Source organism: Bactrocera oleae, chromosome 3, assembly GCF_042242935.1.
Source record: "Bactrocera oleae isolate idBacOlea1 chromosome 3, idBacOlea1, whole genome shotgun sequence".
Classification (NCBI taxonomy): domain Eukaryota; kingdom Metazoa; phylum Arthropoda; class Insecta; order Diptera; family Tephritidae; genus Bactrocera; species Bactrocera oleae.
In genome coordinates this window covers 53928272-54045593 of record NC_091537.1, presented here as the reverse complement: position 1 = coordinate 54045593, position 117322 = coordinate 53928272, and the positions used below count along the sequence as shown (strand labels likewise).

General features: G+C 36.7%; 1 protein-coding gene, 1 long non-coding RNA gene and 1 pseudogene across 5 annotated transcripts; 2 read left to right on the top strand and 1 right to left on the bottom strand.

Moving 5' to 3' along the window:
* Nucleotides 1-45577: 45577 nt before the first annotated feature.
* Nucleotides 45578-46362, top strand: LOC106621679 (alpha-methylacyl-CoA racemase pseudogene; annotated as a pseudogene).
* Nucleotides 46363-52821: 6459 nt separating this feature from the next.
* On the top strand, nt 52822-108711 carry Amacr (Alpha-methylacyl-CoA racemase). 4 transcript variants are annotated; one of them, XR_011395291.1, is made up of 4 exons: nt 52987-53260; nt 53321-60731; nt 60794-61184; nt 61278-63216. XR_011395291.1 is itself a non-coding variant. In XM_036372660.2 (2 exons), exons 1-2 carry the CDS (start codon nt 53153-53155, stop codon nt 108499-108501), a joined length of 1119 nt encoding a protein of 372 aa, XP_036228553.2. In that variant the 5' UTR covers nt 53043-53152; the 3' UTR covers nt 108502-108711. The 4 variants fall into 4 exon arrangements, 1 of the variants encoding a protein (XP_036228553.2); XR_011395290.1 differs by having other exon boundaries at nt 62383-63214; XR_004978616.2 differs by lacking the exons at nt 60794-61184; nt 61278-63216 and having other exon boundaries at nt 52822-53260; nt 53321-53574.
* On the bottom strand, nt 104478-105299 carry LOC118682816 (uncharacterized). The gene is made up of 2 exons (XR_004978619.2): nt 104823-105299; nt 104478-104724 (listed from the first exon to the last, which is right to left on the bottom strand). It is a non-coding gene; the product is annotated as an uncharacterized lncRNA (long non-coding RNA).
* Nucleotides 108712-117322: the final 8611 nt, after the last annotated feature.

Genomic DNA, 117322 nt, shown 5'->3' with positions numbered 1-117322 from the left:
TATATTGGGGAAATAGAAATAGAAGGAGTGACTGCATTAATTTTTATAATATTGTGGCGAACACGAATACCAAAACAAATCAGAATCAACGATAAACTGCCAGAAGCAACTAGACAGCGAATTCGTAGGTGCCAGAATGTTCTAATAGCGAACTTTTGTCAAAAACTTACCATATAAGGGCTGTCGGATTGTGCAGCAGGGACAGTTCTAATTAGAGTGTTGCCGTGTAAAAAGCAATTAAGCTATAAGCAATAAGTTGTAAACTCGAATATCGAGCAATATGTGTTAAGATGTTGGAAATAAAAGTAAAGATAAGTGTATAGCCATTAAATTGGGACTTTAATTTAACAATCTAGTGATCGAACTTAAGAGTGAGTTACAAGGTAGACGAATTATCGAGAAATCCATTACAATTGATGTCAGATTCCCAAAGAGAGAATTTTTTTAAAATTGTTAAGTTTGACGATCGGAAGATTCCACAACTGAAAAAGGAGCTGGAAAAACGTAGTTTAGGAACAAGTGGACTTAAGTCCGAAGTACAACGACGGTTACGAGAGGCCATGGAAGCAGAAAACATTAGTGTTGACGAATATGTGTTTCAATTGGAATTAGAGGAAGAGACTACAAAGATAGAATAAAAGGAAGAGGTCCAATGCTTGTCGAAGATTATGGTTATGAACATGATTTTTGTTGCAATATCGCAGTTGTCAACGCAAATATCGACACAGGGGAATGAGCACGATACACGTATAACCCAACAAATAGCAGAGATATCATCATAAATATTGGCACAACAATCCCAATTATCCTCGTTAGAAACACGATTGTCAACGCAGTTGGAAGAGCGCAAAATGCATGTATATCAGCACATGAGTCCTCACAATTGAAAAAGCACGATGCACGGGTATCGCAGGTGACCCCACAAATATCAGAAGTGTAATCGCAGATTTCTAAAGAGCGGGACAAAATTAAAACTGAAGTGGGTGCATTAAAAGATCGTCTCCGCGAGCTACAATTAAATCGACCAATTATGTTAACAGCCAAAGTAAACCATCCATCCTTCAATATCACAGTTCCGTTCCATGTTTTTAAATGTTCGATAACACGGCATAATCAAATAATTGGAACGCTGAAGATAAAGTAGCTGCATTGTTCATGGAATACATCGGGGACACGAAAATTCCGACCTTCGTCAATGAAATACGAGAAAACACTAAACGCTTCTCAAGTTATTATATCGTTTGCAGAAACCGTATCGTATCTGGACCCAGGAAACTGCATGTATTCATTTAAAGCTCATAAAGTAAAAATAGAAGAACACACTTGGGTGAACCTATTACTTGAAAAAATTTACCACATGCAGAAAACCCTGAAAAAATCTACAGAAGCGGGTAAGAAAAATCATGCCAAATCCAACCAATTAAACAAAAACGAGCGAGGAGAAAAGGCCACGGGCTGGTTCTCGCAAGCAAATGTCATGTTATCTCCATTTCACAAACAAGCAGTGATACGAGTAACGTTACCGATAGCGGTTATGTACACGGTAAAATGCGCATACTGACTGTGGATACGGGCAGATCATATGCCACAATTTGATCTCATCTGGTAAATAAAGAAGTGAGACCATTAGCTGGTGCAAAGTTGCGTACTGGAACTGGAGAATATACCCAAGTTTTTGGAAAAGTAACGTGTGAGATCGTAATTGGCAAGGCGGCGTGCTACGGAATTTTATAATAGCAGATATCGTCAAATAAGTCATAATTGGAGACTTTCTAGCGAATCAAGGAATTAAAATTTACATGGAGAACAGGATTATGACCTATACAAATATGGAAGTGCCACTTATGTTCGATTACGATAGTAAGTCCAGCGTTAGACGAGTGAGAACAATAGAGTGCTAGCAGATTCCACCAATATCAGAAGCAGTTATTTGGGCACAAACAGATGGAGACTATGAGCTAAACAAGTTGTGGATTGTTGAGGCCACAAAAGAACTTACACCAAACTTACTTGTAGGCAAGGCAAGATAAGCGTGTTTCAGTAAGAGTACTTAATGAGTGCAAGTTACTAATCAAACTCTCCAAAGGAGCTTTATTAGGGCAGTGTCAAGAGATTTGGGCCGTGATAAATTGCGAAATAGGTCTTGAAGAAGATTCCATGGATAAAATCGAGCGAAATAAACACATGGGCCGAGGCAAACCATCAAAATATGGATCTAAAGCAGTGTAATCGAACCATAAGCGAGTCCATAGAGCTCACCTGTAGTACTTGCGAAGAAGAAAGATGGCAACATGAGATTCTATGTGGACTATAGAAGGTTGAGTGATGTAACGGAGAAAGAAAGTTATCCACTACATAGAATCGACGATAAGAAATATTTGCAGAAAGTCCAGTTGCAAAGGATTATTGGGCACAATGAAATAGTTCAAAGTTAGGGTCTGGCTGCTGGCAACGCATACGTGAAAGCGAAGATGGGCAAAGTTTCCTAGCTCTGATGATTGTTCCGTAAGTACGAATTTCCGAAGTTCTCAACAAGCTGCACAACGGTCCAATTGGAGGACACATGGGTATCACTAAATTTCTTTGGAGAAATTAAAACAAAGATTTTATTGGATTGGTTGTCGTCAATCAGTTACGGAGTGGATCGCCAATTGTGTCAACTGCATTTCTGGTAATAGGCCGAGGTCCAGGAGTCATGGAAAATTAAAGCAGTACAAATCGGTTGCGCCGTTTGAGCGAATTGCTATGGATGTAGCTGATCCTTTACTTATCAGTAAATTAAGAAACAAATATGTTTTGGTAGTCATGGACTATTTCAACAAATGGCCAGAGTTATACGCAATTCCTAACCAAGAGGCAGGAACAGTAGCAGATGTATTCATCAACAATTGGATATCGAGATATGGTGTTCCAATAGAATTACATTCTGACCAAGGGAAAAATTTTGAATCAGCTCTAATACGGAATATATGCCTGGAACTGGGTATCCGAAATCCGGAAAACCCGTACAACTGCACTACATCCACAGTCCGATGACATGGTGGAACGATTCAATCGAACTTTGGAAGAATATTTGAGAAAAGTTAGGGACAAGTATCAAAAAGATTGGAATACCCATATATCCTTGTTCCTGATGACTTATCTGCTGTACATAAAACAACGGGGCAGACTCCAGCAAGGGTAATTTTTGGGAATGATCTTCGGCTACCAATTGATTTAAAATTTGGAATTAACGCCAACGGAGGAAGGAATGCTAAGTAATTCAACAGTATCCTAGAAGATGAGATGAGGGATATACATGCTATGGTGAGACAGCACACCAAAATTATGAGCAAAATACGACAAGGCAATGAACTCTGAGCGTTTTATTGAAGGCAATTGGGTATTGTTATATAACCCACAACGAAAGACAGGGGTGTCTCCGAAATTACAGTGTAATTGGGAAGGACCATGCCAGGTTATTAAACGACTCAACGATGTAGGGTATCGCATACAGACCATTGAAAGACTAAGAAATAAAATGAAGTTAGTTCATCTGGAACGACTTGTTCCATTTGGTACCGTAAATATGTCTAATTGGAATGATCAGACTTAGGTGGAGGGCATTGTGGCGAATACCAGAACAAATCAGAATCGACGATAAACTGCCAGAAGAAACTAGAAAGCGAATTCTTGGTTGCCAGAATGTTTGAGTAGCGAAGTTTTGTTAAAGACCTACTATATAAGGGCTGCCGGATTGTGCAGCAGACACAGTCCTAATTAGAGTTTTGCCGTGTAAAGAGGAAATTAGCTATAAGCAATAAATTGTAAGCTCGAATAACGAGTAATAAGTGTTAAGTGGTTGGAATTAGAAGTAATAAGTGTGTAGCCATTAAGTTGGGACTTTTAATTAACTCAAGAGTGAGTTATAGGTAGAGAATTTATCGAGAAATCCGTTATAATATTATATGTATGTCCGCTACACCTAAGCTATCGGAGCAATTATTACATTACATTATATATACCTCAAATAAGGAAAGATTTTTATACTCTCGCAACATTTTGCTACTGATTATAATAGTTTTGTTTACCCAACTGTTCTTGTTAACACCTAAAATAAGTCGGGATAGAGTTATGTATATTTAAAATGATCAGTATTACGGGAGGATTAGAAATCCAGGTGACTGTTTGCCTCTTTCGCTTGTCGATGCAATAATGTGGCCGCACTTACAAAATGTCATTAATCGACAACATGTAAAGTACAATAATTAAACTGCAAATGGGTATGCTTTTTGAAAATCTAGGTGCGTCACTGTATCGCATTAGGAGTATACTGAGGTTACTCCCTTAACTTTAATTTTGTGTCGCTCTATGAACTTAAACATGTAAGAGATTATTCTGAGGACTTGGAGGTACAGTGAAAATCCCTCAAGTCAGTATCATCCAATGTTGTATAAAAATAGTCGATTTTTCGCCTTTCGTAGGCAATTAATTGCGCATGGGCGATTGTGGCCAAGAATCGAGAGATTTTGTTAACCATCGGGGGCCATTCCACCAGGAGGTGGCAAGGCGCAGAGGTTAGCACAATCTTGTACCTAGATCAGCAGGATTGTCAGCAAAAGTTACGTGTCGCACAGTGGCTGATCCTACTAGGTCAATTATTCAAGACGTTCGATTGAAAATATACGTATTCCATGCAAATGATGGTTTTTCTAACCATGCTAGCACAATTTCGTAATCGGACTACATATAATTTGTATTTTTATATGTTTAAGTGCATTCGCACCATGGATTCTAGTTTGGCTAGTAGTAGCGCTCCACATAGTTCATGTCGTGGTAGACTTATTGTTTTTAAAGGAGCCACTTTTGCTTTTGCTATTAGTAAGTGGCTTGTGGTCACATTGCAGTTCGACTTTATGCTCTGGGACATAATTTACCCATCGTGAGATTTGTATCTGTGAGATATCATTCAGATTACACGCGATCTGGGACCACTTTTCTAAACGAAGTGGTTTCACTTGATCGTTTCAGTCGGTTCCGTCTATTAGGATTTTCGCTTGAACCATAATAGCCGAAAGCCATCCTGTGGGGTCTAAAAGTTCTGCCAGAGAATAAAGTTTGGTGTTTTGTTATGCCGGATAATGTAGATATTGATTCTGATTTGTATGAAAACTGATCAGATATCTACCAATTTTTGATATTTTTTCAAGATATTTGGATAAAATATCTACAAACTTCTTTAATTTTATAAAAATTTTACTTGGTTTTTGTAAAAATAATATGTTAAGACCTTTACTTTTTATCACCAATTAAAATATTTATTTTTGATAGGAATTTGAATGGCGCGCTGCGTGCGGTTTTATTATACCCTGAACAGGGTATATTAAGTTTGCCATGAAGTTTGTAACACCGAGAAGAAAACGTCGGAGACCCTATAAAATATATACAAAAATTATCAGTATGATGAGCTGAGTTGATTTAGCCATGTTCGTCTGTCTGTATATATACAAACTTGTCCCATAGCTTTTAAGCTATCGAAATAAAAACTTGCACCTGTCCTTTTCCTACAAAGAAGCTGCTCATTTGTCGGAATGGCCGATATCGGACCACTATAGCATATAGCTGCCACACATACTGAACAATCGCAATGAAGTGCTCGTATGGAAAACTCTTTCATTTGACGAGATATCTTCCCGAAATTTGGCTTGTATTATTATTTGAGGCATTTATCGAATCTCTGCAGAAATTGTATAGATCGGATGACTATAGCATACAGCTGCCATACAAACTGAACAATCGGAATCAAGTGCTTGTATGGGAAACTCTTTCATTTGACGAGGTATCTCCACGAAATTCGGCACGGATTATTATTTAAGGTAACAATGTAATATTCAAAGAACTTATTCAGATCGGATGACTATAGCATATAGCTGCCTAAACTGAACAATCGGAATGAAGTGCTTGTATGGAAAACTCATTTATTTGACGAGGTATCTTCATGAAACTGGATTATTATTTAAGGCAATAATCTAATCACCAAAGAAATTAGATAGATCGGATGCCAATAGCGTATAGCTGTCATATTAACTGAACGATCGGAGTAAAATGCTGGCATGGAAAATTCGTTTATTTGACGAGGTATCTTCACGAATTAGGCATCAGTTATCGCTTAAGGCAACAAATTATTACTCGATACCCGATAGTAATTCGATAATTGTTAGTAAAAATATAGTTTACTAGTGACAAAAAGTTTTGTGACTGCTATAAAGTAATTTAAATATTTAAAAAAATAGCAATAATGGGTGAAAGTGAATCAAATGAGAAAACTACCCCCCTAAAATTAAAAAAAATTCACTACGAGCAAAAATATTGTAAATCGTGGAAAGAAATCCCAGAGTTTGCAATTTCGATAAAGCCTAAGAAGGAAATAAATGTTTCTTTTGTACCGCATGTAATTGTGATTTGAAGTGTGGTGGAGGAAAATTTACTATTTCTAAGCATGTTGCTAGACCTGAACACATGAGTAGTGTGAAAGGTTTGTTTGTTTCGGGTTTTCTGTCAGGTCCACTAGGTTACAAAATAACCTTCTTGTGCTTATGATTTATTACTATGTTATTTGGGAAATATTAATTAATCTTTGATTTATCTAGATACGGTTCGTCAGCCTACAAATTGTTTAACCAAAATATGTATTTTTTTAAAGAATAAAATAGTAAAAAGTTTGTATTGATATAAAAAAATTTCATAATTTTTAATAAAATTTAATATCATATTTAATAAAAATAATTTAATAACTCTAACTACAATAATTCCTCAGTAAAATCCTGCTGTTCAACCGACAATTCGTTAATATTTTTATTGTAAAAATCATCTATCATATATCAATAATTTAGAATACATTGATGTCAGAGAAAGTAAGCTGACAACAAGACCCACAAAGTTCAGTATGACTATGCTCCTTATCATAGATATGGCTCTATTTTGAAGATCCATTAAAATTTTAAAGAAACCAGACGTAAGACTTCCCTAAAGATTGATATCGGCAGCTTGAGGAAGTCCTACAACAACCTTCATTTAGAACGGGCGTGTGGCCTGAGCGCGTGGCTTGAGTCAGCGAATTTGCGTTCTTACGCTGACCGAAAATTCTTCGCGTATCGCTTCGTGCGAATGTTAATACCATACAACGGAAGGAAATCGGACACCCGAAGTGAAGTCACGTATGCAGCAGTGAACGGCTTGCTTTTAGGTTTAGGTGTAGAGCAGTAAATTTCCTACAAGACTTTGAGCTTTACAATTTAAAACATTTTTTTCCATTGAGTTATAAATTTCCTTCAAAATTTTTTAAACGAAATATTTTTTTAAGTAGTTGGAAGCGAGATATGAATTCTTCTATCTGACAATAAGTAAAAAAAAACTGTAAAGCAGAGGACCTTTCCGTAAAAATTAAGAGCTCGTACTACGATAGACTTTCTTAGAGGTGTCTATCAACCAATTTTTTAGAGTACTAAGCAAAAAAAAAAAAGTAGTTACTGTGTACCATTTCCAATATACAGGTGATTTGTCATTACTATACCTTCTTCTGAGAAGTTCGTTTTTATTTGATACAAACGAGGCGTCGAAATTTGAGTCGCTCGAGTAATTGGACCATAAAGAGGCGTAATAATTGCCTATGTCATTTGAGTATATAATTGGGCTATTGGGGCTATTTAACATACGAGTATAAGGTTACTTTCAAATAGGAGCCAAAAAGCGTTTAATGTCAGCCCATAGTTTCTGGGATTTGTTGACGAGGCGATATACTCGGTGAGTTTATGTAGACAAGCCCTCTCAGCTTTTTTAAGATTTTTTCGAAAACTGCTTTTGATTGTGGTTAGAGCAAGTTCTTTTGTATACTATCCAAACTGATTTTTTAATCGTAGATTTATTTATATTATTATCGACAGGAGGGTGTGATGCAGAATGCAGAGTTGTTGAAATTGTGATGCGTAGGAAAGCCGTCGTTTTAAAGTTTTTCGCTAATATAAAGTCTTCTAAAGCCCTAAAGAGGGGCTGAAATGGCCAACTATAATTACGGGTGTTTGGATAGGTCCGATTATATCGCGTCGGTTTTCTTATCGAAGTTTTGATGAGGTGGAATATATACTGTTAGGATGGTTAATTTAAATCAAATAAAAATTTCTACTGCTCAATACTAAAACGTGAAGATCGAAGTTTGTGTGGAATATCTTTTTTTAAGTATCAAAATAAAAAAACCAGCGCAGACAAGTCTTGTGCGATTTTGCGACAAGTTTGAGAAATAGGTAGCATATTGTTTAGGTACAGCAGCTGCGGTGTTAAATGTAAGATGTGTCTCTTGCAATGATATAACTCTTACTGTAGGTTCATTTATGAGTAATACTAGATCTTTATAATTGTCAATTCATATCAGGAATGTAATTTGACAATTTTTATTTGTGCCGAATTTGGTCCGAAAAATTTGTGAAAATGTAGTTGACAGTGCCGAAATTAATCATATTTGAATAAATTTTCTATAAAAAAGAAATGTTTTTCAACCAATTCATTAACACCTATGTGTATACATAAATTAATAAATAAGTCACCTATGATAGACTTAATAACTACATAACATAGTTACATCAAGTTTTCTCCATAAGTTCATTCTCACCTATCTATAGTCAAAATAATGGTCAACAGGTAAAGAAAGGTTAAATTCGGGTATAACCGAATATTTCCTACACTTACAACTTGCCAGTAGCAAAGCCGGAGAAAAATGTACTAACATTATTTATTCGACGAATAGGTAGGTAGGTAGGTAGAGTGGCTGTCTGACGACGCACCTAGGCCTATAGAAGGCCACCGGGACTAATATTCCCTCACTCTATTGTCCCCTCTCTGAACCAACCTGTGCTTCTGATGAAGTTCATCAGTATAAATAATTTTATATGAGCAACTTCCGATACGTCGTCAAGGAACCCTCGACCGATAGTTGCGATTATTTTCCTGTGTAGAGCATTACAATCGCATAGAAGATGTTTTATCGTCTCTTCTTCTTCTACCATCTGACAGCTTGTACAATAGTCGTTGTAAGGTACACCTAGCCCTTTTTCTTGCAAAACAGATCTGTTGGTAGTAAGTGTAAAGTTACGTTTAGTGCCTGGCCTAGCGTTGTTCTGAGAGCTACACTAATGCATATACTGGCTGCTCCTTGTATACTTTCCATACGCCTCACCGCGTATTTCTTTTCCATTATTGGCCACCATACCAATATACCGTATGACATGATTGGTCTGACAACCGTTGTGTAGAGCTAATAAGCTATCCGAGGTGTTAGCCCCCATCATCCATTTACAGGTGTAGAGTGCCGTAGATCCGTTCCTCACCCTAGTATCCAAGTTTTGTTTCCATGAAAGCTTCCTATTTAAGATTAGTCCTAAGGAGCTTTCCTTATCTCCAATTATTAGTCTGCGACCACTTAATACTGGGAGCGTAACTACTGGAGTATTATGTTTTCTGGTGAACAATACTAGCTCCGTCTTACTAGCATTTAACTTTAGTCCGCACGATATGGCCCAACGATTAAGATTGTCTAAGATTGTTTGCATACGGTTTGCGAGAGTATTCGGGATTTTACCTCTAACCGAAACTGCCACATCGTCAGCGTAGGCCACAACATGTACCTCCTTCTTTTTTAGATCCACCAGCTATTTATTCATTGTCAGGATCCAGAGGAGTGGAGATAGGACGCCTCCTTGAGGTCTACCGATTTTCACACTGTTGACGCTCCCAGCGCTAAAATTTTTGACCTGCTCGTAAGCATCTGTTCAATTAATTTTCTGAAAGGTTCAGAGATGTCCAGATCCTTAAGCGCACTCAATATGGCCCTAGGCTGGATATTATTGAAGGCTCCTTCTTTTTCTGTGGATTTTCCTTGAAGCTATTATTTGCCCAGCTTAGGTTGCTTTCTGACACTATGTTTATTGGAGTGTAGTATATTTCTGCTCCGCTGTCTTGAGTATACTCTATAGTATGGCTTTCACAGCTTCACCGATTGTGCCATTATTTTCCTAAGTCGAGACGCTTCCGCCGTGTTCTCGATATCATTACAAAAAGATATCCAAGAATTTCTTTTTGCTCTCTAAACTTCCTTTTTGTATGATCTAAGCAGACTCGTCTCGGGAAAGCTTAATTAAATTGAACTGCTTTCTGCCTTCTTTCTGTAATTTTTTTAATTTCTGGAGACCACCATGGGGGCCTAATTCTACCCCTACTTTGTGTTATGGGACAAGGCACTTCAAATGCTTGCCGTGAATCGATTAACGAGGATGTCGAGATCCTTCCTACTTTTGGGCTGAAACGGCGGAATAATAGGGATACGTTTTTCCCGTTTCCTGTTAAGTAGTTATTCCGAAACAAGTGTGATATCTAGTACTTCTTCTCAGTTTCTTGTAACGAACGTTGGTTTATAGATGGTCTGCAGCATCGGCGTCCGACTTGTACGGTGTTATCCTCACTTTCGTGAATCCATTTGTTATCGGTCTCTTGGCTGACGGCTTAGCCTCTCCAGCTGACCTCTGTCGCTTGGCTGCCTTTACTGGCGGTTCCAACTTGAAATTTCGTAGGTCTGCTCTCGCGCTGTCAATCGATGTTTGAAGCTTTTTCGTTAGCTCCTCTTTGGTTGGCGGTTGCATCTCTACTTTCTTCAGTAGGTATGCGACGCGTCGCTTCTCCGCATACTTTGCCCTTGCCGTGTCCTAAATATTTAATGCAGGCCACTCTTTTGCAGATACACTTCCAGCAGCAGCCCCTTTGGCATCTCCCCCCTCCCCCTGCTTTGCAGCCGTGTTTTGTCTGCAGGGTTTGGGTCTGGCTGCCTCTGGGGCTACTGCTTTTTGGGGCCAGCTTTAGCTTCTGCCCCTTGTGCTTGCCTTATCATCAGGACCAAGCTTCGCTCCTGTCCGTTTGCTTCATATTCATAGCAGATCCCACGAGCATACTCCCCGCTGCGCAAGTAAGGCTTTCTTATTACGGAGGGCGTCAGATATTCGTAAGATCCGTTCGAGACTGTGCTATTTAAGGACCTCCAGTCAGCTTGATCCTCAACACGAGTCGCATGACACCTTGGTCCAACGAACACACAAGTAAGAAGTTTGACCTTCCCTAACGACTACGGCTGGGGCTGACTGTTGCCAGCTCATCCACGCTTAAGTCGTGAAATTGTGGTTTCTATTACCAGCCGGCACCCTCAGGGAGGGTTCAGCGGAAGATTTCTGCCAACCTAGCAGGAGCGTTACATAATCCAAAGGGCATTACAGTAAATTGCCATAGACCGTCTCCAACGCTGAAGGCCGCCATTTCTTTGTCTTCTTCATTTACCTCCATTTGCCAATTACCACTTTTCTAATCAAGTGTTGAGAACCATTGTGTGCCTGATAACGTGTCCAGCTTTTCATCGATTCTAGATAGTCGGTAAGTGTCTTTCTTCGTTATTATCCATGGAATCTTCTTCAAGACCTATTTCGCAATTTATCACGGCCCAAAACTCTTGACACTGCCCTAATAAAGCTCCTTTGGAGAGTTTAATTGGTAACTTGCACTCATTAAGTACTCTTACTGGAACACGTTTATCTTGTCTTGCCATAGCCAGGGTTTTGCCTACAAGTAAGTTTGGTGTAAGTTCTTTTGTGGCCTCAACAATCCACGACTTTTTTGGCCCATAATCTTCATCTATTTCTGCCCAAATAACTGCTTCTGATATTGGTGGAATCTGTCTCCATGTAAATTTTGATTCCTTGATTCGCTAGAAAGTCTACTCCAATTATCACTTCGTCGACGATATCTACTTATATAAATAAGTGTAACACGGCTGCCTTTCCAATTACGATCTCCCACGTTGCTTTGCCGAGAACTTGGGTATATTCTCCAGTTCCAGTACGCAACTTTGCACCAGCTAATGGTCTCACTTCTTTATTTACCAGATCAGATCGAATTGTGGCATGTGATCTGCCCGTATCCACAGTCAGTGTGCGCATTTTACCGTGTACATAACCGCTATCGGTAACGTTACTCGTATTCCTGCTTATTTGTGAAATGGAGATAACATGACATTTGCTTGCGAGAACCAGTCCGTGGCCTTTTCTGCTCGCTCGTTTTTGTTTTATTGGTTGGATTTGGCATGATTTTTCTTACCCGCTTCTGTAGATTTTTTCAGTGTTTTCTGCATGTGATACTTTATGAGTTTTAAATGAATACCTGTAGTTGCCTGTGTCAGAGCATAAGATACGGTTTCTGATAACGTAAGAAGCGTGTAGCGTTATTTCCTATTTCATTGACGAAGGTCTGAATTTTCGTGTCCCCGATGTATTCCATGAACAATGCAGCTACTTTATCTTCAGCGTTCCAATTATTTGATTATGCCGTGTTATCGAACATTTAAAAACATGGAACGGAACTGTGCTATTGAAGGATGGATGGTTTACTTTGGCTGTTAACATAATTGGTCGATTTAATTGTAGCTCGCGGAGACGATCTTTTAATGCACCCACTTCAGTTTTAATTTTGTCCCGCTCTTTAGAAATCTGCGATTACACTTCTGATATTTGAATCATGTTCATAACCATAATCTTCGACAAGCATTGGACCTCTTCCTTTTATTCTATCTTTGTAGTCTCTTCCTCTAATTCCAATTGAAACACATATTCGTCAACACTAATGTTTTCACTTCCATGGCCTCTCGTAACCGTGATTGTACTTCACTCCACTTGTTCCTAAACTACGTTTTTCCAGCTCCTTTTTCAGTTGTGGAATCTTCCGATCGTTAAACTTAACAATTTTAAAAAAATTCTCTCTTAGGGAATCTGACATCAATTGTAATGGATTTCTCGATAATTCGTCTACCTTGTAACTCACTCTTAAGTTCGATCACTAGATTGTTAAACTCAAGTCCTAATTTAATGGCTATACACTTATCTTTACTTTTATTTCCAACATCTTAACACATATTGCTCGATATTAGAGTTTACAACTTATTGCTTATAGCTTAATTGCTTTTTACACGGCAACACTCTAATTAGAACTGTCCCTGCTGCACAATCCGACAGCCCTTATATGGTAAGTTTTTGACAAAAATTCGCTACTAGAACATTCTGGCACCTACGAACTCGCTGTCTAGTTGCTTCTGGCAGTTTATCGTTGATTCTGATTTGTTCTGGTATTCGTGTTCGCCACAATATTATAAAAATTAATGCAGTCACTCCTTCTATTTCTATTTCCCCAATATATCCTATACAATGCTTTCCGACTTTCCACCTGATTTTAAACCATTTAGGTTGGTCAAAATGTGGAATATTTTTAAGGAATTAGTTGCACACGTATTCTTAAAAGATATAAAATTATAGTAGTGTTTTAGCACTCAATGTAAATGAAATTGTCTTCAGAATAAGTCAATATGATACTAAATTTGATTAAAATTCGTTCACCCTTTCGCAACTTTTTTATTTATTTAGCCGGCTTTGATCTTTGCAAAGTTCAAGAGTATCAAATGGTTAGCCCTTCCTTACTCGTTGAATGGCAAATCTTGTGCCATTGAAAAATCGTGGTGGGTTGAAATTACAAAGCAAAATAACCGGAGATCCAGCTTTCAGTTGTAAGTGATGCGGTGGCATTTACCTTCCGAAATCGATTCTTAACATTCGATTTTACGGTTACGTAACTAGTTTTAAGTTCTACATACCATTTTAATATCATAACAAACCGTGTGATAGAAAGTTTTACAAATATGAATTTAATTATTTTCAGTACATATTATTTATATATTTTCAATTAAATATTATTCTTTGTTCAATATATTTATAGAAATGGCGCCGTGTTGAGTTATTTTAAAACAGTAAATAATGGACCTAATGTCCAGTTTAATAAATGTGCTAAGCAGCTGAAATATAATGCGACTAGTTTGATTAAACATCGAAATAAAACACACAAAATTCATTTAACGGTTGCTAATTATAACCGCACTAGAAAAACGAGTGAGAAAGACAGTATTCTTAATTAATTTTTTGCTTTATTATTCAATAAATTTGAATTACCCGTTCATGGCATTGTGATTCTATAAATGAATTTATTAACAATAAAGATTATTGACTTTTTAAATTAGAATCGATTGAAATCGAAATCAGAATCGATTAGTAAATAAATATTTCCATCCATACTCCCTAAAGGTGTAAGGTATACCTAGCCCTTTTTCTTGTAAAACAGATCTGTTGGTAGTAAGTGTAAAATTACGTTTAGTGCCTGGCCTAGCGTAGTTCTGAGAGCTACACGAATGCATATACTGGCTGCTCTTTGTATACTTTCTATACGCCTCACCGCGTATTTCTTTTCCATTATTGGCCACCATACCAATATACCGTATGACATGATTGGTCTGACAACCGTTGTGTAGAGCTAATAAGCTATCCGAGGCGTTAGCCCCCATCATCTATTTACAGGTGTAGAGTGCCGTAGATCCGTTCCTCACCCTAGTATCCAAGTTTTGTTTCCATGAAAGCTTCCTATTTAAGATTAGTCCTAAGGAGCTTTCCTTATCTCCAATTATTAGTCTGCGACCACTTAATACTGGGAGCGTAACTACTGGAGTATTATGTTTTCTGGTGAACAATACTAGCTCCGTCTTACTAGCATTTAACTTTAGTCCGCACGATATGGCCCAACGATTAAGATTGTCTAAGATTGTTTGCATACGGTTTGCGAGAGTATTCGGGATTTTACCTCTAACCGAAACTGCCACATCGTCAGCGTAGGCCACAACATGTACCTCCTTCTTTTTTAGATCCACCAGCTATTTATTCATTGTCAGGATCCAGAGGAGTGGAGATAGGACGCCTCCTTGAGGTCTACCGATTTTCACACTGTTGACGCTCCCAGCGCTAAAATTTTTGACCTGCTCGTAAGCATCTGTTCAATTAATTTTCTGAAAGGTTCAGAGATGTCCAGATCCTTAAGCGCACTCAATATGGCCCTAGGCTGGATATTATTGAAGGCTCCTTCTTTTTCTGTGGATTTTCCTTGAAGCTATTATTTGCCCAGCTTAGGTTGCTTTCTGACACTATGTTTATAGGAGTGTAGTATATTTCTGCTCCGCTGTCTTGAGTATACTCTATAGTATGGCTTTCACAGCTTCACCGATTGTGCCATTATTTTCCTAAGTCGAGACGCTTCCGCCGTGTTCTCGATATCATTACAAAAAGATATCCAAGAATTTCTCTTTGCTCTCTAAACTTCCTTTTTGTATGATCTAAGCAGACTCGTCTCGGGAAAGCTTAGTTAAATTGAACTGCTTTCTGCCTTCTTTCTATAATTTTTTTAATTACTGGAGACCACCATGGGGGCCTAATTCTACCCCTAATTTGTGTTATTGGACAAGTCACTTCAAATGCTTGCCGTAAATCGATTAACGAGGATGTCGAGATCCTTCCTACTTTTGGGCTGAAACGGCGGAATAATAGGGATACGTTTTTCCCGTTTCCTGTTAAGTAGTTATTCCGAAACAAGTGGCGGTTCCAACTTGAAATTTGGTAGGACTGCTCGCGCGCTGTCGATGTTTGAAGCTCTTTCGTTAGCTCCTCTTTGGTTGGCGGTTGCATCTCTACTTTCTTCAGTAGGTATGCGGCGCGTCGCTTCTCCGCATACTTCGCCCTTGCCGGGTCCTAAATATTTAATGCAGGCCACTCTTTTGCAGATACACTTCCAGCAGCAGCCCCTTTGGCATCTCCCCCCTCCCTTTGCTTTGCAGCCGTGTTTTGTCTGCAGGGTTTGGGTCTGGCTGCCTCTGGGGCTACTGCTTTTTGGGGCCAGCTTTAGCTTCTGCCCCTTGTGCTTGCCTTATCATCAGGACCAAGCTTCGCTCCTGTCCGTTTGCTTCATATTCATAGCAGGTCCCACGAGCATACTCCCCGCTACGCAAGTAAGGCTTTCTTATTACGGAGGGCGTCAGATATTCGTAAGATCCGTTCGAGACTGTGCTATTTAAGGACCTCCAGTCAGGTTGATCCTCGACACGAGTCGCATGACACCTTGGTCCAACGAACACACAGGTACGAAGTTTGACCTTCCCTAACGACTACGGCTGGGGCTGACTGTTGCCAGCTCATCCACGCTTACGTCGTGAAATTGTGGTTTCTATTACCAGTCGGCACCCTCAGGGAGGGTTCAGCGGAAGATTGCTGCCAACCTAGCAGGAGCGTTACATAATCCAAAGGGCATTACAGTAAATTGCCATAGACCGTCTCCAACGCTGAAAGCCGCCATTTCTTTGTCTTCTTCATTTACCTCCATTTGCCAATTACCACTTTTCTAATCAAGTGTTGAGAACCATTGTGTGCCTGATAACGTGTCCAGCTTGTCATCGATTCTAGGTAGTCGGTAACTGTCTTTCTTCGTTATTATCCATGGAATCTTCTTCAGGACCTATTTCGCAATTTATCACGGCCCAAATCTCTTGACACTGCCCTAATAAAGCTCCTTTGGAGAGTTTGATTGGTAACTTGCACTCATTAAGTACTCTTACTGGAACACGTTTATCTTGTCTTGCCATAGCCAGGGTTTTGCCTACAAGTAAGTTTGGTGTAAGTTCTTTTGTGGCCTCAACAATCCACGACTTTTTTTGCCCATAATCTTCATCTATTTCTGCCCAAATAACTGCTTCTGATATTGGTGGAATCTGTCTCCATGTAAATTTTGATTCCTTGATTCGCTAGAAAGTCTACTCCAATTATCACTTCGTCGACGATATCTACTTATATAAATAAGTGTAACACGGCTGCCTTTCCAATTACGATCTCCCACGTTGCTTTGCCGAAAACTTGGGTATATTCTCCAGTTCCAGTACGCAACTTTGCACCAGCTAATGGTCTCACTTCTTTATTTACCAGATCAGATCGAATTGTGGCATGTGATCTGCCCGTATCCACAGTCAGTGTGCGCATTTTACCGTGTACATAACCGCTATCGGTAACGTTACTCGTATTCCTGCTTATTTGTGAAATGGAGATAACATGACATTTGCTTGCGAGAACCAGTCCGTGGCCTTTTCTGCTCGCTCGTTTTTGTTTTATTGGTTGGATTTGGCATGATTTTTCTTACCCGCTTCTGTAGATTTTTTCAGTGTTTTCTGCATGTGATACTTTATGAGCTTTAAATGAATACCTGTAGTTGCCTGTGTCAGAGCATAAGATACGGTTTCTGATAACGTGAGAAGCGTGTAGCGTTATTTCGTATTTTATTGACGAAGGTCTGAATTTTCGTGTCCCCGATGTATTCCATGAACAATGCAGCTATTATCTTCAGCGTTCCAATTATTTGATTATGCCGTGTTATCGAACATTTAAAAACATGGAACGGAACTGTGCTATTGAAGGATGGATGGTTTACTTTGGCTGTTAACATAATTGGTCGATTTAATTGTAGCTCGCGGAGACGATCTTTTAATGCACCCACTTCAGTTTTAATTTTGTCCCGCTCTTTAGAAATCTGCGATTACACTTCTGATATTTGTGGGGTCACCTGCGATACCCGTGCATCGTGCTTTTTCAATTGTGAGGACTCATGTGCTGATATACATGCATTTTGCGCTCTTCCAACTGCGTTGACAATCGTGTTTCTAACGAGGATAATTGGGATTGTTGTGCCAATATTTGTGATGATATCTCTGCTATGTGTTGGGTTATACGTGTATCGTGCTCATTCCCCTGTGTCGATATTTGTGTTGACAACTGCGATATTGCAACAAAAATCATGTTCATAACCATAATCTTCGACAAGCATTGGACCTCTTCCTTTTATTCTATCTTTGTAGTCTCTTCCTCTAAATCCAATTGAAACACATATTCGTCAACACTAATGTTTTCTGCTTCCATGGCCTCTCGTAACCGTGATTGTACTTCGGACTTAAGTCCACTTGTTCCTAAACTACGTTTTTCCAGCTCCTTTTTCGGTTGTGGAATCTTCCGATCGTTAAACTTAACAATTTTAAAAAAATTCTCTCTTTGGGAATCTGACATCAATTGTAATGGATTTCTCGATAATTCGTCTACCTTGTAACTCACTCTTAAGTTCGATCACTAGATTGTTAAATTAAAGTCCCAATTTAATGGCTATACACTTATCTTTACTTTTATTTCCAACATCTTAACACATATTGCTCGATATTCGAGTTTACAACTTATTGCTTATAGCTTAATTGCTTTTTACAAGGCAACACTCTAATTAGAACTGTCCCTGCTGCACAATCCGACAGCCCTTATATGGTAAGTTTTTGACAAAAGTTCGCTACTAGAACATTCTGGCACCTACGAATTCGCTGTCTAGTTGCTTCTGGCAGTTTATCGTTGATTCTGATTTGTTCTGGTATTCGTGTTCGCCACACTATTATAAAAATTAATGCAGTCAGTCCTTCTATTTCTATTTCCCCAATATATCCTATACAATGCTTTCCGACTTTCCACCTGATTTTAAACCATTTAGGTTGGTCAAAATGTGGAATATTTTTAAGGCATTAGTTGCACACGTATTCTTAAAAGATATAAAATTATAGTAGTGTTTTAGCACTCAATGTAAATGAAATTGTTTTTAGAATAAGTCAATATGATACTAAATTTGATTGAAATTCGTTTACCCTTTCGCAACTTTTTTTTTTATTTAGCCGGCTTTGATCTTTGCAAAGTTCAAGAGTATCAAATGGTTAGCCCTTCCTTACTCGTTGAATGGCAAATCTTGTGCCATTGAAAAATCGTGGTGAGTTGAAATTACGAAGCAAAATAACCGGAGATCCAGCCTTCAGTTGTAAGTGATGCGGTGGCATTTACCTTCCGAAATCGATTCTTAACATTCGATTTTACGGTTACGTAACTAGTTTCAAGTTCTACATACCATTTTAATATCATAACAAACCGTGTGATAGAAAGTTTTACAAATATGAAGTTAATTATTTTCAGTACATATTATTTATATATTTTCAATTAAATATTATTCTTTGTTCAATATATTTATAGAAATGGCGCCTAGCGCCGTGTTGAGTTATTTTAAAACAGCTGAAATATAATGCGACTAGTTTGATTAAACATCGAAATAAAACACACAAAATTCATTTAACGGTTGCTAATTATAACCGCACTAGAAAAACGAGTGAGAAAGACAGTATTCTTAATTAATTTTTTGCTTTATTATTCAATAAATTTGAATTACCCGTTCGTGACATTGTGATTCTATAAATGAATTTATTAACAATAAAGATTATTGACTTTTTAAATTATAATCAATTGAAATCGAAATCAGAATCGATTATTAAATAAATATTTCCATCCATACTTCATAAAGGTGTTAGGTACACCTAGCCCTTTTTCTTGCAAAACAGATCTGTTGGTAGTAAGTGTAAAATTACGTTTAGTGCCTGGCCTAGCGTTGTTCTGAGAGCTACACTAATGCATATACTGGCTGCTCTTTGTATACTTTCCATACGCCTCACCGCGTATTTCTTTTCCATTATTGGCCACCATACCAATATACCGTATGACATGATTGGTCTGACAACCGTTGTGTAGAGCTAATAAGCTATCCGAGGCGTTAGCCCCCATCATCCATTTACAGGTGTAGAGTGCCGTAGATCCGTTCCTCACCCTAGTATCCAAGTTTTGTTTCCATGAAAGCTTCCTATTTAAGATTAGTCCTAAGGAGCTTTCCTTATCTCCAATTATTAGTCTGCGACCATTTAATACTGGGAGCGTAACTACTGGAGTATTATGTTTTCTGGTGAACAATACTAGCTCCGTCTTACTAGCATTTAACTTTAGTCCGCACGATATGGCCCAACGATTAAGATTGTCTAAGATTGTTTGCATACGGTTTGCGAGAGTATTCGGGATTTTACCTCTAACCGAAACTGCCACATCGTCAGCGTAGGCCACAACATGTACCTCCTTCTTTTTTAGATCCACCAGCTATTTATTCATTGTCAGGATCCAGAGGAGTGGAGAAAGGACGCCTCCTTGAGGTCTACCGATTTTCACACTGTTGACGCTCCCAGCGCTAAAATTTTTGACCTGCTCGTAAGCATCTGTTCAATTAATTTTCTGAAAGGTTCAGAGATGTCCAGATCCTTAAGCGCACTCAATATGGCCCTAGGCTGTATATTATTGAAGGCTCCTTCTTTTTCTGTGGATTTTCCTTCAAGCTATTTTTTGCCCAGCTTAGGTTGCTTTCTGACACTATGTTTATAGGAGTGTAGTATATTTCTGCTCCGCTGTCTTGAGTATACTCTATTGTATGGCTTTCACAGCTTCACCGATTGTGCCATTATTTTCATAAGTCGAGACGCTTCCGCCGTGTTCTCGATATCATTACAAAAAGATATCCAAGAATTTCTTTTTGCTCTCTAAACTTCCTTTTTGTATGATCTAAGCAGACTCGTCTCGGGAAAGCTTAGTTAAATTGAACTGCTTTCTGCCTTCTTTCTGTAATTTTTTTTAATTTCTGGAGACCACCATGGGGGCCTAATTCTACCCCTACTTTGTGTTATTGGACAAGTCACTTCAAATGCTTGCCGTGAATCGATTAACGAGGATGTCGAGATCCTTCCTACTTTTAGGCTGAAACGGCGGAATAATAGGGATACGTTTTTCCCGTTTCCTGTTAAGTAGTTATTCCGAAACAAGTGTGATATCTAGTACTTCTTCTCAGTTTCTTGTAACGAACGTTGGTTTATAGATGGTCTGCAGCATCGGCGTCCGACTTGTTCGGTGTTATCCTTACTTTCATTAATCCATTTGTTATCGGTCTCTTGGCTGACGGCTTAGCCTCTCCAGCTGACCTCTGTCGCTTGGCTGCCTTTACTGGCGGTTCCAACTTGAAATTTGGTAGGACTGCTCTCGCGCTGTCAATCGATGTTTGAAGCTCTTTCGTTAGCTCCTCTTTGGTTGGCGGTTGCATCTCTACTTTCTTCAGTAGGTATGCGGCGCGTCGCTTCTCCGCATACTTCGCCCTTGCCGGGTCCTAAATATTTAATGCAGGTCACTCTTTTGCAGATACACTTCCAGCAGCAGCCCCTTTGGCATCTCCCCCCTCCCCCTGCTTTGCAGCCGTGTTTTGTCTGCAGGGTTTGGGTCTGGCTGCCTCTGGGGCTACTGCTTTTTGGGGCCAGCTTTAGCTTCTGCCCCTTGTGCTTGCCTTATCATCAGGACCAAGCTTCGCTCCTGTCCGTTTGCTTCATATTCATAGCAGATCCCACGAGCATACTCCCCGCTACGCAAGTAAGGCTTTCTGATTACGGAGGGCGTCAGATATTCGTAAGATCCGTTCGAGACTGTGCTATTTAAGGACCTCCAGTCAGGTTGATCCTCGACACGAGTCGCATGACACCTTGGTCCAACGAACACACAGGTACGAAGTTTGACCTTCCCTAACGACTACGGCTGGGGCTGACTGTTGCCAGCTCATCCACGCTTACGTCGTGAAATTGTGGTTTCTATTACCAGTCGGCACCCTCAGGGAGGGTTCAGCGGAAGATTGCTGCCAACCTAGCAGGAGCGTTACATAATCCAAAGGGCATTACAGTAAATTGCCATAGACCGTCTCCAACGCTGAAAGCCGCCATTTCTTTGTCTTCTTCATTTACCTCCATTTGCCAATTACCACTTTTCTAATCAAGTGTTGAGAACAATTGTGTGCCTGATAACGTGTCCAGCTTTTCATCGATTCTAGATAGTCGGTAAGTGTCTTTCTTCGTTAGTATCCATGGAATCTTCTTCAAGACCTATTTCGCAATTTATCACGGCCCAAAACTCTTGACACTGCCCTAATAAAGCTCCTTTGGAGAGTTTGATTAGTATCTTGCACTCATAAAGTACTCTTACTGGAACACGTTTATCTTGTCTTGCCATAGCCAAGGTTTTGCCTACAAGTAAGTTTGGTGTAAGTTCTTTTGCGGCCTCAACAATCCACGACTTTTTTGGCCCATAATCTTCATCTATTTCTGCCCAAATAACTGCTTCTGATATTGGTGGAATCTGTCTCCATGTAAATTTTGATTCCTTGATTCGCTAGAAAGTCTACTCCAATTATCACTTCGTCGACGATATCTACTTATATAAATAAGTGTAACACGGCTGCCTTTCCAATTACGATCTCCCACGTTGCTTTTCCGAGAACTTGGGTATATTCTCCAGTTCCAGTACGCAACTTTGCACCAGCTAATGGTCTCACTTCTTTATTTACCAGATCAGATCGAATTGTGGCATGTGATCTGCCCGTATCCACAGTCAGTGTGCGCATTTTACCGTGTACATAACCGCTATCGGTAACGTTACTCGTATTCCTGCTTATTTGTGAAATGGAGATAACATGACATTTGCTTGCGAGAACCAGTCCGTGGCCTTTTCTGCTCGCTCGTTTTTGTTTAATTGGTTGGATTTGGCATGATTTTTCTTACCCGCTTCTGTTGATTTTTTCAGTGTTTTCTGCATGTGATACTTTATGAGCTTTAAATGAATACCTGTAGTTGCCTGTGTCAGAGCATAAGATACGGTTTCTGATAACGTAAGAAGCGTGTAGCGTTATTTCCTATTTCATTGACGAAGGTCTGAATTTTCGTGTCCCCGATGTATTCCATGAACAATGCAGCTACTTTATCTTCAGCGTTCCAATTATTTGATTATGCCGTGTTATCGAACATTTAAAAACATGGAACGGAACTGTGCTATTGAAGGATGGATGGTTTACTTTGGCTGTTAACATAATTGGTCGATTTAATTGTAGCTCGCGGAGACGATCTTTTAATGCACCCACTTCAGTTTTAATTTTGTCCCGCTCTTTAGAAATCTGCGATTAGACTTCTGATATTTGAATCATGTTCATAACCATAATCTTCGACAAGCATTGGACCTCTTCCTTTTATTCTATCTTTGTAGTCTCTTCCTCTAATTCCAATTGAAACACATATTCGTCAACACTAATGTTTTCTGCTTCCATGGCCTCTCGTAACCGTGCTTGTACTTCACTCCACTTGTTCCTAAACTACGTTTTTCCAGCTCCTTTTTCAGTTATGGAATCTTCCGATCGTTAAACTTAACAATTTAAAAAAAAATTCTCTCTTAGGGAATCTGACATCAATTGTAATGGATTTCTCGATAATTCGTCTACCTTGTAACTCACTCTTAAGTTCGATCACTAGATTGTTAAACTCAAGTCCTAATTTAATGGCTATACACTTATTTCCAACATCTTAACACATATTGCTCGATATTCGAGTTTACAACTTATTGCTTATAGCTTAATTGCTTTTTACACGGCAACACTCTAATTAGAACTGTCCCTGCTGCACAATCCGACAGCCCTTATATGGTAAGTTTCTGACAAAAGTTCGCTACTAGAACATTCTGGCACCTACGAATTCGCTGTCTAGTTGCTTCTGGCAGTTTATCGTTGATTCTGATTTGTTCTGGTATTCGTGTTCGCCACACTATTATAAAAATTAATGCAGTCAGTCCTTCTATTTCTATTTCCCCAATATATCCTATACAATGCTTTCCGACTTTCCACCTGATTTTAAACCATTTAGATTGATCAAAATGTGGAATATTTTTAAGGAATTAGTTGCACACGTATTTTTAAAAGATATAAAATTATAGTAGTGTTTTAGCACTCAATGTAAATGAAATTGTCTTCAGAATATGTCAATATGATACTAAATTTGATTGAAATTCGTTCACCCTTTCGCAACTTTTTTATTTATTTAGCCGGCTTTGATCTTTGCAAAGTTCAAGAGTATCAAATGGTTAGCCCTTCCTTACTCGTTGAATGGCAAATCTTGTGCCATTGAAAAATCGTGGTGAGTTGAAATTACAAAGCAAAATAACCGGAGATCCAGCCTTCAGTTGTAAGGGATGCGGTGGCATTTACCTTCCGAAATCGATTCTTAACATTCGATTTTACGGTTACGTAACTAGTTTCAAGTTCTACATACCATTTTAATATCATAACAAACCGTGTGATAGAAAGTTTTACAAATATGAATTTAATTATTTTCAGTACATATTATTTATATATTTTCAATTAAATATTATTCTTTGTTCAATATATTTATAGAAATGGCGCCTAGCGCCGTGTTGAGTTATTTTAAAACAGTAAATAATGGACCTAATGTCCAGTTTAATAAATGTGCTAAGCAGCTGAAATATAATGCGACTAGTTTGATTAAACATCGAAATAAAACACACAAAATTCATTTAACGGTTGCTAATTATAACCGCACTAGAAAAACGAGTGAGAAAGACAGTATTCTTAATTAATTTTTTTCTTTATTATTCAATAAATTTGAATTACCCGTTCATGGCATTGTGATTCTATAAATGAATTTATTAACAATAAAGATTATTGACTTTTTAAATTAGAATCGATTGAAATCGAAATCAGAATCGATTATTAAATAAATATTTCCATCCATACTCCCTAAAGGTGTAAGGTATACCTAGCCCTTTTTCTTGCAAAACAGATCTGTTGGTAGTAAGTGTAAAATTACGTTTAGTGCCTGGCCTAGCGTAGTTCTGAGAGCTACACGAATGCACATACTGGCTGCTCTTTGTATACTTTCTATACGCCTCACCGCGTATTTCTTTTCCATTATTGGCCACCATACCAATATACCGTATGACATGATTGGTCTGACAACCGTTGTGTAGAGCTAATAAGCTATCCGAGGCGTTAGCCCCCATCATCTATTTACAGGTGTAGAGTGCCGTAGATCCGTTCCTCACCCTAGTATCCAAGTTTTGTTTCCATGAAAGCTTCCTATTTAAGATTAGTCCTAAGGAGCTTTCCTTATCTCCAATTATTAGTCTGCGACCATTTAATACTGGGAGCGTAACTACTGGAGTATTATGTTTTCTGGTGAACAATACTAGCTCCGTCTTACTAGCATTTAACTTTAGTCCGCACGATATGGCCCAACGATTAAGATTGTCTAAGATTGTTTGCATACGGTTTGCGAGAGTATTCGGGATTTTACCTCTAACCGAAACTGCCACATCGTCAGCGTAGGCCACAACATGTACCTCCTTCTTTTTTAGATCCACCAGCTATTTATTCATTGTCAGGATCCAGAGGAGTGGAGATAGGACGCCTCCTTGAGGTCTACCGATTTTCACACTGTTGACGCTCCCAGCGCTAAAATTTTTGACCTGCTCGTAAGCATCTGTTCAATTAATTTTCTGAAAGGTTCAGAGATGTCCAGATCCTTAAGCGCACTCAATATGGCCCTAGGCTGGATATTATTGAAGGCTCCTTCTTTTTCTGTGGATTTTCCTTGAAGCTATTATTTGCCCAGCTTAGGTTGCTTTCTGACACTATGTTTATAGGAGTGTAGTATATTTCTGCTCCGCTGTCTTGAGTATACTCTATAGTATGGCTTTCACAGCTTCACCGATTGTGCCATTATTTTCCTAAGTCGAGACGCTTCCGCCGTGTTCTCGATATCATTACAAAAAGATATCCAAGAATTTCTCTTTGCTCTCTAAACTTCCTTTTTGTATGATCTAAGCAGACTCGTCTCAGGAAAGCTTAGTTAAATTGAACTGCTTTCTGCCTTCTTTCTATAATTTTTTTAATTACTGGAGACCACCATGGGGGCCTAATTCTACCCCTAATTTGTGTTATTGGACAAGTCACTTCAAATGCTTGCCGTAAATCGATTAACGAGGATGTCGAGATCCTTCCTACTTTTGGGCTGAAACGGCGGAATAATAGGGATACGTTTTTCCCGTTTCCTGTTAAGTAGTTATTCCGAAACAAGTGGCGGTTCCAACTTGAAATTTGGTAGGACTGCTCGCGCGCTGTCGATGTTTGAAGCTCTTTCGTTAGCTCCTCTTTGGTTGGCGGTTGCATCTCTACTTTCTTCAGTAGGTATGCGGCGCGTCGCTTCTCCGCATACTTCGCCCTTGCCGGGTCCTAAATATTTAATGCAGGCCACTCTTTTGCAGATACACTTCCAGCAGCAGCCCCTTTGGCATCTCCCCCCTCCCTTTGCTTTGCAGCCGTGTTTTGTCTGCAGGGTTTGGGTCTGGCTGCCTCTGGGGCTACTGCTTTTTGGGGCCAGCTTTAGCTTCTGCCCCTTGTGCTTGCCTTATCATCAGGACCAAGCTTCGCTCCTGTCCGTTTGCTTCATATTCATAGCAGGTCCCACGAGCATACTCCCCGCTACGCAAGTAAGGCTTTCTTATTACGGAGGGCGTCAGATATTCGTAAGATCCGTTCGAGACTGTGCTATTTAAGGACCTCCAGTCAGGTTGATCCTCGACACGAGTCGCATGACACCTTGGTCCAACGAACACACAGGTACGAAGTTTGACCTTCCCTAACGACTACGGCTGGGGCTGACTGTTGCCAGCTCATCCACGCCTACGTCGTGAAATTGTGGTTTCTATTACCAGTCGGCACCCTCAGGGAGGGTTCAGCGGAAGATTTCTGCCAACCTAGCAGGAGCGTTACATAATCCAAAGGGCATTACAGTAAATTGCCATAGACCGTCTCCAACGCTGAAAGCCGCCATTTCTTTGTCTTCTTCATTTACCTCCATTTGCCAATTACCACTTTTCTAATCAAGTGTTGAGAACCATTGTGTGCCTGATAACGTGTCCAGCTTGTCATCGATTCTAGGTAGTCGGTAACTGTCTTTCTTCGTTATTATCCATGGAATCTTCTTCAGGACCTATTTCGCAATTTATCACGGCCCAAATCTCTTGACACTGCCCTAATAAAGCTCCTTTGGAGAGTTTGATTGGTAACTTGCACTCATTAAGTACTCTTACTGGAACACGTTTATCTTGTCTTGCCATAGCCAGGGTTTTGCCTACAAGTAAGTTTGGTGTAAGTTCTTTTGTGGCCCCATAATCTTCATCTATTTCTGCCCAAATAACTGCTTCTGGTATTGGTGGAATCTGTCTCCATGTAAATTTTGATTCCTTGATTCGCTAGAAAGTCTACTCCAATTATCACTTCGTCGACGATATCTCCTTATATAAATAAGTGTAACACGGCTGCCTTTCCAATTACGATCTCCCACGTTGCTTTGCCGAGAACTTGGGTATATTCTCCAGTTCCAGTACGCAACTTTGCACCAGCTAATGGTCTCACTTCTTTATTTACCAGATCAGATCGAATTGTGGCATGTGATCTGCCCGTATCCACAGTCAGTGTGCGCATTTTACCGTGTACATAACCGCTATCGGTAACGTTACTCGTATTCTTGCTTATTTGTGAAATGGAGATAACATGACATTTGCTTGCGAGAACCAGTCCGTGGCCTTTTCTGCTCGCTCGTTTTTGTTTTATTGGTTGGATTTGGCATGATTTTTCTTACCCGCTTCTGTAGATTTTTTCAGTGTTTTCTGCATGTGATACTTTATGAGTTTTAAATGAATACCTGTAGTTGCCTGTGTCAGAGCATAAGATACGGTTTCTGATAACGTAAGAAGCGTGTAGCGTTATTTCCTATTTCATTGACGAAGGTCTGAATTTTCGTGTCCCCGATGTATTCCATGAACAATGCAGCTACTTTATCTTCAGCGTTCCAATTATTTGATTATGCCGTGTTATCGAACATTTAAAAACATGGAACGGAACTGTGCTATTGAAGGATGGATGGTTTACTTTGGCTGTTAACATAATTGGTCGATTTAATTGTAGCTCGCGGAGACGATCTTTTAATGCACCCACTTCAGTTTTAATTTTGTCCCGCTCTTTAGAAATCTGCGATTACACTTCTGATATTTGAATCATGTTCATAACCATATTCTTCGACAAGCATTGGACCTCTTCCTTTTATTCTATCTTTGTAGTCTCTTCCTCTAATTCCAATTGAAACACATATTCGTCAACACTAATGTTTTCTGCTTCCATGGCCTCTCGTAACCGTGCTTGTACTTCACTCCACTTGTTCCTAAACTACGTTTTTCCAGCTCCTTTTTCAGTTGTGGAATCTTCCGATCGTTAAACTTAACAATTTTAAAAAAATTCTCTCTTAGGGAATCTGACATCAATTGTAATGGATTTCTCGATAATTCGTCTACCTTGTAACTCACTCTTAAGTTCGATCACTAGATTGTTAAACTCAAGTCCTAATTTAATGGCTATACACTTATCTTTACTTTTATTTCCAACATCTTAACACATATTGCTCGATATTAGAGTTTACAACTTATTGCTTATAGCTTAATTGCTTTTTACACGGCAACACTCTAATTAGAACTGTCCCTGCTGCACAATCCGACAGCCCTTATATGGTAAGTTTTTGACAAAAATTCGCTACTAGAACATTCTGGCACCTACGAACTCGCTGTCTAGTTGCTTCTGGCAGTTTATCGTTGATTCTGATTTGTTCTGGTATTCGTGTTCGCCACAATATTATAAAAATTAATGCAGTCACTCCTTCTATTTCTATTTCCCCAATATATCCTATACAATGCTTTCCGACTTTCCACCTGATTTTAAACCATTTAGGTTGGTCAAAATGTGGAATATTTTTAAGGAATTAGTTGCACACGTATTCTTAAAAGATATAAAATTATAGTAGTGTTTTAGCACTCAATGTAAATGAAATTGTCTTCAGAATAAGTCAATATGATACTAAATTTGATTAAAATTCGTTCACCCTTTCGCAACTTTTTTATTTATTTAGCCGGCTTTGATCTTTGCAAAGTTCAAGAGTATCAAATGGTTAGCCCTTCCTTACTCGTTGAATGGCAAATCTTGTGCCATTGAAAAATCGTGGTGGGTTGAAATTACAAAGCAAAATAACCGGAGATCCAGCCTTCAGTTGTAAGTGATGCGGTGGCATTTACCTTCCGAAATCGATTCTTAACATTCGATTTTACGGTTACGTAACTAGTTTCAAGTTCTACATACCATTTTAATATCATAACAAACCGTGTGATAGAAAGTTTTACAAATATGAATTTAATTATTTTCAGTACATATTATTTATATATTTTCAATTAAATATTATTCTTTGTTCAATATATTTATAGAAATGGCGCCTAGCGCCGTGTTGAGTTATTTTAAAACAGTAAATAATGGACCTAATGTCCAGTTTAATAAATGTGCTAAGCAGCTGAAATATAATGCGACTAGTTTGATTAAACATCGAAATAAAACACACAAAATTCATTTAACGGTTGCTAATTATAACCGCACTAGAAAAACGAGTGAGAAAGACAGTATTCTTAATTAATTTTTTGCTTTATTATTCAATAAATTTGAATTACCCGTTCATGGCATTGTGATTCTATAAATGAATTTATTAACAATAAAGATTATTGACTTTTTAAATTAGAATCGATTGAAATCGAAATCAGAATCGATTATTAAATAAATATTTCCATCCATAGTCCCTAAAGGTGTAAGGTATACCTAGCCCTTTTTCTTGTAAAACAGATCTGTTGGTAGTAAGTGTAAAATTACGTTTAGTGCCTGGCCTAGAGTAGTTCTGAGAGCTACACGAATGCATATACTGGCTGCTCTTTGTATACTTTCTATACGCCTCACCGCGTATTTCTTTTCCATTATTGGCCACCATACCAATATACCGTATGACATGATTGGTCTGACAACCGTTGTGTAGAGCTAATAAGCTATCCGAGGCGTTAGCCCCCATCATCTATTTACAGGTGTAGAGTGCCGTAGATCCGTTCCTCACCCTAGTATCCAAGTTTTGTTTCCATGAAAGCTTCCTATTTAAGATTAGTCCTAAGGAGCTTTCCTTATCTCCAATTATTAGTCTGCGACCACTTAATACTGGGAGCGTAACTACTGGAGTATTATGTTTTCTGGTGAACAATACTAGCTCCGTCTTACTAGCATTTAACTTTAGTCCGCACGATATGGCCCAACGATTAAGATTGTCTAAGATTGTTTGCATACGGTTTGCGAGAGTATTCGGGATTTTACCTCTAACCGAAACTGCCACATCGTCAGCGTAGGCCACAACATGTACCTCCTTCTTTTTTAGATCCACCAGCTATTTATTCATTGTCAGGATCCAGAGGAGTGGAGATAGGACGCCTCCTTGAGGTCTACCGATTTTCACACTGTTGACGCTCCCAGCGCTAAAATTTTTGACCTGCTCGTAAGCATCTGTTCAATTAATTTTCTGAAAGGTTCAGAGATGTCCAGATCCTTAAGCGCACTCAATATGGCCCTAGGCTGGATATTATTGAAGGCTCCTTCTTTTTCTGTGGATTTTCCTTGAAGCTATTATTTGCCCAGCTTAGGTTGCTTTCTGACACTATGTTTATAGGAGTGTAGTATATTTCTGCTCCGCTGTCTTGAGTATACTCTATAGTATATTTCACAGCTTCACCGATTGTGCCATTATTTTCCTAAGTCGAGACGCTTCCGTCGTGTTCTCGATATCATTACAAAAAGATATCCAAGAATTTCGTTTTGCTCTCTAAACTTCCTTTTTGTATGATCTAAGCAGACTCGTCTCGGGAAAGCTTAGTTAAATTGAACTGCTTTCTGCCTTCTTTCTGTAATTTTTTTTAATTTCTGGAGACCACCATGGGGGCCTAATTCTACCCCTAATTTGTGTTATTGGACAAGTCACTTCAAATGCTTGCCGTAAATCGATTAACGAGGATGTCGAGATCCTTCCTACTTTTGGGCTGAAACGGCGGAATAATAGGGATACGTTTTTCCCGTTTCCTGTTAAGTAGTTATTCCGAAACAAGTGGCGGTTCCAACTTGAAATTTGGTAGGACTGCTCGCGCGCTGTCGATGTTTGAAGCTCTTTCGTTAGCTCCTCTTTGGTTGGCGGTTGCATCTCTACTTGCTTCAGTAGGTATGCGGCGCGTCGCTTCTCCGCATACTTCGCCCTTGCCGGGTCCTAAATATTTAATGCAGGCCACTCTTTTGCAGATACACTTCCAGCAGCAGCCCCTTTGGCATCTCCCCCCTCCCTTTGCTTTGCAGCCGTGTTTTGTCTGCAGGGTTTGGGTCTGGCTGCCTCTGGGGCTACTGCTTTTTGGGGCCAGCTTTAGCTTCTGCCCCTTGTGCTTGCCTTATCATCAGGACCAAGCTTCGCTCCTGTCCGTTTGCTTCATTTTCATAGCAGGTCCCACGAGCATACTCCCCGCTACGCAAGTAAGGCTTTCTTATTACGGAGGGCGTCAGATATTCGTAAGATCCGTTCGAGACTGTGCTATTTAAGGACCTCCAGTCAGGTTGATCCTCGACACGAGTCGCATGACACCTTGGTCCAACGAACACACAGGTAAGAAGTTTGACCTTCCCTAACGACTACGGCTGGGGCTGACTGTTGCCAGCTCATCCACGCCTACGTCGTGAAATTGTGGTTTCTATTACCAGTCGGCACCCTCAGGGAGGGTTCAGCGGAAGATTTCTGCCAACCTAGCAGGAGCGTTACATAATCCAAAGGGCATTACAGTAAATTGCTATAGACCGTCTCCAACGCTGAAAGCCGCCATTTCTTTGTCTTCTTCATTTACCTCCATTTGCCAATTACCACTTTTCTAATCAAGTGTTGAGAACCATTGTGTGCCTGATAACGTGTCCAGCTTGTCATCGATTCTAGGTAGTCGGTAACTGTCTTTCTTCGTTATTATCCATGGAATCTTCTTCAGGACCTATTTCGCAATTTATCACGGCCCAAATCTCTTGACACTGCCCTAATAAAGCTCCTTTGGAGAGTTTGATTGGTAACTTGCACTCATTAAGTACTCTTACTGGAACACGTTTATCTTGTCTTGCCATAGCCAGGGTTTTGCCTACAAGTAAGTTTGGTGTAAGTTCTTTTGTGGCCCCATAATCTTCATCTATTTCTGCCCAAATAACTGCTTCTGATATTGGTGGAATCTGTCTCCATGTAAATTTTGATTCCTTGATTCGCTAGAAAGTCTACTCCAATTATCACTTCGTCGACGATATCTACTTATATAAATAAGTGTAACACGGCTGCCTTTCCAATTACGATCTCCCACGTTGCTTTGCCGAAAACTTGGGTATATTCTCCAGTTCCAGTACGCAACTTTGCACCAGCTAATGGTCTCACTTCTTTATTTACCAGATCAGATCGAATTGTGGCATGTGATCTGCCCGTATCCACAGTCAGTGTGCGCATTTTACCGTGTACATAACCGCTATCGGTAACGTTACTCGTATTCCTGCTTATTTGTGAAATGGAGATAACATGACATTTGCTTGCGAGAACCAGTCCGTGGCCTTTTCTGCTCGCTCGTTTTTGTTTAATTGGTTGGATTTGGCATGATTTTTCTTACCCCCTTCTGTAGATTTTTTCAGTGTTTTCTGCATGTGATACTTTATGAGTTTTAAATGAATACCTGTAGTTGCCTGTGTCAGAGCATAAGATACGGTTTCTGATAACGTAAGAAGCGTGTAGCGTTATTTCCTATTTCATTGACGAAGGTCTGAATTTTCGTGTCCCCGATGTATTCCATGAACAATGCAGCTACTTTATCTTCAGCGTTTCAATTATTTGATTATGCCGTGTTATCGAACATTTAAAAACATGGAACGGAACTGTGCTATTGAAGGATGGATGGTTTACTTTGGCTGTTAACATAATTGGTCGATTTAATTGTAGCTCGCGGAGACGATCTTTTAATGCACCCACTTCAGTTTTAATTTTGTCCCGCTCTTTAGAAATCTGCGATTAGACTTCTGATATTTGAATCATGTTCATAACCATAATCTTCGACAAGCATTGGACCTCTTCCTTTTATTCTATCTTTGTAGTCTCTTCCTCTAATTCCAATTGAAACACATATTCGTCAACACTAATGTTTTCTGCTTCCATGGCCTCTCGTAACCGTGATTGTACTTCACTCCACTTGTTCCTAAACTACGTTTTTCCAGCTCCTTTTTCAGTTGTGGAATCTTCCGATCGTTAAACTTAACAATTTTAAAAAAATTCTCTCTTAGGGAATCTGACATCAATTGTAATGGATTTCTCGATAATTCGTCTACCTTGTAACTCACTCTTAAGTTCGATCACTAGATTGTTAAACTCAAGTCCTAATTTAATGGCTATACACTTATCTTTACTTTTATTTCCAACATCTTAACACATATTGCTCGATATTAGAGTTTACAACTTATTGCTTATAGCTTAATTGCTTTTTACACGGCAACACTCTAATTAGAACTGTCCCTGCTGCACAATCCGACAGCCCTTATATGGTAAGTTTTTGACAAAAATTCGCTACTAGAACATTCTGGCACCTACGAATTCGCTGTCTAGTTGCTTCTGGCAGTTTATCGTTGATTCTTATTTCTTCTGGTATTCGTGTTCGCCACAATATTATAAAAATTAATGCAGTCACTCCTTCTATTTCTATTTCCCCAATATATCCTATACAATGCTTTCCGACTTTCCACCTGATTTTAAACCATTTAGGTTGATCAAAATGAGGAATATTTTTAAGGAATTAGTTGCACACGTATTCTTAAAAGATATAAAATTATAGTAGTGTTTTAGCACTCAATGTAAATGAAATTGTCTTCAGAATAAGTCAATATGATACTAAATTTGATTAAAATTCGTTCACCCTTTCGCAACTTTTTTATTTATTTAGCCGGCTTTGATCTTTGCAAAGTTCAAGAGTATCAAATGGTTAGCCCTTCCTTACTCGTTGAATGGCAAATCTTGTGCCATTGAAAAATCGTGGTGGGTTGAAATTACAAAGCAAAATAACCGGAGATCCAGCCTTCAGTTGTAAGTGATGCGGTGGCATTTACCTTCCGAAATCGATTCTTAACATTCGATTTTACGGTTACGTAACTAGTTTCAAGTTCTGCATACCATTTTAATATCATAACAAACCGTGTGATAGAAAGTTTTACAAATATGAATTTAATTATTTTCAGTACATATTATTTATATATTTTCAATTAAATACTATTCTTTGTTCAATATATTTATAGAAATGGCGCCTAGCGCCGTGTTGAGTTATTTTAAAACAGTAAATAATGGACCTAATGTCCAGTTTAATAAATGTGCTAAGCAGCTGAAATATAATGCGACTAGTTTGATTAAACATTGAAATAAAACACACAAAATTGATTTAACGGTTGCTAATTATAACCGCACTAGAACAACGAGTGAGAAAGACAGTATTCTTAATTAATTTTTTGCTTTATTATTCAATAAATTTGAATTACCCGTTCATGGCATTGTGATTCTATAAATGAATTTATTAACAATAAAGATTATTGACTTTTTAAATTAGAATCGATTGAAATCGAAATCAGAATCGATTATTAAATAAATATTTCCATCCATACTCCCTAAAGCATCACGTAATTTTTATTATAGTAGAATGTACTCTTTCCCTCGTGTCCATTTTTGGTGAAAAGCCTAGGATCACAATATTATATTGTGTCGAAACGAATGCAAGAACAAATCAGAATCGACAATAATCTGCTAAAACCAACTAGAAAGCGAAACTCGTAATAATAGTTTTTAGTCACTGTCGCTACTGTCATGATAATTAAATATATGTAATATAAATACAGCGAAATTCTATTCCTTGTGTATTTCCATGAGATGTTGAAGATCGTTCTTCATTTATTGGGCTACGCAACTGACTTGACAATTGCCTGGGTGTAGATATCGTCATCATCGTCATTGTCATCATCTTTATGTTTGTGTTACAGATTCCAATATGCGATAAAGCTTTTTTGCTGCTCTGTCCATAGTCAATCTGTTTCGTTTGTGACTATGTATGTATATGCGCATATGGGCTAAAAGATCGTTCAGTGGCTGCTAAAGTACAGGGAGCAGTGAAAATACGTACCTCAACCTTACTCAGCAATTTGGACCTGTAGAGTCCTCCACCAAATTATCGGGTCCATTTCAACGACTTTCTTCCATATAAATGGTTTGTTCCATAATCCCTCTATAATTGGCTAAACCAACACCAACGTCAATACTGTGCGATTGGCTCACGTCGTGTATAAACTCCATGGCATTCACTCCGTGTTCTCCTTCTAATTCTATGCCTTGCAATCTTGGATTTAATAAATATGCAGCATAATGAATGGGTTTCAAACAATTATTTGTTCGCCTAACTACAGCATTTGTAATACCTTCTTTGTGGTGCTCATTTAAAATGGATATACCCGGAAAGACAAAAATAAATGTAGACTTAATTTCTTTGAAGGCCAAGTTTGAAAATTGTATCTGTTATAGATTCTAGTAGTTTTGTACAATTTTCTACCATGGTCCAGAAATTTAAATTCAATAAATTTGATTTTGGGTGCGTTCGAGCTACATAATAATTGCAGCAGTACAGCTACTGTGTTGCATATTTTCTGATACTCTGCTGATGTGCAGACAAAAATGTAGTGTTGTCGGTTATTTGCATAAATTGCGTGCAAAAAGAGACAGTAGAACGTGATGCTGTTGCAAGTGTTGCCAAAAATTCACGCAGAACGTTATACTTTGACAAATTTACAACACTGCTTCGTGATTGTCATCTCGAACGCACCCTTTATTTCGCCTGAAATAGTGGCATCTTCGTGAACTGCTAATGTCTGTAATGCAACTTTGGATTTTTTTTTAACTTTCTGACGCAGTGCAGTAACTGCCCCAGCGAGTTTTCCCTGGCAATTTTAATGTTTCACTTGAACCTTGTTTTTTCAATCCGAGCTTATAAAGCGCTCATTCTTTGGTTTATTTTTTTTTGCTTTTATCGTATCTGTGGCAGTCAATATAAGCGCATTAATAGGTTCTAGTTTTAAGCAATCTTCGCATAGCAAATTCAATGTATTGTGCTACACATCTCAGCGGTATTATATGTGCATGAATTGTTAACTATCTGAAATACTCTCTGAATATAATTTGTGTCATCTCCGATAAGTGTTAAAAATGTTAGCCTCCATACACGTTTATAACTTTGATTATCTCTTGAGATACATATTGGTTTGTATGTCGGTTTGTCAGAGTATTAAGGCTTTTAACAAAAACAGGATCAGGTTTTGCAATAATAATAAGTTGATGATACATTCATTGCGCTGATTGCTCCAGCCATCACACGGCAAATGTGTTGTGGAGATAGCTTTTCTAGATGGTAACTTATAAAGTGGTTGCAAATCGTCAAAAAATCGTACCCACAGCGGATGTTGAACGATGGATAAAAGAGCTGATCTAGATAAAGTGTTTTTCCTGTTAAACCTTCTGATGTAGTCATAATAATAGAAGTTGTATCCGTCAGAAGTGTTATCCTATGACATTTCATGATTTGATTCATCTTGTAAGGACACAATTCCGGCAGTTATGCTAGTAACAGCTATTTTCCGTAGTTTGTCTAGTTAGTCTATAACAATTTAACAAATGGCTGGTCATCTTGCTGACATTGCCACATTGGTAAACTTTTTCACAGTGTTTGCACTTTACTGTTTTACTGGTTGCCGAACGAAAATAGTTTTTCTATACATCAGTATTTTTCTTTTTGGGCATGATGTGGTCTAAGGAAAAAAAGTAAATGTAATAACATAGAGTTCTGCTTAATACAAGCTTAAACTTACCGGTAAGTTACCGTTCATAAAATCTACACATTAATTAGAACACCCGAATATTTTCCCATTCGGTAATTTTGTCCGGGATTTTTCCCTATTTTTTTTACATTTGGGTTTTATTCAGGTAAAATCTCATCTCTACCAGTGATTTAATCAAACACTACCCACGTTAACGACAAAAAGCCTTTCGAAATTCTTTAAAATAAGACTAAGCTGAAAGATGTACTAATAAGAACATAAAGCAAAATAACAAAATTAGCGAAAATGCGAACAAAAATAAATTGTCGAATAAATATTTACGAAATAAAATAATAATAAAAAATTGATCCTATTCAAAAGCTCGCCCATCATGATTCTCATCTAAAATATTGTATATACGAGAGTAATTGAGGTTTGTTATAAAGTGGTATTATAATTAAAATATTTAGAATAATAAATATATGTGTTGTTAACACATACACCCAGCTTAACTCGTTAGGTTAAGGTTTAGGATTATATGCATAGAAATAAAGAATTGAATTGTTATACAAGCGAACACACGTGATCTTATTTTCCAGTGTACTAGAATAATGCATTACGGAAAGCTCATGACATTATAATTGAAGGCCCCTATTTCGATTTTCAACCCAAATGCATTTTAGTTGAAGTTTTGAAATTAGATATCACCTCAAACCGTCAAAAAAAAGTTTGGTTGAAGTGTTGTTAAACTGTTGTAGTGTTACGGTTTTCAACTCTGTGCCAGTGGGGTTGACTAAAGTATCACTGCTTGGTAACATTACTGCGTTTATTTAGGAAAAATATTAATAAAAAATGGAAGACGAGTAAATAAACTATTTTACATAAAGTTTTAAATTATTTTAATCATTATTTTGTACAAAGACATAATGAGATGAAAATTTGTTGAATCTCTGAAGAAAAATCCCGAAGCTGGACGAGGATTATAGCTTAATTTGGAAACAGCAAAAATAATATTATGGGAACCGTGTTTCGACTTATGAATCTGCAACATACATTATTCAAAAGCCATTTAATAGTCAAAAAAACTATGGCTTATTAGGTGTTAGGAAGTTCCAATGGAATTGGAGGATCACGAAGGTTTGTTCTTATGCTCAGCATTTAGTTTTGGCCTCAACATTTTTGTAATCGTAATATAAATCAAAACTAATGTTCATTTTATTAAATTTTCTCCTTTTCACAAGCAATATCTGAATTTAATTGTTTTGATTTTGCGTTTAAAAATTTTCAGCTTTTTAATTAGCTGTCAAATCTTCATTTTTTAGGTTGGCAACACCAATGAAACTTCGACTGAAAATAGCTGAAGTTCGAAATACCAAACAAGAGTAGGGTGAATCTGAAGTTGAATTGCGTCAACCGTAATTGGGATAGAAAACACAAGTGACAGCTATGATTTTACATTTTTCATAAGCACTGTTTAGTGCTTTATTTGGCACATTGCTCAAATAGCTCAAATGCTCAGTTGAGCAATAATTCGTAAAATTATGCTTACAGAAATGGAAAACATTCAAATTAAGAATCCTAATGTTTAGTAGACTTCAATTAATTTAAACGTTCGTCGTGAAATTACAATAATCCTATGTTTTAGCAAGTTTGATGGATCTAAAAAACTAATTATCAACGTATGAGAATGCAGCTCTAAGGGACAATTATAATCAATAGTTTAATCATATTAATACATCAATGTAATTTGAAACTTCTTAAAAAATATTTTTCAATAAAAAAATATTTAACGAAGTACATACTCTTAGAAAAGTAGGTATTCATAAAGTATTTAAAAACAATGGTTTTGAAATAAATTTAGGAGAATTATACAATTAGAAACATTCCCAAATCCCACCAGAATAATAAAAATCATATACCTATAATCATTATTTTTGAGCAAAAATAATATATAAATACAAATCATAAATATTTTAAAATAAAACTCATTTCTATATCACAGATTTCCTATGAAGGCATTTGCTAACTTCGTTCCATGTCCTTTTAGAACAAATCTCAAGGATCAAACTTATGTTATGACATTGCCACGAAGATGTCCTGGTATGCATGATTGTTGCAAATTATTGGATCCAAACCATGAAAGTTATTGGAAAAATAATATCTGTCGGTAAATGCGGGTGTAGCTGCGCCGAGTTTATGGAAATAATAATTTCGTTCTTTTTTGGTGGGTATTATTCACAAAAGAGAAAAGGAAGATACTTTTGTTCCAAAGGGCATGCAACGAAGTTATAGCAAAGACGGACGTATAGTACATATTGTAGTATGCTACAGAAACCATATGAGTGTCAACCGTAATTTCAATTTTTGTTCCAACGCAAATGGTGTTCTGTATTACAATAGTGTTCAAGAAACCATTGAAATTATGTAGTGTTCTGTAATGTACTACGATGGATTGCACTGAACACACCCAAAGTTTAAAGATCTTCTGTTAGCTTCTTACTAACCATCTGTCAAATACATTGCCATTGAGGTTGGCAATGTTCTTAGGTGGGGACTTGCTGTCTTGAAAATATTTTTTCTTTCGGGTAGGTATGTTGTAGCTGATATAGCGCATGTCTGAGCTATACAACAGTTTTTTATTTGTTGATTGTCATTTTGCAACCTATTTGTTAATGTGTGAAATAATAGAATTGAACAATAAGTAAAATATTGAATTATAGCTAATTCTGCGCTATATAATATAAAATAAATGTCTACAAAAGAATCAGTGAAGTAATAGTGGATATAAAATTTAACAAAATATAAGAGTAAAATTCATTTTAAATTGAAAAAATACGCACTTTTAAAAATTTTGAAATTTTGAACTTTAAACGCAAATATCTCGAAAACTATAAGCTTCCCGCTTCTGGATACACATAGCTAATAAAGTCTGCGTTCACCCGACACTATTTTTTAAGTGGAGTAAAAAAACAATGTAAATAGGTAATTCAGTTAAAATTTTTTACATGTATATCTTTTTATATTTTAACTTCAAAATGCAAAAAGAAAAATGTGTATTCCTATTTTCACTTTTGTGATAACGGGATTTTAGTGTAAGGAGAAGTAAACATAAACACCATTAAGTCTGCGTTCAGCTTTAAAATTAGTTACAAAAGTATTAAAAATGATAAAGAAAAATTAAATTCAATATTTTGTGGATATCCGCGTTGTTTTAAAACCTCGCTCAATCGATTTGGCATTGATCTTACCAACTTATCTGTTTCCTCAGCTGTAATCTGGAACCATTCTTCTTTAAAACCTCTTCGCAAAGCCTGTTTACTTGTTAAATAATGCTGACGAATTCTTTTTTCCAACAGATCCCATAGATGCTCAATAGGATTGTACAAGAGCCAAAGTCTAACTATATCCGCAGTATGCTTCTGGTAATTATCTTGTTGGAACCAAAACGTCGAAGATAATACAAGATTCTCTGCACTTTGTTTCAAATTGTTTTTTAAAATGTTCAAACAACTCCATTTATCCATTGTGGATTCAATAAATTCAAGCTGACCCACACTCCCAGCCGCCATGCAACGCCACACCATAATTTCGCCACCTCCGTGCTTAACTGTACCAACAAGATTTTGCTTTTCAAGGGCAGTTCCTGACTTGCGCCACACAATTTGTCGACCTTTTATGCCAAAAATGCAAAATTTACTTTCATCCGAAAATATTACTTTTCTCCAGAATTGCGGCGACTTATTTATATTTATAATTATGAGCAAATTCAATGCGCTTTCGCCTGTTTTCGAGCGACTTCATCATGATATCCAGTTTTTTTTAGGTAAAATTTTTCTGGCAGTTTCGGCACAAATTGTTTTTTAATGGTTATATTTACGTGTTCAATAATTTTTGTGGACGTAACTGGGTGGGTGGGTTAACTTTCACCATATTTATTATTTTCCGTTCTTCCCGGGCTGATAATATTTTCGGACGGCCATATCGCGGTTTTGACGTTAAAATTCCGGTTTTTTTTTTAATTGTTTACGACGCGCTGTACAGAAGAATACGTTCTTCCAATAGTTTGCCCAATGTTTCTGAAACTTTCGCCACCTATCCACAATTTAATGACAATATTTCTTTCCGGCAGACTAATTTCTTTTCCTTTGTCTCGTCACGAGCTCTTTAAACGACGAATTATATTAAAACACAATAGAATCTACGCAAAAAAAACGAACAAATTCATGAGAAGTAACGGTAGTATAAAATCAAGCTAACTGGACGCAGACTTAATGGTGGCCTACTTATGTTTACTTGTTCTTACACTAAAATGAAAATAGGAATACACATTTTTGTTTTTGTATTTTGAACTTAAGAATATAAAGAAGAAATACATGCAGAAAATTTGAACTGAATTACCTATTTACATTGTGTTTTTACTTCACTTAAACAATGTGTCGGGCGAACGCAGACGTTATTGGCTATGTGAATATATGAATATGTATATTCTTAATCTGGCGGACCATCTCTACCGGCCAATACTCATTTTATCCCCGAAATCCTGAGACGGTATTCTAAAGTTTTTCCGGTTACTTTAACAATAATGAATGCATACATACTGTACTGCCGCATTTAATAAATGTACTTACAATAATTTATATTGTGATATACACGTAGATTTATTAAACGTATATATTTTTATTTCAGGTTTGGGGAAATAACTTCGATGTAATGACACATGGAAAGACGACTCTAAATATGGATTTGAAAACATCAGAAGGGCGTGAACTTGCACGGAAACTTGTTTAAGTTCATGATGTACTGATTGTACTGACCCATTTAGACATAGTGTATTAGAGAGTGTTGGCCTTGGTCCTGATGTCTTGTGCACGGAAAATCCCAGGTCAATATACGCACGTTTAACAGGCTTTGGCCAGTATGGCCCATTACTGAAACGAGCAGGACATGACAATAACTACCAAGGGATTTCTGGTGTTTTGTCTATGCTGCGTTTTAGCAACAATATTTATTTATTTATTTATTTATTCCATCTGGTACAAGTCTATAGAGATGTTTAACATCTGTGCATAGAACCAGGGCATTACAAATACAATATATTTAACAGCTTATTTCCTACTATTATATATATTCTAGCATATTATCCATGCTTATATATTACACTAAATATTGCGTGACAAAGTTATACATATAAATTATAAATTATACCAAGTAAGAGTAAAAATTAATTACTTAATATATAGCTAAAATTTACTATATTGATAAGTTATTTATCCAGCATTTTAGATTTTTGTTAAGAGATTTTTTATTACATGTTAGAATCTTCAATTTATTAGGAAGCATGTTAAAGTACTTAATTGCTATATAATATGCATTTTTAATGCTAATTGACTTTTTAATTTTTGGTAATGTTAGAGTGCTAGCTCTAGTTTGTACTTGTTTAGTAAGATATTTTGATTTACATTTTTCATAGTATTGTATTATAACCTTAATAATAAAAGTTTTCTTGATGTCAAGTGGCAAATTAGTTTCATATTTGTTTTCAAAGGACTTTAATAAACGGTTTTGCATATTTGTTATAGGCTGCAGAGCATTTTTGTAGGCTTCACCCCAGGCAATTATTCCGTAATTGATTACACTTTCGAAAAGTCCATAGTATATAGTTTTTAAGATATTTATGTCAACCCATTTACTCAATTTGAAAAAGAGGAAAGCAAAGTATCTGACTTTTTTGGCCAGCTCGTTCACATGAAAATTCCATTTCATATGTGTATCAAAGTACAGACCCAGATATTTGCTGTGATCTACTCTTGTGAGTTCTCTGTTGTTTATATTTAGTATATAATTGACAGGTATACTATCACAATAACTGCCAAAAGTGATGTATGTTGACTTGTCTATGTTAAGAGATAATTGATTACTTCGTAGCCATTTATTTAGTATCTCCAACCATCTATACAGTCGTGTTTTAACTTCATTCCAATTTTTACCAGAGCAAAGCACTGCAGTATCATCAGCATAGGCTACGAGAGCCATTTCCGGTAGAGTATTGAAGATGTCATTTATATACATGATAAACAGCAAAGGACCCAATATTGTGCCTTGTGGCACACCAACTTTTACATTAGTTGTTGTACTAATACAATTATTAATTTTTACACATTGTTCCCTTTCGTAAAGGTAGTTTTTAAGTAATTGGTGAGGTATTCCTCTAATCCCAAGCCTCCAGATCTTATCTAGTAGTATTTCGTGATTTACAGTATCGAACGCTTTTGCTAGGTCTAGAAAGACTAGGACAGATGGTAAATTTTTATCAATATTTTTATAAATAAAATCTGATGTAAGAGTTAAAGCATTACTGGTACCTCTACTTTTCATAAATCCAAATTGGTTCGGAGAAATTAAACTATTTTTCCTAGAGAAATCATAAAATCGGATATATATTATTTTCTCGAATATTTTAGCAAGGTTTGAGATTAGAGAAATAGGCCGATAGTTATTTGCTAAGTGTTTGTCCCCGGATTTATGTATAGGTATAATATCAGCTTTTTTAAGTACAGAGGGCCAAATAGCTTTATTTATACATATATTGAAAATATGCTCTAAAGGTATACTAATATCTTTGGCTATAATTTTTAAAATCTTACTGCTAATGCAGTCTACACCACCCGATTTATCTTTCATTTCTTTTATGATTTTTTCGATTTCAGTATAACTAGTTGGAGTTAGAAACATACTATTAGGGTTATACTTAACATTTTTATTTATGTCAATCTAATTCAACTCCAATATTACTAAAGAAAGTTATAAACTCATCAGCAATAACCTGGTTATCGGATATGATTTCATCATTACATACTAGATAATCCAGTACAGGCGTTGCTTTAGTTTTTTATCTATTTTCGTGTTAACGTATTGCCACATTTTTTTACTATCTCTGGATATTTTTTTAACATATTTACTTTCGTAGTTATTTTTGGCAAGTGTTATAACTCTTTTTAGTATTTTACAGTACGCGTTATATTCAGATTTTAATTTTACATTATTTCTATCCAAGTTCCATAGTCTGTATAAAGTTTCTTTTGTTTTACATGATTTTATAATACCTTTAGTTATCCATTTACTCCTCGGTTTGTTATTGTTTTTAGTTTTATTTACTTTGGATCTTGAAACATCAATAATATTCTTTATATTTTCAATCAGAAGCTTAAAAAAAACTTCTGGATCTTTTATATCGAGCATATGAGACCAATCATGTAAACTACTATTTACTTTTATAAGATTGTGGTTACTGAAATAGGTTTCTTTAAGCATAGACTTTATAGGGAACAAATCAAGAGCAAGAAAAATAGGAAAAGGTAAAAACATTGGCATAAGTAAAGGATCTGATTTTCTCAATATTTGATTTAACAAAAATGTTATCGATACAAGTACCCCCTAAGTCATTAGGTCTGGTTACAGCATTGAAATATGGTATATAGCCACGATCTAACAGATTATTTAAATATTCATTTGTAGCAATATCAGAATTTAATAAATTGATGTTAAAATCCCCAACTAGAAAATGATTGTTCCCATGCTTGTTTACGTCTAAAAATTTAGTTATTGCATCTATAAAGTTTTGTTTAGGAATGTCTTGACATCTATATATACCCGATATTTTAAGATTTTTACTACCCTTCAATTTTATTATCGTTGAGATAATTTTCACGTTATCAATTACATCTAGCTCAACATCATGTTTTAAAGATTTTTTAATATACAATACAACGCCATCAGCTCTATTATTATTGCTACTATTATAGAAAATATTATAATCATTCATTTCAAAAAAAGTATAACAAGAAAGGAGCCAAGTCTCCGTACAGACAATAATATCTGGTTTTATTACAAGATGTTCAATAAATAACTCTAATTTGTTGAAATTTGTATTTAGACTTCTAACATTGAGGTGAACCATCAAGAAGTTGTTACTATATAACGTATTATTTAAATTATATAAATCAGTATAAATTTCTTCAATCTGCATTTCTTCTTTATCAATCATCGGTTGTTTGTAAAGACCAATTTCCAATTTTACCTAGTGACTTAGGTATCGATGGTTTCACCGGATAATCAGTATTGTTTATTATTTTATTTAGACTATTAGAGATATATTCACAACATGTATCCATAGCACAATGATTAGTTGGGCGGTTTTTCCAATATTTTTCATTATAGTACACGCAGTTGAGACAGTTTATGTTAGTACTTTTACAGGTGTTAGTTAAATGATCACCCGCACACCTAAGACATTTAACCTCATTCTTACAATTTTTGTGTTTGTGGTTTGATCTTCCGCATTTATAGCATAAATTAAAATTAAAAAAATCATATACTTGGCAGCATTGATAACCAATGTATAATTTAAATCCGCAATTTTTTAGATGTAGGTATGACTCAGAGGTTAGCTCGAGTATCAATGACCGGATTCCAGCTTTGTTCCTGTAGTCCGCGATGATGTTGAAAGCGCCATCAATATCTGGGAAATTCCTATTACATATATCCTCGCATAATTCTTCTTTGTTTAATTCATTTTCCACATTAGTAACCTTTATTTTAGGAAAATTAAGATGCTCCAAGTCAACACAATAATCACCACCCAGTTTTTCACTTAAGACCGATTTAACTCTTTGTATATCATTTGTGTTTATTATTATTATTTTTACGAACGTTGTTGATTGGTATTGTTAGATCACTTGTTAATTTCATTTTTACTTTTTTCAGAGTTTCACCATTATCATTATTTTTAGCTTTAACTAGTATTTTAGGTACTCTTTCATTAATATTAGTATGACCTTTAGCAATGTCAGCATATGAAATTCTTACATCACTTAATAAATTCCCTTTTTCCACTAGGTTGTTCAGTAATTTATTTCGTTCCTGTAGCTCTGAATTTAACTGTCTTAGTAGTTCATTTTCCATTTTTAGAGCTGATACTTCATCAAGATCAAGATCAGATACATCATGTGCCTTCTTCTTTCTGGATTTCAGCGCCATTATAGAGTAACGTCTATTCGCCGAGTTTGATATACCATCTCCACCTTTAAATATCTTGGCAGATTTTGCTGGTGGAGGTTTACTATGTGCAATGGGAATTTGCTTAGCACTTTTAGAACGCCACCGTTCTGGTTGCTGACAAGTAATTGATGCCTCCATGTGTGAAGGAGTGGCATATTTATCCTCATGGCTATTTTTGTCTCGTTCCCTTCTAATATGGAAGAGTCAATCCGGTCAAAGCATGTTGGATGGAGGGGCTTATTTATATGATCTATAGGAAACAAAGGATGGGAAATATATGACAGTAGGAGCTCTGGAACCAAAGTTCTTCGAACTTTTTAAAAGTAAATAGCCTGAACTCTGCCAATTTCCCGAAAATCAATATGAAAAAGATATTGCTATAGATTTAGTAAAACAAGCATTTTTGAAAAAAACGCAAACTGAGTGGTCGGATATATTTGAAAATAGCGATGTTGTGTTTATTAAGTTGGGGAATGGGAAGATGTAGCCCAGCATAGGCATAATAAATTTCGTACAACCTTTCAACGATTGAATGATAAGTGGGTGCCTGTACCGGCCCCCTTACTGAGTTGAACCCCTGGAAGCCTGAAAAATATGACTACTCATTCAGCAATTGAAAACATTTTAAAAAATGTGGAGTTGAGTAAAGGCAACATAAAAACAAGCGATACTTTTTTTCCAACGAAAAAAGCAAAAATGTAACTAAAATTTATATGAAAAACTAGGTTAATTTTTATAGATTGACAATTTAAAATAGCGTGATCAAAAATCATTAATATAAGCAATATATATAACATTCCGTACTTCAGAATTAATTATTGCTTACCAGAATTAAAATGTCTAATATCTTTGTTTCTAATCAAAAAATCAAAAATATATCTAAAATTTATGTGGAAGATTCCTAAAATCTTTGGTAGTCTTAATATACACTCCGCGGCGCCAGCTTAGCACACCTTCATCAGTCTAATATAATTGTGTTTAACCTTTCTGCTATTAACTTGCAGCTACTTTATTGTTTTGTGATTTTCTCATCTTTGTGTGGCCAATCACTGGTATAGAAAACATGCGATAAGAATGTTCCGTTATATGATTTTTGCATCACCAAGTTAGCACATGCAATTTCGCATTTCGGAGTTTGAATCCAATATCAAAAAAGCTGGCCAAAGTCGAAAACAATACAATTTCTTGCATAATACGTCGGAGTACTCATGTATCTACCGTCAAGATCTGGGCGAATGCTGGTGTTAAAGTGAGCGTATCTACTATTCAAAGAATGCTAAGGAATGCTTAATATGCCCCTCATTACTGCGATTCTTTGTACCACGGTACGGATTTGTATCTCAATTTCCAGCTTAGTTATGGCAATTTATATGTTTTCGATTAATGGCATTTTGTGGGATTATGCCCATCTACGAACTCATCCTCACTTTTGTTTTTTTTTTTTGCTAAGAAACGCGTGTACCAAGTTTCATTACGATATCTCAATTTTTACTCAAGTTACAGCTCGCCCAGACGGACGGACAAATAGTCACTCGGATTGCAACTCGTTTAATCGTTCCTATCATTTATATATACATGATTTTATATCTTACTCGATTATTTTTATGTGATACAAACAACCGTTAGGGCAAAAACTAATTGTTGATATATTTAGTATTGATTCGTTAATAATCGCTAGAAATTTTAGAGTTTTAGCCTCTTTAGTTTTGATAGAAATTAATCAAAACTATTTAAGCCTGAAGTGTGCTAACCTGATGAAGCGCAGTGTATTCATAAATTTTAATATTTTGGATATGATTGGTTTGTTCGAGGTATTTTATTAAAACGGCAATACTGCTGCACTGATGCTTGCAGATGATCAGGTGATACTTTTCTGGTATTCGGAATTTTGTTTGCTTAGATTGTCAAGTCATGCAAACAACAAATTCTTGATGCCGATTTATTTGACTTCGCGTGTAACAATTGCCAAATTTTTGACAGCTAGACCGCGATACTTTTCCAAAGTTGCCTTCTATTGATATTGCAACTCGAACAATCCCCTTCTACCTTATGTTGGAAACCAGAATATTTACTCATAGTTGGATAAACTTTTTTTGCTCTGCCCTACAAACAAATGAATAAATTGTGCCTTTTGTTTTGTACTTGTTGGGATGTGTAACTGTAACTCAAAAGACCTCTTTAGTTTTAAGACCTCCCTGCTAAGGTCGGACAACTAAAACATATATTCCCCATAAAACCGATAATCAAACAAAAATTTGTTTTCAGTTGTTTTTAAAATTTCACATTGGCATTATTGGACTTTTGAGTTAAATTTACCAAAGGCGTAAACGTCAAATATTTAAAAATAACTTAGAACGTGGCTTTATTTCATTACTTAGTGATGTTTTCTCAATGTCTGTCAGTTAAACTCTAGTTAACTTAACTCAGATTGTTGCTAATCAGACATTGAAAAAGCGGCCCTTAAATATAATAATATAAAAAAGCGTTTCTGTATATTGTACATGAATATGTAATTATTGATTAGGGTAGTATAGCTCTTACAATTCTGTATTTCTTTCATCATAATGATGAATTACCAATGCGTTAGATTTCATAATTAGCTTACGTGTGATAAGAAGGAATTTTTTAAATTTTCAATTAGAAACGTTGGAAAAATATTCTGCATCAATGTTAAGTAAGTTGAGATGCAGTATGAATCTACTAGGTACAATTTTTTTACATTTACTATTGAATTACAGTAATACTATGTTCGCACCGAATTGAAATCCTCTTGAAAACACAATTTGTGGATTGTGGAACCAAAGTCCTTCTGACCGACATTGTGGGTTTTCGATGAGTTTTCATTGACAGTTCACACATCTATTTGTTTACATTTGTTATGTACCCTACAAGAACAGTGACGGTCATCTGATGGGTAATATGACAGTCATAGCTGAAAAAATTTTGTCGGCGCGTAGAACAAAGTTTCTATCATTTTCTTAAGAGCCTTGTGCAAAAACTGATGTAAGCAAACATATGTGTGGGAGTTTGCATCTCTCTTTAACACATCGGTATTCGGAATTGATTTACTATTTATCTATACAGCTCACTATCATGTCTAGTTCTGAGTCATTGCTGCCCATAAATCCGTCATAGCTGAAAATTTTCAGTAATGACTGAAACGCTATCAGAAGTGAAAAATTCTTTTGCCCAGTAGATAATATAATTTTTATTTCTTTAATAAATTTCAAACTTTTAATCCAAATTTGTTTTAATAAAATATGAAAATGTAAAAATAAATTTTCACTTGATGCGTCTCCTCCTCTCAATAGCTCTGCAAACGTCTTTCAACAATCAGTGGATAGTGGATATAAATTTCAAACTTTTAATCAAAATTTGTTATAATAAAATATGAAAATATAAAAATAAATTTTCACTTGATGCGTCTCCTCCTCTCAATAGCTCTGCGAACGTCTTTCAACAATCAGTGGATAGTTCTGAATCAGTGATCGCAACCGTACGATAATTATCGTACATATGCGATAATTTCATGCCTACGTACGATGTACGATATGATATCATTATCGTACGCAGATTGTACGATAATTTTCATTATGATGCATTAAAAATGAATCTTATTTCTACCCTCGCTGACAATTGGGCGAATTTTTTTTTATAGGAAAAAAGAGGAGAAGGCTTGAGCTCTTGGCTGTTACTGCTAGCAAATATTTTTTCCGTCTTTTTGCTCACAACGCCATCTACTGGTTCGTTCAACGAACAAATAATTTCGATATTGTGGTTTCATTTCGATTATGTTCAGACTTCGCAGACTTTGCATATTTAGTGTTCGAATGTTGGCTGTTTTTCTTGTTATTGTATTGAACTAACGTGCTCGCGTTCAAGATTTAAAATAGTAATTCGAAAAAAACTGTAACTGGAAGCTCAACGCGATTATGCTTCTATATTAAATGATTGTGTTTTTATATTAATGAGTAAGTATGTCAATCGAAAACTTTAATTCATTGGCTATAAACTATATATAAACTATCATTTTCACTCTGTAGCTGTAAAGTGAAAAATGAGTTATTTACGTGAAGAAATAAATAATACTAAACCAACTGATGTTGATTTAGACACTACACCTCCAAAAAAAATTGCAAAAATTAGCAATAATTAAAATAATTAGTCATTATTTTTAAAAGTACGATAATTTCGTTTCATGTACGATAATTCTACGCTACTGGTACGATAATCGCCTCACTTCAAGATGTGAACACTGTTCTGAATTAAAAAATGCAAATGTAAATTAACAGTACTGACATATCAAATGTGAGTGTATTGGAGAACCCATTAGCAGTTTCTTGTAGGGTACGTTTAGACCAATTATGGAATGTAAATAAATCGTCAACTGACATTTAAGGCTGGCAATATATGTCTTCTAATTATATCGATTAAACTAGAGCAGGCACCGATTATTATGAGTGAAATGTAAGTTTTAAAGGGGTTTTCAGCGCAAACCTTGTTTTCGTTTGACAGATTTCGTGTGGATGAAAACACAAGTTTTCGCGTGAAAACCTCTTTTAAGGAGGCTGCCGTTAACTCCCCCCTACATACAGATTGGCTTTCTTGGGATATATGTATACTTTGTAATTAATTATTTTATTTATAGCCATCAAAACGATGATTTACTAAGTATATATGAATATTTCTTTCTGGATTTTCATAGGATAGACTTTTTTTTTAACGATTAATATTATAATTATTTATTGTCACAATACAAACCTGATATATATGTATAATTGACGAAACAGTTAAGTTTTTGGTTTGCTTTACAATAGATATCGTTTAATTCTACTTTACAGTTTTTTACGTTGTGATAAGTATTGTTGCACAGTATTATTCCTTTTGGAATGATAATTTTCCCATCAGGTTGAGCTAATCGGCCCTATTCTCGTTTTAAAACAAAATGAGAACGGCTATGTGGCATTCCTGTTGCCGTTGTCGAAAATAAATTGGCATTCCCCAATTTGAACGACTTATCTAAATATAAGCGGCAGCTGTAAATTACTTTCAAAAATTCCTCATGCCCATAGATTTTTTTGTGGCGCATAGCTGAATAAACGCTTCGATAACGCTAAGCGTTGAAAAATACGATTTTGACAGCGCGTTAAGAAGTGAATTTGGCTTGAAAAAAAGAAGAAAGTTGATTTGACAACGAGTAAGAAGTAAAGTTGGCTGCAGAAAATGAAGAAATTGTAACTTTTCTGAAACATTTCTTGGCGCGCGATGTTTAATGCTTGTACATACGGACGTAAGTATTTTTTAATAAATTAATTCGTTATATATTCTTAGCTCAATATAGATCTTTATTTTACCCTACCAGCAGTAAGAGTATAAGATTATTTATTGAGTTTAAACAAAATATCTTTAATTTCATCCATGTGAAATATCGCGGGTTTTAATACTTTGACTTTGGCTAATGATATTGTTTGTATAGTATTCTGGAGTTCATTTAGTATGAAATCAAGCCTTCGACTTCTTTCTGTACTTTCTAGTGTTTGCTTGGTATTTGTATTATTTTAAATATTTCTGAATTTGTACTTAAGGGATTATTATTGCTTTCTGTTAAGGCTGTGTGCCAAACGGCAGAAAAACGAAACTTCTGACGGATGAAAGTGAAATTTTTCGTAGCGAATCCGATGTCAGAATTTTACCCAGCTCATGAGCAAAGTAAAATTTTGACAACCTATAAATATGATTACGATATTTTGAAAATAAAAATATATCTATCTATCTATCTATATATATAAAAGACAAAGTTTGTATGTATGTTCCTTATGAACTCATAATATCATAACATTATGCCAATTTGTATGAATGCATGCAAAAGTGATAAGACTCTATTAAATTATGTAATTTTCAAAATAATATTTATAGTCAGTTTGGGCATTTAATAAGATTATATAGTTTTTACGTAATATGCATTTATATATTCTGTATGATAATTGTTACTTATAGTGATTAAATTTATTAAAACGTATACATACATCTTTCATCATATTAATTTTATATAGTCATATATCTGAACATGCGCATTTGAATGTACGTACTCAGAAAGTCAAATCATAATTTTATCATTTATCAATACATTATATGTGCGCGCCTTGTAATATACTTATATATGTATGTATATGTAACATTGCCGAACAAATAATGCATACAAAAACCAACCTACATACATATGAATATCCGTACACATGTAAATACGTCACCCGAACATGCGTTTGTCTACAAGCGTCTTTTCGCGACGATGGCAAAGAAATCATAAATTGAACAACTTTTTTATGTACCCTCTAGAAGGGGAAAGTGACAACCCTGCAAGCACTCAAAACCCAGAAAAAAGTGGCAACAAAGCTTTTGTCGATTTAAAATATTTTTCCGTAGCTCACAAAAATCTATGTCAATCTGTATGCATGCTCATATATAAACATATGTACATATTTACGATGATTTGTGAGCAAAGCTGTTAGAACGGCAAGGGAAGCGATGATAATCGGCGGCCGTTCGTAATATTTTTTTTCGGCATAGCTCGAATTTTATACCAACAACACAATGTTGTGCCGCTTTGTCGTCGCGTCAGTCCTTTTGCGCAGGGAATCTTTGACAAGAAAAAAAAAACGTGAGCTTCGTACATTGGTTGTCCGTGGCAACGGAGATTTTGCATGAGACAATGAGTGTACATATTTACATACTTTTGTTGTATGTAGACAAATTAACAATTATAATGAGTACTTTCATATATGTTTACATGCCCACATAATTATACATCTATTATGTATAAGAATATTTGCTACCGCTTGCTATTTTCTTATCGGTTTATATCAAGAAAGAGATGTACAAAATCAAACCCAGAAATCTGACCAAACTGAAGCATACCATTAAATACCTAATTGAGGCAATCCCGAATTAGGTATCGCATATGCGTGGCTGAGCATGGTGGAATAATTAATTGTTTAAATAAAATAAAATTTTCTACACAATAAAAAAAAATAAATGTAATGCACTGATTAAAAAGAAACTTATTACGGTTTAGTTTTGTAGCACGATTCGTGAGCCACCCTGTATATGCAGAATATCTTAAAATTATATGCAAAGTCGTTTGCGCATTGCAAATATACGAATCTGTAAGCGTTCATTTCTTAACATTGAAATTAGCACTTTTCTCAATTCTCCTGATGTTAATTGTGGCCAATAATTTTCTGTGGTGAAACACGCTCATCGTTTTCTGTTCCCCTGCGAAAAGTGAAATATTTTGATAATGGCCGCACTGTGAACCTTCTCTATAATCTACATTCTCTGTTCTCTGTACCAGGTTGATGATTTATCGAGAAATCCGTTACAATATTGAATCCGATTTCGTTTTTCATTCGATTAGCACTAGTGTACTTTAGTATTCCTAACATGGAGAATTATCGGCAATCAATCGATATTTTATAATAATCGATGTATAACTTTCATTTTAGTTAGAAATTCCTGATATAGTGAAGTATATGTTTGGAACGGAAGATAATAGTTCATATTATAAATAATGCCCCTAAAAGACGTAATGGTTCTGGAATTCGTTGGGCTCGCCCCAGGACCGTTTTGCGGTAAAATTCTTGCGGATTTTGGTGCTTCTGTATTGAGAATTGATAAGGTAATTTATAATCTATTCTGATTATATTATTGAACTCTTCTGATTATTTAAATATATTAGGGTACTATTCACTTTTAGTGCAAAGGGCCGTTTCATCCATGCATACCTACATACATACACATAGCCAATAAAGTCTGCGTTCACCCGACACATTTTTTAAAGTGACGTAAAAACAATAGGGTGGGCTTTAGTTTAGCATCCCACGATTTCAGGGTTAAGAGGGGTATGGTTGGATAGAGGAGATTCTCCAGATCACGAATATATTGCCGCCGGAAACTTATAGTTTTGGAGATATTTGCATTTTAAGTTGAAAATTTCACAAATTTCATTTTACAATTTCTCGATTTATGGTTATCTCTTCTTTTATATTATGCACTTATTATACACTAACTTTTCACTTCAATGTTTCTACATATTTATTTTATATTAAATATTTAAGTATTTGCTTTAAATAAGCATTTAATTTTTACACAAATTTCGTAATATGAACAATAACAAATGGGTTCCATGTTGTCAGATAATAAGTGTTGCCATATCTATTATATATATATATATATATAAATATATATTTTGAAAGCGAATTAAAATGAACAATAAAAGAGGATTATACTCCAAATACATGAACTATAATTTTGTTTATTCCCTTCTATTAATAAATTATGGTAGGGGATTGGCCAGGGTTATTTTTTTAAAGCGCGGCCGAAGGCCGCCAGTGCAGAAAGAAGTTTGACGCGATTGAATTATGAACACCCCGGTGTTGGACCGACCAGGGTTATTTTTTTGAAGCGCGGCCGAAGGCCGCCAGTGCAGAAAGAAGTTTGACGCGATTGAATTATGAACACCCCGGTGTTGGACCGATCAAGGTTATTTTTTTGAAGCGCGGCCGAAGGCCGCCAGTGCAAATAAAAAATCTTAACAAAAAAAAAGCAATGTTAAAGAGAATATACCACTCTCTATAAACTTCAATTTTTATTAAGGATAATTATAATAACAGTGAAGATTTTCAAAATTTGATATATGAATACATATGGCGTAAAAATATAGTAAATCAGCATCATGATCCATTTGTGAAATTATCAGATGCAATAAAACATACGTTTAAGCCATAAAACCTTTTTCTTTTATTAAAATGGAAAATTAAGTTCATAATATTTTGTAGAGGGTGATTGGGTTTTTTATTTATTTTGATTGCTTTCATCCGTTTGGATATGGCAACACTTATTATCTGACAACATGGAACCCATTTGTTATTGTTCATATTACGAAAATTGTGTAAAAATTAAATGGTTATTTAAAGCAAATACTTAAATATTTAATATAAAATAAATATGTAGAAACCTTGTAGTGAAGTGTTAGTGTGTAATAAGTGCATAATATAAAAGAAAAGATAACCATAAATCGAGAAATTGTAAAATGAAATTAGTGAAATTTTCAACTTAAAATGCAAATATCTCGAAAACTATAAGTTTCCGGCGGCATTAATTATATATATTCGAGATCTGGAGAATCTCCTCTATCCAACCATACCCCTCTTAACCCTGAAATCGTGGGATGCTAAACTAAAGTTTTCCCAAACAATGTAAAAGGTAATTCAGTTGAAGTTTTCTGCATGTATTTCTTCTTTATATTCTTAAGTTCAAAATGCAAAAACAAAAACGTATATTCCTATTTTAATTTTTGTGATAACGGGATTGGGTCGGCTTTAGTATAACGTCCCAGCCTTTTTGGGATAAAACGGGTATGGACGGATAGAGGAGATCCTCCAGATCAAGAATACATAAATATAGATATAGCCGCGGGAAACTTTTAGTTTTCGAGATATTTACGTTTAAAGTTGAAAATTTCAACTATTTAAAGTACGTATTTTTGCGGTTTAAAATGAATTATACACTTTTATTTTTCACTAACACTTGACTAATTCGTTTTTAGAAATTTTTTTTATGTTAAATGCTGCAAAAATAGCTTTATTTCCATATTTAAATCATTCTTCAATTTTATTAATTTTGACAATAACAAAATGGTTGTGATTGTCAAAATACCAGTGTTGCCATACTAATATATTTTGTAAACAAAGAAAAATAAAATAAACAGAGATTATACCCTAGATACAGGTAACAAGGCAAAAAGAGAGTGAGCTTTAGTTTACCATCCCACGATTTCAGGGTTAATAGAGGTATGGTAGGGTAGAGTAGATTCTCCAGATCACGAATATATATAATTATTGCCGCCGGAAACTTATAGTTTTCGAGATATTTGCATTTTAAATTTCACAATTTTTCATTTTACAATTTCTCGATTTATGGTTATCTTTTCTTTTATATTATGCACTTATTATACACTAACTTTTCACTTCAATGTTTCTACATATATATTTTATATTAAATATATAAGTATTTGCTTTAAATAAGCATTTAATTTTTACACAATTTTCGGAATATGAACAATATTAAATGGGTTCCATGTTGTCAGATAATAAGTGTTGCCATATCTATTATAGGTATATATATATATATATATATAGATAAATATATATTTTGAAAGCGAATTAAACTGAACAATAAAAGAGGATTATACCCCAAATACATGAACTATAATTTGCTGCTGAAAGAAGTTTGACGCGATTGAATTATGAACACCCCGGTGTTGGACCGACCGGGGTTACTTTTTTGAAGCGCGGCCGAATGCCGCCAGGGCAAATAAAAAATCTTAACAAAAAAAAAGTAATGTTAAAGAAAATATATTTTACCCATTTGTTATTGTTCATATTGCGAAAATTGTGTAAAAATTAAATGCTTATTAAAGCAATTACTTAAATATTTAATATAAAATAAATATGTAGAAACATTGTAGTGAAGTGTTAGTGTGTAACAAGTGCATAATATAAAAGAAAAAATGACCAAAAATTGAGAAATTGTAAAATGAAATTTGTGAAATTTTCAACTTGCAAAATGCAAATATCTCGAAAACTATAAGTTTCCGGCGGCAATAATTATATATATTCGAGATCTGGAGAGTCTCCTCTATCAAACCATACCCCTCTTAACCCTGAAATCGTGGGAAAACTAAAGTTTTCCCCAAAAAGAATTTCTGCGCGTAAAAACCTTGGTACACCCCGGTGTTGGACCGACCAGTGTTATTTTTTTGAAGCGCGGCCGAAGGCCTCCAACGCAAAAAGATGTTCTGCGCAAAACAACCTCGCTACACCCCGGTGTTGGACCGACCAGGGTTATTTTTTTGAAGCGCGGCCGAAGGCCGCCAATGCAATAAGAAGTTCTGCACGAAAAATATTTTGATACACCCCGGTGTTGGACCGACCAGGGTTATTTTTTTTGAAGCGCGGCCGAAGGCCTCCAATGCAAAAAGAACTTCTACAAGAAAACTAATATTGTCATAGAGGGTATAACGTAATACTTAACATCAATGCTCTGTAATAGTTTATTTCTCTAGGTGTTGGATTCCTGTATTTGGGGTATTATCTGTTTTAATTTCTTTCAGTTCAATTTCAAAAGATGTCGATAAGGTAACACTGGTTGTTGGACATATTGCAATCATTTTATTATTGTCAGAATTAAGGGAATTTAACAATAATTTAATTATTGAATTAAACTATTTTTGCACTATATAATGTAAAATAAATGTGTAAAAACGAATTAGTGAAGTGTTAGTGGATATAAAAGTGGAAAATATAAGTGTAGAATTCATTTGAAATCGAAAAAATGCGTTCTTTAAATAGTTGAAATTTTCAACTTTAAACGTAAATATTTCGAAAACTATAAGTTTCCCGCGGCTATATCTTTATATTTATTTTTGATCTGGAGGATCTCCTCTATCCGCCCATACCCATTTTATCCCCGAAAGCCTGGGACGTTATACTAAAGTTTTCCCACGGGATTTTAGTGTAAGAACAAGTAAACATAGGCACCATTAAGTCTGAGTTCAGTTAGCTTGAATTTATACTGCCGTTACTTCTCATGAATTTTTTCGTTCTTTTTGCGTAGTTTCTATTGTGTTTTAATATAGTTAGTCGTTGAGTCTGCCAGAAAGATACATTATCATTAAGTTGTGAAAAGATGGAAAGTTTCAGAAAAATTGGGCAAACTATTGGAAGAACGTATTCTTCTGTCCAGCGCGTCGTAAACAATTTAAAACAAACCGGAATTTTGACGTCAAAACCGCGATAGGGTCGTCCGAAGATATTATCAGCCCGGGAAGAACGGAAAATAATATATATTGTGAAAGTTAACCCTCGAATTACGTAAACAAAGATAATTGAAATCGTAAATATAACCATTAAAAAACCATTTGTGCCGAAAGCGCATTGAATTTGCTCATAATTATATAAATAAGTCGCCGAAATTCTGGAGAAAAGTAATATTATCGGATGAAAGTAAATTTTGCATTTTTGGCATAAAAGGTCGACAAATTGTGTGACGCAAGTCAAGAACTGCCCTGGAAAAGAAAATCTTGTTGGTACAGTTAAGTACTGAGGTGGCGGAATTATGGTGTGGGGTTGCATGGCGGCTGGGAGTGTGGGCAGCTTGAATTTATTGAATCCACAATGGATAAATGGGGTTGTTTGAACATTTTAAAAAACAATTTGAAACAAAGTGCAGAGAATCTCGACGTTTTGGTTCCAACAAGATGATGACCCGAAGCATACTGCGGAAATAGTTAGACTTTGGGTCTTGTACAATGCTCCTAGACAACTTATTACGCCCTCTCAATCACCTGACCTCAATCCTATTGAGCATCTAAGAGATCTGTTGGAAAAAAGAATTCGTCAGTACAAGTAAAGAGGCTTTGGGAAGTGTTATGAAAGAAGAATGGTCCCAGATTACAGCTGAGGAAACAGATAAATTGGTAAGATCAATGTCAAATCGATTGAGCGAGGTTTTAAAACAACGCGGCTATCCAACAAAATATTGAATTTAATTTTTCTTTATCATTTTTATTACTTTTGTATCCAATTTTAAAGCTGAACGCAGACTTAATGGTGCCTATATTTACTTCTGCTTACACTAAAATCCCGTTATCACAAAAATGAAAATAGGAATTTACATTTTTGTTTTTGCATTTGGAACATACGAATATAAAGAAGAAATACATGCAAAAAATTTGAGCTGAATTATCTATTTACATTGTGTTTTTACTTCACTTAAAAAATGTGTCGGGTCAACGCAGAGTTAATTGTATATATATATTTTCAAATGCATTGTATTGTAAAAATGCACCTGATTTTGGGTACACGACGAGAATAAGCTAAAACTTTTGTATAACGTCCCAGGCTTTCAGGGGAAAAAAGGGTATGGGCCGATAGAGGAGATCCTCCAGATCAAGAATATATTAGGTCAAATAAAAAGCTCGTTCGGTTGTTATCTAAAAGATGGCGTTAATACCAGTGTAACGTGTCGCATCATGTCATACTATACGGCGCTGAACACGTGTTTATTCGCGCTAAATGTTAGTTGTTGTTACAAAAGTGGTTTGCTAGGTTCCGTTCCGGTAATTTCGATGTCAAAGATGCACCACGCGTCGGGAGGCCTGTCGTCGAAAATTGCGATAAAATCATGAAAATAGTGGAAACAGACCGTCACGTGAGCTCGATGTTTGGGCGACACACGAACTAACGCAGAAAAACATGATGGAACGAATTTCCATCTGCGAATCGCTGCTGAATCGCAACAAAATCGACCCGTTTCTGAAGCGGAATGTGACTGGCGATGAAAAATGGGTCACTTACGACAACATCGAGCACAAACGGTCGTGGTCAAAGCTGGGAGAAGCGGCCCAGACGGTAGCCAAGACCGGATTGACGGCCAGGAAGGTTTTGCTGTATGTTTGGTGGGATTGGCAAGGAATCATCTACTACGAGCTGCTCCCCTATGGCCAAACGCACTAATCGGCCCTCTACTGCCAACAACTGGACCGCTTGAAGGCAGCACTCATCCAGAAGAGGACATCTTTGATCAACAGAGGCCGAATTGTGTTCCATCAGGACAACGCCAGGCCACACACGTCTTTGGTGACGCGCCAGAAGCTCCGGGATATAATTTTATCATTAAAAAAGGGTTATTTTTAAACTCAATAAACGGTGCGGTGAAATTATAACAACAATAAATACTGTAGATATAGCCTCGGGAAACTTATAGTTTTCGAGATATTTACGTTCAACTATTTAAAGTACGCATTTTTTCGATTTCAAATGAATTATACACTACGTTTATTTATTTATTTATCTAAACGCCAATCGGCAGTATACATAGATATAATAAAGAATTCAAGTATTATACAAAAGTAGCTAGGGTATATTAGTGTAATATCTGGAAAATATTCAAATAATTGTAAGTTAGTGTGAGGAGTGAAGCCAGGATTCCGAAATACATACAACGTCGTACTGGTTAGCCGCTAATGCTGTTTGAAATGTTGAGAGTTTTGTACGCAGACCTCTGACGTTCTGGTAGGACGTAAGATACTTTCTTCTTGCTCGTTGAGCGAACGAAAATTTCTTTTAACGATTCTTGGGACACCATGGATATATGATTTATATCCCCTAACACTTAACTAATTCGTTTGTACACATTTATTTTACATTATACAGCGCAAAAATAGTTTAAATCAATATTTAAATTATTGTTAAATTCTGTTATTTCTAACAATAACAAAAGGGTTGCAAAATGTCAAATAACCAGTGTTACCTTATCGACATCTTTCAAAAAAAAAATAACCCTGGTCGGTCCAACACCGGGGTGTACCAAGGTCTTTTCGCGTAGAACTCCTTTTTGTGCTGGCGGCCCTCGGGGGGTCGTTTTTGATTCTTTTGCTTCTTTTACGAAATATGTAGATAAGGTATCACATAAGTCATAGTAAGCCATACGTCAGCAGCAATTATGTGTATATTTTTTTCTGAATCTAGTGAATTTCTTCTATCCGTACATACTCATTTTAACCCGGAATTCGGGGGATGCTATTTTAAAATTTACCAATATTTTAACGAGGGTTCTTCACTAATATATCATTAACTGTGTAAGAGGCTAATGTCGGACGTCCAAGGGCTAAGTATATTGAGGAAAAGCCCTGTCCAAATTTAAGGACCACGTGGTCCAAATGGTCCATGCTTGGGAGCAGATCTGGTTACATACCTAATCGCATGTTAATTGCGCGGCATCATATTAAAAGTGGGATATAAAGGGGTGTTGTGGAATCCAAGACAGATTTGCCTAGCTGTCAGAATTGCAAACCAATTCTGATTTTCAATGGTGTCACAGAATCTGATTGGATTTTTGTCTTTTCGAACATATGCAAAACCAATATTCGAATCAGCTGTTTACTATTGTGAACTTTGAAAGCAATTGTAGTAAAGTTTAAAATTAGTTCCAAAATTTTAGCTTTTGTTTGTTTGAAGAAAGAAAAAAAAAATTATAAGGAAAATATTAAGAGACCACAGTAACCCACTTGATGGCCCAGGGGAGTCGTAAGTGAAATTTAGCTTGTATTTACTTATCATCTTTTATGTATTTTAAAGCTACTTTACAGATTTATATCACATTATCGACTGAATAAAGACGCATTCCTTATGGTGTTAAATATCATCGAACCACATTTGCAGCCCTCGACGATTCCGCCTATAATTCAATTGCCAGCAACACTGCGATTTTTAGCAGAGGAGGCTTACCAACGGAGAATAGGACGTGATTCTTGTTGCAGATTTTAACGCAAGTGATACAAGTACATTTGCGGTCAGTGCATAAAACTTTCTATGGATGAAAACGAAAAGTTGATTTCAAGAAATCACTTTTTTGGAAAGTACAAAATACCCGGAATTGTCGGTTGCATAGATGGAGTACATATCAAAATAATAAAGCTACCTGATGATGAGCATTTGTATTTTTACCGAAAGGGATATTTTAGTATAAATGCGATGATAGTAAGTATAATCAATAAATTAATATTCAAGCATATAAGGTTGGCCGTTATTTCCCTTCCGCTTTTTTGTCTTTTGAATTTCGCGGCTCAACAGTTATAGACGTGTAAACATGGAGTTCACTAACGCCGAAATTCGCGCTATTTTAAAGTTTTCCTTCGTTAAAGGCAAATCCGCTAGAGAAACGTTCCGTGAGATTGATGGTGTTTTGGGGGATGGTTTCGACACCATGGATAAGCCAGCCGGCGGAAGACCTGTGACGACAAATACCGATCAAATCATGGAATACATCGAGTTAGACCGGCATATGGCATCTCTTGACATCGCCCAGGAGATGGGAGTTAGTCACCAAACCATTTTGAACCATCTGCAGAAGGCTGGATACAAAAAAAAGTTTGATGTTTGGGTGCCGCATAATTTGACGCAAAAAAACCTTCTGGACCGAATCAACGCCTGCGATATGCTGCTGAAACGGAACGAACTCGTCCCATTCTTGAAGCGGATGGTGACTGGCGACGAAAAATGGATCACATACGACAATATCAAGCGAAAACGGTCGTGGTCGAAGGCCGGTGAATCGTCCCAAACAGTGGCCAAGCCGGGATTGACGGCCAGGAAGGTTTTGCTGTGTGTTTGGTGGGATTGGAAGGGAATCATCTACTATGAGCTGCTCCCATATGGCCAGACGCTTAATTCTACCATCTACTGCGAATAACTGGACCGCTTGAAGTAGGCGATTGACCAGAAGCGTCCAGAATTGGCCAACAGGAAGGGTGTAGTGTTCCACCAGGACAACGCCAGACCACACACTTCGTTGATGACTCGTCAGAAGCTACGGGAGCTCGGATGGGAGGTTTTATCGCATCCACCATATAGCCCGGACGTAGCGCCAAGTAATTACTACCTGTTCCTGTCCATGGCGAATGCCCTTGGTGGTGTGAAGTTGAACTCAAAAGAGGCTTGTGAAAAGTGGCTGTCCGAGTTCTTCGCAAATAAGGAGGGGGACTTTTACGAGGAAGGTATTATGAAGTTGCCGTCTAGATGGAAACAGATCATCGAACAAAACGGCGCATATTTTAACTAAATCCGATCACTGTAACACTTTTTATAAAGCATTGAATGAAGAGCAAAAAAGCGGAAGGGAAATAACGGCCAACCTTATATTTATAAACCTACATAAATGTATTTCTTTTATCCAAAGATTTGTGACAACGATACGCAAATACGGGCCGTAGATGCACCATATGAGAGTGGACAGCGCTCATTGAGGTTGTTGGGTGATTGTGTCTACGGAATTGAACCGTTTTTATTAACTCCAAGGAGTATAAATTCAATATAGCACATACGGCTGCTCCGAATATTGTGGAACGAACAATTGGAGTTTTAAAAAGCCGTTTCTGCAGTTTAATGTGTACATTACATTATCGCCCTGAAAAAGTTGTTAAAATTGTTAACGTCTGTTGTGCGTTACATAACATCAGCAGACGTTACAACATTGAACACGATCAAGAAGTTTCTTGCAAATGAAACTAATGAGGACAATTTTTTCCCATCTGATAATGGTTCAATGCAAAGCGAAGGCCGGAGAATAAGAGACGAAATAGCATATACTTTGTAATTCAATGTATTTTTTTTAAATTTAAATATAACAGTCTTCATGACTAAACTAAAATCAGTCTTAATTTTTAAATTCAGGTACAACCGAGATCTTTGATTAAATGATATACTTATTAATTAATCTTCTTTTTTGCGTTATTTTGTTTTTTGTATTCGAACTTAAGAATTTATATATTTAGTTGCTCTTTTTTAATCTCATTTTTTTCAATAATACTTTTAAGCAATTGAGAACTTATACTAACAAACTCATCTGTCATTTCCGTAATAGCTCTTCCAACAGTTTTATTATTATTTTCTAATGCTTGGTATATACGCCTCAAGTCTGCAGTTCTATTAATTTATAAAATTTTTCAATATATCCCCAGTTTTGTTGGTTTCTTCATCTAAAAATCTTTTTAAACGGTCTGGTGTACTCTCTAATTTTTGTCTTCTAGGTACATAAGCATTTCTTTCTCGTAACCCTTGGGACGTGGAGGGTATATCGTCGACATCTTTTTGCCTGTTATATGCAATAGAAGGTAAATTTTCTGCCTGTTGCTCTAGCGATGAGGAAGACAAATCTATATCTGGACTCACCCCTGCAATTGCGACAGATACATTCTCATTGACGGGTTGGGTGCCAAGAGAAACGCCTGGTATGCCTTTCACGGTTTGCGAAATGCCGCAAAGACGCACAATTGTTTCTTCATTTTGAGTTAGCTGATATTTAGAAAAGGAGCCATAGAATTGCTCAACTCTCAATTTTGTTGTGAGCTAATTTTCTTTTGATTTTGCTCTTCCTCTCAGTTATGACCTATAAAAATAAGTTTGTTTAACCTGCAATTTAATTTTTACTAAAATTCATTTATTTACATTTTTCCACCCGGAGACATCTTTATGTGGTGGACCTGCATCATTAAGGGATTCCGTTAATTCCTGCCATAATGTATCTATAATTGGCTTATTGCGTTTTGTAAATCCTCTTATGATGTCTGGATTTTTTTCATGAATTCAATTATTAGTGTATTTTTTGTTCTGTTCTTATGTTTTCCCCTATAAAATTAAATCAATTATTTGTATTTTCGTGGACTTGGGCAAGTATATTGTATATAATATTATGATATTAAAGTGTATAATATTATGAAAGGGTAGAATTTTAACCTCTATTGAGTGATTAGTGAGTGTTTAAAATTTAGTGTTAAAAAACCCGCTTTAAACGCGTCTCTAAAGCAAAAAAAAAAAAGCATGGTAATTTTTTTCTTCGCAATGATGCCACATACCGTGCTGTTGGAGAAGCTCTATCAAAGAAAGAAGAGTATTGCTGTAGAGGCGGAATAAAATGACAACAATAACGAATGTTAATTAGGAGTCCTATTTCAGTTAATTAATTTAAATAATTTAAGTATAATTTGTATCAAAAATTTTATTAAAGTAAATAACAAAACCAATGAAAATAAAAACCACATTTTTTTTTATGAACAAAGATAAGGATGGCACCGCCGTATAACCGCTATTACTAGTCAAACACGTGCTCCAATAATAATTGATGGCATAGCGTAAGTTGAGTATAAGTTGGAAAACACGAAGTAATTTGGTGGGTGATTATCTGTTATGCAGCGTTGGACCAAAGCCGGTCATGTCCTATGACAACGTAATTTTAATGTAACTATATTTTTATATATATTAAGTTCAATTTGGTTGTTTTTGTTGTAACGGTTACCTAGTCCCCGTTTGCCCAGGAAACGAGCTGTTTCGACGGGGTCGGGCCATAGGGAGAAGGGTGTTAGATGGGTGGGGTTTGTTGGGCATGCAAAGAGGTGGTTAGTGTCATGCGGAGACTCATTGCACGCAGGACATGTGTTTAGTATGTCGGGGTCAATTCTGGATAAGTAGGAGTTTAACCTGTTACAGTATCCGGACCGAAGTTGCGCGAGGGTCACTCTGGTTTCGCGAGGCAACTCGAGCTCTATGTCTGCTATGGGTGGAGGTTTGACTCCTATTACGCCATTCACTGAGAAGGAGTCTGTGAAGGTGTTGATGGCTCCACTGTCAATGGCGTCCGAAGTCCGGTCGGCGTACTGTCTAATGTCGTCGACGTAGTCAAGGAAAGACCTCTTGATGTTCCTAGGAGGCGGCTCCGCTACAGTTAGGTGATTACAGGGGTGGTTTCTACGAAAAAAGCGTTGTGTGATTGACTGTGTCAAAAGCTTTTGACAAGTCCAACGCTACGAGGATCGTCCTCTCGTAGGGTGGCTTCTGGTTCAGGCCATGAACTATCTGGGCGTTTATGACGCTAAGTGCTGTGGTGGTACTGTGCACTTTACGGAAGCCATGCTGATGATCTGCTAGGCTCAGGTGGTGAGTGAATGACGGGAGTAACAATGCCTCAAGTGTCTTCACTACTGGAGAAAGGAGAGTTATCGGACGATAAGATTCGCCTTTGTTGGCGGGTTTCCCAGGTTTCAGTAGTGAGACCACTCTTCCGACTTTCCACACATCGGGTATTTGAAGAGTGGATATCGACAGGTTGAGGACCTTGGTGAGATAATTTACTCCCGTTGGGCCTAGGTGTTTTAACATCAGCATGCTTATTCCGTCAGGGCCAATGGATTTAGACGATTTCGCCTTTTTGATGACACTCTGAACCTCCCCATCGGTGAAAGTAAGTGGTGCGCAGTCTTTTGGCATTTTGCGCAGCCGTCGGTTAACACGTCGTTTGGCCTTGTCAGTCGAAGGGTGCAGTGTAAATTGTCAGCTGAAATAGCTCGCGCACTTCTTCGGGTCCGAGGAGGCATGACCTTCCAATTGAATTTCAACCCGATCGTCATGTCTTCTCGGTTTTGACAGGGTCTTGACAGTAGTCCAAAGCTTACTCACACCGGTGGAGAGGTTGCAGGACTTCAGGTGCTCTATCCATTTTGTCCGCTTATGATGATTTACCATTTGCCGAATCTCCAAATTGAGATCCCTTATTCGGGGATCACAGGGATCGGCATGGCGTAAGGTGTCGCGCTCATTTGCTAATACAGCTGCTTCGGCTGGGAAATTAGGGCGGAGTTCCGCGATTCTTCCAGCGTGATGCGCGTTAAAGTCGCCTAGCACCAAACGGTTTTCACCACCAAGTAGCGCATCTATGTTCGGGTGATATCCTGTTGGGCAACATGTGACTGGGGGGATGTATATATTAAATATTTCGAGCTCGACATCACCTGACCGGGCAGCTATACCCTGACATTCTAGGGTAGTGTCCCTACGGTCGATGTCAACATCGATTAGACGATATTGCATGGTGTTGTGCAATATGAAGGCTAGGCCTCCACCACTATCCCGCTCGCGATCCTTACGTAAAACGTTGAAACCTGCACAACTCAGAAGATCTGAGCGGCTGTTTAACTTGGTTTCTTGGACCGCAGCTATCGTTACGCGCTCCCGGCTCATGAATGCAACTATCTCCTCGATCTAACTCTGGAGTCCGTTGCAGTTGAATTGTAAGAGTCGCGTTTGTCGCGAGTGTCCAGTCGTGATCCTAGGGGTGAGTGGGGTGCGTGTAGGTGGTGGTTATTGCAGCTGTACTATCCGCATGGGCGGTTGTCGCACTGTGGTGTTGATTGGCGACGCCACTGTATGTGATTGCGGAGACAGACTCCTACAGCATGGGGCAACGTACGACGCACTCCACTTTCCGGCGTATTACGGTCTGACACACGGAACAGACTGTGCGAGGAACCAGGAGTTGCTGGGTGGTTCTCGCACGAGGATTGGAGCTGGATGAAGGTTGGGGGGGGGGGTTGGTCAGACTGGGAGTCATGCTGTCTGTGTGAGCTCCTTAGGGCCGTGGAGGTCCTATCTTGGCCACTCGACTGGAGTGGCAGCGCAGTGCGCGAACATGGTGCAGGTTGCACAGCCGTTGAGGCAGATGTCGCATTATTGCGTTGACAGCATGGGGCCACGTAACTTGTGGTCCACTCCCTATGTGTCTTAAGGCCTGAACAGGTCAACAATTCCTGAATTTGGCGGATGTCTTTGGTATTTGGCCTGACTACAAACTCTGCATATATTTCTTTTGCTTTTTGGCGTATGCATGGAAAATAGTATTTTCTAAAATTTGTTATGTGTTCTCAAGTAATGAGCGATAAGCTCTGTTATGCCTGTTATTAAAATTTCCTTTTAGTTGTTTTCGTTGAAAATATCTATGACTTGCTTTTCTGTATGCCAAATTTTAACGGCCGGGAATTCAGTGAGAATTCTATTTAAATTTTTGCTAGAATTACAAATTTACATAGTAAACAATTAACTACTTAAAGCTTGTATTAGTTTCTCCACATTATTGAAACTGATATAATGTCTCATCCTGGGCTTAAAAATTATTTTTGAGCTTTTTGAAAAAGTTTTTCCTTCAATTATTATCTGGTTTTGAAAACAATTTAAGGGACTTTTTGCCGTTAAGATGGTTTGTGTAAGGGATTCCTCACTATTTGCTTAATACTTCCCGATTCGTTGTTATTATCGAGTGCGTTTATGTATTGTCTAGATAAAGCATCTGCTACCAGGTTTTCTTTTCCGTTCAAGATCCGTAATGAAATTGGAGAGAGAACTCGTCAACAAATACACGCCATCGTTTTAGCTAAGCGTTTGGATTTTTGTCTAATATAATATTTAAAGTGTCAGTGGTTGATGATCCGTGAAAATATTTAAATTTTTTACACAGTAATTACGAAGTTTTTGTAAGGCCCAGACTATTGCTAATTACTCCCTTTCGTTTGTGGCGTAGTTTTCTTCTTTAGGTGAAAGGGTTCTAGAAATCATTGTAATAGGTCGTCCGCCTTGGGAGAGAACAGCACCTATACCATGAGAAGAGACATCTGTTGTTAATTCGAATGGTTGTCATAGTTAGGGTAGAGGTGAAGCATATCTTCGGAGGTAATAATTCGTTTAATTCTATTAAAAGCATCAAATGCATTGGCATCTAGTATTATTTCGATTTTCTTAGACTGACTTTAAATCTATTTTTGAGAAGAAAGTAGAGCTTCCCATATCTGATAAAATTACTGTTGTGTCTGGGATAGGGTATCTGTCACTTATTGTTTTACTATTAAGTTTAATAAATTCTATCACAAGTCGTGGTTTTTTGTTTATCTACAACCCAAATAGGATTGTTGTATGGCGATCGGGACTGTCTAACAATTCCGTCACGTAATAAATTAGAGATTTCTGCATTAACAAATTTTCCTGCTGCATTAGGGTATGGATAGCTCCTAGAGTAGACCGGAAAGTTATCCGCGGTTCTAATTGTGGCTACTTTGTTTGTGTTATAGGGCAAAGCTTTATCAGGGTCTTCAAATATTCTAGCATACCACTGAAAAATTTATGTGGTTTTATCTTTTATTGATTTTGGATAACTTGTGTCTTCTTTTGTAAGTTTAGTAATATCGGTGCAACGATAATATGATTATATCTCTTGCCCTCCGTTATATCTTAAAATTTTTTGCTTCATGTCAATCTTGCCATCTTTTATGTATTCCTTATAGCTATTTAATTCGTAATAGTCACTATCTTGGTCATATCCTTCTTGCGCTAGATGGTTGACCCGTTGTACCTTCTGAGCTAACTGACGGTCACTTTCGTGTTGCCTCTTCTGGGCTTCTTCCTTTGCGTCCAACATTTGTGTCGGATGTGAATTGTCTGGATCAAATGTGCGTCTAAAAGGGTTATTAAAGTTTCTATAACCTAAGCCTATTTGTCCCTGGAAATTATTCCGACCAGGTTGTCCGATATCATTATACTGTTGTGGTTGCTGTCTGTTTTGTCTAAATCGAGAAAATGATGGATCAATGTCCATTGGTACTGGTCGTTGCCGTGGTTGTTCATTTTAGATTCTACGGTACTGTGAGGAATATTGGTAATTATTGAAATTCGGTGGGGAGTTATTCCTCCAAAATTAATGAAAGTCATTTTAGTCATTCTAGCTCGATTTGCTGCCAGCTCTTGAGCTAGAATTTTTATGTCTAATAAAATTTCAATTATCCTTTACGAAGATTTTTATGTGTAACAAAATTTTACTTATACTTTATACAGATTTTTATGTGTGGATCCAAAAACCACAATCACGTATCCTTTTACGAGGATATTCTCACGTGCCGCCACGTTGGCGCCAATTAATAAAGCTAGTTTATTTTAATTTATTTTACTTGCTATGCAAGTACAACCGTATTCGTTGGGTGAGTTCTTACGACTAATCAAGACATTACATTTTTGCGGCGACTACTGACTTTCCTAAACACTAGTAGTTGCAGCCGCATGACCCCAAAACTTTTTGGTGTAATCTGACTCCCGAAGTTGTTTATTATCTCTAGCAAGCTTGCAAATACAATGTCATCAATTAGATAGGGGTTAAATCGGATATACAATCCCTAAGGTTGTTTGTTGATGTTGTTTTCATGCGTAGACTTGTTGACGCATGCTTAGCACTTTTCGGACATTTTTGCTGACATTATGCGAATCGCTATGATTATACTTTTGCTGGTGTTGTTGTCATACGTTGACTTGTTCACGCATCTTTGGTACGTTTTTTAACAAAACCGCTACCGGGTCTTTAAGATGCATGACAACCCCACTTTCTGGTAAATTATTATCATCTGCCCCCTCTTCTTCCTCATGATCACTGTCTCGTGCTTTTCTATTGGACTTAAAATATTAATACATAGCTGCAAAATCAGCTAAATAATGAGTTTCTAACTGATCGGGTCTTTAAACATATTATTGGTCTATAATACCGCTACGAATATTTCAGTGGAACCTGAAGGAATGTTCTGAAGTTCCGCTCGGGGTTTTATTATTTGAACACGTTCCTCAGGTCGAGAGGTTTTTATAAATATATTGGTGGATATGGCGCTATAACTAAAAGGTTATAGTTCAAGTTTTCTACAGGAATATTTCACAAAAGAGTCTCTTGACCGCCTGGGTTCAGTTCTGTAGGTACAGGTGCTATGGGAATATTATTACTTGAAGGGTTATTATGGGAAATCTGTTCGGCATAAATAGATTGAAATAATCTGGCATCTTCGGCAAATGCAACAAAAGGAACTTCTTGTTGGTTATTAAAACCTGAAATCCAGTTCTCTTTAATGTGTATGCTGTGCTCAGAGGGATGTTTACTAAGAATTGCAAAGCTTCCGTAATCTTTGCGGGGCGTATGGTATCAGTTATATAATCATGATTGTATTCTAGTCGCCTTCTTAAGTGAGTTTGTATCACATGAGCCTCATCAAAGGACCGCGGTAGAGATTTTACAATATTGTTAACAGAAATGGGTATGGGTAACAGCACCTTTGAGCAAACTCTGCCCTTGATACCCAGAAGGATGGTCATAAAAGGCAATCTTGGCATTACTAGCCTCTCTTCAATTGGGGTAAGATCTTTCAAACAATCTGGTATTTCAGGAAAGTTTAGACCATTAGCTAAACATATTTTAAAAATGTTTTGTTTAGCAATCGCATTTTTGCAAGTTGCACAAAGTTTATAATTTCGATCTTCAGAATGAAATTTTTGCATTAAAAAGAAGACGGATGCAGCATTCGGTTGACCTCGAGCAATAGTTTTGAAGTTTAACTTGCGTACTTGGTGTGAAAATAATTCATTGCGACTGCCTTTCGTTTGTAATTTGCCTATTGATTCAATAACTCTACGAAGGCGAATCTGACTTTGTCGACGGCCCCTTCGATTTCAAATATCTTCCTTTGCACCCCTCCTCATAATTTGTCGACGTTGTGTGTCTATGACGTTCTTCTTTACTTATTTTAGGATTTCTTCCATGTTTTCTTTGTATTTAAGCGCACATGTGTTCTAAATTCCTATACTCAGGATTTCTCGCGCGAAGTTCTCTACGTTCTCTATGTTCCCTAGTGTTCCTACTTTGCTCTTCAGAACGATACAGAGAATTTTGGCGAGACTTTATGTGTCTTGTATTTGCTCATTATTTCTATAAAACCCGAAGAATTTCTTCTATTTTCTAGACGACTCTGTATAATCGACCATAATCTAGGAATACTGTATTAATACTATACTAATACTCTTGCCAAAGCAAATAATTGCTTAAAGTATTTGTCCTTTAACGGATGAAATCCATCCCAGTGGTTCTTAGTTTCTGCACTGCTTTGATTCCTTGTTATGAGGTTCCTTAAGTCTTCTTTCCAGGTGTGTCATTAAATGTTTGGCGCGTATCAAAACATAATAATATAGTAAACACAAGTTTCATAATACTTTTAAATTTACAAGTTTTAAAAAAGTTCCCAGATATGTACATTTATTCTTTACTTTCACTACTCAAGTAATCTTGGGTAACGGAAAGTATAAACACTGTAATATATTTGGTAGAAAATTTGTGGTAGGCAAACCCCGTATGTTTTAAAAACCACTCAACAAAATGTGCGGAGCGGGTGACATAAAAAATTTGTAATAAATATATATGCTTAATATAATATATTTTTATGCTAATGTATATATATTAATAATTATATAAATTTTATTCTGTAGATATCGGTTTTAATATCTTAACCTTTCATGAGCTGCCAAGGGCGCTGATTAAATCCTATTTTTTTTTACCTAACAAACATAAAAATCGTTATACTTCTATGTACATTTTTGTATTTTATTTATGTAAATATATGCTTACATGTATTGCTATATAGGTACTTAAAATGTAATTTTGGAGGTATTTATTATAAAGTTTTTTTGCAGTTCCATGTGAAGTAATTTATAAGAGTTTTGCTTAGTTTTCATATCTTATACGCATGTTTTTGGATGCTATGTTACGTTAGAAAAACATTTCGAGTTTAACTATTTTTGTTAGAAGTTATTTTATGCAAAACGTAACATGATAAAGGATGTTCGACTCCAACCTATTTTCAATCGATTTCATTAGATACTATACCTAATCACAGTATATTTGTAATATATTCTGTTAACTTTAAGGAGAAATGGTATATATAGAGCTTTAAAAATCACGAAAGTTCTTATATTTGATACATGGAGCACTCGAAAAAAACATGGTGCGATTTCCTACATATCAATTTCAAAAGGAAGCATCCACAGCGAAGCAGTATAAACAAATTTCATTCAAATATTCTTCATAACAGCACGGCAGAATGGCAGAAAATATTAAAAAATTCAGGTACATATATACACAAGTAGATGTGTGATCGCGTACCTTAAGTATATTTTGCGTGCAAAGTTTTATTTCGATAACGTCATTGGCTCTCGATGTATATACTGTAAAGTTAAAGAATCATATGAAATTTAAAAGTGTAATATTTAAGCGGTAGGCGTGGTTGTACCCCGACAATGAAATATAAGAAAGCCAAAATGATATGTACAAAATTTTGTTGGAATTGGTCGAACAGTTTCGAAATTCAGTAGGATTTCCTGCAAAAGTTGGCGGGCGCGACCCCATAATTAAATTTTTTTTTCCGGCCCCAATAAAGCTTCACCGTACCATCATGGGTGGAAAATTTTATGGTTCTGACAAATTTATCTCTTGATTTCTCACACTTCTAGTAGTTTTCAACATATTCGTTATGTGGGGAGTGGGGGTGGTTATTATCTGATTTTACCCATTTTCACAATATAAGTATGAAGAAGTGCTAAACAAAACTACTTCCTGGCAAGTTTGGTTGATTAAGCGTCAGCGGCTTGTAATATATGTACATTAAACAATTTGGTGGGTGGGGCCACGCCTACTTATAAAAAAATATTTATTCGACAGGTGTCCCTCACTACTGCGATCCCCTGTGCCAAATTACAGTCTTAATTTTTTAGTGCTTTGTTCTGGGACTTTATAAATTTTAATTTAATGACGTTTTGTGGGCGTCACAGTGTGCCGATTATGCCCATCTGCAATACCGACATCTCCTGAGTGAAAAGGAGCATACATAGCAAGTTACATCAATATATCTAAATATTTACTTAACTTATCGCTTGCACCGTGAAAGAATTCAACATTCATTATTCGACGAAATCATAAATGGATTGCAATCAAAATTGGTAATTTTGCTAAGATAAATATCTTACATATTGACTGATATATATGGCATAAGGCCAACCGGAAGTTTGAAAATCTTTATATGAGAGATATGTGTAGTACTGACCCGTCTTTATCTTTTTTGGCAATGCAACGTAGTATTACCAGAATAAAATGCTCCCTGAGTTTTATTAAGGTACTTCACAACTAATACCAACCTATACGTATATGGGGTAAAATCAATCGGATGTTTGAAAATTTTGTGATTATATATTTGAGGGCTATGGGCAAGTTTTCACCCGATTTTACTCATTTTAGGCACAAACCAATGTGCCATTATAAGAAAAATTAATCCATTTTTTTTTATTAAGACAGCTTATATATTGGCCGATATATGCGGTACGAAGGAAACCAAACCGCAAATATTTCGAAAACGCATGGGGACTAAGGGAAGTATTGACCCGATTCAATTGATATAGAGAAATACTATTATCAGGAAACGATCCTCTCTGAATTTCAATTATATATCCCACAATTTCACATATTTTCGGTAAAAAGTCAACTATAGGTACTGAGGGCTTGAACAGTTGTAATCTGATTTTCAAAATTTTTAGCCATAAGATGGCTTACTTTAAGCGCACTGTTCGTTCAAAGTTTTATCCCGATACATTCATTGAATGCTTGATATGCATACTGGAAAGTAAAAAATTTTAAATTGTGTTATATAGGAAGTAAGCGTGGTTGTAGTCCGATTTCGCCCATTTTTTTTACAGTAATATGAAAGGGAGAATGTCACATACCGAATTTGGTTGAAATCGGTCAAGCATGTCCTGAGATATGTGATTTCACCTAAAAGTAGGCGGTATCACGCCTATTGTCCGATTTTGACACTGGCTCCCAAAAAGACATCTCATAGCATCTTGGAGGTAAAAGTTAATGTCTATTTAGTTATTGATTTATCGCGCTTTAAGCAGTTTATAATAGTACCGTTATATGGGGAGTGGGCGGATCTATTTTCAGATTTCATCCATTTTTACTGATTCGGCAGGGGGACTTAGGGATTTGTCCTGAGCGAATTTAGTTATAATAGCTTGAATGGTTTCCAAGATATGTATTCATAGCCCACAGGTATCTCTTGCTACTGCCAAATTACAGTTCTATATCTTAATTAAGTGCTTTACTTTGGCAATTTATAAGTTTTCGCTTAATGGCGTTTTGTGGACGTGACCGTGGTCCGATTACGTCCAGCTTCGTCCTAATTTTTTTTTGCCACGAAACGCGTGTACCAAGTTTCAGTATGATATCTATATTTTTTCTCAATTGACAGCTTGCACAGATAGACAGACATCCGGATTTTAACTTGTCTCGTCCTCCTGATTATTTATATATGCAATACATAACCTTATATCTATCTCGCTTAGTTTTAGGTGATACACATAACCGTTAGGTGAACAAAACTTATACTCTGTAGCAACATGTTGCGAGAGTATAAAAACATAAAGTTTAGTAAAAAGAAATCCAATATTTTTGCATTGATAAGTATGCATTTTTCGTTTGTTTCGACTACTTTAAAAACATGTTCAGAAATATAAGGACTAATAAAAATAAATCCAATAATTTTGCAATAAATTGAAGATTAAATTTAGCATAGTTAAAAGGCTTCACACAACTTGTTGCCATTTTGAAAGTAATTTCGTAATGACACTCATAAAAACCCCCGTCCCTATTATAAATAACTGGGACAGTCGATTTTGGTAAGCTTCTTTTGAGGCAAAATTTTTCCTACCAAAATTATTCGCCATTTGTTGCCAGGTCCAAACTATAAGGTGGATGCATAAGAACATCCCAACCAAGTAGCGTTGTCCACAACAAAATTCCTCGGCTATTGACCAAAGCTCGCCGCATCCGAGCGATTACTTCCTTCAGACATTTGTTGGCAGTATAGCTCCGAGTTAAGCGATTGGACGTATGGGAGAAAAACTTTCCTTGGCCATAGTTCGAGCTGGCTCACCTCGGTTCAAGCGCGACCATTTTCACTTGAAGTTGTCATAAATGGCCGTTTTCATTAGCAGTAAGCGCTTTAGACATTGATCGATTTTGTTGCGATTTGCAGATGAAAATTCGATCAATGATGAACTTACCCCATAACGCGGTAAGGTCATCGTTACTTCCAAATTCCAAAGTCAATTATATTTAGCAACATTCATACCCTTCCTTTCTCGTGGACATTTCGAGCAGATGTATTGCTGCGAAGTGTGCTTTTAGGCTCAGGGAAGGGTATATGAAGAGGTTCGAACAAGGACACGATGAAATTCTCTCCTCCTTCAACGGCATTCCTGAAAACTTCTATCATTGCGTCGCAGAAGCTACTCGTGGCGACTTTACCGCTGTTCACAGACCGGCTGGGTATATGTAGATGGGGAGGAGTCGCTGGAGAAGATGCACAGTGAGCTTTTTCACGGATGGGTCGAAGCTAGAAGGCAAGGTTGGAGGAGTTTTCTGTTACGAAATGCAGCCTCTTTCAGGGAGCTGAGGTCACGCTGACAGAAAAGCAACAATACTAGCGCTGAGCTCGCTAACTATGCGCTCAAGGCTTGACAAAGAGTGTCTGTCCTCACTATTTCGAGTGAGGACTTCATCACTAGACTCGTTTGGGTGCGTGGTCATAGCAGAACCATGGGCAACTGCAAAGCTGATGAGGCAGCTAGAGTTGGCACCCTTGACACACATCGGAATAAGACCGAGTTAAATCTCCATTGGAGTCTTGTGTCGTGGAACTCACGAGAGCTTAGCATTCGCTGGTCTACGACCAACTCTTAGTGTTTCACAGGAGATATACCGAACTACTTGCCCTTAGCAAAGTACATCTTGCCACAATCTTAGGGGTTCTTACTGAACACTGTCCAATAGGCATTCATGCGGTAAAGCTAAAAATCTTGTCGGACCCTATGTGTCAAAGTTGTAGGGAGGAGGGTTAGGTGGACACACGTTGAAGAATCTCGGCAGCGAACCAGAAGACATAGCCGAAACTGACATTAGCGTACTCAACAAATTTGTGATAGCTTTAAAGTGCTTTGTCGATTTGTGAGGTCTTGTGAATCATTATATTAGAGTTTAAGGTACCACGACGGACCGACGTTGTAAGCAGTCCAAGTAAGATCCCTGTTAGGCTCAACCTCGGAACGTAACCTAACACCTTTCCTTTTCTTTAATCCAATCGAATATTTTTAACTAGTCCTTTCGCTTTGAAGGTCAGGCGAGTATTCATCAAAACAAAGTCAGGTTGTTAATTGATATGTCGCAAAAGTTTAAGTTGACGTCGATATCATTTTGTTAGCTTTCTGCGGATACCATAAACATCCGTTATTGTTATACATAAAAAAGATATTATATTGTTATACATAATCAGTTGAAAAGTATAATGTTAACAATTATTTAAAGTAAAACTAAAGTATTTACCAGCATAGGACGTCTTTTTTTTATTTAGTTTGATACCTGAAGTTGAAGAACTTTTCTCTCTCTTGACACTTTCTATCTTTATTTTACAGTTTCAACCTATAGAGTTAATGGAAATATAGTTAGATCTCTCATTTTCTTACACATTGTGATGACGGTTTCCATTCATAACTCTTTTTTAGTTAGTATGAATAGTAAACAAGATGGTATCCAATTTTGAGAGAATAGATCCAAAGACTCACTTTCATTATAAATACATCTGATACCAATCAAACTACCGAAGATATTGGAACTCGTCGTGCCAGTCTGGTCTCTTCGAACCACAAATCGAATTTTATGAAATCATTGGTTTCTTTAATAGAGCGTACTTCTCTCCAAGCAGCTGGGATGTTTTCGCAGAAGAATCTTAAGACCTGCTCCGGTCTTAAGTCCCATAGGGAGTGGACCATGAGTTACGTTGCACCATGCTGCCAACGCACTACTGCAACACCTGCCTCAACGGCTGGGCAATCTGCACCATGTTTGCGCACTGAACCGCCACTCCAATCGAGTGGCCAAGAAAGGTCCTCTTCGGTCGTTCAAAAGAAGTAGTCCGAAGAAAAGGAAAAGCTACACGATATTAAAAAGTGATTTTTTGTTTTTTAACTTGGATTTTACATGAATTGTCGAATATTTTCTTTGCTTTTAATTTTTAAGTAATTAAGTTTTTTTGCTTTTTTGGTTAGTTTTGCTGTTTTTATTATCATAAAAGTCATCAAGTTACAAACTAAATAAGTTATTGCTTTAAAAAACACTGGTTTTTGGTCTTTTATTAGTTTATATTAAGGAATATTTCCAAAATAAATAAACAAAATTCATATGTCGAATACTTTCTTTGGCCAGTGTAGGTTTGTAGAATTTTCAAGTTCAACTACTGTAATAATTCGTCTTAAACTTTCTTATCAGCACGTGCTGCGGCCGAATACTTAAATTAACGCTCCAATTATTTCTGAAGAAGACGTCCTACTTAATTTAAATAAGTTACTTGAATAAAGATGGTTTTCTTTTAGTTACGGCCCAGACATGATACCTAAAAATAGTGCCAATTATATTTACTGCCTTTGGCAAGAATATTTAAATCCTCTCTTAAACACGGTATATTTCCTTCAATATGGAAACAGTACATAAAAGTAGATTTAGGTCCAACGTTGAAAACTATAAAGGTATCGCAAAACTATCAGTTATACCTCAACTTTTTGAAGCTTTCATCGTTGCCCATATATCCGTTTTGATTTCTCCGTTAATTTCCTTATCTCAGCATGGATTTCGAAAAGGGAAATCGACTCGAACAAACTTGCTTGAATTTGTAAACCATGTATCATTGGGTTTTAGGGAACATAAGCATACGGATGTTATATACACAGACTTTAGCAAAGCTTTCGATAAAATAAACCTCTCGGTTCTCATACATAAACTTGATCTGCTGGGCGTTCAGCCAAGATTTCTTCAATGGGTAGCTTCCTATCTTCATAGTACAACACAACGAGTGATATTTGAGGACTCCTTCAGATACAATTAATGTTTCTTCAGGTGTTCCGCAAGGTAGTCATCTTGGCCCGATTCTGTTCTTGTTGTTTATTAACGATATCTCTTCAGTAATTGAATTCTCACAAATTTTATTATACGCTGACGACGTAAAGCTTTTTAAATCATCCTTCAACTGAGGAAAGGTGTCTGTTACAAACAGACTTAAACAATATGGTTGCATGGTGTGATAGAAATGATTTGCCATTAAATCTCAATAAATGTAAGACGAAGTGCTTTTCCCGTAGATCTGTGCACCCCTCTTCTTATGTAATAAAACACCATATTTTGGAGCAAGTTTTTAACTATGTTGATTTGGGAGTTAATATGGACCCTAAGCTTAATTTTAGTGTTCATATTGATACTATGGTCTTGAAAGCAAAAGCTGTCCTCAGTTTTGTTAAACGTTGGTCTAAAGAATTTAGAGATCCGTATATTACTAAAACACTTTATACAACTTTGGTAAGACCTATATTGGAATATGGCTCTGTTGTATGGAACCCTAGCTACCAAATCCATTCTGACAAGTTAGAGTCTGTTCAAAAACAATTTTTACTTTTCTTGAGGTCAAAACTCTTCTCCCCTTCACTGTTTAATCAACCACCTGAGGGAATTTCCATGACCTCGTACGCTGATGACTGCGCGATATTGACGTCGGGCAATGGAATCGATGGCATGTGCTCAAAAGTAAACGGCTATCTCTCCGACCTTTCTCGCTTCCTCCCTGCAAGGAGCCTGACACTCTCCTCCTCTAAAACCACAGCGACCTGGACGAAGGAGTACAATTCCTAAAACAGCCGGTCTACGTTACCGGAATTGACCCGGATTTTATCCGGCCAAGGGCTGTTATTTCGGCGATCTAACCCTGTTTGGATCGGTAGGTTCTAGGTTAAGTTTGTCGTCATTGGAGCAACACCTCGCAGCAGGGTTTCTCCGTATCCTCCTGACCCATGCTTGCATCGAGTGTAACCCGGGCCCCGAGGAATTTTTTTGCTGCGTTTGCACTAGAAGGCTCCATCCAAACTCCACCTCGGTTAGGTGCAATACATGCAATAGATGGCGCCATCTTAAGACCTGCTCAGGCCTTAAGACACACAGGGAGTGGACCACGAGTTACGTGGCCCCATGCTGTCAACGCAATACTGCGATATCTGCCTCAACTGCACCTTCTTCGCGCACTGCGCCGCCCCTCCAGTCGAGTGGCCAAGATAGGACCTCCACGGCCTTAAAAAGCTCACACGGACAGCATAACTCCCAGTCTGACCAACCCCCCCTACCTTCATCCAGCTCCAATCTTCGTGCGAAAGCCACCCAAAAACTCCTAGTTCCTCGCACAGTCTGTTCCGTGTGTCAGACCGTAATACGCCGGAATGTCACATCAGTCAAGTGCAATTCTTGTACTGGCTGGTGTCACTTTCTGTCGTGTTCGGGCCTGCGCACCACACGAGAGTGGAGTGCGTCGTATGTTGCCCCATGCTGTGGGAGTCTGCCCCCGCAATCACAAACAGTGGCGTCGCCAACCAACACCATAGTGCGACAACCGCCCATGCGGATAGCACAGCTGCAACAACCACCACCTACACGCACCCCACTCACCCCCAGGATCACGACTGGACACCCGCGACAAACGCGACTCTTACAATTTAACTGCAATGGACTCCAGAGCAAGATCGAGGAGATAGTTGCATTTATGAGCCGGGAGCGCGTAACGATAGCTGCGGTCCAAGAAACCAAGTTAAACAGCCGCTCAGATCTTCTGAGTTGTGCAGGTTTCAACGTTTTACGTAAGGATCGCGAGCGGGATAATGGTGGAGGCCTAGCCTTCATATTGCACAACACCGTGCAATATCGTCTAATCGATGTTGACATCGACCGCAGGGACACCACCCTAGAATGTCAGGGTATAGCTGTCCGGTCAGGCGATGTCGAGCTCGAAATATTTAATATATACATCCCCCAGTTACATGTTGCCCAACAGGATATCACCCGAATATAGATGCGCTACTTCGTGGTGAAAACCGTCTGGTGCTAGGCGACTTTAACGCGCATCACGATCTTTGGCATTCCTGCCTGTCAAACGATCGTAGGGGGATGGAGCTGGCGGAACAGATAGACGATTCGACATTCTGCACAATGAACGACGAAGCCCCCACCAGAATTATGGGCACCTGTAATAGCTCGCCAGATATTACCATCGCTAGCGGTGGTCTGATAAATAGTATAACCTGGCGACCTATGCTAACTCTTGCATCAGACCATCTGCCCATAATTATCTCGATCGAGAAACCTCCTGACTTTATTTCTGTGGATAACCGCACCTATGTTAACTTTAACAAAGCTAACTGGGTCGGCTTCACAGAATTTACTGAGAGCACCTTCAACGCACTATCCATTCCTACGGACGTCATCGTTGGCGAGCGTCAATTCCGCAAGGTGATCGCTGCTGCTACAGCTCGCTTCATACCGGCTGGAAGAATAGCGGAACTCCGCCGAAGCAGCTGTATTAGCAAATGAGCGCGACACCTTACGCCATGCCGATCCCTGTGATTCCCGAATAAGGGATCTCAATTTGGAGATTCGGCAAATGGTAAACCATCATAAGCGGACAAAATGGATAGAGCACCTGAAGTCCTGCAACCTCTCCACCGGTGTGAGTAAGCTTTGGACTACTGTCAAGGCCCTGTCAAATCCGAGGAAGCATGACGATCGGGTTGAAATTCAATTCGATGGCCATGCCTCCTCGGACCCGAAGAAGTGCGCGAGCTACTTTAGCCGGCAGTTTATACTGCACCCTTCGACCGACAAGGCCAAACGATGTGTTACCCGACGGCTGCGCAAAATGCCAAAAGACTGCGCACCACTTACTTTCACCGATGGGGAGGTTCAGAGTGTCATCCAAAAGGCGAAATCGTCTAAATCCATCGGCCCTGACGGAATAAGCATGCTGATGTTAAAACATCTAGGCCCAACGGTGGTAAACTACCTCACCAAGGTCCTCAACCTGTCGATATCCACTCTTCAAATACCCGATGTGTGGAAAGTCGGAAGAGTGGTCCCACTGCTGAAACCTGGGAAACCCGCCAACAAAGGGGAGTCTTATCGCCCGATAACTCTCCTTTCCCCAGTAGTGAAGACACTTGAGGCCTTGTTACTCCCGTCATTCACCCACCACCTGAGCCTAGCAGACCATCAGCATGGCTTCCGTAAAGTGCACAGTACCACCACAGCACTTAGCGTCATAAACGCCCAGATAGTTCATGGCCTGAACCAGAAGCCACCCTGCGAGAGGACGATCCTCGTAGCGTTGGACTTGTCAAAAGCTTTTGACACAGTCAATCACGCAACGCTACTTGAGGACCTGGAACAATCAACGCTCCCTCCAGGGCTGAAGCGGTGGACCATGAACTACCTGAGCGGTCGACACTCATCCGTACTATTTCGAGGTCAAAACTCCAAACTCAGGAAAATTAAACAGGGGGTTCCGCAGGGCGGTGTCCTCTCCCCGCTACTGTTTAATTTCTACATTTCGAAACTCCCCCAGCCACCAGCGGGAATTTCAATGGCCTCGTACGCAGATGACTGTACGATATTGACGTCGGGCAATGGAATCGATGGCATGTGTTCAAAAGTAAACGGCTACCTCTCCGATCTTTCTCGCTTCTTTTCTGTAAGGAACTTAACACTCCCCCACTAAATCCACAGCGACCATCTTCACCAATTGGACGAAGGAGTACAGACTGGACCTGAACATTTCAGTCGATGGCACAAAAATTCCGACAGTAAATAACCCTAAAATTTTAGGCGTCACTTTGGACAGTCTGTGCTCTTTCACTCCTCATACGACCGCGATAACTGCCAAAGTACAGAGCCGCAACAAAATCCTCAAGTCGCTTGCCGGCAGCTCATGGGGAAAGAACAAAGAAACGTTGTTGGCAACATACAAGGCAATCGGCCGGCCGGTCCTCAATTATGCAGCCGCAATATGGTCACCTGGATGCAGTGACACGCAGAATAAGAAGCTTGTCAGAACACTGCACTCCGGACTATCACGGGGTGCCTCTTGATGTCCCCAATCGAACACCTACATAGCGAGGCCCGTATGCTTCCGGTTAAGGAACATAAGAAGCTCCTCTCCAAGCAGTTTCTGCTGGGATGTTTTCGCAGAAACCACCCCTGCAGACGCCTGCTTGCAGCGGAGCAGCCTCCTAGGAACATCAAGAGGTCCTTCCTTGACTACGTCGACGACATCAGACAGCACGCCGACCAGACTTCGGACGCAACTAACTTCAGACAAGCACTGACCGCCATTCACAGTGGAGCCATTAACACCTTCACCGACTCCCTTTCAGTGAATGGCGTAATACGAGTCAAACCACCACCCATTGCAGACACAGAGCTCGAGTTGCCTCGCGAATCTAGAGTGACCCTCGCGCAACTTCGTTCTGGATACTGTAGCAGGTTAAACTCCTACCTATCCAGAATAGACCCTGACATACCAAACACATGTCCTGCATGCAATGAGTCTCCGCATGACACTAACCACCTCTTTGCATGCCCAACAAACCCCACTCATCTAACACCCCTTTCCCTATGGTCCGACCCCGTCGAAACAGCTCGTTTCCTGGGCCTTCCGTTAGATGACCTCGACGACAACGAATCTAGAATTTATCACCCAAACGGGGATTAGATAATCGTTATAACAACAACAACAACGAAACTTTAATTTGGTACAGCGGATTACTGTAGTATAGGCCACTTATGCGTTGTAAATTAGAAAAAAAAGTGGGGGTCCCTCATGGAAATAGGTAGAATATATATATATTTTCAAAACCTCTGAAGATTATGTTGAAACTCACTAAATAAGGAACCGGTATACAACTTTTATAAAGGGCGTGCCTAACAAGAGAATTTCTATATTATTCAGGAACTACAAGACCAATTTTAACCAAGTTCGGTATTTGAGATTATCCTGATATTATTGTATTACCGTGAAATACACGTGCATGAAAAGATCTATAACTTATGTGTAAAACTTGTTTGAACATAATCTCAGAATTTATGTGAAAAATTCAAATAACCAAGTTTTTGGGTTTTTAATTTTATCTTGAACAAAAAAATTTTTCTCCCACAAAATTCAGAGTAAACTTACCTTCTTATGTCCCCAATACACTATGTTTTTTTTATTAAAAATATTTAGTTTTTCCTTTATTTTGACCTAATATCAAAAAAACTCTAATTTTCAATCAAAAATTCTCTAGTCAAAATATCAGATCTTTGTTAAAAGTTAGTACGCTATATATTTGTTCAAAACTTAACTTTCCGATGGTGTAAAAAATATATACATTACTATGGTAAATTTTCTAGGAAAATGCAAAACCAGGATCAAATTAATCAGCTGAAAAACGATTCTAAACTGCTTTTTATTTCATGTTCCTAATTTTTCGTAGCAGTAGCAGTAACACAAGCAGTATTGAATCGTGGTAATGGGAAAAAAGTTGTAGATCTTTTCATTATCTACAACATTGACCTACAACATTTTCTAGAGGACTCGTGGTTTTGCCGGAAGTCAAGGTAAACCGTTTTTAACCCTTAAAAATTCAACCACTTCCGCTTCCAGACCTCAGATCGCCCGTAAATATTTTTCCCCTATTGTTTAATATTTCATCTTTCGTTTCCGATGTGTTTCACTTAAAATAGAGATTTTGAAGTTTTGCATTGCATTGTTTGCATTTGAACAGCATTGGAGAACTCAGCTGTTATTTATTTTGACGACTTTTGTAATGAATAAAAAGGTTTAGTTAATGTCTTACGAGGAAAAACAAATTAAAAATGTTGAACTTTTTGTCGTTTTTTATATCTGTGAATAGCTTCATTAAAATTAAACATTATAATGTCAATCCTAGTCCATTTATAAAGACTTTTTAGAAAAATTATGTGTACACATCAAAAGAAATTTTGGCATTTTTATACATTGAAAATTCAAATAAAGTTTAGGCTATATTACGTCATTGGATAGTGCGTGAAAATTCAGTGGCTAGATGTAGGCTAAATATTCAGTCGTAGTATCATGAAAGGTCTTTTGAGTGTTTACTTTCTGTCACCAGCGCTTTTTCTCTCCCAGAATTTGGGCCTCTCCAAAAACTAAATACTGGCTAATAACATGTTCTGATTCCAAAAATTTTGTCAATATTACCCGTAGTCCACTAATATGTGAAAATGTGTGAAATGATGTAGGATATATGGGAACACATAAAATATTCAACCAATTTTAATTATTTAGATTTTCAGACCGCAATATTATCAAAAATAAGGCTGGATTAAACTCCACTCGGTGAAAGTCCTCATATTAGGAATCTGATGGTTAAAATGTTGGTACAAGTTAGCAGTATTATTTTTGCTAGGTATATATAATATATATAATCTTTGATCTTACGAATAATGGATCGCTTAGGTAGGACATGAGTCCTGATATTCTGAAAATCTGTATTTATCATCCGATTATGATGATATTTAAAATGTGTAATGTTGATTTGAAATGTATACTCTATGGAAATGAACTTTGATGAATGCTTTATAAATTACGTATTGTATTATATGAAAGAAATATATTCTTACAAATAGCTAAAATTCAGAAGTGTATATTACAGTGATGGTGATGTTGTTGTTATACCCAATATCTAGACCTTGTTTGACGGGATTCGTGAAATTAACGAGCTTGTTTGGTGGGGCATGCATCAAGGTGGTTAGGGTCTTGAGGGTACTCTTTGCATACAGGACATTTCGTTAGTATGACAGGGTCAATTCTGAATAGATAGGAGTTTAGTCTACTGCAATATCGCGCTCTCGATATATGATGGGTGGTGTTTGAACTCCAAGGATGTGAATAGCGTTCAACTAGTCGCGTCCGATATTTGGTCGGTATAGGTCTTTATCTCGTTGAAGTTCTCTCAATGTTGTTGTTGTAACGTTTATCAAGTCCTCATTTCGACGCGGTCGGACCATTGGGCATACAAAGAGGTGGTTAGTATCATGCAGGACATACATTTGGTATGGTACAACAATATTAGGCCAAGTAAAAAGTTCGTTCGGTTTTTATCTAAGAGATGGCGTTATTGTACATAGTACTAGTGCTACGTGTCGCATCATGTTATACTATACGGCGCTGAAAACGTGCTTGATTGGCTCAGTACGTTGTGAGCGCTCGTCAAAGATGGACACCAGCAAAGAGAAAATTCGCTATATTGTACAATTTTTCTTCGATAAAGGCGTAAAAGCAGCCAAAGCAGCTGAAAAAATTAATTTAGTTTATGGGCCCGATACTGTAAACGAACGTGTAGCACAAAAGTGGTTTGCTAGGTTTCATTCCGGTAATGGAATGGATTTAATTGCTGAGGAACTAAAGATAAGCCAGAAAACCGTTTGGAACCATTTGCATAACCTTGGATTCAAAAGGAAGCTCGATGTTTGGATGCCACACGAACTAACGCAGAAAAACATGATGGACCGAAATTCCATCTGCGAATCGCTGCTGAATCGCAACAAAATCGACCCATTTCTGAAGCGGATTGTGACTGGCGATAAAAATGGGTCACTACGACAACATCGAGCGCAAACGGTCGTGGTCAAAGCTCGGGGAAGCGGCTTAGACGGTGGCCAAGACCGGATTGACGGCCAGGAAGGTTTTTCTATGTGTTTGGTGGAATTGGCAAGAAATCATCTACTACGAGCTGCTCCCTTATGGCCAAACGCTCAATTCAGCCCTCTACTGCCAACAACTGGACCGCTTGAAGGCAGCACTCATCCAGAAGAGGCCATCTTTGATCAACAGAGGCCGAATTGTGTTCCATCAGGACAACGCCAGGTCACACACGTCTTTGGTGATGCGGCAGAAGCTCCGGTAGCTCGGATGGGAGGTCCTAATGCACCCACCTTATAGTCCGGACCTGGCACCAAGTAATTACCGTCTTTTCATGGCGAATGCGCTTAATGGTGACAAGTTGGCCTCAAGAGAGACCTGTGTATGTGCAGGACATACATTTGGTATGTCGGGGTCTCCCCATCAGTGAATCTCGTGCTTGGAGTCAAACCACCACCCATCGCAGACGTAGTGTTCGAGTTGCCACGTGAATCTAGAGTGATCCGTGCGCAACTTCGTTCTAGATACTGTAGAACGTTAAACTTCTTATTATCTAGAATCGACCCCGATATACCAAATATATGTCCTGCATGATACTAACCACCTCTTTGCATGTCCAATGGTCCGACCGCGTCGAAACAGCTCGTGTCCTGGCCCTCCCGTTAGATGACCTCGACTACAACCAAACTGTACTTACCACCCAAACGGGGACTAGATAACCGTTACAACAACAACATTGAGAGAACTTCGACAAGATACAGACCTATACCGACCAAATATCGGATGCGATTAATTGAACGCTATTCACATTCTTGGATTTCAAACACCACCTATCACATATCGAGAGCACTTTGATGCATGCCCCACCAAACAAGCTCGTTAATTTTACGAATCCCGTCAAACAAGGTCTAGATATTGGGTATAACAGCAACATCACCATCACTGTTAATATACACTTCTGAATTTAAGCTATTTGCAAAATATAATTTTTCACATAATACAATGCATAATTTATAAAGCATTCATCAAAGTTCATTTCCATAGAGTATACAAGTACATTTCAAATCAAAAGTACACGTTTTAAATATCATCATAATCGGATGATAAATACAGATATTCAGAATATCAGGACTCATGTCCTACGTAAGCGATCCATTATTCGTAAAGTCAAAGATTATATATATTATATATATCGAGCAAAAATAATACTGCTGTACCAACATTTTAACCGTCAGATTCCTAATATGAGGACTTTCGTCCGAGTGGAAATTAAACCAGCATTAGTTTTGATAATATTGCGGTCTGAAAATCTAAATATTTAAAATCGGTTGAATATTTTATGTGGTCCCATTTATCTGATATAGGTTTTTTAGGGCTTTCGGCTTTTAAAAAAAGGATCAAGTCCATTCGGTATAGAGTCTGCTAGAATAATGAGAATTATTATACATACATATGTAGTATATGGGATCTGAGTAATTCATTGGTCATTTCACACATTTTCACATATTAGAGGACTACGTGTAATATTGACAACATTTTTGTAAATTTTTGGCATCAGAACATGTTATTAACCAGTATTTAGTTTTCGGAGGGGCCCAAATTCTGGGAGAGAAGAAAATCGCTGACAGAAAGTAAACACTCAAAAGACCTTTCATGATACTACGACTGAATATTTAGCGTACATCTGGCCACTGTATATTCACGCACTATCCAATGACATAATACAGCCTAAACTTTATTTGAATTGTCAATGAATCAAAATGCCACACTTTCGTTTGATGTGTACACATTTCGTGTAATTTTTTTAAGAACTCTTTATAAATGGACTTGGATTGATATTATAATGTTTAATTTTAATGAAGCTATTCACAGGTATAACAAACGACAAAAAGTTCAACATTTTTAATCTGTTTTTCCTCAAAAGACAAAAACAAGACATTTTCTACTCATTACAAAAGTCGTCAGAATAAATAACAGCTGAGTTCTCTACTGCTGTTTAAATGCACCCTTTTTAACACCAGGGTAGATAACTATTGAAAACAAAAAAAATCATGGTAGGATGAAACCCATCGGAAACGAAAGATTAAATAACAAACATTAAGGGAAAAATATTATATGGGCGATCTGAGGTCGGGAAGCGGAAGTAGTCCTCTAGAAAAAAGTTGTAGGTCAATGTTTTAGATAATGAAAAGATCTACAACTTTTTTCCACATTTTTTAGGTACATGAAAACAGCAGTTGAGAATCGTTTTTCAGCTGATTAGTTTGATCTTGGTTTTGCATTTTCCTAGAAAATTTACCATAGTAATGTATATATTTTTTACACCATCGGAAACTACTAGAGAATTTTTGATTGAAAATTAAGGTTTGTTGATATTGGGTCAAAATAAAGGAAAAAATAAATATTTTTAATAAAAAATAAACACAGTGTATTGGGGACATAAGAAAGTAAGTTTACTCTGAATTTTGTGAAAGAAAAAATTTTTTGTTCAGGATAAAATTAAAAACCCAAAAACTTGGTTATTTGAATTTTTCAGATAAATTCCGAGATTATGTTCAGAAAAGTTTTACACAAAAGTTATTTATATTTTCATTCACGTGTGTTCGACGGTAATACAATAATGTCAGGTTAAAATTAGTCTAGTAGTTCCTGAAATATAGAATTTCTCCTGTTAGGCAGTGCCACGTTCGTTATACAAGTTTTATACCGGTTCCTTATTTAGTGAGTTTCAACTTAACCTTAAGAGGTTTTTAAGATATTTATAGTCAACCTATTTCCATGAGGGCCACCCCCACTTTTTTTAACTTACAGCGCATAAGTGGCGTTCACTACAGTTATCCGCTGTACCAAATTACAGTTTCGTATCTTATCTGGTATTGTCACTGGCGAAGCGAATGCATGTAGCGAATCGTATGTTTTTCTGACTGGCGAATGAACACTTTCGCTCAATTTTCATTGCCATACCAAATGTCACACGAATTTTGTGCCAACAACGGTTTTAGTTAAAAAAAAATTAAATAAAAATGTTCAACCATGTTGATGTGTATTTTGAGAATACTTATGTTGAAAGGACAAACAGCAATTTACTTAGGCAGCGACGGTTCATCAGGGATCACTCCAATCCAATGGATCTTCCATATTGTCAGTATCTACTGCTATAAAAGCGTATATATACACATATCACATAAGTTTTTATACTCAGATTTATGGAAAATTTGCGGTTACGCAAGGATGTATTTAACATATGTATGTGCTAGACAACATAAAGGAAACATGTGCGAATAACCTATCTTTGTCAATATCGCCAACGGATAATTCATGATACTTGAACCTGCTTCCGTACAAAGTTCAAACAAGTCGGTTAAACCCTCTTGATTTGCCTATTCGCCTAAAATTTTGCCGAAAAATAATTAAAATGGCGAAGAAGACAACAACTTAATAAATTGCATGTTTATGTCAAATGAGGCCCATTTTGATTTAAACGGAAGCAAATCCATAAATAATCCACGAGACTCACCTAGAACGAGTCACTGTGTGGTGCGCAGTTTCATCAATGTGTATTGTCGGGCCTTACTTTAAAGAAACGGTATAACAATAACTATCAATGGGCACCATTATTTAAAGATGTTGAGTGAGTTTTTTTTACTCAGAACTGCGCCGAAGACGTATCCCTTTCAATAGCGTTTAATTCCTGCAAGATGGAGCAACTGCACTTTCCGATGGCCCTCGAAGTCACCTGACTTGACTGCACCAGACTTTTAATTATGGGGTTATGTCAAGCAATAGGTGTACAAAACAAAACCAGGAAATCTGTCTGAAGTGAAGCAGTCCATTAAATCGATAATTGATGCAATCCCGAATTAAACCCTTCAGGCCGCAATGAATAATTTTTTAATTAGGTGTTGCATATGCGTGGCTGAGCATGTTGGTCATTTACGCTTCATAATTTTTAAAAATAATTATGTTAAATAAAATACAAACTGCTATACAATAAAAAATAAATGCATTGATTCAAAAAATGTAGTTTTTGTAGCACGATTTGTGGGCCACCATAGTTAATGGTTTGCAATCAAAATTGTTTAGTCTTACCTTATTTCATTCGCTGCCACTACGTATCGGGGGGCCGGTATTATTTAATTCAGCCGGAAAACTTTCCCACAATGCCATCTAATTTTTGTGGACCCAAACGATCCTATTTCGAGTAGGTCGGGATTATTCTCCATTAATCTTACCATCATCTCAAACTGCTTCTGGCTGGTTCCTTATATTCTGAAAATAAGTAAATTTTTAATAAATTAAATATTATTTTTTTCGTTTTGAGTTGCACTCGCGAATCAAATAAACGTTTGCTAAATTTTGACAGTTGAAGCGAAACGAACGCAATACCAAATATTCATTTTTGCAAGTTATTGTGCCACTTCACGGTGAATTTGCTAAGTGTTCGCTACTCGCAATACGATATAGCGAAATCCGTTTCTACCGTCCGATTTTACCGAACGTAAAGTGGATAGCCACGAAAATTGGATTGCTCTCTTCCAACGCAGGGTTGCTACTCTCGATATTTGGTAGTAATTAAAAATAAACTTAAATATTGTATATATTGTATTAAGTAATGTTAACATTTTCATCCTGGAAAGATATACGCAAGAACAACTTTTACAAATTCAAATTTATTATCAAAGTAATCGTTTTTCAATTGCAACTTTTCGTGCACTTTTGCTATTTTATGGTCATAATAATCGTCCACTTGTGCTCGCTACTCGTGTGGTAAATAAACAAAACTGTCGATTCAGGTGCGAAGAACCATTACATTCACCTAATTTAACAGTTTGGTATGGTGTTTGGTCTGGTGGAAACATTGGCCCGTACTTCTTATGGCCGTAATTAAAAGAGGTTGATCTTGACAACTTCTGGTTCCAACCAGACGGGGCTACGTGCCACACAGCACGTGCAACATTTGAATTATTATGAGAAAAGTTTGGAGATTCGATAATTTGAAGAAATTGTGATATTGAATGGCGTCCAAGAAGTTGTGATTCAACACCTCTGGACTACTTCTTGTGGGGTTATTTGAAGTCATTGGTCTTTAGCGATAAACCAGAGTCTCTTCGAGAAGTCATTATTGAACGTGCTATTCATGACATACGACTTATGGTAAAGTACTCGGAAATTAGGTTTATCGAATTCGTTCCTGCAAAAGAAGTCGTGGAGGCCATTTTGTGTGTCATAAAAATCATATCACTTATGTCACCCTTTATTTGAAATATTGTTTAACTAACTGAAAATTATAGTCAATTACAATTATTTATAAACTGGTAGACTATTTTTAATAGTTCGATTTCAATTTAAATTTTTTACATTATATATATTTTTACATACTAACAATTAGTGTGTTAAAAAAAAAAATCATATCACTCTTGTTGAAAACCCTTTATTTGAAATATTGTTAAACTAACTGAAGATCATAGTCGACTACAATTATTTATAAACTGGTACACTATTTTTAATAGTTCGATTTCAATTTAATTTTTTTACATTATAACTGAAAAGTTAGATGTGTGCAAAACCATCTTTATAAATTAATTACTAATCGCACTCAGTGTTGCCACTTGAGAAAATCTTTGGGTATTAAAATGCCTACGTAATCTGTTGCAAAACGACCAAATATTTTTATCATTAAAACATTGGCTTTTATTTGACTTCACATTTGGAAAAATATGTACATACAAATAAACCTTAGAGGTCAGTTAATATGTCGCAAACGTTTAATATGTTTTCATTTACCTGAAGCCGATATTATTTTGGTTTTAGGTACTTCATTGTTATACCTCAGTTGAAAAATCAGTTGAAGAGTATAATATAAACAGGTATTTAAAGAAAAGCTAAGCCATTGACTTGTTCATGAAGGCTCTTTGGATTTCATTTTATATATCAAGTTGAAGAAATGCGCGGAAAATTTTTGATAGTTTCCATTTTGATTTCAAAGTTGTTATGCTAGATCTCTCATTTTTCCTACATTGAGCACATGGTTAGCGTTCATGGCCATTTTTCAGTAAGTATGCCTTTTTTGAAGCTAAAAATTTTTTTGATTAATTTAATTGTTTACAAATAATAAAAAATATTGCCTACCAAAGCCTTCTGCCTACGAACCAAACTACTAGAGGTAAATGAGACTTTTGGTTCGATCGGATAAAAACGCTTATGCTGGTGTATGTATGTCCATCCAAGGTATGTGTTTTATCTACATACACTGACGGACAAAAGTTTTGGCACAACGGGTATTGGTTTTTGAGTTCTCTGTAGATCCGTTAATATAAAAGGTAGGTTCAAATAATGTTAATTAATAACTAGTATGCGTATTTGAGCCTTTCATTTTAATAACGTTAACTTGTCACCTCAGATCCAATATTGGCCCATTCATGCTGCAGTACCTCTTATTATTGGCTTTTACTTGTTACATCCTAGTTTATCCTACAAGTGCTCAATCAAATTTAAGTCCGGTGATTGAGGAGGAGTTGCAAGAACATGGGGAACGTGATGAATAATCCACCTACGAACGTCATAAGCTGTATGTTTGGGATCATTACCTTGCTCAAAATAGAACTGATTTCCAAGAATCAGCTTTTCTACCCTTTTATTTTTTTGTATAATCTTTCAAAATGGTCATATATTATATAAAGTTTTGTCCATTATTCCATCAATAAATACTAAGTTCCCGACGTCTGACTACACCACCTCCAAGCTTTACGATAGCAGCCTTTCTCCATACCCCTTATTCGACCGTCGAAATTTGCTTTCGTCTGTGAAAAATTATTTGTGCAAGAAATCCATTTTATACTCTTCAGCAAATCCTAAACGCTTGTTTTTGTTGGCCTGGCTGGTAAGATGTTTTTTTCAAGCTATTCTGGATTTGTACCCGTTACGAACAAGCACACGCCGCACTGTTTTCGGGCGCACATGTTTATCTTTGTTGAAGTCAGCTTTTTACTTTTTTTTTTTTTATTTATTTTACCTACCACCTACGTCTCCTCTCTAGAACTAAATTCACGCGGACGGCCCGAACGTTCGAACTCTGTTGATAATGCACATATTTAAAACGCTTGATTATGCTTCGAATGGTGAAACAACTAAAGCTCATTATTTCACCAGTTTCCGCATAGCTTTTGTTGGTGGAATGCGGACTTAAAATAATCTTTCGCTCCTCTGCTGTCGTTTCCGCTCTCCTCCGACCAATTTTACTGAATTGTAGTAAGTAATGCACGCTGTGCTAGACTATATTTGACTTTAAAAGTTAACGGTTTCTATTATGTGGTACAGTTACTTGTTATTGTTGGGTTTTTCATTTTTGAGCTGAATCAAAGGAATTATTTCAGAGAGTTCTAACTGTGCCAAAACTTTTGTCCACCAATATATATAATTTTTTTTATTTAAATCATTAAAATGAAATAACCAAAGGCAAGGTGAGTATATCACTGGAACATTATTTTAACCTATTTTTTCATAGTAACGGATCTATAGAGAACTCAAGGAACCAAAACCTACTGTGCCAAAATAATGTCCGTTGGTATACATAGATGACTATAAAAAAACTCCAAATCCTTGGTGAGTATCTAGACTAACTAATCTAAATGGAAATGAGATATTTAAATGTTTAACAAAGTTCAATGGTTAAACTACCTCAGCTAGGGGAAATATATACTGATCCAGTGACCCTCAAAATATTAAACTTACTAGATTTTGCTGCTTACATATCCCAACATAAACTCCACATTAAGAAGAGTTTCGACTGAAACTCTGGCCACTAACCAATTATAGTAACGTTTGAGGCTACTGCTGCAAGTAAATAAAAACCACATTGATTTATTAATTCAATTATTACGCGAAATACTGATATAGCTGAATTTAGAAACTAGTTAGAGAATCGAAACCGTTTCGATATAGTCTTAAAATCTGGCGATAGGATTGACTTAGAAGCAGCGATCTCATAATACAGATAATATCGAAGGTATTAAGGAAGTTTCAAACACACTTCTGGCCAAAAATACTATTTTTGGTTGGATCTTAAGTGAACTAGTTAAGGAACCAGTTACTACCTTGACATCTCAAGTTGAGGAAATCTCAAGTGAAATAATCAGTTCCCAATTAAAGTAATTTTGGGAGTTAGAAGAATTCCCCCCAATTTTACAATACCCAATTGCCTTCAATAAAACGCTCAGAGTTCATTGCCTTGTCGTATTTTGCTTTCATTTTATCGCTAATAGTTTTGTGCGCTGTCTCTCCATGGTAGGTATATCCCTTTTTTCGTCTTCTAATATGCTGTTGGCTTCCTTAGCATTCCCTCTTTCGTTGGCGTTAACTCCAAATTTCCAATCAATCGGTATTCGAAGGTGATTATCAAAAATTACCTTGCTGGAATCTGCAGACCGATAAGCCATCAGTAACAAGGATATATAGGTATCCCAATCTTTTTGATAATTGTCTAGAACTGTCTTCAAATGTTCTACCAATGTTCTATTGAATCATTCTACCATGCCAGCGGACTGCGGATGTAGTGCAGTTGTACGGTATTTCCGGATACCCAGTTTCTGGCACATCTCCTGAATTAGAGCTGATTCAAAGTTTCTTCCTTGATCAGAATGTAATTCTATTAGAACATCATAACTCGATACCCAAATTGCGCATACCTCTGGCCATTTACTGAAATATTCCATGACTACCTAATTTACTGATAGGAAATGGACCAGCTGCATCTATGGAAATTCGCTCAAACGGCGCACCTAATTTGTACTGCTTTAATTTTCCATGACTCCTGGACCTCGGCCCATTACCTGAAATGCACTTGACACAATTGGCGATCCACTCCGTAACTGATTGACGACAACCAATCCAATAAAATCTTTGTTTTAATTTCTCCAAGGAAATTTAGTGATACCCATGTGTCCTCCACTTGGACCGTTGTGCAGCTTGTTGAGAACTCCGGGAATTCTTACTTATGGAACAATCATCAGAGCTCGGAAACTTTGCCAATCTTCGCTTTCACCTATGCGTTGCCAGTAGCCAGACACTAACTTTGAACTATTTCATTGTGCCCAATAATCCTTGCAACTGGACTTTCTGCAGATATTTCTTATCTCGTTGAACGTTTATTCATCTCCAATCCAGGTATTACACATTTCAAATCTAGATCTTCTTGCTGACATTTTCGTCTGATGTTATAATCCTAAATCGAACACCTATAATGTCTTCCTCAGGCTCAGCTTTAGACCAGTGCTAGCTATCCGTTTTAAAACCATTTAGTTCTTAAGGTGTTTATCAAAGTTTTTACCCAACACGATGGTATCGTCAAGGTATACCAAACAGGTTTTCCAGTGCAACCCTTTCAATACCTGATCCATAAGCCTCTCAAAAGTAGCAGGAGCATTACATAATTCAAAGGGCATTAAGGTAAATTGCCATATACCATATACAACGCTGAAAGTCTTTTATTTTTTTTTTGCCTTCTTCGTTTACGTTTATTTGCCAGTAACCACTTTTCAAACACTTTTGTGTTGAGAACTATTTTGTGCTTGATAACGAGTTCAGCGTGTCGACGATTCTATGTAGTGGATAACTTTCTTTCTCCGTTATATCATTCAACCTTCTATAGTCCACACAGAATCTCATGTTGCCATCTTTCTTCTTCGCAAGTTTTACAGGTGAACTCCATGGACTCGCTTATGGTTCGATTACGCTGCTTTCGCTCATTTCACGTATGGTCTGGCTTACAGCGTTTCGCTAAAGGCACGCTTCGAGGAGCCTGGCGGATTGATCTTGCATCACCTGTGTTAATAAAATGTTTCACAACTTTGGTTCTTTCTGGTTTGGCATCTTCATTATTAAATATGCATGAGTATCTAAGAAGACGTTGTTTAGTCATATTTTGATGGTTTGCCTCGGTCCATGCATTTATTTCGCTCGATATATCGTTTTTATCCATGGAATCTTCTTCAAGACCTATTTCGCAATTTATCACGGCCCAAATCTTTTGACACTGCCCTAATATAGCTCCTTTGGAGAGTTTGATTGGTAACTTGCACGCATTAAGTACTCTTACTGGAACACGTTTATCTTGTCTTGCCGTAGCCAGGGTTTTACCTACAAGTAAGTTTGGTGTAAGTTCTTTTGTGGCTTCAACAATCCACAACTTGTTTAGCCCATAGTCTCCATCTGTTTCTGCCCAAATAACTGCTTCTGATATTGGTGGAATCTGCTAGCTCTCTATTGTTCTCACTCGTCTAACGTTGTACTTACTATCGTAACCAAACATAAGTGGCACTTCCATATTTGCATAGGTCATAATCCTGTTCTCCATGTAAATTTTGACTCCTTGATTCGCTAGAAAGTCTACTCCAATAATGACATCTTCGACGATATTTGCTACTATAAAATTGTGTAACACGGCGCCTTTTCAATTACGATCACGCACGTTACTTTCCCAATAACTTGGGTATCTTTTCCAGTTCCAGTACGCAACTTTGCACCAGCAATGGTCTCACTTCTTTATTTACCAGATCAGATCGAATTGTGGCATGTGATCTGCCCGTACCCACATTCAGTATGCGCTTATTACCGTGTACATAACCGCTATCGGTAACGTTACTCGTATTCCTGCTTATTTGTGAAATGGAAATAACAGGACATTTGCTTGCGAGAACCAACCCGTGGCCTTTTCTGCTCACTCGTTTTAGTTTAATTGGTTGGATTTGGCATCATTTTTCTTACCCGCTTCTGTAGATTTTTTCAGTGTTTTCTGCATGTGGTAAATTTTTCAATTAATTGGTTCACCCAAGCGTGTTCTTCTATTTTTACTTTATGAGCTTTAAATGAAGACATGCAGTTTCCTGTGTCAGAGCATACGATACGGTTTCCGCAAACGACATGATAACGTGAGAAGCGTGTAGTGTTATTTCCTATTTCATTGACGAAGGTCTGAATTTTCGTGTCCCCGATGTATTCCATGAACAAATGCAGCTACTTTATCTTCAGCGTTCTAATTATTTGATTATGCCGTATTTTCGAACATTAAAAACATGGAACGGAACTGTGCCATTGAAGGATGGATGTTTTACTTTGGCAGAGGCTGTTAACATAATTGGTCGCTTTAATTGTAGCTCGCGGAGACGATCTTCTAATTCATCCACTTCAATTTTAATTTTGTCCCTCTTTAGAAATCTGTGAGTACACTTCTGCTATTTGTGGGGTCACCTGCGACACCCGTGCATCGTGCTTTTTCAATTGTGAGGATTCATGTGCTGATATACATGCATCTTGCGCTCCGAACAGCTCTTCCAACTGCGTTGACAACCGTGTTTCTAACGAAGATAATTGGGGTTGCTGTGCCAATATTTGTAATGATATCTCTGCTATGTATATACCTTGTAACTCTCTCTTAATTTTAATCACTGGAATGTTAAGTAAAAGTCCCAATTTAATGCTATACACATATCTTTATTTCTATTCCAAAAACTTAACACTTATTGCTCGTTATTCGAATTTACAACTTATTGCTTATAGCTCAATTGCTCTTTGCACGGCAACACTCTTATTAAAACTGTGTTTGCTGCACAATCCGGCAGCCCTTATACATTAGATTGTTAACAAAACTTCGCTATTCAAACATTCTGGCAACTACGAATTTTGCTTTCTAGTTGGTTTTAGCAGATAATTGTCGATTCTGATTTATTCTTGCATTCATATTCGCCAAGCTTTTTACCAAAAATGGAAAAGAGTACATTCCAATATAATAAAAATTACGTGATGCGTTAGGGAGTAGGTGTGGGAACATTTAATTAATAATCGATTCTGATTTCGATTTCAATCGATTCTAATTTAAATAGTCAATAATTTTTATTGTTAATAAAATTATTTATAAAATCAAAATGCCATGAACGGGTAATTCAAATTTATTAAATAACAAAGCAAAAAAGTAATTAAGAATACTGTCTCTCTCACTCGTTGATCTAGTGCGGTTATAATTAGCAACCGTTAAATAAATTTTGTGTGTATTATTTCGATGTTTAGTCAAACTGGTCGTATAATATTTCAGCTGCTTAGCACATTTATTCCACTGGACATTAGGTCCATTATTTACTTTTTTTTAAATAAATACCCACGGCGCTAGGCGCCATTTTAACAAATATATTGAAAACATAATATTTAGTTGTAAATATATAAATAATAAGTACTGGAAATAATTAAATATATATTTGTAAGACTTGCGATCACACGGTTTGTTATGATATTAAAATGGTATGTAGAACTTGAAACTAGTTACGTAACCGTGAAATTGAATGTTAAGAATCGATTTCGGAAGGTGAACCCAATAGACCGGTATTTTCGGTATCTAAAGTAATTATCACAATCTTAAAATAATATTTATTTTTATTTTTTAGAACAAATGCAAAAAAAATGTTACAAAAGTAAAAGTTTTTGGGTCGGATTTAGTATACGATCCCACGATTTCAGGTTAGGAGGGGTATGGTTGGATAGAGAAGATTCTCCAGATCACGAATATATATAATTATTGCCGCCGGAAACTTATAGTTTTGGAGATATTTGCATTTTAAGTTGAAAATTTCACAAATTTTTTCTTTTATATTATGCCCTTATTATACACTTACACTTCACTACAATGTTTCTACATATTTATTTTATATTATATTAATTATTTTAAGATTTGCTTTAAATTAACATTTTATTTTTGCACAATATTTGTTATATGCACAATAACAAATGGGTTCCATATTGACAAATAATAAGTGTTTCCATGTCTATTATATATATATATATTTATATTTTGCAAACGAATTAAAATTAATAATAGAGGATTAACCCCAAATACGTGAACCATAATTTTAATCGTTCCCTTCTCTTGATCAATCGTGGTATTGGATTGGCCAGTGTTATTTTTGTGAAGCGCGGCCGAAGGCCGCCAATGCAAATAGAAAATCTAATCAAAAAAAGTAATGTTAAAGAGGGTATTTCTCTCTCTTTAAATTTTATTTCCTATAACGGATATTGTTTAAACTAAACAAGGTACCGTTTCTCTATTTGTCCGTTTTGTCATTGAATTTGTAAATAAATTGGACATATATGTTAATTTTGTAGAGGGTAATTGGGTATTTTATTTATTTTGATTACTTTCATTCCTTTAGATATGGCAACACTTATTATCTGTCAATATGGAACCCATTTATTATTGTGCATGTAACGAAAATTGTGTAAAAATAAAATGCTTATTTAAAGCAAATATTTAATTAATTAATATAAAACAATTATGTAGAAACATTGTAGTGAAATGTTAGTGTATAATAAGTGCATCATATAAAATAATATAAATTACCCATAAATCGAGAAATTGTAAGATAAAATTTGTGAAATTTTCAACTTAAAATGCAAATATCTCGAAAACTATAAGTTTCCGGCGGCAATAATTATATATATTCGTGATCTGGAGTATCTTCTCTATCCAACCATACCTCTCCTAACGCTGAAATAGTGGGATGGTATACTAAAGTTTCCCCAAGTTTTTAGGCACTGACGCTATTGTCATTAAATATATTATAAATACGGCGAAATTATATTCCTTGTGTATTTCCATGAGATGTTGAAGGTCGTTCTGCATTTATTGGGCTACGCAACTGAATTGACAATTGCCTGGGTGTAGATATTGTCATCATCGTCATTGTTATCATATATATGTTTGTGTAACAGGTTCCAATTATGCGATAAAGCTTTTTTTGTTGCTTTGTCTATAGTCAATCTATTTCGTTTGTGATTGTGTGTTTTTTTTTTTTTTTTGTATCCGAAGGGGGAATCTTCTGAAAGTTACTGCCACTAGTGACAGCATGCACGATTCATACCGTACGCTAAGTACACTCCTTTCGGGACCACGCCCGGTCCATATTATTTAATATGCCTAACTCGCGCAGCGGTACGCCTACGTGCTAAACCCTTAACTCCGTCAGCTTCGTATGTACCTTGCGGGACTACCGTAAAGTATTTCTTCGCAAGGTTAGCTTAGCCTATGAGCTCTTCCATCTCAGTGTACTTATACTCCATTTATTGCTCTCATTTCTTCGCAGCCGTTCTGCTCTTCTCAGCTCTATTAGAACTTTTGCGGCCAGGTCTTTTACGGCGAGCCACACCTGCTCAAACCGCAGCATATGTGGTACTAAGTTATCCGGTGATACGGCTTCTGCTATCTGTTGTTCTAGCAAGGTCCTAACCACATTATATTTCGGGCAATAGAAAAAGATGTGCAGAGCATTATTACTATTACCACAAAAGGAACACGTCACTCCGTTATCATGGCCATACTTGTACAAGTACTCTCTAAAGCAGCCATGGCCAGTTAATAATTGCGTCATATAAAAGTCCGTTTGTCCGTGCTTTCTATCCACTCAGGTTTTCACATTTTTGATAAGCCGTTGCGTCAAGTGCCATTATATCTGGTGGCATTATACCGGAGATAATGCTAACAGCTTCTTGCGATACTGTGCGGAATGCACTGGCTACTCTGATGTCGCTTAGTCTGAATATTGAAATCACCATTTTGGCATATATTTTATGGGTCAGCGCTTGTGCCCATACAGGTGCCGCGTACAACATAACTGATTGGCGGGCTTTTGCTAAAAGTAACCTTCTTGCTTGATTTGGTCCACCTATGTTAGCCATAATTCGCGCTAGTGCCGAAATCACTCGGGCAGCTTTTCGCAGGTTTTTTCAATATGCATCTTGTATTTGAGTCTCGTATCGATTATGACACCCAGGTACTTTAGAGATGGCTGAGTTCTAATTTCATGCCCGTCAATGTTCAGAGTAATGGTCTCTAGTTTTTTTCTGCTCGAGATCAGGACTGTGCCTTCTGCCCCGCCAGCTGAAGTTTCGACGCGTCGAGCCAGTTTTTAATTTTCTGAGACGTAGCTACACAAACGCTTTGGATTTGGTGCAGCTCTTTTGCCACTATTGCCACAGCAATGTCATCATATCCAAATATTTTCGCTTCTTTTGGTAGCGGGAGGCGCAGTATTCCATCGTATAAGATATTCCATTCCGCAATAAATATACCGGAGTTTTAAGGTTCTCTAAGGCTCGTATTATGTGAGGCCAGTATGCTGAATTAAACGCATTTTTCAAGTCGAAAGTGAAGCGCAGCATTCTTTTGTGCTATGTATCCACCTAGTACCTTCAATTGCTTTATCTGCTATTCCGGTCAGTTTCTTGATTGCGTCGATAGTCGAGCGCTTCCTGCGAAACCCGTATTGGTTGCTAGATAGACCATCTTCAACTTCTTCCAGGTGTGCTTCAAGACGTTCACAAATCAATCGCTCCAGACTTTTCCCAATTGTGTCTATCATGCACAGTAGTCGATATGCACTAGCATCCCCAACTGTTTTGTTTGGCTTCTGTAATAAGACCAAACGTTGTTTTTTCCATATTTTTGGGAAAATACCATCGGTTAAGCACTTCGTATATAGCTGGGTGAAGCATTTTGGGTTTTGCTTTAGTGCGATCTTCAGAGCACGATTTGGGATGCCATCCAGCCTCGGTGCTTTAGCATTGCCGAAAAGTGCAGCAGCATTTATAACCTCCATATCGGTAACTACTGGTATAACTATGTGGCCTGATTCTTCGGGGAGAAACCGCTCTTCTTCTCGCGTGGGCTGTGTTGGAAAGAGTGTTTCCACAACACTTTTCAGAAGGGCTGGGCAGGTTGGCGCTTTTCCTTAAGTACCTCGAACTTTAGACATGACCAGCTTGTACGCACCGCCCCAGGGATTTTCATCGAGTTTGTTACATAACTCTTTGAAACACGCAGCTTTGCTATTTTTAATAGCTTTTTTCAGTTGCTTGCGTTTGGCCTTGAAGTTTTCACGTAAACCATCTTGACCTGCCGTGCCTGTACTTCTCTGGTACTGTCGCCTCGCTTTATTACAATCTGTTCGCAATTGTTGGATCTCACTATTCCACCAGTATGCTGGCTTTCGTTTGGGGTGTTGCTTTCTTCGAATCATGGCGGCGTCACAGGCTCTGCAGATATGTTGAACAAGCAACTTACCCTGTTCGTTGGTGTCTTCTGATTCGGGTATGTCTTCATTCAATACGAGTTTGAATAAATCTTCATCGATTGTGTTTTCTTTCACCCTTTAGCTTGTACCTTTTTTACACGCGCACCTCTTCTTTGTCTTACGGAGCAGTTGCTTACATATATTATAATTACGAAATGGTCACTGTGTGTGTACGTGTCACACACCTGCCACTCTGTCGTTTGAGCCAGAGATTTACTGGCAAACGTTATGTCAATAAAAGAACCACGACCATTTTTTTCGAATGTGTTCCTATAGCCTGTGTTTAGCAGGACAATATCAAGTAGCCCGAAGGTTTTAAGTAACTTATGCCCTCGCTGGTTTGTGCTTCTGCTTCCCCATTCTAAGGCCCATGCATTGAAGTCTCCTGCTATTATGTTTGGTTTGGTTGCGTGGGCATCCCCAACCAACTCATCGAGAACCTTTTCGAAGACCGACTGTGGAAGGCTTGGTGGCAAGTAACAACTGTAAAAGTGTATTCCGCCGATTTTTACTCTCGTGTAGAAGGGCTTATGTGTCAGTGGTTTGTCCTGCATCATTTTTATCACCGCAGGTCCAGATTGCTGCTTTTTTGGTGATATCAGAAATCCACGTATCAGAGCTCAGGTTTTTGTATTGCTCGTATTCTATTACAACATCGACGTTCATTTGATCTCCGGCTCCCAATTTGATGATTCGTATTCGCTCTTCCTTTGCTTTTACACAAGGCACAGAGTGGCTCTTTACGACAGTCCTTCGCATAGTGTCCAGTTTCTCCGCATTTCATGCAACATTTACTCCTGTCGTCAGGATTCGTGTACGTTTTTGCGACATGCCCGAATTCAAAGCATCGGTAACACTTTTTTACGTTTACTTTTTCTCGAACTTTACATACCACCCAGCCAATCTTGATTTTTTGTGCGCCTAGTTTGTGCCTTGCCTGTTGTACTGGGAGACTTATCTCCGCCTTCTGTGTACCTGCGTATGCCCTCTTTACATGTTTTATTAAATCGACGCAGAAGAGATTCAGTTCTTTAATTTGTGAGCGAATGGCCTCGACTATGTCATCCTTCGTTGTGATTTCGTCCAAATCGCGAATTTCAATAGTTAACTCATGAGTCAGAGCTCTAGTCTGCGCCTGGTCTCCTAATATCTGTCTATTTTCTTCCGGTATTCATGAATACTCCCTGTTTGTGCTCTTCTTAGCTCGAGCAACATCTCTCCCTTGGCAGTCTTTCTTATCCTCGACACGTTTTCTCCAAGCTGTTTCATGTTTCCATCCTTTTTGACCGCTCTCAGTCTGTCACTGTAGGACATATCTCCAGTTTTTGCTATGACTAGAGCATCCGGTCGTGGTGGCTGCGGTAGCTTGGCATTTTCCTTCTTCGCTTTTTTGTTTTTGGGGGTTTTGTATTTTACTGCAACCCAAGCTTCGTTTCTTGGTGTTCCTATTTTCCCTACACTAGCTGGAATCTCGCATATTTCCCTTACGCTCTCCTTTTCCTTTTGCAGGTCTTCACCCTGCGACCTTTTGGTCCTTTTTGGTGGGGTGTTTCGCGTCGCTTTGCTCAGCTGCTCCTAACCTGGAGGCAGACGCTGCGCAGTAAGCCGCTCAATCTGAGTCAGACGCTTTCGGAGTTTTGTTGGTTTGACACTTATTTATGGGCGGTGTCGATTCACCCCATCACAGAAACTTCGTAGGGCAGATATAGCTTTTTAGGCTATACCCTCCATCTCTGCAGCTTTGGTTGGGGACTGCTTATTGAATATTTGCAGCTAACCTTCATATCTGGAGGCCATTCAGCTATCCGCCACCTGCTGACCCCCACAGTAGCATAAGCTAGCCTTGTGTTTGTGATTATGTGTGTATATGCGCATATGTGCTAAAAGAGCGTTCAGTGGCTGCTGAAGTACAGGGAGCAGGGAAAATACGTACCTCAACCCTACTCAGCAATTTGGACCTGTAGAGTCCTCCACCAAATTATCGGGTCCATTTCAAGGACTTTCTTCCATATAAATGTTTTGTTCCATAATCCCTGTTTAGCTCTATAATTGGTTAAACCAACACCAACGTCAATACTGTGCGATTGGCTCATGTCGTGTATAAACTCCATGGCATTCACTTCGTGTTCTCCTTCTAATTCTATGCCTTGCAATCTTGGATTTAATAAATATGCAGCATAATGAATGGATTTCAAACAATTATTTGTTCGCCTAACTACAGCATTTGTAATATCTTCTTTGTAAAGACTTAATATCTTTGAACGCCAAGTTTGAAAATTGTATCTGTTATAGATTCTAGTAGTTTTGTACTATTTTCTACCATGGTTCAGAAATTTAAATACAATCAGTTTGATTTTGGGTGCGTTTGACAAAAATTTAGTGTTGTCGATTATATGCATAAATTGCGTGCAAAAAGAGACATTAGAACGTGATGCTGTTGCAAGTGTTACCAAAAATTCACGCAGAACGTTATACTTTGACAAATTTGCAACACTGCTCCGTGATTGCCATCTCGAACGCACCCTTTATTTCGCCTGAAATAGTGGCATCTTCGTGAATTGCTAATGTCTGTAATGCAAATTTGGATTTTTTTTTAACTTTTTTACGCAGTGCAGTAACTGCCTCAGCGAGTTTTCCCTTACAACTTACAATTTTAATGTTTCACTTGAACCTTTTTTTACAATCCGAGCTAATAAAGCGCTCATACTTTGGTTTCTTTTTTTTTGCTTTTATCGTATCTGTGGCAATCGATATAAGCGCATTAATAGGTTCAAGTTTTAAGCAATCTTCGCATAGGAAATTCAATGTATTGTGCTAAACATCTCAGCGGTATTATATGTGCATGAATTTTTAACTATCTGAAATGCTCCCTGAATATAATTTGTGTTATCTCCGATAAGTGTTAAAAATGTTATCCTCTATACACGTTTATAACTTTGATTATCTATTGAAATACATATTTGTTTGTATGTCGGTTTGTCAGAGTATTAAGGCTTTTAACAAAAACAGGATCGGGTTTTGCAATAATAATAAGTTGATGATACATTCATTGCGCTGATTGCTCCAGCCATCACACGGCAAATGTAAATCATTTATAGACTTCAGTTCGTCTGTAATTTCACTGACCATATATAAATAGTTTCCAAATGTGTTGTGTAGATAGCTTTTCTAGATGGTAAATTATAAAGTGGTTGCAAATCGTCAAAAAATCGTACCCACAGCGGATGTTCAACGATGGAGAAAAGGGAACCAGTAACAAATATTACCTTCGGTAAGAGCTCGTCTAGATAAAGTGTTTTTCCTGCTAAAACTTCTGATGTAGTCATAATAATAGAAGTTGTATCCGTCAGAAGTGTAATCCTGTGATATTTCATGATTTGATTCATCTTGTAAGGACACATTTCCGGCAGTTGTGCTAGTAACAGCTATTTTCCGTAGTTTGTCTAGTTAGTCTATAACAATTTAACAAATGGCTGGTCATCTTGCTGACATTGCCACATTGGTAAACTTTTTCACAGTGTTTGCATTTTACTGTTTTACTGGTTGCCGAACGAAAAAAGTTCTTCTACACATCAGTATTTTTCTTTCTGGGCATGATGTGATCTAAGGAAAAAAGTAAATGTAATAGCATAATATGCATAGAAATAGAAATAAAGAATAGAATTGTTATACAAGCGACCACACGTGATCTTATTTTCCAGTGTTCTAGAATAATGCATTACGGAAAGCTGTTGACATTATAATTGAAGCCCCCTATTTCGATTTTCAACTCAAATGCATTCTAGTTGAAGTTTTGAAATTAGATATCACCTCAAACCGTCAAAAAAAAGTTTAGTTGAAGTGTTGCTAAACTGTTGTAGTGTTACGGTTTTCAACTCTGTGCTAGTGTAGTATTTTACATAAAATTTTAAATTATTTTAATCATTATTTTGTACAAAGACATAAAGAGATGAAAATTTGTTGAATCTCTGAAGAAAAATCCCGAAGCTGGACGAGGTAAGCTATAATTTGGAAACAGCAAAAATAATATTATGGGACCGTGGAACCGTGTTTCGACTTATGAATCTGCAACAAACATTATTCAAAAGCCATTTAATAGTCAAAAAAACTATGGCTTACTTGGTGTTAGGAAGTTCCAATGGAATTGGAATCAACATTTTTGTAATCGTAATATAAATCAAAACTAATGTTCATTTTATTAAATTTTCTTCTTTTCACAAGCAATATCTGAATTTAATTGTTTTGATTTATCGTTTAAAAATTTTCAGCTTTTTAATTTTTTTTAAGTTGGCAACACCAATGAAATTTCGACTGGAAATAGCTGAAGTTCGAAATACCAAACAAGAGTAGGGGGAATCTGAAGCTGAATTGCGTCAACCGTAATTGGGGAAAAAAACACAAGTGATAGCTATGATTTTACATATTTGATAAGCACTGTTTAGTGCTTTATTTGGCGCATTGCTCAAATAGCTCAAATGCTTAGTTGAGCAATAATTCGTAAAATTATACTTACAGAAATGGAAAACATTCAAATTAAGAATCCTTATGTTTAGTAGACTTCAATTCATTTGAACGTTCGTCGTGTAATAACAATAATCTTGTGCTTTTGTAAGTTTGATGGATCTAAAAAACTAATTATCAACGTATAAGAATGCAGCTCTAAGGGACAATTATAATCATAAGTTTAATCATTTTAATACATCAATATACTTTGGAATTTCTTAAAAAATATTTTTCAATAAAAAAATATTTAACGAAGTACATATGTCGGAAAAGTAGGTATTCATAAAGTATTTAAAAACAATATTTTTGAAATAAATTTTGGAGAATTATGCAATTAGAAAAATTCCTAAACCCCACCAGAATAATAAAAATCATATTTAATAATTAGTTTTGAGTAAAAATAATATATAAATACAAACAATAATTATTTTCGAGTTTTATTCTTTTTTTTTCAAAATGAAACTCATTTCTATATCACAGAGTTTCTATGAAGGCATTTGCTAACTTCGTTCCATATCCATTTAGAACAAATCTCAAGGATCAATGTTAAGGCATTGCCACGAATACGTCCTGGTTTGCATGACTATTGCAATTAATTGGATCCAAAACCTGAAAGTTGTTTGAAAAATAGTATCTGTCGGTGAATACGGGTGTAGCTGCAACGAGTTCATCGAAATAATAATTTAGTTTTTTTTTGGTAGGTGTTATTCACAAAAGAGAAAAGGAAGATACTTTTGTTCCAAAGGGCATGCAACGAAGTTATGGCGAAGACGGACATATAGTACAATACATATTGTAGTATGCTACAGAAACCATATGTGTGTCGACCGTTATTTCAATTTTTGTTCAAAGCAAATGGAGTTCTGTATTGAAGTAGTGTTCAAGAAACCATTGAAATTATGTGGTGTTCTGTAATGAACTACGATGAATTATAATGAACACAGCCAAAGTTTAAAGCTCTTCTGTTAGCTTCTTGCTAACCATCTGTCAAATACATTGCCATTGAGGTTGGCAATGTTCTTAGGTGGGGACTTGTCGTGAATTGATATTATTTATATATATGGAATATACATTTTTGTTTTTGCACTTTGAACTTAAGAATATAAAGAAGAAATACATGCAGAAAATTTGAACTGAATTACCTATTTACATTGTGTTTTTACTTCACTTAAAAAAATGTGTCGGGTGAAAGCAGACTTTATTGGCTATGTGAATATATGAATATGTATATTTTTAATCTGGAGGACCATCTCTATCCGCCAATACCCATTTTATCCACGAAATCATGAGACGGTATTCTAAAGTTTTTCCGGTTACTTTAACAATAATGAATCCATACATACTGTAATGCCACATTTAATAAATGTACTTAAAAAAATTTATATTGTGATATACTCGTACATATATTAAACATATATATTTTTATTTCAGGTTTGGGCAAATAACTTCGATGTAATGACACATGGAAAGACGACTCTAAATATGGATTTGAAAACGTCAGAAGGGCGTGAACTAGCACGAAAACTTGTTCAAGTTCATGATGTACTGATTGACCCATTTAGACCTGGTGTATTGGAGAGTGTTGGCCTTGGTCCTGATGTCTTGTGCACGGAAAATCCCAGGTTAATATACGCTCGTTTAACAGGCTTTGGCCAGTATGGCCCATTAGCGAAACGAGCAGGACATGACATTAACTACCTAGGGATTTCTGGTGTTTTGTCTATGCTGCGTTCTCACAACAATATACCATCTCCACCTTTAAATATCTTGGCAGATTTTGCTGGTGGAGGTTTACTATGTGCAATGGGAATTTGCTTAGCACTTTTAGAACGCCACCGTTCTGGTTGCGGACAAGTAATTGATGCCTCAATGTGTGAAGGAGTGGCATATTTATCCTCATGGTTATTTTTGTCTCGTTCCCTTCCCATATGGAAGAGTCAATCAGGTCAAAGCATGTTGGATGGAGGTGCATATTTTTATGATCTATACGAAACAAAGGATGGGAAATATATGACAGTAGGAGCTCTGGAACCAAAGTTCTTCGAACTTTTTAAAAGTAAATTGGAATTGCCTGAACTCTGCCAATTTCCCGAAAATCAATATGAAAAAGATATTGCTATAGATTTAGTAAAACAAGCATTTTTGAAAAAAACGCAAGCTGAGTGGTCGGATATATTTGAAAATAACGATGCTTGTGTTTATCCAGTTGTGGAATGGGAAGATGTAGCCCAGCACAGGCATAATAAATTTCGTACAACCTTTCAACGATTGAATGATAAGTGGGTGCCTGTACCGGCCCCCTTACTGAGTAGAACCCCTGGAAGCCTGAAAAGTATGACTACTCATTCAGGAATTGAAAACGTTTTAAAAAATGTGGAGTTGAACAAAGGCAACATAAAAACAAGCGATACTTTGTTTCCAAGGAAAAAATCAAAAATGTAACTAAAATTTATATGGAAGGTTATGTTAATTTTTATAGATTGACAATTTAAAATAGCGTGATCAAAAATCTTAAATATAAGCAACATATATAATATAACATTCCGTACTCCAGAATTAATTATTGCTTACCAGAATTAAAATGCCTAAAATCTTTGTTTCTAATTAAAAAATCAAAAATATATCTAAAATGTATGTGGAAGATTCCTAAAATCAGTCTAAGAGAATTGTTAAAAAAAGGGAATTGGTAAAATTATGCTTTATTTTTGCATTACCAAGTTAGTACATGCAATATTCGGATTTTGAAATTTGAATCCAATATTTGAAATATCAAAAAAGCTGGCAGAAGTCGAAAACAATACAATTTCTTGCATAATAAGTCGGAGTACTCATGTATCTACCGTTAAGATCTGGGCAAATGCTGGTGTTAAAGTGAGCTTTTCTACTATTCTAAGGGTGCTAAGGAATGCTCTATATGTCCCTCATTAGTGCGATTCTTTGTACCAGGTTACGGGTTTGTATCTCAATTTTTACTCCAGTTACAGCTTACCCAGACAGACGAACGGACAAATAGTCACTCGGATTGCAACTCGTTTAATCGTTCTTATCATTTATATATACATAACCTTTTATCTTAATCGATTAGTTGTGATACAAATAACCGTTAAGTGAACAAAACTATTATACTCAGTAGCAACATGTTGCAAGAGTATAAATATGGAAAAAAGGGTAAAAACGAATTGTCGATACATTTAGTATTGATTCGTTAATAATCGCTAGAAATTTTAGAATTTTAGCCTCTTTAGTTTTGATAGAAATTAATGAAAACTATTTAAGCCGGAAGTGTGCTAACTTGATGAAGCGCAGTGTATTAATAAATTTTAATATTTTGGATATGATTGGTTTGTTCGAGGTATTTTATTAAAACGGCAATACTGCTGCACTGATGTTTGCAGATGATCAGATGATACTTTTCTGGTATTCGGAATTTCGTTTGCTGCTCAGTTTTATAATAATAACCCAACGATTACCCGCCCAACCGACGCGAGGGGCGCAATCCGCTTACGTGCGGAATTAGCCGAGTCAGAAAAGGCAAGAGAGTTTTTAAGTGTTGAGATCTTAAATTGCTCAGCTACACTAACAAAAATTTCAACAGCTAAGATTTATAGTAACAATATAATAAATTGTTACATTTTCATTCATTAAGAGAAAACAATAAAGTCTTTTTAATTTTGAAAAGTGATTCAAATGTGCTGGAATGAGATTTAAAATCGTGCCATATACGGGGAAAAGAACTGCAAACTGTTCCATTCAATATTTTCACTAAGAATATTATGCCAAGCATTTCCTTACGACTAGAAAGTGTAGGTAGATTAATAAGTTTTAAACGACTAGTGTATGGAGGTAGACTTACCCTAGAATCCCATCGGAAATGCGCTAAGGCAAAAAGTAAAAATTGTTTTTGAACAGACTCTAACTTGTCAGAATGGATTTGGTAGTTAGGGTTCCATACAACAGAGCCATATTCCAATATAGGTCTAACCAAAGTTGTATAAAGTGTTTTAGAAACGGATCTCTAAATTCTTTAGACCAACGTTTAACAAAACTGAGGACAGCTTTTGCTTTCAAGACCATGGTGTCAATATGAAGACAAAAATTAAGCTTAGGGTCCATATTAACTCCCAAATCAACATAGTTAAAAACTAGCTCCAGAATATGGTGTTTTATTACGTAAGAAGGGGGGTGCACAGATCTACGGGAAAAGCACATCGTCTTACATTTATTGAGATTCAATGGCAAATAATTTCTATCACACCATGCAACCATATTGTTTAAGTCTGTTTGCAACAGACACCTTTCCTCAGTTGAAGGATGATTTAAAAAGCTTTACGTCGTCAGCGTATAATAAAATTTGTGAGAATTCAATTACTGAAGAGATCGTTAATAAACAACAAGAACAGAATCGGGCCAAGATGACTACCTTGCGGAACACCTGAAGAAACATTAATTGTATCTGAAGGAGTATCCTCAAATATCACTCGTTGTGTTGTACTATGAAGTTAGGAAGCTACCCATTGAAGAAATCTTGGCTGAACGCCCAGCAGATCAAGTTTATGTATGAGAACCGAGAGGTTTATTTTATCGAAAGCTTTGCTAAAGTCTGTGTATATAACATCCGTATGCTTATGTTCCCTAAAACCCAATGATACATGGTTTACAAATTCAAGCAAGTTTGTTAGAGTTGATTTCCCTTTACGAAATCCATGCTGAGATGAGGAAATTAACGGAGAAATCGAAAAGGTTATATGGTCAGTGATGATAGCTTCAAAAAGTTTCGGTATAACTGATAGTTTTACGATACCTCTATAGTTTTCAATGTTGGATCGAAAACCACTTTTATGCAAAGGAATTATACATGACTGTTTCCATATTGAATATACCCTGTTTGAGAGAGGAATTAAATATCCTTGTCAAAGGCAAGTTAATATATTTGGCACTATTTTTTAGGAAGCATGAGGGTATGATGTCTGGGCCGTAACTAAGAGATGGTTTTAACTTATTTAAATTAAGTAGGACGTATTCTTCAGAAATAATTGGAGCGTTAATTAAAGTATTCGAACACTGCACGTGCTGATAAGAAAATTTTATACTTTATTTAAGTAATTATTATAACATTTTTTGTTTAGGTCAAAACATTGTCGACGCAATACAGAATATTTAGAATAGTCGACAAGTCAACCGGCTTTTTAAAATTTTTTAAAGGCTCGAGTTTTTCTGTTTATCAATTTATGTAACTCTTTCGAAAACCACGGACTTCTACTTTTACTTTTATTAACAATTACTATTGGAACATACTTTTTAAATAATTTCGTAATAATGTTATTAAAATGAGAGACACTCAATTCAATATCACCATTATAATTAGGCCATGATATTAGAGAGATAGAATATAGAAAGCTCTGTATTTAACTTTTTAAAATTAGCTTTTGCAAAGTTGAACCGAGTACGGAAACAAGAAGTTTGATAATTATTATCGCTCATGATTTCGAGAGATATTTCCAAAGCAGGATGATATGAGTCCTCTGGTAGAACAAGATAATTACTCTGAATAACGGAACACAAGAGGTATCAACGTATACTAAATCTAAGCATTTACCAAATTTATTCGGAATCAAATTAATTTGGTTCAGACCCAACTCATACATTTTTTCGAACAACTCATGAAAACATGACCGAATGCAAATCGGTACGATATAGTCATCGAAAGCTTTCCACGAAGCACACGGTAAATTGAAATCTCCTAATACGATTATTGAATCTGCATTATTTGCAATCGAAGTAGCACTATTTATTAAAGAAGCATGCTGCATATATACAGATAAGTCCAAATGTGGTGGTATATAAGACAGGGTTAAATAAATAAAGCAACTATTAACATAGACTGTAATACATTTAAATTCAAATGAGTCGGTTCCTGGAACAAAACATCTTCAGATGATTCAGGCAAATAGAACACCTCCACCGAATCTGTTCAGTCGATCACATCTACATTTTTTTCTTCCATATCTTTATTATGAGTTTTTGTTTTTTTGGATTAAACGTTTTTATATTTATTTAACTAATAATAACTTCACCAAGAAGAAAAAAAAATGCAACGCATTTGACAGCTGATAATCTCCTTTGGCAATGTAAATTTTCATAAAATTACAAAATTTCTCTTAATAAAAAGATTTATTTGATATAGTCTTTATAACTTTAACAGAAATCGCTAATAGCGCTGTTGGGAAGTTCATCGGTGATTTAATAAATTGCTTTGCTTTGGTCGCCTCAAAATCATCTTTTCATTATTAGCTTGGTTGCGCGCCGTGGTTTCAAATTCATAAGCACGGACAATTTTTAAAAAAATGTACAAATAAAAAAATAAAAATTTAACAATTTTATACACTTTAATTAGGTGTTGGATGTGTTAGAAGGAATTTTGCGGAAATATTTACAATTAGGTAAGAATTTCTAATGTTCTGAAATGCCAATAAAACTTGTAAAGAAACCTTGATTTTATTAAGTACGCCTAATTTTTGAGAATAAAATTATAAATCGTCTACCTTGTAACTTACTCTTGAGTTCAGTCACTGGATTGTTAAATAAAAGTCCTAATTTAATGGCTATACACTTGTCTTTAATTTTAATCCAAACAATTTAACGCCTTATACTATGTTCGCACCGACAAAAAATTCGTGTTTTCATAGACAAAAGAGGTTTTCACGCGAAAACTTGTGTTTTCATCCATATAAAATCTGTCAAACGAAAACACAGTTTTCGCTGAAAACCACTTGAAATCTTTTACTCATTATAATCGGTGCCTGCTCTTGTTTAATCGATATTATTAGAAGACATATTTTGCCAGTCCTAAATGTCAGTTGACAATTTGTTTACATTCCATAATTGGCTTAAACGTACGCTACAAGAAACTGCTGATGGGTTCACCAATATACTCACATTTGATATGTCAGTACTGTTAATTTACGTTTGCATTTTTAAATTTAGAACTATCCACTGATTGGAGAAAGACGTACGCAGAGCGAGGAGGAGATGGCATCAAGTGAAAATTTATTTTTATATTTTCATATTTTATTATATTTTTTGTTGCATTCCTTTATATATTTAAGTATATTATATTTTCATATTTTATTCTATTTTTTGTTGCATTCCTTTATATATTTAAGTATATTATTATAACTAATTTTGATTAAAAGTTTGAAATTTATTAAAGAAATAAAAATTATACAAGTATTATCTACTGCGCAAAAGAATTTTTCACTTCTAATAGCGTTTCAGTCATAACTGACAATTTTCAGCTATGACGGATTTATGGTCAGCAATGACTCCGCAAAAACAAAACAAACAAACAAAAAGAAAACAAGGATCTTAAGAAAATCATAGAAACTTTGTTCTGCGCGCTGACAAAATTTTTTTAGCTATGACTGTCATATTACCCATCAGATGACCGTCACTGTTCTTGTAGGGTACATAACAAATGTAAACAAATAGATGTGTGAACTGTCAATGAAAACTCATCGAAAACCCACAATGTCGGTCAGAAGGACTTTGGTTCCACAATCCACAAATTGTGTTTTCAAGAGGATTTCAATTCGGTGCGAACATAGTATTACTACTCATTATCCGAATTTACAACTTCTTATACTACGTTCGCAGCGACAAAAAATTCGTGTTTTCATAGACAAAAGAGGTTTTCACACGAAAACTTGTGTTTTCATCCATACAAAATCTGTCAAACGAAAACACAGTTTTCGCTGAAAACCCCTTGAAAACTTACCTCCACTTATTCCATTCGTTATGATGAGGTTCACTTTATTACTCTTTACACGGCAGCACTCTGTTCGCGACAATATTATGTGAACATTGTGTTGTGATCGAATTTCGCAATACCTAAAGAAATTAGTCTGCCTACGGTGCATATAAACGAATATCACTCTTATTAATTTTAATTTTACAGAGTCGGAGAGATTGTTTAGCCAGACTGGATTGCTAATATCAAATAAGAAAAAATCGCTAAAGGATAAAAACGCAAACTACTATTTTTAAACAAAAACAAGTGGATTATTGAGGAATAAAGTACTCTACCAAAATGTATTTTAAGTATAAATTTCTTGAACTCATTACACATTAGTAAATGTGTTAAAAAAATTTTTATTACTGGTCAGCTTTCAGAACAGTTTATATACAAGTGGTAACATGATCGATTTTATGTATATGAAACTTTATTAATTTTTATGTGTTTTCCGTTATTGTATGTATTGTTTAATAAATAAATTTAGAGATTATCTTATATGAATAAAGTGTACAAAGCCAAGGTCTCTGAATTTGAACCAGCGAAAAGTAAGTAGATTTCAATGAGAAAACCTATAGATAGTATAAGTTGTAAACTCGAACAACGAGTAATGAGTGTTAAGTTGTTGGAATTAGAAATAAAGATAAGTATATAGCCATTAAATTGGGACTTTTATTTAACAATCAACTGGACAGCGAAATTCGTAGGGCTGCCGGAACAGCAGAGGCAGTTCTAGTTAGAGTGTTGCTGTGTATAGAGCAATTGAGATATACTTGTAAGTAAGAAGTTGTAAGCTCTTATAATGCGTAATAAAGCGTTAAGTTGTTGGAATTAGAAACAAAGATAAGTATATACAAAGTAGACGACTTATCGAGTAATCTGTTACAATGCCCTTCGATATGAAAACAGTTATTTATCCCTTCAATAGAAGTGCATTTAGGTCATACATTGAAAACTATAGGGGTATTGCAAAACTATTAGTCATACGTTTTTAAGCTATCATCGCAGATCAAATAACTTCTTCGATTTCTTCATTAATTTCTTATTCTCACCATGGATTTCGTAAAAGGAGATCTACCCTAACAAATTTAACTGAATTTGTAAACCATGTATCATTTCCTTTAAGGGAACATAATATGCATGTTATAAACACTAACTTTAGCAAAGCTTTCGAGAAAGTAAATATTTCGAATCTCGTACAAAAACTTGATCTTCTTGGCTTTCAGGCAAGATTTCTTCAATGGGTATCTTTTTACTTGTATCTTTATAATAGAACACAGCTAGTGATATTTAATGATAATTCTTCAGATCCAATTAATGTCTCTTCAGGTATTTCGCAACGTAGTCAACTTGGCCCGATTCGGTTTTTGTTATTTATTAACGATATCTCTTCTGTAATAAAATACCCAAAAATTTAATTTTATGCCGATGATGTTAAGCTTTTTAAAACCTATCATCACTGATGAAAGGTGTCTGTTGCAAACATACTTGAACAATTTCGTAGCTTGAGAGTTTTTTAAGTGTTGAGATCTAAAACTGCTCAGCTACGGAAACAAAAATTTCAACAGCTAAGATTTATAGTTACGATATAATAAATTGTTACATTTTCATTTATTAAGAGAAAACAATAGTCTTTTTGATCTTTAAAAGTGAGTCAGATAAGTCAAATGTGCTGGAATGAGAATTAAAATCATGACATATACGCCGGAATGGCTCCTTTAGTTCAAAATTTGATATACAGGATTTTAACAGTAGAGGTCTAAACTACCTCGAAAAGCTAACCGGGATATTAAATTTAATTTCAGACAGGAGAAAATAGCTGCAAACTCTTCCATTTAAGATTTTAACTAAGAATATTATGCCAAGCATTTCCCTTCGGACTAAAAAGTATAGATAGATTTATAAGTTTTAAGCGACTACTGTATGGAGGTAGACTTACCCTAGAATCCCTTCGGAAATGCTCTAAGACAAAAAGTAAAAATTGTTTTTGAACAGACTCTAACTTGTCAGAATGGATTTGGTTGCTAAAGTTCCATACAACAGCGCCATATTCCAATATAGGTCTAATCAAATTTGTAAAGTGTTTTAGTGATATACGGATCTCTTAATTCTTTAGACCAACGTTTAACAAAACTGAGGACAGCTTTTGCTTTCAAGACGATGCTATCAATATGAAGACTAAAATTAAGCTTAGGGTCGATATAAACTCTCAAATCAAAATAGTAAAAAACTTGCTCTAGACTATGATGTTTTTTGCTGAAAGCCCAGCAGATCAAGATTATGTATGAGAATCGAGAGATTTACTTTATCAAAAGCTTTGCTAAAGTCTGTGAATATAACATCCAAGCATACGGATGTTCCCTAAAATCCAAGTTCAGAATGATTTACAAATTTAAGCAAGTTTTTAGAGTCATTTCCCTTTACGAAATCCATGCTGAGATGAGGAAATTAACGGAGACATTAAAGAGGATATATGGGCAGCGATGATAGCTTCAAAAAGTTTAGGTATAACTGATAGTTTTGCGATATCTCTCTAATTTTCAATGTTAGACCTTAATCCAATTTTAAGCAAAGGGATCATAAATGACTGTTTCCATATTGATGGAAATATACCGTGTTTCAGAGAGGATTTAAATATCCTTGTCAACGGCAAGTAAATATATTTGGCACTATTTTTTAGGAAGCGTGAGGGTATCATGTCTGGGCCGTAACTAAAAGATGGTTTTAACTTATTTAATTTAAGTAGGACGTCTTCTTCAGAAATAATTGGGGCGTTAATTAAAGTATTCGAACACAGCACGTGCTGATAATAAAAAGTTTTGGAAGAATTATTACAGTAGTTTGACTTGAAAAATTCTGCAACCATATTGGATTGTCAGTTGAAATGATAGATTTCTATTTCATCGCGGACGGAAATTTGGAAATCCTGCGTTTGGAGTTGATGAAGTCATAAAACGATTCTGGATTACTTACAACATTATTTTTTACTTTATTTAAGTAATTATTATAACATTTTTTGTTTAGGTCAAAATATTGTCGACGCAATACAGAATATTTAGAATAGTCGACAAGTGAACCGGTTTTTTTAAAATGTTTAAAGGCTCGAGGTTTTCTGTTTTTCAATTTATATAACTTTTTCGAAGACCACGGACTTCTACTTTTACTTTTATTAACAATTACTATTGGAACATACTTTTCAAATAATTTCGTAATAATGTTATTAAAATGAGAGACACTCAATTCAATATCACCATTATAATTAGGCCATGATATTGTAGAAAGTTCTATATTTAACTTTTTAAAATTAGCTTTTGCAAAGTTGAACCGAGTACGGAAGGACGAAGTTTGATAATTATTATCACGTACGTTGCTTATGATTTCGACAGATATTTCCAAAGCAGGATGATATGGGTCCTCTGGTAGAACAAGAGGATTACTCTGAATAACGGAACACTTTGAAGAGGTATCAACGTA

Bases quoted from the DNA above. Each gene is read 5' to 3' on its own strand.
- Amacr (XM_036372660.2), top strand. From the start codon at position 53,153: ATGCCCCTAAAAGACGTAATGGTTCTGGAATTCGTTGGGCTCGCCCCA. The intron at 53,261-107,490 runs GTAATTTATAAT...TTTTTATTTCAG, and splicing joins CTGTATTGAGAATTGATAAG to GTTTGGGCAAATAACTTCGA.